Consider the following 144179-nt stretch of genomic DNA (forward strand, 5'->3'; position numbering starts at 1 on the left):
GCACAGAGGGAAGACGTGTCAAAAGGGTCAGAAGGTTTGTTTCACAGCCTTTGGAGACTGCTGAGCACAGATACTCTTCATGGAAGCTGGCTTGCTCGTTAGCATCTGGGAAACTCATTAAAGTTTTATGAGTTCTTTTTTAAAGCTTTGGCTTCTCATAGCTTAAGGTCACTATAGTATAGCTCTATGGTAATTACACTAATCAGAAATATTTTCTTTCTACTGCATTAATTAGCAAGTGGAGAAACTTAAGAAGCCAATGTGGAATCCAACAGGACCATCCAGATGATGCATGCTTTTATTTTAAAAACACATTTTGCCATCAGTCCACAATTTATAGGTATGCTCTATTTCTTCTCCAAAATTTTCTCCTGAAATGCTTATCTTCCAGCTCTATGGCATTAAATGAGAAAGGGAATAAAGTGAACTATTCTATGGAAATTTGAGGAATTTATGTGAAACCTTTGTATGCATGAACGGAATATCCTTTCCACATAGGGAAATACCATTTTCTGGGCTCACTTCTTCTCCCTCTGGTCCTTAAGCCGTACTGACCTCTGTGCCCTGGAGGCACATCCTCCCCTCCTCCAGCGCACAGGTGCTCTCTGGCTTGTGTCTTGCTCTTATCCTCATCCTCCAACAGACAGCTGTCAGGTTTGCCAGGTGACTGTTAAGAGTGGCAAATCTTCATTGTGTTCTTTGCTTGTGCCATTTTAGCCTTGAAAACCCTGCTGCTGTGGTCTGGTGGCCAGCACTGTCCACGTGTGCTCCACTGGCATGGCTGATACTTAACATCAGATGCAGGGGATTTTACTGATATCTCCTGGGGGCTGAACCTCTTCTTGTAAGCAAAAGATGACAGAGGAGGCTATGTACTGATGCATTTAAAATGGAATTTGCCATCTGATGTAAGTCTCCATAACAATTCCTCAGTTATCAAACCCCATCCCTGAGCTACCATCCCTGCATCCAAGGAGCTGCAGTGCAGCATCGCTGACTCCCACAGGGAACAGTCGGGATGGGGCAATGTGTTGTCTTCACCGCAAGCTGGGACTGAGGATTTATTGCAAAGGAGGAGGGTGGAAAGACTTAAATAGTGTCAGAAGGAAGCAATTAGTCCAGATCCAAAGTAAGCTTACACTCGCTCTCACATGCCAGTTGGCACATGCATTATCTGCAGCACTCAGCACTGCAAACATTTTCCTGGAAGAGCTCTTATGATTCCTGTTTCAAGTACTTAAGTGTTCATGGATGCTCATTTCCATAATGGTTCACTGAAAACAAGAAGCCTGGTTTTCTTCGAACATGCTACGCTAAAAATCAAAAGCAATTTGACCAGTTTTCTTCATGTGCACAGACACACGCTCACACATACCCACTTGCAATCAGATATGTATGTACATCTACATATATTAGTACCTAGACATACACACACAGAGGTTCTCAGTCCATCATATCCACAACCATTTTCCTGGCATAGCTGAGACTTTTCCTGCTGATCCAAAATCTGCATCTGAATCATCCCAGATCTGTGCTGCAAATGATTATTTTGTTGAAAAGGACAGAGTTTTAAAAGGTGTCACAGTGTAAAGGAAAGGAGATGCTTTTCCCTAAAGAGATGTGAATTGATTCATCTCTGCATCCCTGCCAGGAGAAAACAAAGGAAGAAGCTTCTTTTGAAGACAGGGGGCATGAGTGTATTTCCAAGACCTCTGAGGTGCACCTGAAAAAGATACAGCAGCCAAAACTTGCTCATGTTCATTCTTTCCTAGTGTTAGTGGGATGACTGACAGTGTTCCCTCTAGCATGACAGGATAATTCAGGTTGTGAGGGACACAACAGTGAAGAAAACTCAGGATGAGTCCTAGTTCTTCAATTCCGAGATGTGAAGGGCAGGTTGGTTTCACAGCTAACATGGGCTATACTGACTCATAGTTATAGTATTGAGAAGGATCTTACTGCACCTAATAAAACCAAATGAAGGATAGAGGCAGGCAGGTGAACTTAAGGAAGCAATAAGATGATATTGATCAGTTGGGGGAAAAGAAAAACAGCCTTCAAAGCACTATTTCCATGGAGACTACCTTCCACTCCCTGTTTCTATGGCAGCTTTCATCAGGAGATCTTGATAGTCCTATGGTCTGCCTGGTCCTTGATGTGGAGGAGAGAAAGGGATTGCTTCTTTATTGGGAACCAGATAGGGCTACCGAGAGGGCAAATACGAGCCTGACACCAAGTCTACTGATGCCAGTAAAACGTTCCAGAGACCTGAAATGTATGCCTAGAAAATAGACTAACGGCGACCACCTTGCAAATGCACAGACCCCACAGATCGTGTGCCTCATCTTGTGGCTCCAGAGGAACCAGAATATGAGCTCCAGGACACAGGTATTCCACTTGTTGCCGACCAGGAGGGTTTGGTGCCCACTGAGAGATTAGACAGCCTACAAACTAGTCATAGGTTGTCTACAGGGCAGCCACGTGCAGAAAAACTATATAAGGTGAAGAGCTTTGGATTGTGTCCCATGTGTCCAATCTCAGATAGGAAACCCTCAGATGGTGTGAATGATATTCCTTCCACTAGATATCACAAAGCAGTTACCCCCTAGGACTTTGCCTGATACAACCTAGACCCTGCCTTTTTTTTCTCAAATCCTGGCCTTTATGATCCTCCCTAGACATGCTGTGTTCAGAATTACAAACCCATCTATCTCCATCATTCTCCCCTGCTCTGCACTCTCTGAGAACACCAAAAAAAAAAAAAAAAAGCCACCCTCAAAATAATTTTTTATTGCTCTTCCTGGGTAGGCTGACGGTAGAAATTCAAGCTTGTTTTTCGCTACAGTGCTCTAGAGAAAATGGGCTGTGGCTGTCAGTACCTCGGGCTTGACAGACTTCAGAAAGCCTCCATGGCAAACAAGTTAGAAGTAGTGTACGTGTTAGCATGGCAATCACTTCAAATTAACATAAGCAGTACCCCATTAATGGTGTCTGTCCACGTGTTGGCTGGAAACAGGCTCCAGTGCTGGAAGGACTAAAAATCTCTGCTTTGGACATACACTAATTGGAATAAGGATTTCATTTTTTTTGTGAAAATACACTCTTGGCAGCAACAATAACCTGCAATTTCTGACAGTCTCTGCTGCATTGCAAATCCCCTTTTTCATCCCAGACTGCCCTAGAGACAGAGCAGACCCAGAGGTACTCAATGCACGTATTTCTAACTTGTAGGTATATCTATCCCTTCAAACACAAAATGCCAGGAGGCTGCGCATGGCTATTGTGATGCAGGCAATGAATAAAGCACCGACACATCCCTTCTCCCTCAGTTATCTCCTTGAGGCTCATGAATCCAAATGAGAGTTAGGAGGGGGAAAAGTTACAAAATTTTAATTTTTTCATTTAAATTTACTGTGCATTGCCGATCAGCTCAAAGTTGAATGCGATCGAGCTGTTAGGACAGGATGCCTCCAAAAGCAGGGGATTAACATCGGTGTCCTCCAAGATATTTTCCAGCCCTGTGTAGTCCTGAAAACTAGAGACAGACCAATTTAAACCTGAAGATTTAAATCCAACTTGTGCTGGAAAGTCCTCTAAAACATAGGAAGAAAATTCAGAATAAGCACGCTCAAGCGGAAAGAGCAAATTATTCCAGCACTGGTGAGATACAGGTGATGGAGAATATATTACACAACTTGCTTTTTTGCTTTCTGCTGTTGCAAAGGCCATTGGAGGGAAGGGGAGTGCAGAGGGACAGGGATCTGGTGTAACACCATGAGCTGAGAAGGCAAACAACTCATCTTGCCTTTAAATTCCCTCTTGCTCAGATTTTATCATATGATTGTTCTTATTGGCTCATTATCAAACCGTATTTCTTTCCCTGATTTTAAACACAAAACCACACTCAAGACAGGTGTCCTCTTCCTTTCCAGAGTAAAGAAAATGCCTGGTTTTATTTAAACCAACCCAGAGTAGTGTTTATTATTGAAAATATACAGTATTTTTGAACATCACATAAAAAGCCTAGTAGATACAACTGCTCTAGTTCAAAATGCTCAATAGATAATTTTTGTGCAGCATGTAGCACTACCCTCATGATGCAAACATCCTCTTCTCATTATTATTTTTACAGTGCTTCCCTTTTATATTTTTTAAACCCAGAAAACATGCTCTGTTGTCCTTCCCCACCCCAATCCTCTTAGCTGAAAAAAACCAAAGACTTTCCAAAGGCTACTTACATTGTGTCGAAAGCGTGGGGCTAAGAGGAATAAGGATATTTTATAGAGCTATCTAGAGATACTGCTGTCCTTTTCCAAATTTTGTGTATGACCAGGACATGGTTCTCGCAAGGCAAAGTGCCCTGTGTTAAACAGTCCAGCGATGCCCTGGCAAACTCCCAGTCTATCAAAGGGAGAATTGGAGAAGGCAGATAAAATTTGGATTTTTCACACCACCTTTCAGATGCTCTTTTTCTTGCTGCCACACATTCTCAAAATGACAGTTCTGCAGAGAAGAAATTTTTACAAAGAAACAACGAAAAGACGGGCTATCTATACATCAAACTGTTGAAATCATTGGGAATCAATGTACAGGGTGAGATGGGCAGTGTGTTAAAAGTAGTCTTTGTTCACCACAATACAGAATGGAAACCAAAAAAAAAGAAAGGAGAAAAAAACCTGATTGTTCCTGCCAGTGTGCTGTTTCAGACTTCGCTTTGTGAACTTCCACAAGGTGCAGTCAGTGTTGAATCTCTTTCTTCTTTGAATCTGTTTCACCACCGCCTACTCGAAGAGCTTTTGCCTGGTTGCCTTAAAGCAGCATCACGAATACGGGAGATGAGAGTCCACAAAAAATATGATTGGGCACCTCATTGCAAAAGAGAGCAGTGCAGAATAAAGGAAGAAAGTCTGAAGAAAGGGTCTCGGGGAGAGTGAAGAGAGAAGAACCCTGAAGGCCACCATGTGGTGCGTGTATGTGCAGGGCATATCACACGGCTGCGGTCTGTTTGATGCTATGGAAGCTGATTCGTGTCGGAGACGTGGGGATGGACATGGCACGTGCCACACGCACTCGGAGGGAGTGATGGTCTTGCCAGCGGTGCCACCTTTTCCTGGCAGCAGAACGGACCTGGCAAAAAAAAAAAAAAAGAAAGAACATGAACACTTAAACTATTCAGGTGTCCTCTGTAAAGGGACACTAGACAGCTCTGAGACAAATGATGATACGTGTCAAGCCAGTGAAACACCAAGGGCTTGATTCAGCTGCCTAAACATGGGCATCTGGTTCGCTTGACATTGCCCTGGGTACTGCATTGTGGGAAAAGCATGGGTTTCACATATCTCATGTCTCACATCTGATGTCTTAAATGCCCCAGAGCATTTCAAATGGCAATAAATGCCTAAGCTTATGCAATTGAATCAAACTCTCAAGACGAATGCACCTGATGGAGAGAGACCTTAGGGAGAGCTATCACAGGGCCTGTAGTTGCCCCTCTTCCCTTGTATATTCCCTTGTCTATTCAACATTGGTGTCTACAACACAGACACGCTGACCTAATCCCTGTGAGCACCTTGCATAGGCAGCAGAGAGCTACTCTACAGTCAACAGAAGGTCGTCCTCAAGCAGATGTTTACAAATAGGCCAGATGAATCTTGAACTTTAAGTGCATATTTTGCTGCATGAACCAAAGAGAGAGCCCAGGAGCTCTAGCTCAAATATAATGTATATAAGCAAGAGAAAGACAGGTGGTAGCAACCCTGGCCTCAGACACAACGGGAAGGAAAGCTTGAGATACTCCTCACATAGACTGTAATCAATTCCTCCCAAATCATTGGCATAGAAGACTCAAAGTCAGAAGCTGAAACGAAACGTTTAGACCAATTTCTGGTTATTCTTGTTGATCTCTGTTTACTGTAGAGATGAGAGCAATTCAGACCCCTATCCTAGGCAAACAGGTAAGCCTACAAAATCAGGTGAGATGACTCTGAGCTCGGATTCTTGGACAGTCAATGGGTAATTGTACTCATGACACTTGGAAAGGATGTTGACATTCTGTTGCCAACCTGAAATCCAATCAACTTTGAAATAAGAGCATTTTTACATACAACCTCTATATCAAGCCAGGGCTTCCTTTGCCAAAACCACATTTGTTTAGAAGGTGGGGTTATAAATAACATAATGTAGACATTACACCTCAGCTATTGACCCATAGTTCTCTTCCTGACCAAGAGAGAAGCGGTCAGTATGGTCAACGGGTACAATTCATTTCCTCCTAAAGAAGATATCCAAAGTAGGCCAAATACTGTGGTCAGATGAAAAATATCTATTTCCTTTCATTAGTTATAAAGTGAGTCTAGACAATTAGCTCTGCTTTAGATAACTGAATTATAAATTTAGCTAAATTTAGAAAATATTGATATCTTACTCTGAATGTTTTTCAGTCTTTAATGTAGTTATCTTCACTGCATCCCTCAAAAGTAAAGGAGTGCTCTTATCCCCATTTTACCACCGGCAGGCTAAAGCTTGGGTATTAATAGCAGTGATGTTGTTGTAGAGTAGACCTCAATGTGGATCAGCTACCATGGCAACTGTGCGCTTGCACAGTCTGTGTGAAACCCATGCTGGCAGAACTTCTCAGCTATCAGCACTTGAGGCAGGTCAAAGCCATTCTGGGTGTATCTGTAATCACCACTGGGACTGCAGGGAGGATGGTGTTGAAAGAAATTGTCCAAAGGTGCACAGCCTTTGGGCCTGTCTTCATGTGCACCTTGAAGTCTACTCAAAACAAGAGGAACACACACTCCCCAACCACACTTCAGACCAGCTCCAACATGCTGTCTAAGAGATGCTCAAATGAGCTGATGAGCTCTAGTAGCAGAGGTATTTCCCACCCAAACCACACGCTGTCAGTATTAGATATTCTAGATGAGGCCTGATAGTTAAAACATACAACACTTCATAAGGAGGACATGGGAAGAAAGGATCCGTGCTCCTTCTCTTAGATGGTTTCAGTTCTCCCATTTGGTGAGCCTTCAGGGACTTAGACAGACCCCTAGTCTGTAGCACTACTACTTAGAAACGCTGCACTTTTGTGGTCTGGCACCTACAATCCCTTCTCATCACCAACTTTGTCAATGAAACACACCCCATTCCAGGTTTATGAGTATCAACTTGGGAAACAGTTTTGCAAGATCGCAAAAAAAAATACCGAAAAAACCTGGTTTTTTTTCAATTCAGTGGAGTCCTGACACTGAAAATCTTCCTTTTCTATCAGAGTCCTTCCACAAGGTACAAATTGGGCAAAACAGACGTGAGGATCTCTTCCTTTTCTTGTTTTCTCTTGGCTGTGTGTGATTTGTGCTGTTTGATCTGACACTTAAGACAAATAGATAGAGTTGTTTACACTAAGTGCCACACTGGTTTTCTTTCTTTTGATTTTGAATCAATTATTTGTTTCATTACAAAATAATGGGGTTTATGCTTAATAGGTAGGACAGACCTTAGAAAAATAAAGGGTATGGGGGGATAGGACTGCTTGCATGGAGAAGAGTGAACATCCAAGTGAAAGAAGGATTGAAGTTAAAAGACAGCACTGCCAGGAGGAGCGTGATCATCATGGATAAATTTGTGATGAGAATGAGAATAACGTGGTTAAACAACAATGAAGGGGATTTCTAGAAGAGCCTCTCATTACAAAGTAGTAGGTACAACATGCCTCGTCTAGTTTCAAGGTGGGGTTTGGTCAGTTTACAAAATGATTTAAATGAGATAGTTGTATGAGAAAGTCAGAGTCATGATGGGCTGACTCAGCCATATGCTGTTACAGTAGAAGGCAACCTGGACTGCTGACTTTCACTGTGTCATCAAACTGACCTCACTGCCTCACTGAACTCTCCTGTTAAAACACAGGAAACAGTGGAAAGAAGATGTGTCCAAGTGCTGCACCTTTCTGGATGCCCAAAGTTTGCAAATCTATCATGGTTCTACCTGGAGTAGCCAAGGGATACCCAGTTCTGATTCTGGATTTAAGGGTGCATGTAATACACATCCAAAAGCAAATACGTGGGCCAGCGTACAAATAAGGGGGGGGATCCATCTCATCTGAAAGCTTGCTCCCTATTCTTGGCCAATTATTTAGGCTTTTAGTATAGATAATGCAGAAAGAGACGATCCCCCTAAGGAGGTGACTTAGATATGTGGAATGAGTAAGTCCTTGCTCCATCTTGCTCCTCTGAGTACAAAACTAGCTTAGCCAAATGTTGGGCACCTAAGGGAAATGGTATAAGTAACATGTAACATCAGAGGGGTAAACAGTGCCCTGAAATTATCCCATAGAGAACATGGGATGTGCTCTGCAGAGGGGTGTTGCCTCTCAAATGCTCATTTCTCCCCAGATGCTGACATATTGTTAGAAAAAGTTTTTTTCCCTTTCTGCTGCAGTGAACATCACCCTTGATTCACTTAAGTCCTTCAAAGAGGTGAATTTCTTCATCGCTGGTGCAAAAGCAGAAAATAAATCTCTGTGTACAGCAGAGTCTTGCTAAAGATGTTACTAGCAGACTGGCAGTCCTGCGAATTCAAGTATCCCAGGTACTCCTACAGCAGCATCTCACTGGGTCTCGAAAAGGGGTTGTCACCTGGTGGGCTTTTTGTGTTTCTGAGCAACTCGTGTCAACAGATACTTACTCAGCCAGTGAAGCCAGATTAGATTTATCATTTGTGCTTCAAACCAATCAAGTCAAAAAGAGTCACCTGGAGATAAAGACGTGAGTCTAAACAAGCAGTTGTCCGAATGGCTTTTATGATACGGTTTGCTTACAAGCTTTGAGAGAGGGTAAAAAGTAGTAACAAAAGTGCTGTCTTCTTGTACAGCTGGAGCCATTCCTAATGGACTGGGCACATGGAAACAGACTGCACTTACAGGCGTGAGTGTAAAGCATTTCTTAATAACAGAATAATTCACTGCAATTAGGATGTGACCACAGCGCAAGCAGAAAAGGTTAAGCTCAAGTTCTTCTCTTACAACTGAACTCAGAAACAAAGGCTGGCTTAACTTTAGGTCAGGAAATAAAAAAGAAAACCAGCTATGACTGCTATAATAACATGTTAAAAAAGACACCGTAAAAGCTATTACACAGCAAAAGAGTAATAGAAAAAGATAAAGCAAAACAGCAACTTCAAACCTGGGTGTTAATCTCCATGAGAGCAACTATGCCTATCCCTTAAGGGTCTGTAGAGTCAGTACGATGTCCTAAAGTACGCATTAGCACATCCATGACCTGAAATTAACAGCACTCGCCTGTAATAGCCCAAAGATGAGTGCAGGCTATCATCAATGGTTAAAGCTTAACAAGGAGCCTGGGGAATACAAATTATCAGCTTCACCTCTATGCTACATTTCTTGCTTGAGATGACAAAGCTTACCCACGCTGCTGAGCAGAGAGCTCAGTCCTCTGTGTTGACCCTTGGTCTGTCTTTTTTCTTGCAACAGTTACTCTCTGAAAATTACCCTTTTCAGCTCTTTGCACTTTGAGTACTGTGAATGACCACAGTTTCTGAACATGTGGGCAAATCAGATTTACCAAGATATTTGTGCCTGCAGAGTGTGGGCAGTGCTCTCAGCAGGATTGCTTCAGAGCAGTCAAGAGAAAGAATTCAGGTGATGGAATGGAGAGAAGTCAGAGGTTGGAAGTTTTCCTTTCCCGATTGGATCACCTAACCAAGGAGTTCTCAGTCTTTCAGATCACATCTCACAATCCATAAAAACCACATCTGATCATAAAAATTGTTAAAAACCTCTCCTCAGAAGAAGAACAACAAAAAGAATGGCAGAGATGGAGAGAAGGATGAAAACACGCAGAGAAGGTTTGCTTTTGATAAAATAGACATCAATTTTGTATCGCTATTACTTATGCTAGACAGTGGCTGCTGGCTCATTTCTTGCAGCCATCAATTAGAAATGACCTGAAGAAAGAGCCTTTAGCGACATTAAAAATCAGTTTTTGGAAGAAATGTCATGTCCTATTAGCAGAGAGGAAGAAAGCTTGATCCATTTACACAGTGCTTGGAACAAAGGGGCCCATTCACTTGGGGTTTCTTGACGTAATACTAAAATATAGTAATAGCAATGTAGGTAAAAGGAAAGGTCTGATAAGAAGAGTAGGATTAAATGAGCTGTCAGGGTAATGGAAGCTGGAAGGAGGACTACCGGCACGCTGCCAAACTCTGTCCCCAGAGAACATCTCTCACATGAAAGTGGTAAAAGTGAGGGGCAGGGGGACAACAGGTACTCCCTCACTATACAATAATCATGAGTGCTGGAGCGTGTCCAGAGGAGAGCCACCAAGCTGGTGAGGGGTCTAGAGAACAAGTCATATGAGGAGAGGCTGAGGGAACTGGGCATGTTTAGTTTGGAGAAGAGGAGGCTGAAGGGGGACCTCATTGCCCTCTACAACTACCTGAAAGGAGGGTGTAGAGAGGTGGGTGTTGGACTCTTCTCCCAAGGGAATAATGACAGGACCAGAGGAAATGGTCTGAAGTTGCGGCAGGGGGGGTTTAGATTAGATATTAGGAAGAATTACTTTACTGAGAGGGTGGTCAGGCACTGGAACAGCCTGCCCAGGGAGGTGGTGGAGTCGCCATCCCTGGAGGTATTTAAGAAACGTGTAGACATGGCACTTCAGGGCATGCTCTAGTGGCTGAGATTGTTAGTTTGTGTCTGTTTGTGGGTGGTGTGGTGTGCGGTTGTGGGTGTTTGGTTTGTTTTTGGTGTTTTGGGATTTTCTGGTTGGTTTTTTTGGTGGTTTTTTTTTTTTTTTTTGGTTGGACTTGATGATCTCAAAGGTCCCATCCAACCAAAAATATTCTGTGATTCTATGATGTTCAGTAGTCTGTGACTACATAACCCTAATTAAGTTCTTGCTTTTCTCATAGGCAACTTTTTACTCCCAGAAAACCTTAACCAAAGGCAAATGAAATAAATAAAAAAGGTTTTTATATAGATCTCAATGGCCTTTGAGACAGTCCGATTTTTGCTCTATGAAAATAGGTTTCAGTGATGAATTCATCAAGCTCCAGCTACACTTAAACACTTTTGTGCCATGTTTTAGATCCTTGTACTACAGTTGGAGGTAACCGGAGAAAAAATTTGGACTTTAAATATCTTTGGTTAGGAATGGTGGTGTAAATTGTGGAAAAGTTGATGAAGGTATATTCAATGTTGTTGTAAGCTACAGATGAGCAAGAGGGACTTTCAAGGAAACTCCAGATCTGGCTAGGGAAAGGGAACTGGCTATATAGACTTTAAATTTCAAGACACTGGTCTGAAAGTGCAGTGTAGGACACTTTCATGAAGCTTCTGAAGCCTTGGCCTCTCTCTGTATCCAGCAGGGACACAGGAAAGGCCATAAGGTATTTGCAACAGTTCATCAGAAAGAGATAACTAAAATAGGTCAGTTAAAATCCATCCTCATGGGGGTGAATCATTGCCTCTAAATGAAGTTGAGGGTGCTCAGCTCAACTGCATATGTGTATGTATTAGATGGATAATGTCAGGGATAAATCCCATCTGTTACACAACAGAACTTAAACCAACATAAGGTGAAGCCTTACATGATACCTTGAAAGTTTTCCAAAGGGTTAGAGTGTCCCTTAATAGAGGGGGGGCAGTAAACGCTGGATTTAATAGTAAATGCTGTGAAAAAGCCTATGGCTCAAGCATGTCCAGATCCTTGGAAGGCTTAAGTGCAGTCCTGAATGGAAGCAAAGAAACAGGATGGCCTAAGCACAGAGACCACTGGACTGACAGACCTGGGGATCTGCAGATGAGGAATGCTGACGCTCTCAGGGAGATAGGACTGAGTTTTTATCTAGTTTTTGTAAATAAAGTACATCACTGAGCAGCTATATTTACGTCCTACAACCACCTCTCACTCTGTTGGTATGGCTTTACAAAGCTCTCAGTAGAGCCAACCTCTCAGGCCAAAGATGGTCATATTACCATTAGACAAAAAATTGAACCAAACATCTCTATCAAGATGCCATTATCAGTATTTAATCCTCCTTAGGCAAGGAACGGATTTAGTCAAAACAATCCATGAGGCTCAAAGGAAACAAAAATGAAGCTCGGGTGGAACGTTTTTTTTCCCAAATAGCCTACACCACACCACTATTTTATGTAACATTTTAAAGTTTCTTTTTCTCCCTAAAAAAGTTAGCCTGTTTACCTGGTCTGCAATACATTTTTTTTTCCCCAGAGTCTTTGGCAGCAATTCTATACAACCTGGTAACACATGGATAGTTTTGCAGCATCTGCCAGACTGGGATGTGGAAGTTTTATTTCTAAGATCACAACAGTGCAATTTCGTTATCATATATAACTGCTCAAGAAGCTAGAACAGTTCTGACTAGTGATAAGGGAAGCAAATGCTGCTCCTTTCTCCTGGGCCACAAAGGACCAAAAGTAACCACTAGACAGGGAGTTCATGAATGCAACCAGCCCACCTCAATTGAGCCTCTGTGATATAGTTGTGGAGTGCTCTGGAGTCACACTCACAACAGCAGTGGTAAGATGGAGTGAGGATGACCCTCAAACCAGATGCTACTTTTCACCATGCCTGGACTTCTCATTTTTCTCTCTCTGGCAGGACCCCAGTCTGAAGAGGCCTACTGGAGTCACAGCAACGAAGGTGACTCTCTACCAGAACACACTTGGGTGTGGGAGATGGGTAGTGAGAGGAGACTGCAGTCCTGTAACAAACTGCTGCCTGGTGGTCCCAAAGGGAAGGTTTGATCCCTTCAGTTGGCTCTATATTGACCAGGCATCCTCCAGGGGCATTTAGGAGTAGAACTCACACTGTTGGGCACCTCTGCTCAGAAAGCAATCACTGTGGGAGATGCAATTAAACTTCAGCCTTCTAGTCCACCCCCATATTCATATTTATTCAGTGATTTGAAGGAACGCTTAATGCATGCCCTTTGGGTTCAGAATGATTAATGTGAAGTCTGCTTAGATTGATGGGCAGGTGGATGACTAACCATTTAGATGGTGATTCATAGCTGGCAATTATAATGAATAGCCTCCTAAGATGATCAGATCAAAGTAAGCCACTTTGTGCTTAATAGATTTTGAGAGACAGATGGTGCCCCGGTACAGGGTCAACACAAAAATATTAAACATATTTATCCTTGCCTTGCACCTCATTGTGCGAATAATTTACAGTGCCATCTAATGAAATAACCTGTTCTATTCCTCTCTGGTTATGGTTTCTCTCAGGCTCAGGGTCAGCCAATTGCTTTCCATTTTAAATGTTAATTCATTGATGATTATCTATATTGACCAGATAATAATAGAATATGAGGCCTGTTTGAGCTAAGAATTCATGTTTTGCAGGATGATTTCAGGCACAGGCCTTGCTAGTTATTTATACGTCCAGGACATGGTTAGAATTGAAGGACAGCCACCTTATTATGGACATAGGATTCATGAATTATAGAATAATTAAGGTTAGAAGGGACATCACAAGGCCTCCGGTCCAATATCATGTTCAAAGAAAGTCCAGCATAGAAATTTTATCCAGCTTTGAAATTATGTCAGGGCCTTATCCAGCCATTTTGAGTACATCCCAGATCTCAAAACAGCTCTGGGCCTCTCTTCTAGTGCTTAAACAACCTCAGTATGATTTTTTCACCATGTTTAATCAGGATTTCCCTTGTTTCCTTCATTCAGTTTGGTAGTGAGACTGCTCTTCTCTGTCTAACTATCACTTGATAAATTTGGGTAATTCTCACACACAATCACCTTCATTCACAAGCACCCTGTTATGGTACAGCTGTGTTAATATCTCCTATCATGGCTGGTAAGGCTTCCAAGGATCACAGAACTCTCTGGGGGATCAGCACTGGTGGTTGTTGGAAATGACATGAAGCACCTAATAACAAAGATAGGTGTTCTCTGGAGGCAGGGATCCTTCCTCCAGTATACTCATTATATTTCCACCGTGTCTTTGTTGAGGTAGCAGGAGTGGAGCCAACCCTATCAGTGAGGTTCTCGTTCCTTTGAAGGTTTATCAGTATCTGGCTGGAAATATTTTATTTCCTTTTCTGGGGGATGCTGCAGCGTCTGAGATCTGACCTCTTCCCCTCCAGATTCCAACAAACAGCAGCCGTAAGACCAAAGCTAACACAACCGTACAGCAAGATACATCTGGAATATTAAACACTATAAATGGATTATTTCCCTCTCTCTCTGAAATATTTTATCTCAGAAGAAAACCATCACTAGCAAGGACACCTGGCTGAGAAGGTAGATACCACACTAGAAAGGGAACTGGAGGGAAGATCCATCTTCCTTTAAAGATACTTTATCTGGCATCAGTCAAAGAGAGAACAGAAATGCTGGGAGTGCTGTACACATCTGCCTGGGAGCAGAAGGTACATAGTAAAGAACTGAAAGAAGACCCTGGAGACAAAAGTATGAAGAACTCCTAAGTAATCTGTGAGCCTAGAGAGCAACAAAGAGTGATTACCATGCTAGTGAGCGTCCCTACTGCTGTCTTCCCTTGATGGTCTCCTATGAAAAGCCAAAGGTGACAACTGTCTTCATTGGCTTTGTAACAGTGAGCCTCTTTTGGTACTGAATATTGAAATAATGAATATTTTTCCGGAGTTTCATATCATGCAGACAATTATAAGGCTACACTACATATGCCTAAAGAACTATAACCTTCACTGAGACTTTTTTCTGTTTCAGGTCTGGCTGCGACCTGGGTAGGATAGAGATGTTTTTATCCAACATGCAGTTCTCGAGATCATTGTCAGAAAAATCAGAGGTACCATGTGAGATGATTCCCACACCAGACACCCTTTTGAAAGACAGGCTTTAATTAAATACATGCTATCAAGTTCAGTTACTGGATTGAATTAATCAGCTTGTACTACAGAGGCTGAAGACAATTAAATCATTTCTATGCATCTATACTCTCATCCAAACTTACATAAGGATGAGATACCATGGAAGCATATCCCTGATTACACATTATTATCTTGTTATAAGCAAACTGATCGAGGTAGAATAAAGTTAATAAACTAAAAAAACCTAAAGATTTTTTTAGTGAACTGAAATAAAAATTGTCCAACAGGAGTTTTGGGGAAATGCACAGTTTCAAGCCATTGTATCTACCCTTGTTCCAAAAAACTCCATCTTAAACTCTTTTTTTTTTTTTTAATCCAGTTTTATACATAATTAAATTCAGTCTTGTGATCTGTGAGTTGATAGAAAATATTTTGAGGAGCATCTTGATTTTTGCACTCATTGAAAAGGAAGTTCACAACCTACATTAATTCTTTTTAAGTGGCATTCAATGTAAATGCATACATATTTTTTGTTATACCATTTTTCATAGCATTTAAAATTCTCAGAAACCTCTCATCCTCAATTTTCTTGGAAGACCAGAGATGCTCTTTACCGCTCAGATTAAATGAAATTTGCATATTTTTGCCCCCTAGTGCAAGTTGATTTTCTCTTTGTCCTAAAAATACAACTTTTTCTCCATAAAGTCTCCAGACATATTAATGAGTCAAGTGCCAACGGCCTCTCGTGTCCATCCATGGCATATGCAGTTTGTTCAAAACAGCTCCAGAACTTTTCAGAAGCAATAAAACATAAAAACCTGTCAACTTTGTATCTAAACTGCTTCTTCTCCTTAGGTTCACTGGAATAACTTGTGTATAATGTGTTGGCCAGGAAAGACATTCATATTCAACATCTGAAGGATCGTCTCTCCAGTAAAAGGAAGCAAATAATACACACTCTCTCAAGACTAAACCTATTGGATTAATTCTCACTGCAGCCAACAAAGCTAGTCTAAGGTCTGTGTGAAACATTGTTTGCTGTGGAAATGAGGGAAAGGAAGATGTTTGTAATTCCAGGTCAAATGTCTACTCCAAAGCATAAGGAAAGAAACTCGTCCCATTTAAATTATTATTCCATGCAAAGAATTTCAAGAGCTTTACTTCTCCCTTTCAATGATCCTACTGCTGAACTGTCAGACCAAATCACCGCAAAATCAGGACCAAGACCTTTTATGGTGATATCTTGTATTACCAAGGTGCCATCTTCAGTTAAAGCGCTGGAGGCGCTGCCTTCTCCACTAGAACATCAGATCTATTCAAGCAGCACAGTTGTGTCACCCCTCTGATCTGGGGTAAAAGAGCTCATAGGAAGAGAAACACTCTAAGTCAAAAGGACATGTTTGTTTAAATCAAGGGAGGCTACAAGATATTACAGAGAAAAAAAATCTTTTCTGTTTCATTTGGCAAACTTCACAGATAGAGCACTGACAGACAGAAACCTTGATAACTTTCATTTGTGATCCATATACTCAATATATGGAAAGGTTTTGAGGTAACTGTAGTCCCACAGTTAAGGTGCCTGTACTTTTTGGGGAAGACTTCACCTTCCTACTTATTGAGAGAGAGGCAAACGGAGTGGTCAGAATTTATTGAAGGAAAGTTGGAAAGAGAACTGAGAACACTCTACTGCCAGCATACAGAAGTGGCATATGCCTAACCTGAGAAAGCAGTGTTGCTTCTTGGTAACATCACCTTACAATTAATGAGGAAGAGGGGAAATGAAGAAAAGTGAAAAAAAAATTTTAAAAATAGGGGTGCTTCATTGGCTGAAGTATAGAAAATGCTGCAGAGGAGCTGGGTGAGAAGACATGTCCATTTTTTCTCATGGTGTCACACAGGGAGCCCACAATAAAATTAGGAAGCAGCACGTACAAAACATAAACCAATATAGCAGGAGTAATTAAGGCATGGAATTAATTTCTGCAGAGACCCAAATTTTAACTGGACAAAGACAACACGCTTAAATGCAGGTAAATGAGACACTGGCAGTGCAAGCAGGAGAAAAGATATAAATCTCTACACATTTTGGGGTGCAAGTCAAACACTGAGGGATATTAGTGGAATATTTCTTGCTCGAGTAGCAGTACCTAGAATTTATTCTGAGGAACACCACCAACCCTGTCCCCAGCCCTCTTTTCTGAACGTAACAGGTATTGATCACTCAGAGATAGATATCCACACAATAAAACTCACTGACTCAATTAGCAGGGCAATCCCATTATAAAAATGGGCTATCTGCAGCATATCTTTAACAGGAGCCCAGCTCAGAAGTAATGCTCATGCATGCCCAGAAATTATATTTGTAATTAATGAGAAACTTCAAAAAAGTCTTAAACTAAAGAACAAAAATTTTACAATCTGAGCAGACTTCTTTTCCTCTGCCCTGACCTCCCAGGGAATCACCTGAATTTGATAAAACTTTGTGAAGAAAGGACACCTAAAAATGAGGGCTGGGAAACTCAGATGAACAGTAACAGAAACTTCTCCAAGAACTACAGACTGATGGGGCTGTGACCCCGTGTGAAAATATCTCATTTCTCTGTAATCAGGCATTCAAGTAGGTACCACCTCCCAGGAATTAATTGCACGGACAGCAGGGGACACTACTTACCTCACCATTCAAGAAGCAGTAAAATACTGACACAAAGAAACCCTGGAAAGAATAAAAACCAGTCAATTAGTACGCAAGCATTTTACCATGCAGTATTGGGGATGGAAATTTATCCTGGGATCATCCTGAGCAATACCACAATCTTGTTGAGATCACCCATGTCTAGACAGACAAAATCTTTAGCCTACAACTTCACGAGAAGAGACCCAGTGTCTTGCAGCTCACAGGTGAGATCTGAGAGCTAGAATATAGACAGCCCTTCCACTGATAGAGGGGATTCCCACTTCAGCTGTGCTGAAGCACATCTAGAGCTTCCAGCTGCCTCCCCAGAATGGCACAGACCCCTCACAGGAGCTATGTCATGCCTGCCAGCTCTTTGTGGATGTCTCGGACACTTACGGGGATGTCAAATGGCCTTAGATGGTCTTGTGCGGGCAAGCGTGACATCAGGTTGCTTACATTCATCTGAGCTGAATTGCTCTGTGGAATCTACTGACAGCAGTGACTAGACCCCTGCAACGACTGCAAAGATTGTAATGACTATAATGGAAGCTCGGATGACAACACAATGACACTTTCATCTCTAAACCTGTGAGGGGAATCCTACCCCTTTTGCTTTCAGCAATGGACTGTAATTATTGTCACCATAAAGGAGAGATTCCCTGTGCTTGCTTTCTTACACATGCCTTCATAATACTAACAATAAAATAAGCAGTGTAGCATTTTTTGAGACATAGAGCATCAGCAGATAAAAAAATACAATTAATTTTAGGGAATGAATAATGTGGATTGTTTCACCGGTAAAAGCTAAAGTTCCTTTTTTCACAGATTTAAAGGGACATTTTTCATTTTGGATATGCAGTTGTGATTTCTGGTGGGATGCTCTGTGTTTCAAAGCTAAATATGCCATCAGTAAAAACAGTAATCCAAAAATCGAAACTCTTGTAAACCACAACCCTAGATTTGGCTTGACAGGATGTGTGCTGTATATTTGTATTGATATGCTGGGTATCAGAGTACTTGTTCCTGCAGATATCAGAGGTAAAACATCAATGTAAAACATATTTTGACTCTAGTTCAAGAAGGTCTTTAAGGGAATGATAAAGCTGTAGCACACATCTAAGCAGAAATACGTGGCTAAAATCCATTCAAGGTCTTCACTCACTTTTGGGTTTGTGCCAAGTCCAGAAAGCTGGGGCAATGACTCGCGTTCCACTGCCTTTTACATCCTGGCAGAACTCCTGTTAAATTCAGGGGAGGGAGGAGATAGGGTAGGAGTTCTCAGCTAGTATGGTCTGATGGCTGAGTACGCACACCATTGCAGGAGAGCTGGAGTGAGAGGCCAGGCAATATAGCTGATGTCTTAACCAAGGGAGCCCAACAGGTAGGAGATGTTTCCCTTTGTTTTAGCAACATCTACTCTTAAGTCTCAGCTCACTCTCTGCTCTGTGAAGAGACAGGTGCCTTGGGAGGGTGGTTCATCATCCTCTTTCAGGCTAGAATGAAACATCATCTCTCTCTCCAATGACTTTAGATGGAGCCCCAGTGAGGAGCTGTAGCTATAGATTGAACATAGTGATGATGTTAAGGGAGACAAACCCCTTCAGTACGCACCTGAGAGGAGATCTCCACTCCATATGACATACTTATATATCTGTTACATATACATGAACAAAGCTGAGCTACTTTCAACTAATATTTCTGTCGTGGACTTCATTGCCGTTAAGTTTCATGGCTGAAAAGCATTAAGAATCCTTTCAATAGTACCCGATACCAGCTGTAAACTGGCTGTCTTACCTGAAAAGACTGCAGGAAGGAATTGAAATAGATGAAGACGATCTGGGAAATGTCATCCTCACCAGGGTTGACAAAGAAAAGCATATAGGTGATGCCTAGCAGAGGCAGAAGAACTAATGTGGCCTTGACTGCCTTCCTGTGGGCAAGAAACAGAAAACACAAGTGAACACAAGAAAGAACAACTGTGTTCTCTGAACCACTGCAGATTGCCACTCTTGAGACATGCTGCTAGAGCACTTGCTGAGGATAGCAGTGGAAGTCTGTAATTGCACAGTAATAATCTGAGCTTTTTCCCAGGCGGACATCCAAGCTTTAGACACTTCTCAGCCTGCCTACACAGGAACAGGCTCAAGGTTCGCGACCGGCTTATTGTGTAACCCTCGGTGGAGGCTCCTGGAGTCCTCAGGCAATGAAGAACTTGGGTTTCTTAGGGCTCAGGAAAGAATATTTAAGAGGGAGCCTGATTGCATGTCTGAAAGGCTGGATAGAGTTTGGCAGGGGAGCAGGGAAAGAGTGACAGCCTCCACTTCGGGTTGCGAAGCCACAGGTGAGTTTGCTCGTTAACACTTTCTGACCAGTGCCTGACCACTTGGAGAAACGTGTTCTGGGAAAGCCTTTGAATCCTGTTATTTGTCCCCACACCCTGGACTCCAGGGTACAAATGGGAACCTTTTTTATATCCCTCCCTTTCTCCAGACAGTTTCTGTCCTATCAATGAGGCTTGCCTTAGGGTGAAGTCTTGAGACTCTCTGCAGGTTCAGCGAGTGATTTCTTATACCTCAGGGTGATGTGATAAGTGCACAATTTAGCTACTGACCCGGGCAGGAACGCTGTGCCCATGAGACCTGCTCTATGCCCATCTTTTGATTCTGTCTGGAGTGTAAATGCTTTCTCTCTCTCTCTGCAACACCTGCACACCCAACTCGATTGCGAAGGGCTCTCTTACAAATAATAAACAAGCCGGTGGTGCACAATGAAGCGTAAGCGATTATTAACAGAATTATTAGGGGCTAATCTTTGTTATTGGTGCTACAATAGTGTCTTGGGATGTCAGCTACAGAACAGCACCTTGTTGTGCTGGATACTGTACAAACACAGAAGGCTGCAATTTTGCTAAGTCTGCATAAATCTCTGTATAATTCCGTAAGGGGCAGATAAAGGCAGGCAGGGGAGCACAAAAACATTGCCAGTGTCAGGACAGAGTGACATTCTTAACAAAGTAGCTGCCGCATCATTTAATACTTGCTTAACAAACGTTTGGAGTACTCGGCTTTAGAGCAGCAAGGCTTGCCTCAGGCTTTCCCGGAATTATATGGCTTTCTGTTTAGGCTGTGAAAAAGAAGATTCCCTCACAGAGCTTGTAGTGAGGATAAAATCACCGTCATCTGTTCAAGGATGAAGGCAGTTACTTTAGATTGCCTCAGAATCTAATATCTCTAATGCTCCCTGAAAACTACAGAAGGGACAAAAACGTACAGAGATTTGAATCAGGGTTTTTTCATGCTAGTTTTAGTTTTGTGGCATGAGATTTGAGCATGAAAAAAGGAGTGTTTTTCCCCTTCATTTCTCAGGAAATGTGCAGAGGAGAGTCTGAACAAGAAAATCAGACCACTGCATTAACTTCACATTTGTCCCCAAATCTCAGACAGGAATAAAAGGAAGGAATCGGGCAAAACAACAAAACCCCATTACTGTAGCAAAACTGCCTCCAAAGTCAAGAGCAGGCTTATTTGAAGACATCAGGGTTCCAGCCTCAGCTTGATATACTGAGATTTTATCTAGAAATGATTTAGAGGATTGTGACCAATCTTACTCCACTATTTCCAAGTGTGAATACCTGCCTGTCCATAAATGCTCCAAACACCTTACAAGATACTGCAAATGGTAAGAGAAGAAGGGCAGTCAGCATCTCCTGATCTCTATGAGTTTGCATTTGGACTGTTTAAGCTGATATAGGTTCATGCTGCTGCCAGAACAGGCCAGGCCACCTTCCTTCTGTTGTCCTGGGATGAACATTCCTGTCTTCTCCTTTCTGCCATACTAGTGCTTGTGAGGTTGCAGAGTCAGCCAACTCAGAAAGCTGATCCACCTCAGAAGCCACCCCATATAAAGGTAATTATTAGTTAAGGATCAGTTCTCTGATGCAACCCACTGAGTGGGTACACGAATGCTGGTACCAGCTGAAGGGAGAGGGCATAAGCGCCCTTCATTCCCACACCCTACACTTTAAAAAGAACATTAAACCCTACTGGAAATACCTGCCTGTGCACAGTAATCATTAGTAATGATACTGCTATTGATTACAGATGTGATATAAATGTTTTGGCCCAGGCCCTGCTCTTTTTTTACTTCTGGCTCTGCTAGGATATTAGCGTGAACAAGGATCTTAATATGCATATGCACTTGACTTACCTGTACTGTATTGTTTCTGAAGTGGTTGAAGCTCTCAGCTTTGTCATTAAAATCCTAACTATGTTAAACAGAAATACAAAATTTATCTGGAAAAGAAGAAAGAGGAAAAAAATAACACCAGTCAGTCAAACAGCGGCTTAAAGGATGTGATTACATCTTAGAAGGCTCATTTTGCAGCTCCGATCTGATTGAGCACAGCCTCTTGGTTTTACCACTGACTGCAACAGACTCAGAAGTTTACTAGAAATACCAGATTGTGCAGCAAATATCCAACAGCTATTAATGTTTTCAAAACAGCAATGAAAATGGAGTTAAAAATTAATGGTCCCAGCAAGGAACTTATTTTATCTCCCTTTGATTCCTTTCCCGGGTGCCACAAGGAACTAAGGGTGGGATTTATTTGGCTTTTTGGATCTGTCTCTGGCTCGGCTCATCTGTGGAGTATTTGGCAGAGCTGTGCTGCGCTGATCTGGCAGGCATTTGGAATCATCCTCCCGTTCCACAGCAGGTGGTAATGGTTAGGTAGGGTTCCCCAGACCTGAAGTAGAAGACTGCATTGCAGAGATCTGAATGTGAGCTAGTCACACTGGACTCCCTCCATATTTGGTGGAGGCTATAGATTGCACTCCATAAGAGACATTTAAAATTGAGCAGACGAATCATACCTGAAAAATGCCTATCTTTTTTGCATGGTCTTTAAAGGTGAGATGATGGATTTACCACCTCCCTGTTTAATCTGCTGAGCTAGGTAATTATTTTTGTTACAATCTCACCACTGAGAATTGAGATTTGCTCTAATTACTGTTGTAGCATCTGCCAGCAACTTTCTTACGTAAGTTTTCTCTCAGTGTAAACAGGAAAGGAAAAGAAAAAAACCTGAAAAGAAGATTCTGATTTGTGATCAGCAGAAGGATTTGGCACCTAGGAGCAAGTTTTGAGTTGCTTTCAACACATAAAGTAGGGTAGCTTCCAACATCCTGGTCTGTCCCAAAGTTGTCAGCGATGTATACGGTCAGAAGTACAGAATTGTTATCTCAGGATTGCGAAGGTCACAACCTAAGCTTGTGAGAAGATATTTCTCTCACACGCATTTCCACAGTTCCAGGGCTCCTGGCATTTTGCAGTCTATGAATGGAATAATTCTGTGATTGACTTCCAACTATTTATGAACCCTGTAGCAGAGCTGCCAATTTAAAAGTGTTCTCAAAATATGTTCTTCCCCCACCCCGTGCAATGTGCTATATTTCAACTATTACAGTATCTTGGCATCCATCACATCATTCCCTGCGGTTACTGTAACATGGTTCATAACAAATGGTGCAATAAGCACCTGAACAGACACTGGCAGCGTTGGGAATTACGTACATTAAACAATTGTTATGTGAGCTACAAAAATGCTGCTGTAGGAGTTAACGTGACATTTTTTGAAATTATTTTCTTAGCAGAGCTGGGCCCTAGGGAGTATAAGAAATAAATAAAACAGTGCAGTTTGTATACTTGTTCTTGCTAGAATTGTCTTTGTCATATTTAAGAGCTTGAGGTCAACCGGTTCTCACTTTATTTATCAGAGACAAAAGCTGCTCCATATCACTGGTTTGACTTGAATCTTAAACTCCTCACTTTGGTGGTTGCACCGTTCCTCAATACCAGAAAAAGAAATGTTTGGGCAGTGTCTGCTGAGAGGGGTGGGAGTGTCCTTCACCCATAGAAAGAAAATTTCTGCCTCAAAGTCTGCTACCAAATCTTGAAGTTCCTCATTAGCTCAGAGCCAAATTCGTATTTCTTCTATCAAGGACACAAAAAAGGCAGCAATCCAAAACTTGCCACTTTTGCAATCCTAATGGAAGGTGCCAGATGGAATTGTAGGCTCTTAGGCAAGGGCAAGTTCCAAAAAACTAATCACATGTGATTAACGTGATGAACTGGATAGGAGAAAGCATTTCAAGTTCTATGAGTCCTACTTTGACGTGACAGCAGGGAACTTGAAATTCACATTGCCACAGGCTGCATCAGAAAAATTAGGGATCTTCTCTGAAATTAAATTGCAGAAGTGTGATTCATCAGTCCAGGAGGAGAATTACTAGCTGAAAAGTTTGGGAGTAGAAATACTCGTATTCTACATAAATCAGTTTTTCATTCCCTCACTCTTTTACTTGAGTTCCCCCTGCAAGGGCTGCAGAAAGGAAACAATGATGACATACAGAAAGGATGTATTAATACTTCTTACCTAGATTTTCATGTAAGTTTGCACTGATCCCCAGTGACAGCTGGCTCACTCATCTGGTTGGCAGCATTAATACTGATTGTCTTAGTTGATGCTCACTGTGCTGGGTACCACCAGAGAACCACGGAATGGCAGGGGTTGGAAGGAACCTCTACAGATCATCTAGTCCAACCCCCTGCCAAAGCAGGTCCACCTACAGCAGGGTTTTGAATAGCTCCAGAGAAGGAGACTCCACAACCTCTCTGGGCAGCCTGTTCCAGTGCTCTAGCACCGTCAAAGTAAAGAAGTTTTTCCTCATCTTGAGATGGAATTTCCTGGGTTCCAGTTCGTGCCCATTGCCCCTTGTCCTGTCACTGAGCACCACCAAAAAGAGTTTGGCCCCATCCTCTGACACCCGACCTTCAGATATTTATAAGCATTGATGAGATCTCCTCTAAGTCTTCTCTTCTCCAGGCTTCTCCTCTGAGTTAGACTGAATGAAGTCTATCTTGATAGTCTTAACATTTCCCAATGGAACAGCTGTGAATACAGAATCACGCCGATTTTTGGAAAAGCATGAAGGAACAGAAGAAGACTTCTTTGGCTAATGGTTGGCTGCCTGAACCCATTTGGCACTTTGGTGCTACAGTAATTAACTGTCATTTACAGAAAATCTGTCCCACTTGCTCACCCAAGGCTCCAGAAACACAGATGCCACCTTACCTAACTGCAGAAACAAACTCAGACCTGGTAATTTCATTGCCTGTCCTCGTCCTCATGAATGGCTGCTCTGTAAATAGCAAACCTGGATCCAAACTCCTCTGGATTCTTAGGGAGGGCCCCAAGTTTAAACTGCTCTGAACTCCAGACCTAATGTTTACTCATGCAATTACACTTTGCAAACATTTAATAAATGAATTTAAAATGCCTGTCAAAGCCCTGGTAGTCACCTAAGGACAAATGTCACACCTAGTCATCTGATCCCCATGCATACCCTGATGTGTAAAGAAAGAGTGTGAGGACAAATACTCAATGACAATGACTCACTGCCCAAGTACAGAGTCCTAGCTTTCACCAACAGGCAACTCTTGAGGACTTTCTGAGGCAGGCATTAGAGACTCATCGCAAAGAGGAACATCAAGTCAGGAGAATCCTATGGCCTTTTTTATGCATAAAGTAAGGTTAGAAAAATCATTCACATCTCCTTCTGGTTTTAGAAACTATGAATAATGTATGTAGCTCTTTCAAGGCTTTGTTTTCCCCTTTCTCACAGGGCTACTTTCCACGGCTGTCACCGCACCAGGGCAGGACACGAGTGCAGCCTTTGGCTTGTTACACACAAAGCTCCTGCTACTGGCTTCATCCCACAGGCTGCTTCAGGAAATAATTCTTCTAGATTAGCTATCTAAGAGAGAAAATTGAAGTGACTTGGCCTTGCCTATAAAGCCATTCCATCACACAATGAGGATAAGAAGGGTAAAAGCATAAGGAGGCGAGTTGGATTGGCATAATTTCATTTTAGATTACTTCTAGGTAGCTGGTTATCCCAGGTTCTATTTATATCCAGTGGAGAGGAACAGGAAATTTTCAACAGTGGTTCATTTGACATATTTTAAATTAATGTTTTTGGAAAAACAGTGCTTGGACTTGAACCAGTTGCCCACACAAATCATCCAGTGATCTTCAGATTGTCCAGGGGTACCCCACCTGAGCTTCAACTGAATGAATATGGCTGTATCTACTGAGGATCTGTGACATTATATTACAGGAGAGATTAAAAAATGTTTTGAAGCACCAAAATCAAGGGTTCCCTTTTGTCTCTATTAAGGTTTCTCTGGGAGATCTTTAAGACTTGAATAGGATAACCTCTCAAAGGCAGAGCTTAGCAAGCAAAAAATTACAAGGCAAAAGATGCAAATGTGCTAACATCAAAATACTTGTTTCTGGTTTTGCCTCCTAGAGACACATTTCAGTGTTCAATTTTAATGATTTCTTTTAAAGGAACGCTCCACTTCAGAAAGACACTTGGCTCAGTAGGACCTTTTAGTAGCACTCAAAGAGGTCTAATCTGAAGAAGTTTATTGTCCATTCATCCACGCTGGGCCTGATATCACTGCTCACAGGGTCGATATCTAGAGTTCGTTCAGGACAGAAGACACAATCTGGGACTCAAACAGGGAACAGGCTGCTGCACCCAGCCTGCAAAAGATGAAGTCTTTGAAAAGAAAATGGAGGTATTTTCTCAGCTGGAGAGAATCCATACAGTTCTAGTGACTATCACATTGATTCTGATTTACAAGGAAAGAAGATGAAGCTTCTGGAGTTTATTTCTTATATATATATATATATATACACACACACACACACATATATATAGTAGTGTTTCAAAGGAAGAAAGATCTTACTACTGCAAAGTGAGTTTTCCTAGAAAAGAGCCTCTGTACTGTATCTAGCAAAGTACACAATGATTTGCCAAGGACTTTCTTGTTATTATTGGAGCTCTGTGTCAACAAATAAATTTCTCTCAGAACTGGACAGCTCTAACAAAACCCACACATCAGTTCCATAAACGGAGACTGACGAATGTACATTTAAGAGAAGTAATGATGACAGGCAGTGCATCCTTTTTATTTATCTTTAATCTCACTTGGTATTTTTATTAATTTCTGTTTATACATGTTTTCTGCTTCATAAGGGAAAATAGAACTAAGGATATTTCCCTTGATATTTACTGACAGATAAAATTAATCCAAAGATGAGGTCTCGAAGACAGAATAAACCATCTTATTTCATATTCTCTTAATTTCATTTATGATGTGGTAAGAATATATTCTTGCTGGAATAAGAACGTCTCCAACTACAGATGGGAAAGAAGTAGTTTTCATATCTTGCCAGGGCTTTGGAAGTTTAGCGTTTCCATTTCTAAATTGAGATGAAAATTCAGAGCCCAAAATGGAGTTATAAGCCAGTGATCCAAAAAGCATTTGGACCACCTGTTTTGGCACTGATAAATTATAACCTGAACATACAAATCCAGAAGCTCTTTTGAACCAAAAGAAATTTTTCAGTAAAAGCTTTCAGCCATAAAAATTTTCTGTCATAAAACCCAAGTTCCATTTGAAAGGAAATTTATCTCCCTTAGTGAGATGAAATAGCCAAAATATTCCAAGATACCCAAAAGAGGGAATGCTGACTGTGAAGGCTTCTTTGCAGTTTTCCTTAAGCTCAGGAGTTTAAATGAGAAGTCGTTAAGCTCTTCTCTTTTTCTTTTGAGAGTGTAATGGTGTAATGGGCAACTAGCATTTATTTTGCTCATTTCTGCTGGCCTTTCTATTTTAAGCTTGACAGAAAACTCGTACTTCTGTGCTTCCTAGACAACTTGCTCCTCTTCACTCCCAGGAAATGTAAATATTATTTTATTTAGATTTTGCATTTTTATGCAATGTGGTAAAATCCACTCCAGGATTAAGCCAACCAAATTTGCATCAGAGCGATCATTTTAGCTGCATAGGGACTCACAATACTAAGTGACCAGGTAATAGCATGGCACATGAAATCACATAATATAAAGGCAATACAGTGGGGAAGTAAAGCCATCTTAACCTTCCACGAAGAGTTACGAGCTCTGGGTATTTTCATTCACAAAAGAAGTGTTGGAATTACACTAGCTAGCTCCCCGAAAACTTCATCTCGGTTCCCAGTGGTACTCAAGAAAGGAAAGAAAAATTGTTTGGCATTACTGAGAAAGAAAAAGAAAAAAAAAACCCAGAGAACAAGATGCTGCTATAAAATTCCATTTTTGTGGTCACACCTTGAGTACTGGGGCAAAGTTTGATCTTGCTGCCACAAAAATCCTACATCGTTACTGATTAGCACATCATAAAGACCACTTCATTACACGTGTCAGCTGTGTCCTGAGCAAAGTTCCCCACTGCAGTAAGGATGAGCCCATCTCCTTAAGGACACTTAACTCTTCTACAGCACTTGCCATCCAGGAATCTCAAAGCATTTTACAAAGGAAGATAAGTATCATTAAGCTTGCTTTATAGCTGGGGAAACTGAGAACTAGAGCAGCAATCTGTCTTGTTCAAAAAGTAAATAACTGACGAAGGTAGAGAGAGAAGTGAACTCCAGGTCCTATCAGCTCATATACCCACTTATGCCAGCAGTTAATTGATTGTGGTGAATTATTTTCAATGAGATCCAAAAAAGCAGAGGTTAGAAAACTGTTCAGTTCTCAAGCACAAGGGAAAAAAAGCTGAATGTAAGGTTTGAAAAAAACCTGAATATTTGATCTGCCTGTTCAAAAAAAATGAAAACTTAATACAATTTTAGCTCTGAGAAATATTGCAGTTCATATCTGGGGTCAGTCCGTAACAGTAGTTACGGAAAAAAAAAGCAGCTCAGTTAACTGCCTCCGGTGCCTATTTTCTGAGGTCCATCCTCTGATCTTGCTGTGTTTTCGTTGTTCACCAGTTCTTTGACAGGGGTACAAATTTAAAATTGCATGTAAGAAATGTAGACCTCTTAATAAAATCAGGCTGAAATTCAGTTCCCTAGCATGTATTTTCAACCCTCTGTCTCTTCTTTACCTTCAGAGAGGGATGCATGATTAAAACTTGGTTACACCACTCTGGGGGAAGATACCAGAAATATAAAATCCCACTAATTTGAAGAGAAAATACCAAAGAGAGTTTATTTTTCTAGTACTATCAGAAATTGAATTTCAAAGCATCTAATATACTGGATGGTTAGATCTCTACTGGGATATCTTCAAACCAAAATCCATTCAGGAATGAAACAAAAAAGGGCAATTACCTACATTCTCTTCCTCACATTTTTTGTCAATAAAAATACAGGTTTCTCACCCAATATTCAGGATCAGCATTAATACCCAATTTCCTTTGCCTCTGAAATTGTTTCCCTGGTTTCAGTCCAAGTCAATGTTCAGTTTTTTTCTAAAGACAAGTAGGAAAGCATCAAACAAATCTCTCTACTGCATTGTTTGAAGTTCATGTACCCTGAGATGTAATACAAGAATAATATGGTTTAAGGATGGACTTGAGGACTGCTACCACGATCAAAGGGCTTTATTTTTGGCCAGTCTGCTTTTCCCAGTGAAGCTCAGAGCTTCTGAATGACCTGTTTCTTGGCGTTATGCTATCTTGTGCTGCAGCAGTTCAATGCATAGAGGCAAGGAAATGAAAAATTAAAACCAGTGGAAATAATTTTTGACAGACAAAATCATCCTTTCTTTTAAAGAGACTCAGCATCTTTAGAAGCAGGTTTTAGCCCTCTGGAACTAAGAATATTTACCAACAAGAGCACTTGAATGGCTTTGCCCCTGGCTGGTATAATGATGCCTCTTGAACAGGTAATGATGCTACCTTTGTCTAACAGGTAACCAAAACTCAGCTGAGCTGTACACCGGGCACTTGGCTCTGAAACGGGTGGAACCAGTTTTAACTGCCACAGGCTGAGTGCTCGCATGCAGACAGGAACTATGATTTGATTGAGTTTTTAGAATTTTCGCTTTCAGTGTAAGCCTTCTTTTGGACGTAACTAATTTCTTCTAGTATCATTCGTATGTCTTTATGTTTCCAGAGATACACTGGGATAGTTCTCTCACAGAATTGTCCTGTATGTTCTTTCATAAAACAAGAACTTCAGCCAAACATTGAAATTCTTCATTAGTTCAAATCTAACTCATTATCTGTGACTGAAAGAGGTCACAGAGTTGTACTATTTTTGAAATCTTTGTGCCTTTCTTTTCTGGTGACCACTGTTCACTGGAGGGAAGAGGAAACCAGCACTTTGTCTCCATCTTTATGTGTTTCTATAAATACATTAGCAACAAAAGGAGGGCTAAGAAGAATATCCACCCTTTTTGGATGCAGAGGGAAACATAGTGGCCAAGGCTGAGGTATTTAACACCGTCTTTGTCTTAATCTTTAACAATAAAAAAAAAAAAAAGACAGAGGCACATTTTAGTAATCAGGAGCGTATTGTAGCAGGAGCTTTCAGATTTACCTTTTAGACTATATTTCCAGAGAGCTTTTTACTCACCCAGCAGTGCCTTCTGATGGGACTAACCTTAAAGAGAGGGAAGGAAGAGCTTGCCTTTATGGTACTTCTCTAAACTATATCAGCTGCTTTCTACCCCACAGTGCAATTACTGTTGTTTTCTCATTAGTGCTTTAATTAGAGCTCAAGTGCAGGCCAATGTGGAAAGGTTCAATACACAATGTCAGTTCAGGGTAGTATGCTTATAGGCTCAGTTTAGAGGAGTCTCAAGGCTGCTCTAAATTAGCGGCAGATATCATGCCCTGCATATAAAGGCAGCCTTCAACTGTACCTCTGTTTTCTGTGCCTCTTTGGGGTCTTTAAGTAGAAATTACTGTTCTGGGGAGAACAAAGCTATTTTCATGACTCTAAATTACCTATGGTATCTGCCAGAGGTGCTATCCAAGGATTTTACAGATCTTGTTAACTAAAAGGGTTATGGTACATTCACGGATTCACAGACTTCTAGTCAATGATGTGAAAACTAAATGCTCCAAGTATTGCAAACTTGCTACCTTGCGGTGTCTAAATAGGATTTGTTTGTGAGTTAGTCTCTATATCAGTGAGTCTATTTATTGTGAAGCTCTCTGTGCTTTTGGGATGGCTCCCTTGGTGACATACACACAATGTAATTGTATCACACTGATTGTATTTCTCTCCGCACAACATAAAGAAAAGACTTTTCACATAAAACCAGACGCCTGCTACCTTTTTTTCTCTTTTCAACTACGCACAATGTGAACTGTTTGCTGCATCTTAACAATTAACACAAATTAACTCTCCTGATTTCAGGTTAGGAAACATCCAGTTTAGTAGCTGGCTTCCTAGGCAACGGAGAAGCTTTTTTTCATGCTCAATCACATGAAAGGCACGGCACTGACAAAGTGAGAGCGCAAAGCTTCTTAGCCTTGAAAAAGCTGTCAGTGGCTGCCTATTCTGGAGCTTTTGCACCTTCTCCATGGGTGTTGGAGTGGCATAAGGGACAGCTATAGCAAACCTTGGATCCCTAAAACAGGGGATCCCACTGAGCCCTGTGAATTCTCTGTTAGGACATCTGCCTTCTTCCTAAATGACTTTTACTGCAAAGGAGTGGAAGAGTAGAATTGGGTTTTTCCAGCATTGTCCTTTCTAATAGCATTGATCTTTTCCATCCACACCCAATATTTTCTGAGAAGGCGTCACTGCACTTTAGTTGAAGGTTCAAAATGGTTTATGAATGAGCTTCCTTTTACTGTTCTTTGGCACAGGAGACAGTGTTGGGTAAACACACAGCCTGTGAACTGTAGGTGGCACTGAAAAGGAAACTAAACAACAGAAAAGCTAACAAATACACAGCAATGATGAGGATGAAGAAGATGTAAATGACTACAAGGAGATGCAATTCCTTACCACAATCACCACATTTTTCTAATCAATGTGCATGATGGAATTGCCCTAGTTCTCAAGAGCCTCAAGTGGATGAGGAGATACCGTAATGTACCTTCTGCTTTTGAACATTTTTCCTTCCCACACCTCAAAACATTGTACAAAGGAAGGCAAACAGCATTACAGAGGGAGGAGGAAAGAACGGCCTAAGGTCAAGGAAACAGCCAAATACAGATCACTGCAATTCTGACTTGCATTGTTAGCTATTGTGGCAACTTCAGAGCACAGCTGAAGAAGTTTGAACTTGTTTGTTTTATTTTACATAAAAGTAGATGTGGAACATCACAAATGCTTATCAAATTATCCCCCAATGGTAGATGGCAGTGTCCTTGCACCCACATACATGCTTACCAGAAGAACAAGAATCACTGGCCCTTGATATATGTAGTCGATATATTTCCCTGGCTCTTTTCCAAACCAGCATCTGTAAGTGCAAAACAAATAGAAACATAATTTACAAAGGGGAATGTATTTCTTTTAGATTTTAACATCAAGGACACCACAGAGAGATGTTCCCTTGTTTCACGAGTTGTTTAATCATGTACATAATTGGCAAGTGATTGAGTTTTCTGCTGCAAAGCCACTTTTCGTTTGGACACAGATCTGAGCCCCCATTACCCCTCCCATTAGACCATTCATGTTCCCACTATGTTATGGCTATTGGCCATGTAAATATTTCCAGGAACCCGCTGTAAGGAGGACGCAGAAGAGGTGTCCTGCTGGCTCTCAAAAAGGGACAAAAGAAATATTCTATGGCAGGAGAAAAAACCGTTATCTATTGCAGAGTCCAGCGATACTTCAATTCCATAAAGTAGGGACTGTTACTAGCAAATATGTCTCAGGCTGGTGGAAATGCTGTCTAAATAAGGTACTGGATGTATAAGGAGTTGATCCCATTGGCTTTGAACCAAGCTGGTGACCATCAAATCCAGCATATAGTACAGAGACATCATTTGAAGCTAGCAAATACCTGATCCAACATCACCAAAAGGAAATCAACTTACGTTAAGTGAAAGCACAGGTGAAGTGAAGGGCCTCAAACTAGCAGGGAGCCTGGATGGGTCATGTGTGACTGAGTGCTGGCTTGACTCTTACTTCCACTAATTAATTACAAGTGTTTTTCTCCCTGCTGTTGCTATACAACAGACTAAGCCTGTGATTTCACAGTGACCCACCACTGATGTTCATTTCATTCTCTTAACTGACAGTAATAAATCAGTTATATTTATGTCAGTAAATCAATAAGAAACTGGGATTAGGCCTGGACTCAACCATTTATGCCATTACATTTTCCTTGTTGCAGTTTTGGCCTGGGCCAGAACTCCCAAACTATTTCTGGGGAACAAATCTGGAGCTAGCATGAGCCAGAGGACATTCCCAATAGTCTACAAATGGCACCTACCCTGATTTGGAGGCCAAGAGGGTTTAATAATATGGATATGAACTATTCCATATTATTCCATGCTATTTGGACTCCAGCCCCAGGAACGATTCCAGGTGCAGCTAATTTAATATTATAGATACAGCCACATGGTCTGGATCCTGGTTCCATCAAGTAGAGGCACCTTTGCTATCACAGTGCCTTAAAGCTTAGGTCATTGGTGCTCCAAATACCTCAGGAAGTAGATTTTGGAGTTCAAAGGTCTGAGAAGTTTTTTTTGCCCTCAGTGGATACCACATAATCCACAGAGCAAAAAATATGTCTTCCCTGTCCCTTGTGACAAAAGATAAGCTTAGTGCCACTGGAAACTTGAAAACAAGGGTAATCCCTGAGCCAAGGAGGTCACGGAGACAGGTTCAGATTTGCACTTTTACAAGCATTCAAGAAATATTACTTGTTGCCTCAAAGATGTTGTCTGTAAGACACAATCTCACGAGTCCAAGGCAAATAAATTGAGATAAGGAAAGTTATGGTTCAAATGGAATTATTTTGAGTCACATAATGCCCCCAAAACCTTTCTCCAAAATGTGTTCCTTGACTATTGCAAAATCCTCTTACTGAACTGAATGTACAGAAATATTGAGATATGCAGCAGATATCTAGGAATACAGTATCACACAATTGTTTGCCTCTTCTTGATTCCATTTCTATGTCTTTTAAGTTCCAAATAAATATAAAACATGTCTGTTATTCCCTGGTGCACTGGCTGCAAATTAGTGTAAATTGATAATTTTGCAACTGATCTTCCAAAACTTGTTGATGAGAGCAAGACTTGGAAAAAGGTACTTCCTGCAGCCAAGTTATCATCCAAGAAGAATCCCCACGGCAGCCTTAAATGAAAGAAACTGATTTTTGGGTGGGTTTTTTTTTTGTTATGGAGATGGAAAGATATGAAAAAAAATTAATTGCAAGATATGCCAAAGCAGGAAACACAACTCTCCAGAACTTGCAAGACCTAGATTTGAGAGAGGTTTTTAAAGGGCATTTTGGAAGAACTATTATATATTGCCTGAAACTCAGAGAACCAAGATCTATTAGAGGAGAAGTTTCTGGGAAGCTGTCTGTTCTTGCAGAGGAATCTAGCAGAGGGACTAATAAGGAACAGACCGAGGCACGTGGCAGAACTTAGTGGGCTAGAAAAAGCCAGCAGAGAATTTGGAACAGAGCTAGTAGAGCACAAATGATGTTCCAGGGCAAAGGCTGCTCATTGCTCTTTGGAATTTGAATACGGCTTAACCGTAAGACCATATTGAAGAGCAAAATGCTGACATATATTCCCTGAAGGCCAGTATTAGACCAAGACTGCATCATTGACTGAAGCATCATGTGTATATACACACTTCCACACAATTTGAGGGAACAAGGTTGTTGCCAAAGGAAGACTTCAACACAGGAATCTCCATGAGACCTTGATGCTCCAAGAGGTATTGGGAAAAAAAAAAAAAAAAAAAAAAGGGCATCAGCTTTTCTAGGAAGGTGTTAATCTCATTAGGCTCTAAAATGGAACTGTTACATTGTAATCTAAACATTTCTAATACACCCATTGAATCAGGAGAGTTATGGTGAGAAGACATGAGATATGACATTACATACGTTTGCATTTGATTAGCTGTATTCCACATTTGCAGTCTAACTGTTCAAACTGGGTCCTCAGCTGAGATGTTGCAAACTTTTCTGCCTGTCATCTTAACTCTTACTTTAAATCCAACACAAGCCGTTATTTCTGCAATAAAATCAGGGCTGCACACTTCTTTCAAACCAAAAAGAGAAACCCAAACTGCTGAAAATTAATGGGTGAGTCAGAAGTTTAATTCCATCTGTGTGAAAAAAAAAAGCCTTTTTCTTTTTTAACCTCTGAAAGAATAAACAAACACTCCCTGAATATTGAAGAGCACAATTTAGGAAGACAGTTCTGATTAGACTCAGATATGTAAACATACTTCTATTCAATAGCACTAATTAATATTCTTCATGGTTCTCTGATAGTTCTTTATATAACAAAAACCAACACTGGTTTTATCGCTACTGTTAATTAGATATTACTAATGTTCTTCCCCTTACCAGCTGTCCATCAATGAAATTAGAGTAGCTCTTAATCATTTTTGTGCTTTTTCTTATTGAGACTTAATGGTACTTTTTCCAGAGTTGTCAGATTTTGCTAAAGAACTGCTAAACGCCAGACAGGATGTTTGCCACAGTACCAATATTGAGACAAATACAGCCTCAATATGCAGAACATGGTCCCTAGTAAGAACGAAAATGAAAACATCAGGAAGCTGGTTGAAGCATTTTCTTAACGTTCTTCCCGTGTGAAGGACTATTGTGACTGCTTCACACTCCCATGTGAAAGAGCGACACAATTTGAACTCCAGTTCAACCTCTAAACAACTTAAGTTACAGTTCAAATGCACAGTCAGATGAAGAAGAGAAGTTTCCCATTTTGTTCTGAATTTTGGGCTGTCCACTGGGATACCCAAACAGCCTTGGAAGCTGCAGGAAAGTACATGTTCTCTGCATGTGTCCAGTTTGTTAGGTCTAACCTCATGGGGGAATAACACATGATTTCCCCTGGGGTCAAGATAAATGGAGCATAACAGCTAAGCTGACTGGGGAGATCAGCCTGCTTTCACCAAACAGCTGAGGTTGGCAGCGACCTCTGGAGATTGTCTGGTCCAGCAGAGTCAGCTGAAGCAGGTTGCTCAGAGCTGTGCCCAGCTGGCTTTTGAGTAGCTCCAAGGATAAAGACTCCATAACTTCCCTGGATAACCTCTTCTAGTGTCCACCCTCACAGTAAAAAGGTCTTTCGTGATTTTCAGATGGAATTTCACGTGTTTCAGTTTGTGCCACTGCCTCTTGTCCTGTCACTGGGCACCACTGAGAAGTGTCTGGCTCCGCCTTCTTCACACCCTCCTATAAGATATTTATAAGCATTGATAAGATCCCCCTGAGCCTTCTCCTCTCCAGGCTGAACACTCCCAACCCTCTCAGCCTCTCCTTACATGAGAGATGCTCCAGTACCCTGGTAGCAATTACTTCTCAAAGCCAGGGATTAGTTTTGTCTCATCTGTCTATCTTTGCACACGCTTACGGAATTCAAATTAAAGGCATGATTTCCACATCACCCCAGCCCAGAGAAAGGATTTTGTAAATGCCACAAAGTTTAGTCTAAACTCTCCCAATGGCTGATGGACTGGAGAGTGGAATAGACCATAAGTAAATTAAATACACACGCGTGCACGTCTCACACACATGTACCAGAGGTGCATTCCTACCTCTGCTTCACTTTGACTGCTTAGCAGAACCTGCTCCTTTCCTCAGGCCGGGGGGCAGCGAGCAGGAGCTATCTGAAGTATCACACGCTTTAATGTTTGAGAAGATGACTGAATATTTATGACAATTGACAGGCCCTCAGCAAGTTATTCCTGTCTTGTTTTGCTTCGGTTCATTTACTTTACTGAGTCTCCTCTGCATATGACATTACTACAAATGCAAAGAGCAGCTTTCATTTAATAGCCTTTGCCTTACAGCTTAATGCCCTGATCAGGTCTTCATTTTATAAGAGCTCTGCCTGGGTGCGTGTGCTAGATGAAAGGAATGGCTCTATTGAACCATCCGGTCTCGATTTCTCAAGCAAAGTACATGAATCTTGGCCCCACCGCTGACAATAAGAGAGCACAACGCTGAGGCTCCAGGCCGTTACATCTCACACTATGGTGGGCAGAAGCCAAATTCTGCACGTTCTCAACACACAACACATTTGGAGCAGCTACTATGTGCAGTGAGGATGTGTGTGAATGTTTCACTCCAAGGCAAACACCACCATTAAAGACAAAAAGGTGAAAACAGCACAAGACATTAGGTTTAACTGTCTGGGTCAATTAAGAGTAACGTGGCACCTTGCTTATCAGTAAGCACGTGAGGCAGATGATGTGTATGAATGATGTGTATGGGTTTGTCCATGACATGGATTTAAATGCACAAGCTCCATTTGATGATCCATCCAAGGCACGGAGCTTGAGCCTAGAGACTGAACAGGAACAGCCTGGATATTCTGCATACCAAATGGCATCATTTTGTCTTTCTTGCCCTGCTGCCTGTATTTTGTATCCCCCTTTCTTCTGTTGAGCAGGATCTGGGCCAGTGACACCTTCGCTGGTGAAAGGTGGCACTCACACCTCTGTAAACATGTCACGTCTTTCTTCATATCCATGACACATCGAGGGGAGATTCTTTCACATTCACTTTGTGGGTATACAATGATGGTGAAAGGAGGCAGCGGTACAGATGATGAGGTGGTTTCTTCATCTATCCACCTTGTGTGCAGTGCAATCCCAGTTGTTGTGGCATCTATCAAGGGTTCTACCTTCCATTATTTCTTTTGGGAGGAATGAACGGTCTTCCAAAATGAGGTGTTCAGACCTTGGTGTTGAACTCACTCACAACAGGAATGTTTAGTGTGAATCACCAGTATTAAAGCTCATGGTGTTTTGCCTCAGTTTTGGTTATTTTGTTTTGTGCTGTTTAAGATGACTAGTTCCCTCAGCTCTAGTTCTAGAGCTGAAAGCCCTACTTCAGCACAATAAGACAGCTGCCATACTGCCCCAGCTTGCGCACGACAACAACTAGAAGGAATGTGACCATGTAGCAGACCCAGGATGTTGTGATCCTTGACCCATCCAGAAATAAGAAGGTCTGTGAACACAGAAATTAGGGAAATCTGGTGATCTGAGGTTATCACCCAGGGCTGATCGACCCGGACACCCAAGGAACAGGTTCCAACAGAAGTTTTTGAGTTTTTGCCATTTTGAGACTACAGTATGATTATCATATGCAGGGATGGAATCACACAAAACTCCCTCGGTGAAAGGGTGTCTGTCTGCTTGCCAATAAGTGTAACTTCTGAGAATTACATTATCACCTTCAAAGTCATCTTTAAAGCTACAGAAGAGAGATTGATCAAGGGTTCAGAAGTTTGGGGGCAGCAGAGAAGAGGAACTTAGTAGTGCATAACAGAATTCCTCTCATGCCTACAGCACGGATGCCCAAAGCTCAGCCAGTCATCCTATCCACCTCCCTTTTAGTCAGAAGAGATAGTGCAGGTAAGTCTAATCCATCCAACCTACTTTCGACATCTCCTTCCACACGTGAAGAAATCCACCCCAGACTGCATTTACTGTTTTGACCGATCACTGCTGATCACACAAGACCACAGATTAGGGCAGAGGCAGACACCTACAAGGTGGACACTTATATTTAATCAGACATGCTGCAGACAGACAAACAGCGTGGCCATATGAAAAACAGATTAATGGAGAAAAGAATATTTTTAAGGCTAGGGAAGGGACCTGTAACAGAGAACAGACATTGATCCAAACACTAGTTGAAATGTACAAGCTGAGCTATATCTGACCAATATTGATGTTTGAGGCAAAAAACTCCCAAACCACAGATGCCTCTTTATCTCCCATATTTTTCAATTTCATGCACTAACTGCTTCCAACTGGAAAAGCCAGAAACAGAAATGCAAATATTCCAGCCATAAGACTATTCTTGGCAGACTGTCAACTGAATTCTGCACACCCAGACGGCTAAATCCTTTAGCACTCAACTGTAGTTTTTACCAAGGTCTTACTCAAGCAAAACTCCCATTGAAGGAGATTACCCTGGCCGTAAATCATGTATAAAGCTATCAAATGAGAGCTTCAGGGCTTGGCCAAGGATATTTGGGAAAGGTATTTCTGGGAGTTGACTCAAGTAGTGCTCTGAAATTTGAGATGGTCTGGATTCGGATGGAGGTAAGATGACCTCTCCTTTTTCTATCAATCAGGATTATTTCTATATTACCAGTTCAGCCTGCAGCAATTTATTAATTTATTTAGAAAGCCACATAAACACAAATGTTAACATCACTTACTGTTCATTTTCATAATATAGTTTGCCAATGGCCCAGGCAATGATGATTGGGCAAGGAATACCTGCAACAGCAAAAAAATCAGGAGTTAATCACAACCCATGCATGGCTGGATGATACAGGTGTAGATTCAGATTTGTGTGAGAAGAGTCTTGATTAACAAACAGAAGACTCTAAATACAAGTCGTCCTATCATGGTATACTTGAGACATCACGATTGCTAAGACCTCTTTATTTGTGTTTGTTTTGTGTTAGGCCTTCAGAGTCCAGCTGATTTGAATGAGACTTTTTGGAGCAGGAAAGTGTGCTCTTTAAGTGATTGTGTTGTCTTCCATCTTGTTCACGATTGACTCAAAGGCTCTGGTGCATGTTTCCCTCATGTTCTTTTAGGCATGAACAGACAAAATGTAGCCATGTCCTTTCTCCTACAGGTGACCAGAGGGCTGGGGCATCTCTCCTATGACAGGCTGAGAGAGTTGGGGTTGTTCAGCCTGGAGAAGAGAAGGCTCCAGGGAGACCTTATAGCAGCCTTCCAGTATCTGAACAGGGCCCACAAGTAAGCTGGAGAGGGACCTTTTACAAGGGCATGTAGTGATAGAACAAGGGGTAATGGCTTCAAACTGGTAGAGGGTAGATTTAGATTAGATACCAGAAAGAAATTTTTCACTGAAGTTGGTGAGACACTGGCACAGGTTTCCCAGAGAAGCTCTGGACGTCTCATCCCTGGAGACATTCAAGGCCAGGATGGGGCTTTGAGCAACCCGGTCTAGTGGGAGGTGTCCCTGCCCGTGGCAGGGGAGTTGGAACTCAATGAACTTTAGGGTCTTTTCCAACCCAAATCATTCTATGATTCTATGAGACCATTTGACTTTTCCTTGTGAAGAACAGGGATTTGAGAATGAGGATAATGAAAGATTGTGTATGGGAAGGCAAAGCAGAGACAGAGAGCACCAAAAATGGTGAGAGGAAAGATATATTCAGCTCACACCACTCCTACATTAGTAATCAGAGACCCAGCGGGCTCTGAGAGAGGTAGAGAGGGAAAATACTAGGGAACAAAGCAGTCAAGGGGTCTGTGAGAGCCGTGTGAGCAGCTGATTTTCCAGTTTGGTGACAGAACTGAGAAATATTGAAAAAAAAATTGAATCAATTCCCCGCATAAACATTGTCTTCCTTCTACAACTCCTCTTTCCTCCCATTTGATTTTGGATTGAATGATATATTTTGTTTTAAAGGCTACTCCTGCCTCCAGAACAGCAATTCAATTACTTTTGCTCAATTCTGAGAGGAAGAGGCATTTCTGAACAAAATGTCATTCTACTTCCAGAAAATAAAATATTTGCTACTTTTTTCCATGTTTCTTCTTTTAACAGAAAAGAACTATAAAATTCACAAGTTCTGTTTGACCTCAGATTTTACATTCAAGCAAACAAGCTGTCCACATGGGGCTTGTCTTGCCAAACCTCTCCTGGCCAAGTTCAGATCGTGGATATATTGGTTGGGAAGGACCTCTGAAGGTTTCCAGCCCAATCTCCTGCTCAAAGCAGAGCTACCAACACTAGCTCACCTCAGCCAGGGCTTAGCCTTGCCGAATTTTCAATACCTCCAGGGTCAGAGATTCCACAGCTTCTACATAATCTGTTCCAGGGTTGCACTACCTTTTTGGTAAATTTTCTGTTTTCTTAATGTCCAACTGGAACCTCCCAGCCTGCAATTTGTGATCACTGTCCCTTCTTATAACATCTGCTATTACCAAGAAGAATTTGGCTCCATCGTCTTTGTAATTATTCTTCAAATCGTTCTTGGTACCTAAGAGATCCCTCCTTAGCTTTCTCTTTGCCAGATTAAACAAGCTCAGCTCTTTCAGCCTCACTTCACATGTCATGTTGTCTAGATCCCTGATCATATTAACTGCCTTCTACTGGATAATCTCCAGTTTTTTCACATCCCCTTCGACCTAAAAGACCCAAAACCGAACAAAGTATTCCAAAGGCAGCCTTACCAAAGCTGAGTAGAAAGTATTAATAACTTCCCTCAGTCTTCTAGTCCCAGAGTATGTGTTTTACCCTATTTGTGATGAGGAGGCACCGATGGCTCATACTCAGCCTGCATCCACTGCAAGCCCTACATCCTTTTCAGCAGGGCTGCTACTCCAACAGTCGGTTCCCAGCCTGCGCTGATGGACCAGCTTACGTGGATGCAGGTAGGGAAAAGCAGCAGCCTTTGCTCTGGCTCAGGCTGACACAGTAGAAGGGAGGTAACGGCATGCAATGAGCTATTTTTGTGTCTTTGAGTAGCCACAAGAATAGTACAAAGTTGACATGTGGCTCTATCAAGGGCTGCTTTCTAGGAACAAACCCTTCAGCAGACAAAAGCCAGCTGTAAGGTTGTACCAGCAGATAATTAGGCTTCTCTTCTGGTAGGCTTCTCACTTAGAAGTGTCTCGTCTGTCTCTGGAGACTGAGTGGTCCAGAGGGCATGGACAGTGCATTTTCTGTTCCATGTCCTGTGGAGCAGCAGTGTATAAGGGGCTGTGATCGCTGCTTTGCTGATCAAAGTGAAAGGGACATGGTATGAACTGCTGCATTCCCAAAATGCTAAGCCTGGGAGTTCTCTTTCTGCCCTTAACACCAGCTGCCTGAGGATCTAAATGAAGAAGATAAATCCAGCAATAACCTATTAGCTTTGTGTCATCACTGCAGCGAAGAACCAAACCTGATCTCATGTTCTGACAAAGCCAGATTTGAATGTCAGATTTCACCACAGTGAGATTTTAAAAGTTTATTCTTGCTGCTCTTGTCTTTATCACTTTAATGCCAGGTACCACGTAATGCCATTTTAAACACACAAGGCACTTACACCATCCTATGAAGAGAAAGACCCATTTCCGCAGTTTATCTGTGGAGTAAGTCATCACTATAGCGGTGTGTAAGTAGCAGCCCTCCACAAACATCCAGAAGAAGTTGGTCACCACAAAATAATTGTAGACAGTGGTAATACACCGACACCAGGGCTGGAAAGGAAACAGAAAAGAACATTTTAAAATCATGGTGAGAACATTAAAAAAATTCTATATCTGGTTTTTCCCTTAAAAATCAATGCTAGAATTCATTTACAGGACACAGATTTATCCCCGTGACTTAGAATTGGAATATCTTGGGTGCTGTCAGCAACTCCCAGCTGTGTCTGTGACTTTCTGCTGAGGCTTGGCTTTGACCACAACATGCAGGATCTCCTGTACCTGAGCACGTCTGGAAAGTCAACATGCCACAAGGCATGTCCACACCAGGAGTCTGCAAGCAGTTTAAGAAACAGCCATGTGGAAAGAAGACAAGAGGAGGCAGGTCACTTGACTACAGATGATCTTTCAGAGAGGTACAGCCATAGTCCAGGGTCGTATCCAAAGATGACATAAGAGTCTAAGCATATCTTAGGCAGAATAACCCACTTGCTGAGCAATTCCAAGAAAATATGAGATAGAAGTTACTGTTACATTCTTGCTTCATTTCCACAGAAGGGAGGAAGCACGACTGACATTTAGAAAAAAGATATTTCACTTTAAAGATACGCTTTTATCAGTTACTTCATCCCCTCTGTTCCTGCCATTAGTGCTTCAGTGTGTAAGTCACATCACTACACACATCACCTCTGAATTTTGCCATAACTTCAACAGGAATTTTGTATCAGTAAAGGCATCTTCTCCTAATGGCTGTGCAGTGAGAGCACATCTGTGGAATACAAAATTAGCTACAGAGGGGCAGATGGTAACATCACATCAATAAATCACAAGTAACTGCTGATGGTAATTTCCACATAGAAGTCTGGGAAAATTTCTTCCTGACCAAGCAGAGATTCAGCATATTCCCTGAAGGATGACATTAATTACCTATGTTAGCTGGTATCATTGATGTCATTCGGGTCTCACCATTCTCCAGCCTTTTAATTAACTCTACTAAAGTATTTGAAACTTTTGACCCTCAGTTAATTTTATTTCAGATTTCATATGCACGAAGTATTGATGATCTCTAGGCAGTCAACAGCAGCAGATGCACTATCAAACCCGGCAAAATTCTGTGGACTAAGAATTTATTGGACAAGACACACAGTTACAAAATGATAGCCCATTCACAAGTTGTGATCCCTTCTGTTTATTGAGCTGAAATAAACAGAAGAAATCTTTTGGATGTGTTGAAGCTTTCACGTCTGTATTATTTCATTAAGATTTGAAATTTAGTTTGGCTTCATCTGTAAAATAGGATTTAAAAACAGAGCAACTGAGAAGAAGATGAAACGTTTTATTTTCAAAGTTTTGTTTAAACCAAATTAAATTTTCTTCTTTTCTTCTCCTCTTAGGCTGAGCAAAGGAAAATAAAACCACAAACCAAAAAAACCCTCTATTTTTGGCTAACACCAAACAAATAGTTTAGCTCCATTCTTGACTGACCCCCAAACTAGTAAGACCAGGTTTCCAAAGACTCTAAGTCTCACATTTGATTTTTCAAAGTTATGAGCATGAATTAAACCTTTCCCTGTGGTCTCATTCTCATGTAAATTTTCTGATATAATGTCTAGACTCTTGTTCCACTCCTTGGAACACCTCAGTTGCAACCCCTCCACAGTTTTTGTCTTCTCCACAACTGCCCATTTTCATAAGAATTGTAAAATAATTATATATGAGCCCGTTGTTCCTGTGTCACAACTAAGTGGAACTGGCCAGTGGGTTGGGGAGGCACTGGGACAGATAGAGACAAATACATACGGTGGTGGTGAGATCTCCCTCTGCATCGTTCCCATAGGAAACCAGAATAAAATGAACTTTGAGCAATTCCTTTTGGAATTGTGGATTTATTTTTATTAAATAATAAACCCAATTAGCAGAACTCATTAATTTATACCTTTTCATTTATTTGACTGAGGATTCTTGATCCCCACATGTATCCACCATTCGGCTCCAGGTATCTTCAGCAATTCCCTTCTTGATTTATTAGCATAAGCACTATAACTTCACGCAAAATGTTCCCACATTGAGTCCTTGATGCTTCTCTAACTGCATTCATTATTTAATCTCCACTGATCAGCGCAGAAGAGATCACATCATTAGCCGGCATAAATGATGTTGCTCCCATTGATTTTGGTGGCATTATTTTAACTCTGACTAATACCACAATAAGACCATAACAAAGTTATCACTAAGCTTGTATAAAGCTCTTTCCCAAAAAGACTGCAGTGTTCTGCAGAGAAAAGATGAGTTAATGAAAACTGAGGCATGTGAGGATTTGTCTGTGTATTTACAGGTTTATATTTTCCTTGGTGTTTTGTGGTCGCATTTTAAAAAGCACTTGAGTGCCTGACTCTTAACTGATTTTTCCTAAATAACTGTAAAAATTTGTATTAAGACGTGCAGTATTTTCATGAGAGTAAATCATGCAGCATAAAACTGTCAACACTAAAGCTCATATACCACCATCTTCTGTAGCCTGAAAATGTCAGAAACACAGACAAAGCAAACAGTGAGTTAATACAAGCTACATCTTCTCAAAGGAGCATCTGATTGAATAATAATACAGTTATGAATAGATGTCCCAAAAAACTTAGAATCTTAGACTTCTTTATCTAGGTACTAGTGACTTTTTCTATTTGTTTTCCCAAAGTACGGGATTAAAGTTCAGATATCAAATCTTACATTTGGAAAGTTAACCAAGGATGATATTAAAATTAAGAGATATCCAGGCTCCTGAGGTGGTTTCCAATTTCTACAGGACCAGTTCCTATGTGAGTGGAGCCCCATTGACTGGTATCAGCTATGGACCCAGCTCATAATCTATAGGCACTTTAGTCCACCTGCTTTCCAAAGAGAAAGAGTTTGAAGGGGGTGTGTGTTTATGCCTGTGTGTTTGTAGCACACTGTTTTTTCTTGATTATGGAGGTAAATATCAGGGGACAACCCTAAAAGGAGAATATTCCACTCTAAGAATATTACAATGGGAATGAGAACAGTAAAAACTTTTGCCGAAGGACTATCAAAAAGAACTATTTGCCAAGAAAATAAAGAAAAATGTTTTTTCTGTCAGAGTGGATGCATTTAATCCACTCCAAAACCCTCGTATTATTTGGGCTGCTGGGTGACTAAACAGGGGGAACCTTGAACTGGCTCTGACTCTCAATCACCCATCAGAGAGCTGACTTCGATCACTACACCAGCAGAAAATTCTTCCTTGCTTTTTTGTTAGCTAGGTCAGTTTTCCACCAGTTTAGTGAGTTCAGCCTCCAAGGCTTCAGTCCTCTCTGAAGGATCAAGAAAAGGACCAGAGTTAGTGCAAAATAAGCAGCAGGAGTTGGAGTGAAGCATTGGGGTCCCTGAAGGAAGGAGCCATCCCTTTCAGTGACAGGGACTTGCTGCTGGATGCAGCTCATATCACAGAGGCCAGCATGGTGAAGAAGGGATTAGCAGAAAAATGGACTTTTTTTTCCACAAAGACAACAAGAAGCAAAAATGGTACTGTTTCAGGCCCTATTTCTTACTTTCTTGGGAGTCCCACTGGCTCCAGCCAGCAAGGTGCCCACTGTCATCGACGTAGCTGACTCAGAGCCTCAACCGCCAAATCAATTATTTCTGTACTCTGCTGATGGAGATGTTGCCCTCCGGAATGAATGCTTTCCCTACACAACTGCACATCACTGCAAGATGCTCTGACATAAATGCTCAAGAAACACCAAATTTAGTGTCTCTCACAATACTGTGTCTCCCAGCATACAAATGTGGAAAGCATCTACGGTCAATGAAGAACAGAGAGAAGCTTTTGGGTGGGATTTTTACTTTAAACCCCCCCCTTTGATATGAAGTAATGAGGAAATAAATGAAAATTTAGCAAATCAAAGCTCATTTTCTTCATCTTATTGAAATTACATGAAAGTCACTCCGAGCATGTGCATAGGTGCCCTTTGTAATATTCCTAACAAATTCAGCATCGCTGCCTGTCCCCAAACAACACGACACAGACATGCTATCTCCCAGCACTTACTTCATTGCTTTCATGTATGTTGTGATCTATCATTTGAAGCAGAAACCACATCACATTCCTCAGGATGAATGTGGTGATCAAGTTCCAGTGGATAATATTCCGCAGGCATCTGATACTCCTAAACAGGAAAATACATTTTAATCATCATGTATAGTGAATATATACATATAGACTTTAATGACTATATAAAACAAACAAGCTAATTCTGTTCACTTGCAAAATTTCTCATGGTTTAACCCCCTCCACTACCTCAATTACACTATGAAACAGGAGGTTTGTCTGTCCAATGGGTCAGCAATAACAGTCTCTGAGGCTGTCTGTAGCTTATATCTTTACCAGTAAGCATATCTGGGTCTGGCCCAGGGTAAATTGCCCAGCCAGTGCTACAGCCTAAGCCCGGATTCTACAGTGTTGTCACAACACAAATAAATGACATAAATATACAACAGCAACAGGAGGATGCTTCTTTCCCTTGCTATACACCTTTCTTCCAGAAACCACAGCATAACGTTTTGCAAAGCCATGTACAACAATTTGTTTTGATAACATGAGGAGCTCCCTTTGACAAGAATCAATTCAAGCAAATGAAACAGGGTCTACTGGAAAGACTCAAATATTCAAATGGTCATTTCACCCTTGGTTATCATCTTTGCTCCCTTCCACTCCATCCCATTCCATCAGCTCCATTATAATGAGTACTAGAACCGATAAGCCCCTAAACAACCAGGCTGCACTGGTTGGAGTCTGTTGCATCGTTCACAAAAGGAGATTTGGTGACAAATACCCATGCTGGAGTGGCAGTGGAATAGTTTACATTTGGTTAGTCTCTTGAACAGGCTTGATGTGTAAAGTTCTAAGTTTTCAGACCCATTAAGGTAACAGGAGAGCATGGACTGCCTGGTTTTCAGTCCTGGGCTTAGCTGGCTGTACCAAGCTTTCTTAAATGAGGTAGAGCTGCATATTCTCCTTCCCCAGAAAATATTTGTGTCTGGTTTTAGACCTTCCCCATCCCCCATTCAGATGCAATGTAAAATATAAGCCACAATAAGCTGGGACACAGTGCCACAAAACAAAAGAGGGGACACCTTAAATAGTGCTTGCTGCTGAAAATGGCTCCAGGAGGCAGCCAAGGCATGATGCTGAGGCCAGCAACCGAAGTACCACTGAAGCCAGACAGAACGTTACTCGCTGCAGATTCAGTCATCTAAGACAAGATCATTTATCTTCTCATTCTTTGCGAAACAGTAAAGGAAAGCGAGTGCCAAGTTGCAGCTAAACGCAAAACGCTCCAGTTACTAAAATCACTTCCACAGGGGTTCAAACAGCCAGTGCATTTCCCGGGCTCATCGGGTTAGGATTCTGCATTTGCCGTGTCGGTCTCCCTGGTCACCACGTCAGTCTCTCAAATACCATGGGACAAACGCAGAAAGTGGTGTTCTTAAACCCGCCCATCTGTACCTGACTGTAGCTTATCCCAGTGACAGCAAAAAGAGAAGGCACAATCCCGTAACCAACTTTGCTGTTGCCTCAGGTCTTTTGCATGACAAACAAACCAGCGTTTGAAATAACAAACACTATTTCGCTATCATAAAACACTTATTGCACTTTTCCTAGGACTTGATAAATCAGTCTTAGGGCCAGAAGCAATTCTGTTATGTCCCTTGGCCTCACAAATCTCTCAAGGATTTCACGGCAACCCAGCAAAAAACCAAATAGAAGACCTTCCACATATGAGATACTGCAACTTACAGAGAGATGCTCAGAGGCATAACCCTACCAAGTCAATTTTAAAACAACTTCTGAGTTTAACAACTCAGGCTCCAGGTATGAAATTGGTATTTGGTTTTGAAAGCTTCAGTGACTCATGACTGGAGTCAATTTGGAAAACAAACCTCCGGCTCCATTCGCTTTTATTTAGGCTACAAAACCCAAAAGCGTTGCTCTCAGTGTAACCTGTGCCAGCAGGGAACGTGTCAGAGACACGTCTCACTTCGAAAATTTCACTTCTTCACACAAGGCAAAGGTTCAGCTTAGGCTTTCAAAGAAACTAGGCAACCAACACCTACTGGCTTTCACCCTGAACCCCAGGAACCCATCCAGCTCGGGAGAGACTTTGAAATGTGCTATTAAGATCTGTTCTCTGTTTATCATTCCACCCATAAATATCCCGTGGCTGTTGTTCACCTAGATGTTTTATTCACTCCCTTCAGGTTAAGGATTAGCAGATTAAGGAAGGAGTTTGAAATACTGCTTCTAGGGGGAGAGGGAGGCAGGGGACTAGAAACTGAGGAAATTCAGGTCAAACTGTAGAGTTACTGGCATGAAATTAATTGCTTTTGAGAGCTCTAACAACAAAACAGATCTGGCACACTTGCCACCTGAATGTATTTCTTGACAGAGAGAAGATAAACGAGTGGGAAAAAAAATATTCTTGCTGCATGCTTCCATTTAGACGTAGTTTAGCCATCCCATATGCTGGAACATCACTAAATCTGGCTGGAATAAACCTTAATTCCACAAGATTTACAGCAGGACATTGGTCTGGCTGAAGAGGCAAACAGGATCAAAGAAATAGTTGTAGACTGTTTGATTCCTAGAATCATAGAATCATCCAGGTTGGAAGAGACCCTTGGGATCATCAAGTCCAACCATCTACCCTACACTACAAAGTTCTTCCCTATATCATATCCCCCAACACCACATCAAAACATCTCTTAAACACATCCAGGGACGGTGACTCAACCACCTCCCTGGGCAGCCTATTTCAATGCCCGACCACTCTTTCTGTGAAAAATTCTTTCCTAATGTTCAGTCTAAACCTACCCTGCTGGAGCTTGAAGCCATTCCCTCTTGTTCTGTCATTAGTTACCTGTGCGAAGAGACCAGCACCAACCTCTCTACAGTGTCCTTTCACGTAGTTGAAGAGAGTGATGAGGTCTCCCCTCAGCCTCCTCTTCCTCAGACTAAACAGTCCCAGCTCCTTCAAGTTCCTAAATTCAGTTCCTAAAAAGAGATTTTCCCCCAAAGTAGGATCTTAGTCATCAAAATCACATTCTCTTCTGTGGCTTGGAATATAAAGACAACCTCAGCATGTACAGGTTGCATGATCCCTGCCCTCCTTACTACTTCTTGCTCATACTGTTTTGTCTTCTTTGCCCATCTGTCTGCATCCAGCCATTGACTTTTGCTGGGATTGTAAAACGCTTGGGACGGAGGCAGATTTTCAGTGATGTGTGTTCAGGATCCAGAGCAAGAGAGTCTGGTCTGTGTTGGGAACTCCCAGGCTCTTCAGATAATTATGATCAAAACTCTCCTTGTTTTCAAAATGCCACATGTGCTGAGGGAAGATGTGTTCCTGTTATAAAATTAAGGAAAGTATAAATGCGGCCAGCAGCTGGAATTTCCCAGAATGAAGCCTGAAGCCTTGTCAAATGCTGCTTTGGACATGAAACAGGGACAGATGGCTCCCATGTCCCAGTACCTTTAGCAAAAGCCATACTTTGGGTATCAGTAACCTTGTGCCATGGCCTCATTCCCTCTCTGAGACACTGTGTGGCACGGATGGTAAGGAGGTGGTTCCACCTGCTAAAAAGCTTCCTGTGTTTGGGGCTAACAGAGTAATGAAGAGGCTGTGAAGCAGCATTTTGCTTTTCCGGCTGCACTCTCTCCCCAGCCACGTTCCCCACCACATTGCTGCCTTGGCAAAGCAGCACATCAGGAGAGGGGCAGGAGTTGCTTTTGTGATGTCTGGGCCACTGCTCTGCTGGTGTTAATAGCAATTAGGGTTTTAATGGAAACACCAGTATAGTCAGGCTGAGAAACACACAGCCCCAGAGTTTCTCAATGGCTCAGGCAGTGATGTAACCCCAGGCACACAGTAGTTTTAACCTTTTCCCTTTTTTCTGTTTTTTTTTTTTTTTTTTTTTTTTTTTTTTGTTGTTTTTCCCTTTCCTTTTTAGTAAGAGTCCCAACTGGAGACTCAAAGTTTGTTTGTGTTTGTAGAGAGCCCAGAGCACGTGGTTTCTGTTTGTTTCTGTCTCTTAACTACTACTAGCAGAGAAATCACAGTGGCAGTAATGCAATTCGTAGCCAAGGGCAGGAAAAGCTGGAGACACAATTCTGTCAGGATCCTAGCGGGGAAGGAGAAACAACGGGGTTAATACACTGTGTGGAGGCTGCAGGGCACCGAGGTGGAGGACTGCAGCAAAGTCAATTGGTGTCACAAGGGGAAGATCTCTTGCCAGCCACCTGAGAGAGATGCTCTCATTTACAGGCACTGCTGGTGAACATTATTATTGCAATTTAGTATGGGTAAAGCGTCTAGAGGAATACTGACTAAGACGAGGGTCCCCTCATTTCAGGCCCTATTTATATGAGACTGTTCCGCTGAGCTCAGGAGCTTAGCCTATGCATAAAGTTTATCTGTGTAGCCAGAATGGAGTCTGAGGTGGACGGTGAATGAAAGACATGTCCCAAATCGGGCAAGAAAGGCAGTGAGTAACGGGAGACCTGCAGCGCAGTTAATGTTTGGTGAAAGGGCAAAGCTGACCTTGTCATACTCACTCATCTCAAAGCCTGAGGAAGAAACTCATAATACTCACAGGGGTAATTTGTCCTCCACAGCCCTTTTCCTAGCTCTTGGTAGATGGAAGCTAGCTTAAATTTATAGGCCTTAATTTAAATTTAAATACTCCTGTTATTCATGAAAACGACCTGTCCCTTTTTGAAAACTTGTTAAACAGTCATAACAGCCATATGACAATGAGCTCCACAGTTCCTTTCTCCTTGATTAATTATTGCCTTCACTGTGTGTGGGAAAAAGGTAAGCAAGTCTGTGCTCCAGAACAGCACTAACCGCCCTCAAATGCAGCACTGAAAAGGAATTCACATCACATTGTAAATGGCAGGAGGTCGAATTTGAAACATGTAGAGCTGTATTATAAATTGGTGAATTGAGCTTTCCTAGAGTTGCAGTGATTGGCATGAATGCATTCCCTTCCAACTCAGAAGCCAAGAAAGCTGGAATTATTCTTGCCTCAGTAGGGAGATATCAAAATCTGGAGAGTGTGGCAGTGACAACATCAGGGAAATGAGAGCACAAAGAGCACAGCTACCTTCTCGAGAGGGCAAAGAGTCACGGGAGAGAGGGGAGAAATGGGAGATGAGGGGACTGGCTGCTAAACTGCTCCTTCAGATACAGTCACAGCATCACTAGGAAGAAATTGTGAATTCCAGAGGCATTTAAAGTCCCCTACCATAAAACATCAGATGATAGAAGGTTTTGTATTCCTCTTCATGTCGGGTAATATTGTTTATGCCATTTCCGCTTGTTGATGTGGATTGAATGGTGCAAGTGTAGCCCAACTCCCAAGAAGAGCAGCACAAGCCACCACCCCAGAGAGCCTGAAGGCTAGCACAACATAAGAGGCCATGGACTGAGGCTATGGGCTTCCATTAAAGAGCCTTTTCCTGTATTTGCTTCCTGCCCTGATCCTCTTCAGACAAAAAGTGTTGGTCAAGGCCTTGGCTGGACTCTTCTACTAACTCTTCCCTGGTGCATGGTTTCAAGGACGGGAGTGATAAGAAAAGAGGTTGCAGCAGTTCAGTCAGAATAGACTTAAAGATTGAGGCCACAACGTAAAGCCCTAAGAACTTCCATATTCAATCAGAACAATGAGCCACGGAGGCTGTGACTCAGTCCCCAGTGGTGATCAGTAAAAGGCAGTTTGGGAAACAGTACAGGGAACAGGGGGGACAGACTGTTAGTTGTTCCTTGCTCTTACCTCCTTGCTTCTGGCAGTCAGAGGTTTTAAGATACTCCCGATTCAGAGACCACATTTAATCACAATAAATCATCCCATTGGTGGCCCCAGCTCCTCACAGGAGCCACTGAACTCCTTTTGTGGTTTATGTTCACTGAGGTCAGGCCATGGCTAATGCTACTAACATGATGGAATGAAGAGCTCATAAGCTGTTATTCACAGTAAAATATGTTTGTCTGTGTTGGTTCTTCTTCTCTGCTTGCCTTTCCCCTCCCAAGGGCTGCATGAGGAGGCATTTCCTCACAGCTACATTCCTTCCTGTCCTTTGGGAATTGCAGGGAGGAGGGACTGAAAGAGCCTGGAACTGGACAGCAGGAAACTGCTAGTCCCGTTGGGTGCGGGAACAAGCTGGGAGGAGTGGTTGGTAGTATCTCCAACATGTGCTCCTGAAGTAGTACAGTTCATAGAGCAATTTGACTTCTGGCTGCGCCTGACAGCAGATTTTGGTCCTGAAATATCCCCCTGAAATACAGCAAGTGGTATCACAGAATCATAGAATTTTCAAGGTTGGAACGGATCTTTCAGATCACTGAGTCCAACCATCAACCTAACACTGACAAAACCATCCCTAAACCATATTGCTGAGCACCACGTCTACCTGCCCTTTAAATACCTCCAGGGATGACAATTCCACCACTTCCCTGGGCAGCCTGTTCCAGTGCTTGATAACCCTTGTTCCAATGTTGATAATCCAAGTAGTGTCAGACAGGCACATGAAAGCAGGGTAAATTACACTGAGTGAAGGAGTAAGCAGAAGGAAAAGGATTTCCTTGAAAAGGAGAGAAAAAAAGGACTTAATAGTTTCTGACTTAGAGGAAGAAAAGATATTGCCACTGGAAGCATCTTAGTTCTGTAAGTGAAAGGGTTTATTGGATCCTCCTGATTTCCTAAGAACCAGTGCTTTGCCTGCTATTGAGTGATCTCCAGACGACTGCTTCTGATGAGGCAAGAGTTTCCACTGAGGCTCTGCTGTGCAAGAGTCCTGCTGCCGTCTCACTCCTCCTGCCAGTGCGGGCAGGGGTGTCCCCATGTCCCCTGCGGCAGGCAGGATGTTTTGCCAGGAGTCATTGTTCAGAGCACAGCCACTTGTCTCAAGGCTAATGGTGTGAGGCTTTGGACAGAAGAGTGTAGCAAGAGACAGCATATTTTCATGAGAGTCTGAGTTATGAAGTAGAATCATAGAATGGTTAGAGTTGGAAGGGACCTTAAAGATCATCGAGTTCCAACCCCCTGCCATGGGCAGGGACACCTCCACTAGAGCAGGTTGCTCAAAGCCCCATCCAGCCTGGCCTTGAACACTTCCAGGGATGGAGCATCCACAACTTCCTTCTTTGTTCTTAAAACAAGTACCTTGTTTTATATTTACAGGCATTTGGGGATAATGGTACAGGAAAAGGTGTGTGTTCCAGTGAGTCGAGAGTCCCAGAGCATGTCTCTGGCTGTGCTGGCAGGAACCAGATGAGATGATCTGGGAGCACACACCTCCCACTCACTGCACACGCACAGAGCCCCATAAAAGCATTAGCTTCAGCTCTGCAGCGGGGTTAGACACAAAGAAGCAATTAAGGTGAAAGCAAACATACTTCCCTTTGGCCTTCCTAATTAGTAAATCAAAAGGCAGGTGTACGGTGGGAAATTACACATAATGACCTCTTTATTTGCTTTGAGAACAGACCACTGTTTCAAGCCCAAATGTCATTCCCTGGCTCGGTATCACACCACCAGCATCCCGAACCGCTTGGTGTGCGGGATGTCATAACCGGGCTTCAACGCTAGGAACAAGAACAACAGATGAAAAAAAAAAGCAAAATTCTCCAGCAGTTGATTGCAGCCTGTGTCAGAAGTGGGCAGAATGAGTTTCTGATTATTGGTAGAGAAAGTACATCCTGCTAATTATTTCTGCCAAATGACCTTAATCGTATGGTTGGATATAGAAAGCAGAGAATTAGAAAATCCATTCTTTTGACTTGGGAAATGCTGAGATCTGAAAAGGTAGAAAATCTGATCAACTCTCTCTGTACAGGTGGCCTCACTGATTCAGAAATGCGGATCTATAAAAGGATTTCTAAAATAGCACTGGTAAAACTCAAAGTAGCCTTTTTGTTGATTCTTTTTTTTTTTTTTTCCTCACTCTATTCATACAGTGGTATTTTTCCTCTGGGATGTGCGCAGCTACTCTTTTCTGATTCAAAGCATAACACAAACAATTAACATTAACAATCATAATAATGTGCCAGCGTGGTCGAAAGCTAGCAGAATTAGTTGAATCATCTGCATGGAAATAATTGCAAATGATAACTTTATTAAAGAAGCCTGGAAACCTTCTATTAATTCATGTAGTATTCCATTAATAATGATGTTCAATTAAGACAGCTGTATCAAAGTCTGTCTGAAACCAGTTGGCAGGAGAAATCTGAGAGCACTTTGCTGGCGCCTCTCCCTTTCCATGACTGTTGAACAAGCAGGAAGGAGAATCAGGGACAACACTTAAAAAGTATTTTTCCCCTTTAGTCTTTTCTACGGCAGGCAAATCTCATGGACAAGCCATAAATGGCATGGAGCGGGAAGAATACCTAACAGCAAGCTATTTCCCAGGCTCTGGGTCTGTCATGGCCTAGTTGCTCTCATCCACATGGAGGCCTCCCCTGAGGTCCTCATGGTTTCCCCTGCACGCTCATGTTCAATCACTGAGTATATTCTGGTACTAACGCTTACAGATGGGAAAAGCAGCTGGGGAGGTTGGCAGAGAAAACGAGCTTCTTGGTGGCAGTTGCCTGGAGGAATATAAATAATCCCACAGGAAATTCAAGGGTCGGTTGCAAGGGAAGAGTGAAAGTCTGGAAGAAAATAACAGCTTTATTACGAGGACAGGGGTGAAATGCTCAGGTGAAGAGGAGAAGCAGCAGCTTCCTTTAGTGTTTAGGATGTGCATAGACCCTAAAAATAAACCCATTGTGGAACCATCTGTGCTACACTCAGCCTGTTCCAAAGCTTCTTTCTCCTGCTTTGAAGCCAATTTTTAATCACAGGACAAGGGGCATCTTGCCTGCTTTAGACACAAAGGCTTAAAGCACTGATGCTCCCAGGGTTGGAAGGATGCAGCCAACGCAACACAGAACAGGATCAGTGGTAGGACAGCCCCAGGGCAGGACCAGACTGTTCACTGTCAGCGTTTGTGCCCAGGACTGTCTGGCTGCGTAGCACGGTGACCAAGGGTCAAAAACAGCCTTCTGCAAACTCCCTATGAACACGCTGACAATGAAGAGTATGGATAACTACAGGACACTACATCAGCCTGTGCTTTGTCCCCGGTCAGTGCACAAAGAGAAATGCTGCCCCTGAGAACTAGGTGGTTAAATATGGGCTCATTGAAACCCAGCCACTGGATACTCCAGTCTAAGAATATGTCTCCAATCTTGGCTCTGCAATCAGCTCTTCCAGTGGGGAAAACTCCTCTTATTTTCACAGGAATGACACTGTCAGATACAGATGACTTCATTTAGCACAGCATGCGCTTGCGGTTTAGCTGCTTGAAAAAAAGGTTTAGGAATCTGCTCTAATTTGCTTTGCTAAATGCAAGTCAGATGTCAGTCATTTTTGAATCAAACAGGAAACGGGGCTGTAAAGTATCTTTTTAGCAAAAGCTACCTTGCAACTTGAGTTTTAGTACCCATAACAAACCAGCTTTAGAGTAGCAGGGGCACAGTACGTGGCTACAGCCCTCTGGGGTTTATCTAAGCCATTGCCCTGTTGACACAGGTTGTATTCATCAGTTCGGGCTGTGGAAGGGTGAATGTTTTCTGTGAAGAGTGACCATTGCAGCCAGATTGCACAAATTAGAGTGAAGACTTCAGAAGACAGACACCGGGAGCTGATAGTGGATCATCTGGTTTACAGCTACTGTTTGGGAAATGTAAGAGCACACAGCATGTCCTCATTCATAATCCCCTTGTGGGATTATGCACAAAAAAAAAAAAAATCTGAAAGAAAATTAATTTAAATGACCAGCTAGGGAATTCAGGGGTTATGGTTGGGGTTTTTTTGCTTTTAATACAATTACACAATTAGCAATGTTTATTATATCATCTGCCTTCGCAGATACTGTGTGGATAAACCAAGTAGGAAAGTCTGAGACACCGACTGCTATTCACACTCTCCTTAGCCTTATTTCCACCAAAACATGGTGTGAAATATTTCATTATTTTTGCGTATTTGGCCAGGAATTCAGGAAAGACCATATAAGATCATTCATAGCCTGCTCCTTCCAAATACTCATTCCTGTACTTGGTCTAAATTTGTTAGTCTCATGGTGCTCACTGCACACATGGAAATGCTTCTGGTGGTTCAACCTGGGCACCTCACCCTGGAAGCTGCTGTTTCCATCACTCACAGAGAACAGTCCCCATGCCAGCAGGACTCTGCCCGTGCCACTTAGGGGAGACCCAAATGAGGGATTTTCCACCTCTCTCGTGTTTTACCTGACAGAGCAACGTGAAGCAGCAGTATTCACCTTTTAGATTAGCCAGAAGAGAAGGTGACTGAATGCTGAACAACTACAGTGGAGTTAGTGAGGGATGTAGATGTGCAATTCCTTGGATGAAAACTGAAATCAAACCATTTACCACTTGAACACCTGCAGGTGCATTTGTAGTCAGAAACTAAACATCTGGGCTTGAATACATCTTCTCCGATTCTCCTTCCCAAAGATGACTCAGGGCGTTTTCTTTTTTTGAAGTAAATTGCACTCCTGAGCATGATTCATATCTAAACTGTAAAGACCAAACTTTACTTTCTTCCTTCACCTGAAACCTTGAAAAATTTGTTAGGCTTGCTCCACTGTTCCCAAAACCATTCCATCATCATCAAAAGGTCTGAGACCTGAGCACAGACAAGTTTTAGCCAGTCAGTCAACATAGATCTAACCTTGCACAGAGCAGTTCTTTACCAGAATTGAAACAAGTTAGTGTCCATCTCCAAAAACACTGCCTCACGGCTAAAATCTTGGCAATGGCAGAAATATACCACTAGGAACATATTTCAAGCACAGGATAGGAAGTGGCCTCCTCATCCTCCAGACCCCAGGTCAACAAAGTCATTGAGGAAAAGTCCTTCATAAATTCCTGAAACTCTAGTTTAACTCCAAGTTAAATTTTTTCTCCATTACATTACTCCTGGAGCCCTCTGCTCTGTGAGATGGAAATCATCCTCTAATATCCACTCACAAGTCCCTATACCCATTTCTTCTTGCACTGACATTGTCCTTGACTGTAAGTAGCTCTTCAATTTCTGATGTTTACCCAACAGTGATGTATTTATAGGCAGCAATAATAGTCCTTGCCAGCCTTCACATTTCTAGGCTACAATACCAGCATTTCAGATGCAGCTTATGAAACCTTCCACATTTTAAGACTATAGCTCTCTGGGCACACTTTTAATTACTGGTATTATTCCAGCACTTCAGGAGGGCTTTGTTCTCCTCTGTGTTTTTTGCTCTAGGTAGGCTCCATACAAAGAGTCTAAAGAACAAGTCATACAGATAAGAGACAAGAGGGGGTGGGTAAAGGCAGTGGGAAGCAAAGACATTGGCCTAAGGTTAATCAATAGGAAACGTGTTTCTGTCCTTCATCTCAGTTCATGAGATGAGACACTTCAAATGACTCACTGTAGGAGAAGACCAGGTTCGAGACCATCTAAGGAACCTGAAGGTGCACAAGTCCATGGGACTTGATGAGATGCATCTGTGGGTGCTGAAAGAACCGGCAGATGAAGGTGCTAAGCCACTATCCATCATATTCAAGAAGTTGTGGCATTCCAGTGAAGTCCCCATTGACTGGAAAAGGGGAAACATAGTGCCCATATTTAAAAAGGGAAGAGAGGAAGACTCAGGGAACTACAGGCCAGTCAGTCTCACCTCTGTGCCCAGCAAGATCATGGACAGATCCTCCTGAAAACTACGCTAAGGCATATGGAAAGTAAGAAGGTGATTAGTGACAGCCAACACGAGGGACGTTGTGGATGCCTCATCCCTGCAAATGTTCAAGTCCAGGTTGGATGGGGCTTTGAGCAACCTGGTCTAGCAGGAGGTGTCCCTGCCCATGGCAGGTGGGGCTGGAATGAGATTATCTTTAATGTCCCTTTCAACTCTAACCATTCTATATTTCTATGATTCTATGACTTTTAAGTGCAAACTGGTATTAATTGTGGAGATCGCCTATCCACTTGATATATCCTCAGCATCTAGGCTCTGACAGATGTCAGATCTCATTGCTCTATGAGACCTGCTCTATTATATGGATGGTCTACATTTCTTCTGACAGGGTTCTACAAATCATTTAATCAAACTTTTCCATTCTTACAGGGACTGCAGGAGTAGTCTCACCAACCGCATACCAGACTGAAGATCAAGAGGAGTTTCAAAGGAGCTTGGAACAAGGGAGATAAAGGAACTCAGATCTTCCTCCCCTAAACCTTGGGAAGTGGTCCGGGGGGGGAAATTTAAAAAAAAAAAAAAAGGCAACTATGTTATTTCAAGAAAATATGTTTCAGTCTTTTGGGAGAAAAAAATATATGTGAGATTTAGGAAACGTGCCTGTAATCATGAGAAAGGAAGGGGACACTGCCTCAGGCCTATAAGAAAAATAAATCCAATGTTTTAGAGGGGAAATAGAAAGAGGTAAATTTAGCAGCATCAGGAAAGCAAAGTCTCTCTCAAATCCTCAATTTGCATTTGTTACCACCATACTAGTGACAAAAGATGTTATACCAATGTTTGTGGGTTTTTTTAGAGCTGCCTTTATCCAGCAACCTGTGCAAAAGGACATGGCATTTTTAATCTTCAGTCTGTCTTCCTTTCAGTACTGTCCTTCTTTATTGGATTCATAACTCAGCAGGGACTTAAGACATTTCCCAGGACAAATACCTGTCTTCCCGTACTACTTCTTCGGTCACTACTGCACAAATAAAACATTTTCTGTTTGAATCCAGCCAGGTCACTGCTGGCCACTGCCAGGAGACCTCAGGGGCTGGTATAACAGCACACTAACAAGGAAAAAGCCAGGAGAAAGGAATCTGGGTTTCTCCATTATCTGCGACAGTAAAGGAAAAATATGATTCAAAAAACCAAAGTGTTCTAAACCTTTTTTTTTTTTTTTTTTCCTCCCCAGCTTGATTGGTACTACTGATAGCAGGACTCCTCCTATAGAAAATTTCTGCTTTACTATTGTGAGAATGTGATTATGTGGGATGATGAGAGCTGTGTCAGCAGGAACTGCCTGCGGGCACCTGAGGGATGGATCAAACCTTTACTATTAATGAGAACACACAGACAATGAGATTCACAGCAGTGCAGATACATTTAACAATGCCCTGTGAAGTGCCCTGAGCAAATCTCTCCAGATCCTGCGTTGGAGATCAATTCAGCTCTACAGCACGTTTGCTTTATGCATAAATTCCTCATTTTTCCTTCTCAGCATACTTCTTGTTTCTGTGCCTGTTTTGCTTTGCACTGTAAAGACAGCATGGCTCTCACACTTTTAAGACCACCTACATTTAGACCTTGAGAATCAGCCTTGACTTGGATCTGTAGGAGCTATCTCCATGACTCATTGCCATTCAGTCAGCACACCAACAAAAATCAAGTCCAATAAAAAGTAAAGTTGGGCTTCATTTTTTATTATTTAGATGCTAAATGCAATGTTTACTGGCTTATTTTTCATTGCACAGCCAAGAAAATAGGACTGATTCATATGAGACAGAACTGGAGAAAACAAGGCTGGAATAGGTCTTTGCATTAAAAGGAGATCCTGGATGAGTCCTCCCTTCTCAGTTGTGTTGGGGTGTCCCTGCAACATAAACGGAGATGGCAGATGCTTTCATTACTTGCTGCTACATCTGAGCTTTCTGACCCTCAAAATATCCTTTGGTGTATGGTTCCTTAGCGTTTAGGACAGTTGAACATTTTTACTGGGGTGGAGAGTGGGTTGTGAATGGAGGACAGAGAGTTGCATAAGGAACCGAGGAAGACAGGGAATGGGGACAAGATCACATAGGATACACTTGGAAGAACAGGGACTAGATCCAGTTCTTTCCCCTTAGCACTTCAGCACAACTGAGGACTAAGCTTCCCATCAATGCAGCATCTACCTGGCCCGGGGCAGCAAGAGTAATTGTCAGACTCATCTCCAAAAGCAGAATGCCCACCTCAGTAGCTGCTCACCAAAGCAATACTCTTTTCCATGCCTAAGGGATATTTAACCTGCTTTTAAAACCTCCAGCATGAGAGATCCCATAGCCTTCCTAGCAGTTATGTTCCAATACTGCAGGTGTGCTCCAGTCTCTTCCTTCAGACAGGACTGCCTTTGGGACTCCATGGGCACCGACAAAGCAAAGGAAAAATCAACCAGGTGGTGGGAGAGAGGCGTAAAAATACACAGCATTGTAGAACTTGAGCGTTCCCAGAGGTGTCCGCTATCTTCACCCTCAGCAGGCACTCGTGGAGTGAGGTAGATGGGAGGAATGGGGCAGGAATAAGAAATTGATAGATTTCTGCTTCTGGCCAAGATGTGGGACTATCAAACCAATCCTTCAGGGTCTTCTATTGTTTCTTTACCCAGGAATTATCTAAATTTTCCCATTTCACGCAATTAGTAGATTCCTTCTTCCATCCAAACTAAAACAGAAAAAAAGCCCCAAATAATAGGACTGAATTATCAAAACTGATGTGCTCTTGGGACACTTTGAAGAGATAAGTGTGACGAAGAGGTGCATGATCTAGAATTTGTGTAGGGGAAATCCGTAATGCAACATGAATCTAGACTGCCTTCACTGGAGCATCTTTAGAACTTTTGAAAACAGCGAGACACTGAGGTAACGCTGGCTGGACACTAGATTTTTTTTTTTTTGCATGATACAGTGGGAATTTGAAGAGACGGACCATCTAAATTCACAGCATGTACAGGGAAATACTGAACTGCTGCAGTCCTTTTTAATGCTGAAGCCGATTGCAAAATTTAAATCTTAAAGTTTAAATACCAGAAGAACAATTTAAAAGCTAGAACAGCTAGATGGCTTCTGTGTTAGAAGCTGGATATATTTATATCCTATTATCGAATTGTTTTTGCGTTATTTACTCAAGCACTTATAAAAGATTCAGCATCGAAGCAGGGAATATAGTTATAATGAGTAATTCGCATTCTTTATTGAGTGTAAATTAATTCAGGTCTCCAAGCACTATGGGAATTAGCATTATGGGCAAAGTAAAAAGGTTAAAATGGAAGTTTAAACTGATGCATCATAGATGTTTTAAGCTTTTTTTTTTTTTTTTTTTTTTTTACCAGTAGCATAGATTATTCTGTTTATAGATGCTGGGGTGAAAGAAGATTCCTGTTGTTAAGAAGAAAGACCCTTTTGTTAGGAATGCTCAAGAGGAAGACTTAGCATAAGACTTCATAGGGATGCTCCACTCTAGGAAAGCAGTAATTCTTTCACTTAGGTCACTCTCAATCATCATGTTGTAATCCTGGGGGGTGGTGTTCCTCCACCTGTTTCTCTTGTGCTACTAATATATTTTTCTCAAGGATTATCATTGCTTAGCACATAGTGCAGTTGGTTCTATGTTCAGGTTGAACGTTTCTAGACAAGACAGCACAAATAGTACGGAAATACCAGTCAAATAATTAAAAAAAATAATACAGAAATACCCTACCAGGCCAATCCTATTAAAATACATTCCTGTGACTCAGGCTGTTTACATACAATACAGTGATGACTGATGCACATCTACCTGCTGCTTTCCACCAAGTTTCCCTCTCTCCTGCCCTTCCTCTTCTCTCTGTAGCCCTAACTCTTCTTCACAGACTTTCTTTCACTGAGATATCCATTTGACCTGACAAACTCCCTTCTGTAGCACTGAACCAGGGAAGGGAAGTGCTTCTATGAAGTTTCATTGATTTGCATTCATCATTTCATGAGCACTGCTGGGGAAAAAGCTCCTCTGAAGATGTTTCTCTTGTTATTTAAGAAAACTTCTGTTCTTTAATGCAAGAAAAATTGAAATTAGCCCAAAGCAAAATGCAAAGATTTCATTCTATTTCCTTTGGTCTAGATCTGGGCATTATTTGTCAGGGAATGCAAAATACCTTTTGCTATCATGCACCGCCTTAGAAAAAAGAAAACTTGCCCCCAAAACTTGCAACTCGACACTCAAATCCCAGCTTCCCTTAATGAAGCACTCTGCGCTCACTGAATTTTTTGCTGCATCAATAAATCATGTACAGTTCTCTTCCTGAATACAAATAGGCTTTAGGTCCTACACACAGAAGCCACCATCACAGCTCACCCAATGCATCAGTCAGTAAAACCATGTACATGCTTGGGAGCGTAAAAGCCATGACCATTTTCCAAGACCATACACGACCTGGACAGTGTTATTAGAGGGCTTGAGTAACCCGGTAAGTGTCACACACCCAACCAAGTTAGAAGCATGCAAACAGATTACTCACCTCAAGCACAAGAAAAGCATAAAGGCAACTATAAGGGCCCCTACTGATATACAGTGCCCCAGGTAGTTTATGATGAGAGCAATCTTGTAATGGAGCGCATACTTCCTCTGGAGGTAAAGAGATAACATGATTAAATCAGCATGACTCTCTAAGCACTGACGTTAAGGAACAGTTAATCAGTTTAGGAAACAGTAATTACTTTTCTCTACTTTAAAATGATATAATAGCCCCAGGGCTGATGCCTATGTATAAGCCAAACATGCTGCCCAGGCACAGAAGTACAGGCTTGGTTTCATTTCAGTTTGGGATTTGTCCACACTTTCTTACAAATCTCAGCCAAAAAAGTTATTTTTTCCCCCTTTTTTTCTTCAATTTCCTTAGGATTTCTTATTTTCAATATTACACTATTTAAAACTTTGTCATTGTAGGGTGACAAAGCTACCAAAAACACACCTTCTCACAGATACATATATATATAACAGAAGTTATAAAATATTTTTTTTTTTAGGAAACTGAATGGTCTTAATGAGCCAGGTTACGCTACTTTCCCACTCAAATGGTTTGGTTTTCATGCAAAAATGAATCAGCCGTCAGTAAGAATAAATAATAAGCCCTTTCCATACAGGCAGATTTTTCTCTGAGGTGCATTCCTTGCAAGCTACGATCCTTATCTTTCAAATTGAGGGCAGACCCAAAGCAGACTGAAAGAGCTGGAATCTGGTGGTGTCCCTTCAGTTTATAGAGAGCCTAACGAACCAGAGATCCTGTTGTTTTTAGGAGTGACCCAAGTATGTAGTGAAACTTTATGTAGTAGTGTCTGCCTATTTCCTAGGATGCTGGGGAGATTATTGGTAGGTTCTTGATCCTGTAAAAAAAAAAAAATTAAGTACCAAAGTGTTCCCACCTAAAACAGTGAATTTATTGATGTGACCAAAATTTGACCTTGAAGTAACTGGAACATTCTTTATTGGTGTGGGGCTGCTGGCTTCAGAGAAAAGAGAAGCATCTCCTTTCTTTGCCTGATGGATAGGAAGAAGTAGAAAAACACTATTCAGAGAAATACTGAAGCTGGTTTAAAATTGACAGAGGCTTGCTACTTAAAGTATAAATCCTTCTGAAAAAAATATTTATTTATTAGTTTTGGCACTTGTTTCTTTTCAGCTTAAGCAGATCTTTCCCCACTTTGGGACTTGTCCTCCTTCAGAAGAATGAGACCTTTGAAAACTAACCACCCAAATTTCCTCCCTTGTGATAAAAATATAAAAGTAGAATCCTACAAATGGCATCAGGTTTCTAATTTTGGTTGAACTTCCTTTGTTTCATTTTTTTTTTTCTAACAATTTCCCTTAACATTTTATTCCAGTCAAAGGAATTTGTCAGTGAATGAATGTTTGGATGAAACTACAACCAGCAGCTGTAGTTAATCTGTTGCATTGTTCTGTGAAGATAGCATCTTCCAGCACTTTGCCAGTGAGTGAGCAAGTGCTCTTGGAATCATTTTTTGTGATGAAACCTGCCTATATCTTCAGCACATGGAGTAATGTGCTGTTTCTGAACAGAACTCAACCATCTAAGGTATTTATAAGTCTACTATATAATCTCCTAAAATAAACTTCCCCATACACAGGCCTGTTTTCTGAATAGCCTTGAGAAGAAAAAAAAAAAACACACCCAAACCTACAAAATATGAATTTCACACTGAGTTTTATTTATCCTTAAGTCACAGGGACACCTGAAGGGGAAGAAAACACACTTGACCTGATGCGCCTACCTGAAATGCAAAGTTGTAGTGTTCAGCTAGTGCCCTGGCGAACTGCCTTGCTTATTTGCTTTCTTGTTTAATTCACAGAATCATAGAATATCTCAAGTTGGAAGGGACCCATAAGGATCATTGAGTCCAACACCCTGCGTCTCACAGGACTACCTAAAACTAAACCATATGACTAAGAGCGTTGTCCAGAATTGCTTGTGTAGTGCTACAAATCTTCTGGAAGATGACCGAGGCCAAGGATCTTGCTCTTTGAATCTGACCCCTTCAGCTCCCTCCTTTGGCTCCTAACCACTGTCTCAACTTCACTCAAGTTTTAAGAAGGTATGGTTCAAAACATGAGAATATTAATTGAGAAAAAAATATAATTAAGCTCCTCTTTGATGCACTGATGCTGATGGAAAAACAGGCATGACTTATTTTTTTCTGCTGCTGACAGTAATAAGGTTTCCCGAAGGCAAGTTCAGGTATCATAGAAACAAGAACTGCCTCGGTGCCTATGAAAAAATAAGCTGACAGGGTGGCAAGATCACTTTCCACCAGCCTACATGCAATCCACATCTCTGGTAGAATTGGAGACAACACCTTCAGGGCTGAAAAATGTGTGCCCAGAATCAGCCATGTGTTGGCCAAAGCTCAGTTCATGTGAAATACTTGCCTAAGTCTTTTCTGTCTCACCCTCTTGAAGACTGATACATTTAAAATCATAATAACCTTTTACTATTACTCAATATTCTTCTGCTTCCAGGAAGATATTTCACTTCATTAAAATGCAGATTTAAATCTTATTCAGGGTTAGGAGGAGGGTTGTTACATTAGAAAGGAGATAGAAAAGGAGATGGTCTGGATGCTCTGTTAGCCTTGCTCTCAGGACCACAGCAGGTCACATCACTGGAGTCCTCTTCCATGTCATACCTTGTACATGACAACCAAGTCACATCAGCCAGTGCAATTATCTTCCAGACAGCTTCTACCAGGAAAACTGAGGAAGCCCAGCATTATGTCTTTACTGGCACCAGCTCTGCAAATCTAAGGCACACTGGGCTCCCTGCAGCCAGATTTCAGGCTGATGATGGAGTCATTCTGTCTAGAGGACTTTCTCCTTTGTTTTAGCTAGAACGTGACTGCTAACCTGTCCAAACCAAATCGGCTAATGATTTGAACTAATAAACACCTACTGACAGCACTCTTAGCTCTCCAGATGACAAGGATCTTTCTCCCTCTAACAGAACTCCCTGACAGGTCCTGACAGTGTTTACAGAACATGTCTTCCTGCAAGGCTCTGCGCTCCATTCCCAGTTCAGCCACTTTAGATTTCTTCCTGTTGCCAGGATGATCTCATCACCAGTTAAAGACACCATGTCTCCTCTCCAAAGACTTTCAGAAGCAACCGGGAAGTATCTTTGTCATCCAAGATGCCTCTGAGTTCACTGCTTTCCTGTTCTGAGCCAGCTGGAAGCTGGGTGGCTGTGGCTACTGTGACTGTGCTCCTAAGCAGGATTCATTAAGTTAAGCCCAGCGTGATGCTAACTCAGCTGCACAGCTTGACGCCACCTCAAAACACCGTCAGAACCAAATTCATATCCAGTTGCCATAGGCCACAGAGTCAAGACCAAAGTTCCTAATTTACAGCTCTTTTTGGAGGCTTAGATCTACTTTTTGCTTCCTGAGACTCTCATTTGTCCTCCAACAAGAGTACAGATTTGTGCCAGGTGCAGCAAAGGTCCCTTTAACCCAGGAGCTTGTAGGGCGAGTAGAAGCTTTCCATTTGTCACACAACAAATAGCCAGTTGGACCAAAAATGATTTCTGTACTCAATTCCTGTGCCTGGAGAAGGAGCTAACTGAATGTTCAGAGGCTGGGATTCAGTCTGACATTAGGACACCTACGTTTGGGTGTCTACCCAACCTCTGAACCAAGATCTGAAGCAAGGGCTATGAACCTCCAGAAACTCTGGGCTTCCTTGTTGGTCCTGGTGACAGACCTCCATCTGCTGCTGCTGCTGGACACGGGTATTTTGGAAGGCCTGTGTCACACCTGCCAGGTGCATGGAGTATCACTGGGGCATTTTAAACTACACCATGTAACTACACATAGGCAACTAAATCCCAGCCAAAGCAGGAATCTAGAAGCAAAGCAGTCCCAGAGCACACTTTGATCAGCTACTGCCACAGGTCTTGACCACAGGTAAAGCAATGATGTATTAATGTAATCCAGTGAATGTGTGTCACAGGCGCTTATGCCCTCTAAGACTGACACACAGCTGGAAAAGCCTGAAATTTCTCTTGCTACACAACCAACACTCTGTCACAAAGCATGTAGGAGTGGACATGGGGTTGATCTTGAGAAGTCCTGCTCCTGTCCCATGTATCAATCACTGCATTTGAAGTCAAACCATGTAATTCTTTAGCCCTCTGGCTGTGAGTGGCCGAGCTTGAAAGCAGCATTATTTTCTATATTAAAAATAAACATGAAACACCTCCTGGCTGATGCTTAGCATCTGCTAGGATCAGTCCATAAATAACAGTAGACTCACGTGTGCTTGCATCTCACCTTTAATCAAAAAGGAGGATTATGGAAATCTGTGGGGATTTTTATTTTTTTTTGAGATCACAAAGCAACCCAAGTATTCATCTGTAACACTGAGCATTATGTAGAGATTTCAAAAATATTCACAAATATTAATATTTGCAAAGCTTGCAGCAAAATCTTTAAAGATCTAATAAATGAGTTTTTAAGCTTTTGCAAACAAGGGTGGGGGAACATCTGCACTTTCATCTGTTTAAGGAACACGCTATTTAAGACGTTTTAAGCTATCACCATAGCTGCAAAGTTTTTAAAAGCAAAAAACAGAGTAAAGGAAATAATCCTGTCCTCCAGTCACAACACTTTTCCAGCCTCTTCAAATAAAACTCCTCTCTATTTGCTTGTGCAGAGATGGCAACTGTTCAAGTCATGCAGACAAACGCATAAAGAGTGTCATCAAAACACAGCAGCATTTTCCTGAGCTGGTACAGCAGACTGCTCCTGTCAGCTCAGGTTTCCCGTACCAGCTAAACCACATCAAAGACTTTTGAGTATTCGCCCAGCTCTGTTCCCCGTTCTCTAAATCGGCACTGGCTGCTGCACTCCCCGCCTTGCTCATTTTTAAGAGGAAGATTTCATAGAAGACCAAATCCATTTCAGGCAGAGATGGTCTGCTACCATGGTCTGCTGTCCCCATCAACCCCAGCCAAGCTCTCGCTCCCCTTCCCTGTGCTGGCCCCAGCACTCCTGCAACAATGCAATAAGACGGTTTAGGGAATTGATTAATCCAAAAAATGACCCAGCAAAAAGTTAGTTTTTCATTTTAAGTGGGCAAGAAACGTAACAAGGGGCTGCACTGGGGTGGCCCCAATTTAGGTCGGCTTAAATTGCCATGGTAGCTTCTTCTCTACTATGCTAGACCACCTTCAACATGTACCAGTCCTTCTGGGTGCCAGTTGTGTTCTGATACATTTTTTTCTTGCTTTCTAGAAGCCTCCAGCAAATGGAGGTGGTGGTGGTGGGGTGGACTACCACTAAATTACCTACCCAGTGAGTAGGAGCTGGCACTCCTCAGCAGCTGCTGTGTAGTTATCTGTTTTCTGATTCACTTGTCAAAGCCCACATTCAGCAACAACATGGATCTCACAGGATGGATGCTGGGCCACAGCCAAAGCACATCATGACTGTTTTGGGTACAGCACCAGACCAGATAGTTCCCGAGTACTAAATCCGGACTAGCTCTGCAAGCAGCCCTCAGCCGGCGAGACCTTGTCTTCCTCCTCTCTGTTCCCAGCTGGCATGGCACAAGTCCAATGACAGAACGAGTGGAATGAACCCCAAAACATAAAGAGGCCTGAGCTTCTGGGCTTTACCCTGGTTCTTAGAGGGGAAAGTCACCCCTGGCAGAGAGAAAGCACAAAGCCTGTGTGTGCTTACCACAGCACTTAAAACAGGAGGAAGAGAAAGAGAACATGGCATGAAAGGCTTGGAGGTTTAAGCTGTCTGAGGATGAATGTCTATGACACCTCCCAGAAAAGCTGAGACATTTGACAAGAAAAGGACTTTGCATAATTTCTTGCAGCCTTTCTGAAGGAGCTTAACCCTATATGCTAACTTTATTCTGTAAACTCCTATATAATGCAAGACTGGCTCGATTTAAAGACAGCTGGGACCCAAGTCTGTTTTTTATGTATTTTTCTGTTGCTGCCCCTTTATATATTTGCTGAAGGAAAACTGGCATTCAGATTTGGAAAGGCCAGTTGTTGATGAGACCTCAGAACTGATAGGTACAGGGTGGAATCAGCTGGTGAAAGCTTAATTTTCAGTGCCAAAGAAGCTTTTGGTCTTATTGTTATTACTACTAACATTTACTGTAGCAGCTGTATGCTCTGAACAAAGCTAGGAAGGATCTGCATAAACATACATCATCAGGGACAGCGTGTAATAAAGCATCCTTTTTTAAAAAACATGTGAGTAGGGGATATGGAGAGAGGATAACTGATTTGCCTGAATTCACAGGGAGGATTTGTTGCAGAGACAGAAATGGAACCTGTCTCAGAAGTCCCAAATCAGTATGTTAACCTTAATCTTAGCTTTGCCTTCACATATGCCGAGAACTGTCATTGAGAAGAATGAAGGAAAAAAATACAGACCTTGTCATCCAGGATAGGCTCGCACTGAGAGTAGTTTATCTTGGAAGCCCATGTCCCATTGCCCAGGCATTCTCTGTAGGCATTTCCTGGTATGGACCAAAATAAAAGAGAGATGAACACTCTTGCTGGACTTGAAACAACCTAGCAATTTCACAGATTTCAGAAAAGGTTAACAGAACAGATCATTCACAAGGCAAATCAACTTATCCCACCTCTGTGAGGACTAGAACAGCCTGTTGAGGAGAGAATAAGAGAAATAAAGGACAAACACATCTAGAGATCACAAGTATTTAAAGATAATTATTGATAATGTTTTCTTACAGCATATGGGTTCAGAAGACAGCAAAGGTATGAGAAAAATGTTGCAAGAGAAACCTTAATATTAGTATAGTCTTTTAAAAAGCAGTTAAATAACGTATTTAAAAATGGGCAGAAAGGTTTAGGTCTTTAGTGCTCCATCTGGGAGAATGGTATATATATGGGAAACTTATTGCTCCCATTTATCCCACTGTAAACTAGAAGAAACATTCCTGGAGATACTGATTCTCTAGAGTCTTCCTATGCAACAACATCGCTGGTAAAACTTCTACAAATAACCTGAAGAAGGAGGAAGATGATAACCACATCTCCCAAGCCTGGGGCAGGCGGGCTGGGGAGGCCACACAAGAATGTCTCTGACCAGATTTCAGAAATGCCTACACCTGGGTTGGGCTGTGTTCACCAATCCTCTGTGAAAAAGAAACCACTTTTGATGTTTTTCCAAGGTGCCAGTTCTGCCAGAATGTAAGTGAAAATTGTGAATTACTTCACTGAAGCAGAGAGATTTCCTGTCCAATTACAATGTCACCCTGAGGAGCTCTGGGAATGTAGTAATATTGGGGGCGAGGAGGGGAGTTCAATTTCTGGCGAGCACTCCTCATCTCAAGGAACCCAGAGAGAAAACTATGCAGTTTTGCTGTACAAAATACCTTCCTCCACCCATCAAAAGCACATCCAATACCAAGAAATAATTTTTTTTTTTCCATGCTTATTTTGAACTGTGTCTTAGAAACAAGAAAATTAAAAGAGAACAGGAAATTCAGAAAGATCCCCAAAGGACACATACAGACAACTTCCTAATGAACTCTTCATGATGTTCTCGCTGCTCTTTACCCAATTTCTTCTTGGGCCTTTGCCATGGTCATTCAGTGCTAGTTCAGCGCCCAGCCATCAAGAAAATAAGTTGTCAAATAAAAGCATCAGATTGAACGTTTCTAAAAGTGCTGTTGACAACAGCCACTGAAAAAGGTAGAAAGACTTTTGAAAAGGTGCTTTTTCCTACAGAGGAGGAAAGTCCACATGGAAAGCAACAAGGAACAGTTCATCTAGATGTTCCAGATGATACCATATCTATACAAAATTTCATATTGCTATTGTCTATTTGCACTTTTTCATTGTTTCTTCTTAGAGTCGCAAGGTCAAAATAAAATAAAATTACTGGTAACATTTGGGTCAATCTACAGCAACTTGTGCTAAAGGTTAAGGACTTCAGTTTCCATTTCTGCCACTAGTTTACAGGCAAACTGACACACTTCCCTCTCTTTCTTACTGGAGAATTGAGGTATAGGCTGCCATTTTCTGTGCAATTTTTTTTGTGCAATTTTTCTCTGAAGGCTAAACAGGTGATTAGGCTTCTTTCCTCACTGCTCTGTTTATTATTATTCAATATCCCAAGCTAAATGTGTTTCATGGCATCTTTTACCTCCTTCCTTTGAGAAGAGGTCTAAATGGGATTCAGGTGGTTGGATCCGAGTTACATCCCTGAAAGCCCTTGTATTTGGCCCCTCCTTTTGGCCAGTGCCAAATGGACTTCCAGGATGGGAGTCCTCCACCCCACTCACACTAATTTTTACCTCTGCTCTTCTTGTTATTTCCATTTTACAGGTACAGGAACAGAAGCAAAATGTGTGTATGTGACTTCCTGAAAATGACTGGCAGGACCAAGCAGAGCTGTGAACCATCACAAACCATGTATTTTACCTTATCAGGCCTCAATGCCTCTGTCTCCTGTACTACATCTTTCCTGCTCATTAAAACCTTCTTTTCAGAAGGATAAATGTGTCTCATGTTTCTTGTCCAAGGGAATTATTGGAGAACAGATCATGATTGAGCAAGATTGAGTGTAACGAATGCCATCCATTTCCACCTCTATTTTGATGTGTAGCCCCTCCACTTAGAATATTAGGAGTCATAAAATGTGCCTGTGAGCTCTCTTTCAGTGCAGGAATCCTGTACAACACCCACATCAAAGCAGTGGGTGAGAAACGTTTGAGAACTTGAGAAACAAATTTCTAAGAAACAGCAATCTGGGTTTATGAGCTGTCACACCAGACTCTTAAACGGTGAGTATCTGAACAAGAGGAGGATAAAAATCAAACTCTGAATCTCTCTAGTCCAAAGTCTCCTCCAGTATCAGCCACTTCTTGGAAACAAAAGCAGCAAAGAGATCTGACTTCTGGGAATGCCTCATTCCAAACTCTACTACTCATAAGTAATTTATACCCCAAAGCAAAGGTCTACTTTCTTTCTTCCAAATGACTTACAGCATTAGTTCCAATAGCCACATGGAAACAAGTTTCCGATCATACTGAATGTATTTTCATATATCTATTTTAATAACATAATACAGATCTTTCACCCAGTGCTTCAAAGGAGAAATATCTGATTTAGTGGGTGAGGTAATATTAGAGAGTAGGAGCCTCACTGCAGGCATCTGGAAGAAGAGGCTGTTGTTCATGCATAGATGAATCCCATGGCATATAGTAAGTGAGTTTAGGACTTCTTGGGGACTTTGGACCAATCACATATGCACTGGACAGAGGCTCATTGCGTTCACAGTCACATCTGGCATGTGCTGAACATGCTATATGCACTTGCATATCTCTGCAAAGACAACCCCGGATAAAATAATGACAACTTCAAATAACCATCTTAGTCTTTTTCACAACAGCAAGCAGCTGCTTTGTAGCGCCCCTTCTTACTGTCAAAAACAGCACAGAGAAGACGATGAAATAACTGACACTAGACTCAATGACAGGCTGAGTCACTGGGACATGCAGTTGTAGCACTGATCAAAGCAGCAAAGAGATGCCAAAGAGACGACAGATACATTGGTTCTACGAAAGACAGCGATGGAAGAGAAGTGTCCCCCACCTTCAGAGTATGTGAAGGAAGAGAAGAGGGAAACCAACAGTCAGTGATCTTACCAAGAGACTTCTGTGATCTCTTTGGTGATTGAACATGCTGCGGAATATTCCGTCTCACCTGGTTTTCCCATGAGAACTGAGACTAATGTGCTTTGTGCTAGAAGCACTCTTGCTTTTTGCTTTGCACTGTGTACAAAAAGAGGCTGGATTAAGTTGTTTTTCTTAATGATTGTCATGAAAAATAAGGAGAAAATGGAAGAGTCATGATGGAGAACTCTATTGTAGAAACAAACAATGAACATCCAGGAAGAAAAGAACAGTTACATGATCTTTCTAGGGCAACAATAGCTAGTGAGATCTATCAGCACTATTTCCTTTATTCCTAGTTTAAAAAAAAAAGTGCCAATTTTCATTTCCTTAGACAAATAGCATACTGAAGAACTCAGTGTACTTTTTCTTCTTATAATTTCTCTTTCCTTACTGACTTTCTTCTAAAGAACAGATATACAAAACAAAGAGATTTTTGGTGGTTAAAAGTTGTGGTTATTTTTGCTCTGTGTGCACTTGCACTCATATAATACAACTGGACAAGCAGATTTAATCTTCATGCAAACGAATAATGAGCAGTAGGTGACTCATGATGACACAGGAAACACACAGCCATAATACACATAGCTTTTGACACATCATCCAATATTCATTTCTACACTTCTGTCTATGGCCTCTTCTTCAACTTTGAAAATGTTGATTTCATTTTGTTGTAGGTTATTAGCAATGTTTGTGGCACTTGATTGCTTCTGCTTAACCATCAGACCAGGAGACAAGCAAGGAGGTAAGAGGGAAGTCCCTGAATAAACAGAAATATCCAGTAGAGCTCAGACTGTCACCCAGGTTGCCAACTTCCAGAAAATGTATTTCATCCCCTCCAGGCGAGTCAGTATAACATATGCATTTTCATATTTCCTCTAAGGGCTGATTCAGTCATGCTGATCATAGTCATATACTATCAATAAAGCCAATGACAGCAATGGCAGTGTTCCCAGAGTGAAATAGCAATTAGAGCCCCTCAGAAAGCGAACTGTGATACCTTCCACTGCTGTTCCTGCTCTGTAGTGGTGGCTGCTGGTTTGACAGCCCAATGCCAGACCTTGATTCTACACACCAGCTAACATATCAGCTCCATACATAGATGCACATACACAAAGGCAGTAGAAGTACCAACATTTGCAGTTTTTATGTGCTCTAAGGTGATATTTATGTGCTCTAAGGTGATATAAAATCCTTGACAGGCTTGAGAAATGGGCTGACAGGAACCTCATGAAGTTCAACAAAGGGAAGTGATCCTCCACCAGAAGGATATGGACCTGTTGGAGCAAGTCCAGAGGAGGCCACAAAGATTATCAGAGGGTTAGAGCACCTCTCCTACAACAACAGGCTGAGAGAGTTGGGGTTGTTCAGTCTGGAGAAGAGAAGACCCTGGGGAGACCTTATAGCAGCTTTCTAGTACCTGAAGGGGGCCTACAAGAAAGCTGGAGAGGGACTTTTTACAAGGGCATGTAGTGATAGGACAAGGGGTAATGGCTTCAAAGTGAAAGAGGGTAAACTTAGATTACATATTAGGAAGATATTCTTTACTGTGAGGGTGGTGAGAGACTGGAAGAGGTTGCCCAGGGAAGCTGTGGAGGCCCCATCCCTGGAGCTGTTGAAGGCCAGGCTGGATGGAGCTTTGAGCAGCCTGGTCTAATGGGAGGTGTCCTGGCCCATGGCAGGGGGGGTTGGAACCGGATGATCTTTAAGGTCCCTTCCAACCGGAACCATTCTATGATTCTATACATGCAAAGTCCTGCAGCTGGGAAAGAACGACCACATGTGCCAGTATATGTTGCAGGCCACCCAGTTGGAAAGTAGATTGGAAGAAAAGGATGTAGGGGTCCTGGCAGACACCAGGTTAAATATGAGCCAGAAGTGTGTCCTTGCTGCAAAGGCAGCAGAAGTTATCCTGGGATGCCTTAGGCAATGCATGGCCAGTGGGTTGAGGGATATGATCCTTCCCCTCCACTCAGCACCAGTGAGGCCACCTCTGAAGTATTGGGTCCAGCTCTGGGCTCCCCAGTACCAGAGACACACAGATGTACTGGAGAGAACTCCAAGAATGATGAAGGGTCTGAAGCACCTCACCTATGAGGAAAGGCTGAGAGAGCTGAGACCATTTGGCCTGTAAAAGAGAAGGCTTAGAGGGGATCTTATCGATGTATATAAATAACTGAAGAGAGGGTTCAAAGAGGATGGAGCCAGGCTCTTTTCAGTAGTGCCCAGTGACAGGACAAGAGGCCATGGGCACTAAAACACAGGAGGTTCAATCTGAACATCAGGAAGCACTTTTCTACCATGAGGGTAACTGAGCATTGCAATAGGTTGCTCAGGGAGGTTGTGGAGTCTCCTTCTTTGGAGATATTTAACATCTGTCTGGACACGCTCCTGGGCAACCAGCTCTAGGTGGCCCTACTTGAGCAGGGTGGTTGGACCAGATGACATCTAGTGGTTGGTCCTTTCCAACCTCAACCATCCTGTGATTCTCTGATTAGCAGGACGCTATTATGCTCTGAAACAACTTCAAAACACAGCTTGGGTTCACTGTTTTACATCAGTTTGGGGCGTATAACATTGACCTTAATTTCATTTCTAATAACAGACGATGTCGCATTTCCAAACGGAATATGCAAAGAGGAATATTTGATGAGTGGCATTTTTTAAACTTTTTTTTTATTTTATTGACCCTGTTGAAGAACATAAAGCCTTTTAGGTAGCGGTAACTCAATCTGTATAGATTGGCCTGGTGGCAGGCTTGTATTTAGTCAGTAAAAGTCCATTAAAAGCATGAAACAAACACGAGATGGGAGCACAGGGTACAGGTAAGTGGACATAATTCTCAGCAGGAAGTTAACCACATCCTTCCAGTCATTAGTGGGTGAAAGACAATTCCAGACACTGCACGCATGCAAGCACCACTGTAACGGATCTGGTCTTTGACAACTGGAACTAAGCTGGTTTTCTAAAAGATTTTAGTCATCTTGCTGTGTCTCATGCAGATGACCTTCTGACAAGGTTTACATTTCCAGTCATCATTAAAATGGAAATCTGCCTTCTCTGACTACTTACACCTTTTACCCTAGATCCCACGAATACAGAGTGGCCCTATAATCATGAGACAAATTCATCTGCTACTGGGGTGAAGGGAACAAATAAGCAAATGAATAAATAAATAAAACACAGCCTGTTAAGTTCTGAGCTGTGCACAGCTAAGGGTATCTGACTGCTTTGACAGCTTGCTGATCCATGTTAGCTGTCAGCCAAGCTGAAATGAAGGGTCTATCAACCAGAAAATCAGAACCCCCACTGAACAAAATCCCTAGAAAGTATGAAGTTTTGGAAAGTGGAGTTAGCAGTAACTATTTCAGCAAACAGCTGAAAGAGCACAGTGGGTCATGTCATCCATCTCCCTACCAACAGGATTTGTTCAGTCCAGATTAAAAAGCGTAAGCCCCAAGAATTTCGAGTAATTGCTTTGTAAAACTATTTCAGACAGTCCGTTAAATCTCTCCACTGGGAATTTTTTTGCTGATATCCTAAATAACTTCCACCCCATCCCCTCCTTTTTAAAACAATTATTAAACTCTTTTTGCCTCTGTATTGCCCTCTGACCAAGTTGATAACTTACCTTCCTTTTCGGGGTAGGTTAGGCTGCGTATTTACCACAGGCAGAGTTCAACCTTGTAATTCTGGAATATCAACTTGCAACCATCCTTGTTCAGCACATCTTACCCGTCCCTTCCTCCACTGGCTTCAGGGCACGGCAAAGCAGGCTGTATGGCAGAACGGTGCCCCCCAGCACGGAGGTATTTATGTTAAGTTTGCCAACGGGAAGCAAGCACAAATAAACGAGTTTTTTCTTTAGGCATGTAACATTAAAAAAAGGTTCTGTGAAATACTGGCCTTTAAAGTCAGAAAAGATAGTGGTGAAAACTCAGCTTGTCTCAGCGAGAGACCTAAACTGGGTACCATTTTCTGAGCTGAATAAGGATTTTTGAAATACACAGTTCTGAGGCAAAGAATAACTTGCTAAGCCTGGACCCAAATTTTAACCCCCAAAAGAAAAATTTTAGAAAAATTCAAAGAACACAAGAGTAAACCAAACCAGACCATTCCAGTGTTGAGCGTTGTAGTCCATCAGTTACTCACAACATGGAGGACTTCGACTCTGCTCCTTCCACTATTGCACTTCGAGATGAACTTGAACCCAGTTGGATTCCTTCCTTTCAGACTGTCCTAATCACTGGGAGATTGTATGATTTTCCCAGTGCTTCCTCCAAATAATTTTTATTCCTTTAAAATTCAAAATAAGGTATTTTGTTTGGTATTATGCCAAAATTTTTTCTCTTAGGTACTTATCCATCACGATCCCACATAAATCCAACAGGAACTGCATGATACAAATTCCTTGGATTGGCTGCTCAGATTTCATAGGATTCAGATCAAATGAGACAAAAGAAACCTGTGCTGCATAAAGGATATGTCACTTCGTGTTTATACTATTCTTAGCCCTTTTCAAAAGTCTCAAAAAAACAGCAAGTGTCTAAAAATAGGGACTGAATCATGGGGCTATAAATTATTTATTCATGTGCCATCCTTCCTCTTTGGTGGGTTTCTTCTGATTGTTGCCCTGACAAGCTGGAGCCAGGTGGGATTCACAATGCACCAGTACTGATTGCTATTTCTAGAAATCATAAGTGACAGTGGTATAATTGTAACAGCAGTCAGACGTCCACGAGATTGAAAAGAAAAACATCTCTCCTCATATTTTATTTGTGAATGAGGGATATTCAGACAAAAATAAAAAGAGGGAAGAACAGTTATCCAACCACTGCTTATTACTTTGTACACCAGCCAACATCACCCTGCAAGCCAAGCTTTGTGCAAAGAGGTCGTCTTAGATATCATGATTGGGTCTGACATTCACACAGAATTGCAATGCACTTATAGGAGAGTCTTGGAAGGCAGATAAATAATACTTTAGGCAAGAAACGTTCCCCTAGAAAATCATTTCTGACCTCAGCTCTGTCTAGCTCACCAACCTGATGTTTCTTCAGGCTTTCAAGCACATAAGAAACTTTGCTCAGCTTTCTGATGTTTTCCTTTGCCAAGAAGTCCTAAAATACTTTATGAGAAGCTCAAGAAGTCTAATTATGCTCACTTTCTGCATCGATTTCCTATCTGCTAAAAAGCTCAAGTGATTCACCCAGGTCATATAACATGTCAAAAGGAAAGGCAGGAACAGAACCTTTTAGAAGTTTACAAGTCCTCCAGACTTGTTCAGTTTAGAAAAACATTTCTGTGGCTTTCTAGCCCAAGGCCCACTCCATTAGGCACACTGATAAAGATTATAGTCTTGCCAGCACCTTTGTGCTCACTCTCGCACAGATCCTCTCACTCACGTATACAGTACTTCTGAACACAACTTTCCTTAGACAAATTGAGCAGGTCTAATGCTTGCTGGACTAAAGGAGTATAAAAGGCCATCCAAGGTATACAGTTCTGGTTGTCTGTATCTCTTTCTCCATCTCCTATTTTTCACCTAAGTACTGAGGTCCAAGAATCAACCCTTACTAAATCTTCTCCAGCCAATACCCAGCTGCCTCCTATACAGGTTGTCTAGGAACCTACATGGTGTGTTGCCCTGTTCGCTGCAAATCCTACTGAGACCTGGATCCCATGTGCATCTCCTTCCTGGGCCAGACAGCTGTTCCCTTGCTTCTCACTTCTCAAAGCTGGTCGGTGGTTAAAGCTTGGGCTATGCTTTAACATTCTTAACAACAGCTGATTCCAGGACCCACAGCCTGGCCTCTGTGTCCCTACCCCTTTTGTCCACACTCCCATTACTGTCCTAAGCAGGTCCCAATCCAGAGTTTTGCCCTTTTAGCAACTTAAGGAAGGTCCCATAGAGCAAGTTGTGCAACGCTGTCAGAAAAGTGGCTCTTTTTAACTTTGTTCAATGAAATACATGTTAATATAAAACTCTACACAAAAGAAAGTACACATTCTTTTTGACTTTCCAATCCCTTACAAGTCAACCCCACACAGATCTCCTGGGGAAAGAAAAACACAATTGCTTGCAATATATTTCACTCTTTTCATTCCTCCAGGGTTAAGAAAAACTGTTCCATAAAATACAGCTCTTTGACACTGTATATTCTGTTTCTTTACAGCTTAATTTTGATCTGTTTCAGGACTGAGACGTAGACAGTGGCAGGGAATTCCCACATGGTTGCCCTTTCCCAAAATGATAATTCCTCGGAAGGATGATTGCGGATTTATCCTGGAAGCTGCTTTCTTTGTCACATCTCCTTACAGCTCCTGTTGTAAACCTTCTATTAATCATTCAACAGATAATAATTATTATTCGTGTCTGTAATTATTATCCCTATAAACTGTTAATTTCCTTAGGAAATTATTTCATGGTTTGTGATTAAGAAAACTCTTGTTTTGAAATGCCAGGACCCCGCTGTTATAGAAACAACTGAGGGAACACCAAGAAGACAGGGAGGCAGAGACAAGCGAACAGGCTCACTAGCATTTGATAGATGCTCAGTTAACCCTGCTTTCACAAACATAAAAGTGCACAGTTTTTTTCCTCATACTGATTGACACGACAGAGTTTGGTCCACGTGTCAAAAGCACTAAGGGAGGGCAAACAGGAAAATAATCCCTCCTGAGTCAAAAAGTGCTGCAGTGCCTGACATTCGAAGCAAGCCCTGTGACAGCTTGCAAAGTTCATCATTTTGAAACAAATGGAGGTTACTTTCCTCTGTATTGTTTTACTGTGCTGAATTTGATGTGAAGATGCAGGGTGAGTCTGCAACCTCCAAAGGCTCTTTGTACTTTACAGCTAATTCCCTGAGACAGCCCATAGAGAAATGGGAATACACATAGAACCCAGTGGTCTTCCACTCAGACTGGCAGAAAAGATAAAAGAGAGAGATTATGAAGGAATCTGTATTGAACTATTCCTCAGGTTATCACCTTTTCTCTTCACCTGGTTGTCAGCACATAGGGAAAAAAAAAAAAAAAAAAAGGAAAAAAAAAAGGGCTAAAATATTCCAAACCTCTTCCTTCTAGGTGAACAGAAATGAGAATTTATTTGACTCCTAAAAAACCTGTTGCAAAATAAACTTCTGAAATTCATGCTGGGCTCAACATTTGCACACACACCTATTCAAAGTAATCTTTGCTGAAAGGCCAGGTATCACGCAAAAGACCAGACATTTGTCACTCATTTAACATGCACAGACATCACTTCTAGTTCAGCAAGTCACAAACTAAAACAGCACCCAAGAGCAGTCTCTCTTCACGCTTGCCCTATTTTTACACTCCTCCCTACAGATGGAAATGACCTCAAGATTAAGACATATAAATTCTGATGTCTTGATGTGGATGCTCAGATGTAAGTGAAGGTTATAATGTACATGTTGCTAGATAGACATCTAGTACTATTTGAGATGGCCCATGGTGTCCATGGCATCCACTCCATCTAGGGCATCCAAATAGTGTTAGATTCTTAAGTTTAAGGAATTGAATTGACCCCTAGTGATCGCAGCCAGCACAGTCTAGACTGAGATTGAGTTTATCAGTGGTTCTTTACTTTATGGAGCTGAATTGTTCTTCCATTGACTACATCTCTATCGACAATATGGGAAACTCAATCAACTATGGCACACATAAACACCCTCATACAGACAAATTTAGGTGCCTGGGCTAAACAAAATATTTGCCTGGATGGGCCTGTAATTTGATGTGGAACAACGACTCCTATGTCTGTTTTAAGGAATTCCCTCACTTGAGTCTGGATATTGTAACTGTTTTAAGAAACATAGGCTATCATCTAACCAGTGCTCATAGGAATCATGCACAAATTGCTAGGAAAACTTCTATGACCCAGAACACATGGGAACATCCATCGACATAGATACCGAGAAACCACATGAGAGAGAAAGGTGTAGCGTAAGAAAAGATTCTCACTGCTGGTTAGTTCAACAGGTCATTAATTCTCCCATTGTTGTGTAGTGGCAGTGAGTTTCTGTGAAGCACTAAGGCTGGAGGAGGAAATTCGTTACCCAGGGCTGAAGTATAGTTTACTTCTCAGCCTGACAGACAAGGAGAGCACAGAGCTATGAAGCTCCCTGCCTTAGCCCCTTCTGGAAGGCTGTCAGGGCACCAGCTGATAATGATGTTTGATCTTTATAGTAATTGCCTCTTAGTTGAAATTCAGAATTCAATTAGTCACTTGCCATAATTACTGAACGTGCAGAGAGATGGCAATGACAATGAGAGGTGTAACTGTACTTTATTACCCGCAGTAAAGCACAGTGGAATTGAGGAGCACTATGATCTGATTAACAAAATAGTGGGAGAGAGGGGAAAGGAGCCCAAGGCTGGAGCTCTCCTGGGACAGCTGACTCGAGAAGACAATTTGTACAGCCTGGTGAGGTAAATGAGTCCCAGTGTGCAGCCTCCCTCTAGTTTAATTTCTGCTGAGGTAAGTGGGAATGTGGGGAGCAATGTTATTCTCACAGAGCCTCCACTGCCTGGAATTTATTCAGGAATTTGATGGCCTTATGAAATCTGAGTTGCAATCACGTAAGCAAAGCACAAAAGCTCTATGAATGGTTCATGATGAACCACAGAGTCAATGTTCACCAGGAACCCTGACCTGGTCCCATCTAAGAGCTCTGCAAAAATAATGAGAGAAGTGGTTGAGAAAAGGAGGTGGTGGCTAGGGATGGGACCAGGTTCCAAAACGTGCCCATTCACGTGATATTTGCCTGGGAAGATTCAAGTACCTTTTGAAATTGAATTCAGATGAAACCTCCAGTCCAACAGCAGAGGCTGAGAGAAGAAAGCAGCACGCAGGAGAGACAAGGGCCCTCAGAAAATAAGAGCAACCCAGGAACACAAGAAAAGACATACATGACACAAGGAATGAGTCTTGCTAAAAGGTCAAGAGGATCTACAAAACCTGGTTATCACAGAGTCAGCATTGGCATTTTGTCTATACCACAGTAACGTCCATCAGGAACCAGAACAATTGTTTGGATTTGCAGGATTTTTTTTGTTTGTTTGTTGGTTTTTTCATGTCAAACTCTTGTCCAGATCATAGATCCATCATTTTACAGAAATCATTGCCTTATAGAAAATTACAGTCTTACAGGATGACTCAGACAAATCCTGTCACACTTGCATGTCTTAGGATGTCTGGACAAAACCACAACACACGCTTCTGTCAGCTTATGCTGTGTTTTGTTGCCAGAAAGCACCGTGTCTTCCTTGAGCCTAAACATCCAGCAGGGGATGAAAGGAAAAAACAGATTATCTACAAGACAAAAAGAAAGACTACAAGCACAAGATGGATGACCATTTGCCAAAGTCATGCCTGCCAGCTTTCATAACTAAACCTGATAGAAGAGCAAAAAAAATCCAGATTCTCCTTGGCAGATATAAGCCCAATTTGCTGAGCCACAATTCTTCTAAAAATGTGACTTCAAAAAAGGGGTAAGAATGGGCAAGTTCTCCCAATTTCTGTGAAGTCAACTTGATTCTTCTTAACACAAAATCCCCCATAATCATACTATTTTACAGGATAAGCAAGACATTCAGCCACACCAAGAGCCTGAATTTTGATTGTGGAGATGACTGCTGATGTGACAGGTTATAAATAGCTGCTTTAAGTCATCACAGCTTAGGTTTGCTGGAGATGAGAAAGTAAAGTCCCTGCAAGTAGAGGGAAGCACAACAGTAATTTTAAGTCTTAAAGTCCTATTACAGATAATAATAGCGCTACACTTTCTGTTGATTGTCCCTCCCTATAAATACCCTCCTTCTCCCACAGGGGAGCAGTTTAAAAGGTTTAAAAACAACAGCACGAAAACACTTGCCAGGAAAAAAGCTACATCCAGCTCACATGATCTTTCTTACGCGGCCACAAAGAGGAACAGGAAACATTCATTAAAGAAATTACCTTAAAGAGCACTAGGCTTCAACTCCAGTTTTCCCTGCCTGTCTATCGGTTTTTCTCTTCCCATCCTTGAAAATAGTGCTGAAAGGTTCATTGAATAAATAACATAAACCAAGCACAGCACTGCTAAGGCAACACTGTGTCCAAAGGTGTTCTATCTGGTAAGAAGGGCGATAGGCATTAGCTGAATTTATAGATATGCTGTGTGTTACACTGATAATGTACCTACTTGTTAGAGCATGAATTCGAAAGTCCACCAACTGCTAAAGCACTCAGGGCTCCTCTTCCCACGCTTTATATTACTGCTTCCATTGCTGTAAACACTGCTGCATTTGTGTGCTTTCCCCACACGTAGCATGAAACAGGAATCACGTGCCAATCCTTCCTTCTAGGACAGCATGCATCAAAACTTCGAGATCAGACACCTGAGAAAAATAGTATTTCATCTAATGTATGCTCGTACTGGACAGATAGCAGGGAATTTGGTTTGCAAGTGATATGAAAAAGGGAAGTGAGAAAGTACGAGATTAATTTTGAGAGGGTACTGTGAAAGACGGTGTTATTCCGTAAGGGCTGTTTTCGTGCACACACCACCTTATGAATCAGAAAAGGCAGATCAAAGATATGCATTTTGCACTCTGAGTGCAAGGCAGGACTGTCTGTGGTGCTCCTTGGTCTCTGTTTCAGTCCAGCTTCCCAAGACACCTCCCAACTTGCACACAAATGATCGGTCTCCTCACATGAAAGCCCCCCAGGCACAAGGAATTGAGGAAGACCACGAATAATCTGCAAAAGCTCAGTCACGTGGAGAAGAGGAAAAGAGGCTGTTCCCCTGACATAACCTTATTAATACAACGCATCACTCATTTGGAAAACCTGCTGTTATGTGGGAAGGTGCTTTCTTATCACCTGATAATTATTGTCTCTCTGGGGGTTTGAAATGGCATGGGAGGGAGAAAGGGGATTTTAAAATCTCTTCTAATTTTAAAGCTTATAATGGGTGCTGTCAGCACATGCTGTGACAGTCTAAGAAAAGCATTTCACCAGCTTCATTTCTTGGCTAAGCTCTCTGATTAATCTTAGGAGCCTGAGCTCTTTTCAACTAGGAATGGTTAGTAGGACAACTCTGAAACATCTCACATGGTTTCAGGTTCACCACAGCCTGGCAAATGTGGTGCGGCAGCTTCAACGTCATCACACACATCTTTTTAAGACCCAGATACATGCGATCTCATTGTTGTCTGTAATACTCTTCATAAAGTCCTACCATGAAAACGATGAGGATTTCAAAATCAGGCCAAAGGCCACCTTCATAATGGTATAGTGCGTTCAGTCCCCTGAATGCAAACTACCTTCTGGTGGAAGCCTGCCTCAGGGACGGATCGCAGCTACTCTATAGAGAAGATGTCCTTGTATTTCTCTCCCAGCACCAGAGTCAAGGTAATACACAAGCATCTGGGCAGCCTTTTAGTGCCAAAAGGCAACAGAGACTCCATAGCAATGAAAGTTTTGGGAACTGTTGAAGTAAACAGGCATAGATTTGTGTATAGCGAGAACAGAAATTGTGCTCCCAAACCTGTGGTGGAAGAGAAGACACTCTCTCAACAGGTGCTGCTGTGGCTCCTTGAATCCCATTGGAATTAGCTCAATCACCCAGCAGAAGAGAACTACATAATAGGTGCCACAATGCAAAATTCCCAGAGTCAGTTATGTCACCTGCAGGTAGTAACGTGTCTAAAAAGTGAAGGCTGGTGATTCCCTGTGTCCAAACTTGGTGCTACCAAAGTTGGCAGAGAACACCATTGATTAATTTGCCATGCGGTTCCGTCACTATAAGGAGGTAGATGGAAATATCAAGTCATTTCATGCTGGCACAAAACATTGCAAATGCTGTATACCCAGCTCTCAACAGCACCATTCATCACTTTACACACAGGACATTAATCTTATGCTGGTGATAGAACCCTCCTCCCCGTACAAAAAATGACAGAACAGCCCCCATAATATTTTAGACACTTCTCAGAGCACTAAAAATGACACTTCTCATTGTTTCAACTTAGCTCAGTTTTTTTCCTCAACATTCATTCATTTCCAAGCAAATTCTTCTCATTCTATACCAATCTCAAATGACATTATTTAGTTTGCTTTAAAGTCATGCTGTTGATACCTTTAATTTTTCACCTTCAGGCCATCTTTGTAGATTTTATTTCTGGTTATAGTTATTATTCTTTAATTTCTCCAGTCCTGCAAGAGACTGGAAGGTGTATACTATAAATGAGTACTATAGCCCAGACTTGTCTGTGCTTGTCTTCCAGCCATCAGACCCTTGTCCCGGAAAGCTAAAACGCACCTTCCACTTCTGTGATTGCTAAGAAGGAGCTTGTTCTAACCGAGAAGGAAAGATGACTACGCTAACAATAAAGAAAACCTTTCCCTATATTTAACTTTTTTTTCCTTTTTCTGAAGCTGACTATGAAGATCTTCTCTATTCATTCTAGAATTGAGGCTTTCAGAACCCAAATCTGTTGGTTTCATCAGCCACAGGTTTATGTACCACCTTCGTGGGAAAAACACTGGCTCCAGGAATTCTGAAGAAACACCATCAATTGGGTCTAGACTGAAAATAACAAATAAAAATGGGGCATGTGTAGGCTTTGGGGTTGGGGTTTTTTTGCCTTTTTTATTTTTGTTGGTTTTGTTTTTTAAATCCATATCCATCTGCAGAGCATAGTGTGGTTCCCAAAGGATGATATAAGCACGAATGAGACACGGGGGAAACGAAAGATGGAAAGAGGGAGGTGAGAGGAAAGCAAGTCAGTCTTCTTATCCCAGCACCATCCCTAAACAAATGATGCATCCAGCAAGGACATCAGCCAAGAACTTGAGGTGGAGGAAAGTGCTCTAGATGTTTCAAAGAGGATAAAAGAGTTGGTGATGCTTCAGCACATGTCAGATTTACAGTTTAATACAGGTAACTGCACAAAGGACCACAAGGCACGATGCTGTAGAAAGCTCCTGCCGTTCAGTAGCTGAATTACCTTGCTCTTTAAATAGTTGCAGATTTCCTGTCATGCTGGCATGGACGATGGGCACTGGTTGTTTACAGTAAGAATGCAAGAAGGGGAGAAGAGAAACAAAAGGTGTCTTTGAAGAGATTTACTGTTTCCTTTCCACAAAGAAAGCAATAACATCAAGTAAAATATGTTTGAAAGTGCTTATTCACCTAGGAGAACTGTTTAGTGCTCATCATTCACTTCCATTTAGATGAGCCTCCCCCATTTAGATACTTGATATCTTCTTTGGTAATAGATTTTCTCTTACAAAAAGAAAACCATTGCTGAGAACTCATACATTACATTTCTTACACCGAGGCAGATTTATCCACAGCGCCATTTCCATTTCAATCACAGAATTAACCCCATGAGAACAAATTGAGCGGGCACTATTTAACCATGGGGTATTCAAGTGAGGACAGCTCAATTCATGTTCTACTTGGTACCAAACTGTAAAATCTTTAATCCCAGGTTTGCCATGAACAACTGTGCTGTAGAAGAAAAAAAAAAAAAAAAGAGATATGTTTGAGTGGGCAGACAAAGTGCATTGGACTTCAAAGATCGAAAGTGCATGAAAAGGTGTCTTAAATCTGTAACGCTTTTCAAAGCAACACAGCTTTGACTTCATCTGCCAAATAACAGTGAGGTACTGGCTTATGTATCGAATGTGGAAAAGGTGATATTAGGCTTATTTTCTTTGACAGATGAATTAAAAGGTAACTTCTATACATTTTTCTTTTAAGTTAGGATGAAACTTTGATTGCCTTTACAGAACAGTAAATTATGTTTTATGGCAATAGAACTTTCATGTGCACGTTATGATTGAGGTACAAAAAAAGCTACATAATATTGTTGAAAAGTATGTTAGCTTGACAGTTTAGATCTACTTTTAATTAAATGTGAACACAAAAAAAATCTGTAGTGCAACATAAAACCTCTCCACAAATGAGCACCTAAATCCTGAAGCCTTTTCTGTAAGAAAAACAAGCAGCCACTTACAGTTTCCACTGGAAATGTTCATTTTGGCCCAGTGCCTCAAGAGACTTAAGTAAGTGCTGTTCTATTAAGCTCTAACACTGTTTGTTTCCATTTTTACTTTACAAATTTTATTTTTAAATACTGCAATAGGGAGACCCATTCTATCTGCCCAGGGAGGTCGTGGAGTCCCCTACTCTGGAGATTTTCAAGACCTGCCTCGATGCAGTCCTGAGTGATGTGCTCTGGGCAATCCTGCTTCAGCAGGGGAGTTGGACTAGATGATCTCTAGAGGTCCCTTCCAACTCTGACAATTCCGTGCTCTCCAACTGCTCTATCATCTCTTTTTCACAGAGTAATGCGAAATGGCAAAGATGCTCCAGAAGACCTGCAGTTTTTCATTTGGGAATCCATTTGCCACCCCTGAAGGCGTATAATTCCATACGTGGGTCAGACCTTATCTCTAGACAAGACAGAAGGAGAGGACTAAAGAAAAGGAACAAAGTTTTTCAAAAAAGTAACAAAATGCAGTACAAAGATCCAAAATGCTAAGTTCCAATTAGCCATTCTAGCATCTCGGCCAGTTTGGCAAGGCTTATTATTAGCTGTCACAATTTGCTGTCACAAACCACACCTAAAGAATTCTTGGAGCTCCCTCTCTCGCTTGCAGCACAATGATGGCTCCTAAAGCCCATTCAAGGAGTCTTTCTGTCTCAAAGCCAAGGTGAAACAGACTTTTGTAGTGTACTTTCTTTTGGTCATAGAAGCAGTGCAGATGTGGAGACTTCTTGGGTTGTTATGAAAGATGGGCATGTCCAGAGGGTGATTCTGTCAATGCATCTTTCTCTGTTGACCAGAAATGGAATTGAGAAGACAGTCTTAGATTAGTCATCATTCAGAGATGGTTAAAATTCAGTGAGATAACTCCCACCTAATGTATGTGCTCCAAACAAGAATTTCTTTTGGATCTTGAGGTTCAGCAAGTACAATGCTACAATTTTCTAGCATAGAGCCCAGAAGCATTCTACAGTCATAAAATCTAAGTGAAACTGTACATTCTTTCAGGAGGGGCGCGATGTGGCAGGGTCACCTAAGGTGCAAACGGAACACAAAGCAAGCCATAGCTACCAAAGAGAAGTTAATACTTCCTGAATCTGGACTTTGACCCCTCTATGGTTTTAGCAGGAGTAGTGATTTATTAATACCCACAAAAGAACATTTTGAGCCTTCCAAATTAGGTTCTTTCTTCTGAAGTAGCATCTGGAGATTTCGTACAGCACTGATTTCAGTTACAGTAGGAGAAGCCTCAGAGATCCAGGCCCTCATTGTGCTGCATAAAGTACTCACATGAAATAGAGAACAGCGCCTCTCCTAAGTTTCTATGAGCTAAGGTTATGAAGAAACTGCACAGTAAGAAGAAACTGGAGGTAGGGTGCAGGATCTGAGCCAGACAGTGAGAAGACTGCAAGTCACGTAACGAAAACACCAGTCACAGATCACAGCTAATAACGAACACAGTTGTGGCAGGGACAGTGTTGCCATTGGCCTCCATCAAACCCACACAGCACGGAACCAACCTGCCTTCTCAAAGCAGTGACGCTTTGAGCACACCACGAGCACATCATGGGAAGGATGGCTTTACGTAAGTGCTCCAGACACTCGTATAAAAGCCAGGCTCAACCCATCCATAACAAAAAAACAGATTATGAAGTTCACAGTTGAACCTTCATTTCACCTGCTATAATTTACAAAGAGAGATTTGCTGCATTAACACTTCCCAGATGACATGGCAGTAAGTAAAAGACAACTTTACTGTCACTTACACAGTTACAACCTCCTGGAGTAGTTCCCATAAAAGATTTTTTAAAGGGAATCATTACCAAGAATTATTTTCTTCTCAGCTATCTGATCTTAATTATATCATGTAAAATGAGATCATTTGATGCACTACCCTCTAACTCTTCTCCTCTTAAAATAGAATCTAAATCTCTATACAGATAGAAGATTCTTTTTGTAATTACACACGAAGTGTTCAGGATAAAATGTCTTTTCCTTTCCTGTGCACAAGAATTTATCTTTGGTTCAATCAATAGAAGAGGGTTAGCAGACTCTCTAACGAGAGTATGATGTTAACTGAAATTTGTTCTCATTATTTTTGAAACACAAAGGAGATGCAACATACATCATGCAACAGTTTCTTCTGGTCATCATCTGTGAAATTCAGTTAATCACTATAATTAGCTGCTACATGATTGTGCATCCAGAATACGATAGGGAGAAACATTTAGCTTCAGAGAATTACTCGGGTTTTAGTTTAGTCTAAGAGAAGAACACTGCTCATTATGTCTTTTTAAATACATTTACAGTGCAGTATGCATATACCAGTTATTTCAAGTGCCTCTGTTACCTTAGTATTGAAAATAATTTATGAAAACTATTCACAGGATTCTTCAGACTGCAGAGAATGCTACTTGATTACATGTGACCAGTTTACAAATCCTCCTTTAAGTCTTCCTACCTTCTCCTTTTTTACCACTTACCTCCTCCTCATGCATTTTTCCATCCTGAAATACTGTTGTTCATGATCAGTCAAAATAACTGATCTCAGGACTTAAGCACCGAGTTACGCATACATTTGTAGAAGGATTTTGAGAGTCATACAGTAGCATTAATACATCCTTAACTGTTGCAACCTTCTAAACACTTCTTCATTCTGTAACCAGATAAAACATCTGTATCAACAGAAGTAAGCAGTTCTTGCAGTTACACGTTAGTGCTAGTTCCTTTAGCAACATTCAGAGCACCTTTGGGAGAGTCCTACTTAATTAAAGGAGAAAAAAAAGAAATGCTGAAGAGCAAGAGCTTCACCACCTGCCCTTTCCAATATCCTGTGAAACAGCAGCGTAAGAAGACAACTTCCCTTGTGATAGGTGTGAGGGAAATGGATTCACAAATACTGCTGAAACAGCGGAAACTGAATTCCCCCAAGATCTGTCGAATGGAGAGCAGTTAGTGAAGGAAAGCCTGGAGGTGCCACGGTATGGTTCCTTCACGCTCAGCTGATGGCACCAGACTGTCTGAAAACTGAGAGCCTCATCTTCGGAGCCAAGTTAGAAACATACATTCAGCTTTCACAGCCCCATGGAAAGACCACATTAAATAGGACGTGATATCAGAAACTCCAGGAAAGTATAAAAATATTTGTAAGGAATGAAAATTGCTACAGAACAGTGAGTATGTTTCAACGAAAGAAGATCAATTTTGAAATCCTTTGAAGTAAGACAACCAACCTAGAACTTTAGGTAAAAATAACAAGTCAATTTAATCTGGTATCTATTTTGGGAAAGGATACGTGCTGCAGGCAGAGAGAATTTCTCTATATGACTTCACTAAGCTGTTAAGAGATAAAAACGTCTTTCAGTCTGAATGCTGAATCCTCATTGTTTTTTCTGAGACCGCAAACCAGTTAGTGTATTTAGCTATAGACCACATGTTGAATTTAAAACATTTACAGCTGGCTTAAAATACACCCAGAGATCACCAAAACAGCTATATGAGAACGATGACTGCAGGGAGTATTTACAGAGAGGCGATGGGAACACAACCGAGCCGAACTGCAGTAACGTACCCCAGCATCGACATCTCTGCCTTTGGCTGGAGCATCAGAAACCAATGGCTGTGCTGTTACAGCTTTGATGTTATTAGCACTAAGTCAAGCTACACCGGGTGCATCTGTAATAAGTCAGCAGCTTAAATCACACCTCTGACTGCAGAGTAGACCTATCCCTTTGCACCATTCTTTGGGGAAATAACTCATCTCCTTTCATATTCAAGGTAGGATACGCCACTACCAATTAAGTCAACTTGGGTAGACTGCATAGAAATTTTAATCTGCAAATTCCATTCAAATGCCTCAGTTTATCTTTCTGGAAGTACTTCCCCAGGACAATGGCCTGTGCGTTCAGACTGCATAACTCTATTTCTGAGCTTTAAGAATTTTGAAAAAAAAAAAAAAAAAAAAAACACAAACCCAAAAGAGTCAGAATTAATTTTGCTCTATTTATTGCATATCCTCCTGTGGTGACTTGACCTTGGCTGACTGCCGAGAGCCCACCAGACCGCTCGCTCTGTACTTCTCCTTACCAGGACAGGGGGACACAATAAGATTAAGAATCACTGGGTTGAGATAAAAACAGCTTAATTTTAAAAAAGGGCTGAAACTGGCTCTATCCAACATGGGGAAGCCCCTGGCCTCTTATCACAGAAGCCACTCTTGCAGGCCCTCTGCTATCAAAACCTTGCCACGCAAACCCAACACACCTCCTCTTTCCTCTCTCACACTCTCTGGCCTTCCAGAGCCTCCTAGTAGTTCCCTGGGGCAGCAAATATTTTCCAGAGTTTGTTTAGAGCCTACCAAAAAAAGATCTGGTCCCTACACACCACAACAATGCAAGCAAAATGAAGGTGACTTTTACTATCGGTAATCATCAATAATCTGGTCCATACAGGAAGAAGTAAACAAGAAAATGCTGCACCAAAGAAACAACGCTACAACAACAAACCACAATATCACAACAAACAAATAAAATCTTTTGCCTGATCTTGCAAAAAAAAAAAAAAAAAAGAAGTAAATTCTTCTAAAGCTGCAAAGGATCATTTACATTTGCATGCATTCATGAGATTCTTCTAAGCATTGAGGACATTGCTAACACTGGAGCTGAAACCTACTCACTGAAAAACATTTTTGTGGCTATATTAGCACTTGCTTCCAAAAACATAGATAGATTTCAAAATCTTTTTCCCTGTCAATGATCTGACTCTTATTTAACTCTTCCATGCAAAGTTTCTCTTGCAAAGCTTCCTCCCAGACCCTTGTAGTCAAAGGCGGGTTTATGTGAACTCTTACTACATGGCGCTACTCCTTCATTACAAAATTACATATATTATGTACAGCAAAATTGCATAATCTGTGTAATTAGCTCATCTCAGTCATTGCTGGCAATGGAAATAGCTGTGAAGGTTGAACAGAGGGGAAAGTTAATGACATCCATTCATGGATAAGGACTGTAACTGTAAAACTGACTGGCTCCAGCTGTCTGTCTTGTCCCAGAGCACCGAAAGCTGAGATGACCATTAACTAGAGGCACTCAAAAGACACTGATTTATAGCAAATACCTGCCGTAAACTGCAGCAAACCAGCAGCTGACTCGTAAACAGATTAGTGTCTGTGTTCTGGGGCATAGGATGAACGGTCAGAGACAGCATCCTCAGCTTCTGTATTAGGCTATGTCAGCCCCACTGATGCATCAAAGCCCCACAATGCACAGTAAAAACCCTAATCCTCCCCCATTCCTAGTTTTCTTTACTTTTATCTTCTTTCAGCCCTTGTCCTGACAATAGCTTTGTACCTCCTTCTACTACTTACCTAAGTACAGGTCGTGACTCTGCACTTTCTTTAACTGTTTTCACTATTACTTCGTTTCTCACGCCTGTGGGCTGCCCAGACCCCAGTGACACTCCATCACACACCTGCAGCTGCATTCATGGGGCTGACACTAAACAGGCAATAATCCTTCAGAGAATCAATATACTGTTCCTTTGGTTTTGGCACGAAAAGGCAATGCTGAGCCTGATCAAAGGCTGTTTTCTTCTAACATATTGTCTCTTCTCACGTCACCACCTGAGAGTCTGAATTCCTCTTCTTCATTTGTGCTGTAAGGTGGTGTGATGTATTTGAAGTGTATTTGCAGAAAAAAAATTACTTGAAAAGCCAAACTCCGCTTATGACAAATGAAACAATCTCCACTGATAAAACAGGACAGTGCAATAATTTATCTTCACTGGATCGAGGAGTGAGACAAAATCCACCGGATGGGATATCTGACAACAGAATATGTATTATACTAGCAAATGTAGCCTAGGAAACAACTCTGCATTGCAGAGAAGAGCACCGAAGAGCTGAGTAAGTGTGATTCTGATAACTAAGCATTTCCTCTGGCACACAGAAAAATTGCAGGTGCTACAGACCAGCAGATCTGCAGCAAGACAATCAAATATGAAAATAAAGAGATATAGGTGAGCTATGAAAATGCATGGTTAAACACAGAAATACACTGGTAACTGTAGCAATCACTTACATAGATAAAATATCCAAGATCATGGATATTTTTGCAACTCTGAAGATGTTACAGTAACTCCAGTTTTCCCAGACCACACAAAGGGATGCTTTCCATTCAGTTCATGTTTTCATTTTGAGAACAGAAGATTATTACTGCTGAGAGTCCTGGAGACCACAATATTAAGATATTGAAATCTGACCGCCTACTTAGCACTTTGTACCTCTGAAATTCTTCGTTTGAAAACTCTTATAAAGGACTGCAAAACACAGATTCTGTCCTCAAAACTGTCCTGCTCAGTGCCAAAGAAATTAATGACACTGAGGAACAGAGGTGACATATTAGCAGGGAGCTTCTTGCACTCTAAACCAAAAAAGCAGGAGAGGAGTCCTTATGGAGTTGGAAGGCTTCAGAGTTCCTGATTTATTGGAGTTACTTTACAAAGGGCATAACCGAAGGACAGGACACTGAAGCAGCTTGTCTGAGATCAGTTGCAGGGTACAAAATAGGTCTCATTTACTGTCTGTTCTGACAGTTACAAGCTGCATTCGGCGTGAAAATACCCTATTCCTATCCCTTTCAAACTGGCCCAACTACAAACACTCTCATGACTGCAGCAGGTGACCAGAACAACCCCACATGTCCCAGATGGATCAGGGCAAGCCATGGTCAGGCAAGTCTTCGCTTTAACGCTGAAAGCTGCTCTTCCAAGCAGTCAGAACCAAAGTGGTTCTAACGTGTAGCTGTGGTCCTCTCACTCACCTACCCACCAACTCAAGGGACAAGAAAGTCAGAGGAGAGATAGCAAGAAAAGATCACGAAGGAAACTAGTCTATGAACGTCTCTTCCCACAGGAGCATGGAAAGAGAGAAAGTACTTAGGCTAAACATGCTAGAAATCGAGCTGCACATTGCCTTTTCATTTACAAGACAGATACGTTGGCTTTGACATTTTCTTCTGTTGAGTTTTAATTTGCTCAGAGCCTCTGGTGGCACTGGTGTCAGTAATTGCACCTGTTATTCTATCCTGCCTGCCTTGGATGCAGTACAGCACATATCACACTTATTCTTTGTATCTGGTATTTAACCAACAATTCCCTTCTCCCACCTACTGTTCTTTGGGGTATTTTTGCTTGTTGTCTCACAGCTGGCAGCCAGCCTGCATGGCACTCCAGTTCCTCCCCAGAAACACCTTCTGCGCATCTCCTAATGTTTGCCCCCTCCCTCCGTCAGGGTTCATGCACTGTGTTCTTTGACAGCACTGATATTTGAACTGTTCATCACCTGTGTTCTGTTATGCCATCTTTCCATCTAACCTCACAATACTTTGTCCTTAATCATCTAGAAGCTCATTGCTGCTTCTCACCTCTGAGCAACCTGCCATGCAACAGTACCAGCTCTTGCTCCTGCACGATGGCATTTCTACATTTTAAACCACTCAACCTGTTCATTAAAGTGTTCTGCAGGAACTCCACCCTCACCCATTCCCACAGAGACTCTTAACTTACATGCTTTTCCAGGCACAAGGTCTCTGTGTCTCCGATAACTTCCACCTCGACCAATAACCTCCCTTTCCATTCTCAGTCTGCTTGGCTGATGCTCTGCTCTTCCTCTATCCTTTATTTTTCCCTCATACTTCCACTCTTCCTCCAACCTTCTGTAATTCCTTCCCTTTTGTAGAAGAGAAATAAATTAGCGGTGGAAATCAGTCAGTCCCATTGAGATGAAAAATCTTTTAATTCTGAGAACTGTTCTATGTATTTTCCAGAGGGCCTCAGAAAGTGTCATCTTCCAGGGGTGGTGGAGTTCCTGCATCAGACATTGAACTCACTGCTTGGAAGTAAGCTCCAGGTTTGTCAGAGGGACATCTTAACCAAGTCACCAGTGCTCTCTTCTCAGAGTTGAACAGAAAGTTTACTCCTCTTACCTCAAGGCAGAAGAGGATATGGATACCACAGTCAGAGCTCAAATTTCCGGCAAGCAGCATGTAACACCTAGATATTTGAAACTTCCAACACTTAAACCACTTAACTTCATCTCAAGAAAGCTATTTTTATCTGCTCCTTCTACCTCGAGTATCTGCTTTTCTGAATGAGCCCCCAATGAGTCATCAACATTTCAGGATTAAATCAAAGCAATTAGCCCTACCTTTTCCAGCTGATTTCCATTAAGGTAACGTGGCAACTAGACAAAGGTCAGTGCCCTCTGAAACTCACTTGATTCCTCTAAAAGCAAGCAAAGGATGAACTAAAACAAGTAAAAAGTGCAGAAAAATTACACATTATACATTACTTGGTATATGGAATCCAAACAAGAGACTGAGAGTACTCTTGCTCTATTACACATACTGTGAAACAAATTCTTCATATTTTGCTTATGGCTCAAGCGTCCCAGAAACAGAAAACACCACCGCTAAGTGCCGTGTCACAAGTGTCCATGAAGAACAAAACATTGATGATAGAGACCACTGAAGGAGGAATTTGAAATCTGTAGGGGTATCACAAAACCACAGAAATGCTGGTTAGAAGGAGCAGTAGAGTTCATCTAGTCCAACTTGCGATATGTCACGTTGCCACACCGTGCTTATTTTCACCAAGCAAAGCCAGGACTTCCTCAGCTCAGTGCTCAAAATCCTTAGAAATACTTTGTTTCCAGAAGTTACTGGTAAAATCAGAGTAAAGTTTTCAAAGCTACTCATGAAACTAAGGACTTGGTCACATGGACTTACCACAGTGAAAGGAATTTCTTTCCCTGAGATTTCAGAAGGTGAATTTCAACTTAGGTTTACCAGAAGCTGAGTGAACACAGTCGATTTCCATACGGTCCCAGAGCATCAATGACTCATTCATGTGTCTGCTCCATTCACGGTTCTTTCTGTGCCAGTCAGGCTACTGCAGGGAATGGGGAACTGAGACGGGTTTTGACAGGGAGCCTAGAAGGGGTAATGCACTGAAGGCAGACAGGAGGCGTGCAGTTACCTAACCAGGTGAAAAAGTGATGAAAAAAAAAAACCAACCACAAATTCTCTCCAGGCCCTGTCCCTGTAACTGGAATGAGCATGGTACAGTGCTCTACCTCTGCTAGTCCATGTACTGATGTAATCACAGTAACTCAGTCATGGATGGGGCTTTGAGCAACCTGGTCTAGTGGGAGGTGTCCCTGCCCACGGCAGGGGGGTTGGAACTAACAGATCTTTAAGGTCCCTTCCAACCCAAACCATTCTATGATTCCATGGATCTGCAGCTGAGATCTAACAGTAAAACAGGAATCTTTACTTTACATCCATTCACTGAAAAATCAAACTATTATTTATAGAGCATTTTATATACTCCCATATGAACTGAAACACACTACTATGACACCTGTGCTCTTCTGAAACACTCACGTCTCTGATTCAGCTCACAGACCCTTGTATTTCCCTCAGCATTCACTGAAGGAATTAAACAAAGTGCTTGCGTGAGAATAAAACTGCTATTATTATTGTTGCTGGAATTTATTTTACAGGAGAAACATGGAGTGAATACAGGAGAGATGAAGGGATTAAGAACAGATTAGGATAAAAAAGGCATGGCCAGGCTAGGAATGGGTTTGCAGATGGATGGGGATGACTTAACTACAAGATAAGACCTTGGTGGTGATCTTTTAGCTCTCCCTCAAGAAAGAATAAGAACAGCAGCAAAACTCAGCATCGATGCTACAGCCTCTCTCCGTTGGACTGGGACCTGCACCACCATAGCTGCATTTGGATCCATCCCTGTCCTTTTTGAGACTGAGGCTTTGCAACAGAAGGCAGATCTAAATAGTACTTTGTTCCCTCACTTCTCAAACAAAACAAACCAAAAGCCTTATTTTAGTGCTGCAAAGAAGGCTTCCTTAGTCACAGTCAGCTTTGGTGCAGTGCTGCCAGCTGACAGGTGGAAGTGTTCATTTTTAGAGAGGCCTAACGAAAGGAAGACGTTTGTCAAATATTGGCACACTAACGGGGCAAGTGTTGAGTTTATACATGAGGTTTATGTGAAGTGGAAAACTCTGAAGATCAGATTCGATGGCCAAAATGAACCAAATGTGGGTCTGTGGGAACCTGGCTTTCTTCAGTACAAAGTTTTGACACAGAAGAATGACAGGAGTTCACTCCACAGATGTCTTGTGATCTGGTGTCAGCATTACCTGGCTCCCACACAGTCCCATGCCACCCATAGCATGGGTGCACCACTGTGCAAATCCCTGCAACTTCCCACCCAAGATGCCATCATCCACATCCTGAGGCAGGAAGCTCTCAGAACAGGAAGATAAGTCCTTGAAGAGAGGGGCTTCCCAAGTCAGGGGTCTCTCTGTCTCCAGAGAGTACCTGGGACAGAAGGAACTCCCTTCATGCAGGAACCTGCTAGACACTTTCTCTATGGAAGCCTAACACTGGGAGGTCTCTCTGCAATGCTCCTGCTTTTCATCACCCCCATCATCCACCACCTTTTATTATGTTGTCTTGGAAAGGAATAGGGTGTCCCTAGTTTATGATACCTAGAAATCCATTTCCAGCAACTAAACACCTGCTGTCCTCACTGGCTTCTAAGGAGAGCTCAGAGCATTTGGTTCGTTAAGTGTATTAAGATCAGCACAGAAATTAGGATCATGGAAAATACCCTCTGCTCCCAAACTCTGCTTTAGCTGCTCTAGTTGAGAAGCAGCAATCAATGCGGAAAGCCTGGAGATTCTGCAAGGAGTAATGACTGCTCATCATGCACTTTGAAGTACACAAATGCTGATGTTTCAGGTATTACTGGCATAATTCAGCAATAATTAAGTTAAATTAAAATTCTTAGCAGTGAGAAAAAGGATCGCTAGGAGTTCACATCTAAGTTTAGTTAAAATGGTGACGATGTGCTACCAAAGCAATTTCCTATTTGCTTTGTTTGTCTCATTTCCACAACACCTTTTGTTTTCCAAATCTCTCCTTGCTCCCTAGCTGACTCAGGAGGAAAAGGAACTTCATTAACTCTTGTGTCACTGTATGGTCAGTGCTTTCCTACCACCAGGGGTTTTAGCCAATGCAACTGCATTGGGAATGATTCTCTCTTCTTCTGTTTTCCCAGGGAAAACTCTTCATGAGATCTGGAGAGGTTTTTTCTGGCTTATTTTTAAAAAAAAACCCATTGAGTTTCTGTTCTTATCATTTGCTTCAATGGATTGCTTCTCACTGTACAAGTCTTATATAAAGCAGCATCTGGCCCTCTGTTATTCCCAGCACAGCAGAGAAAGAATTCAGAATAAAGCAATCCGAGTTTTATTGATTTTAGTAATTTGTCCCAAGAGCTACCAATTACAAACGCCATGAGTAACATCTGAGGGGAATGAGACTGCACTGAAAAAGGAAAATATCTACTAAAAATCCATTCCCCTCCAATTTCCATGGGAAATCATATTTCTCATCGCCTTCTCAAGCTACTAAAAATGGCTATTCTAATCTGGATGTCAAGTCATAAGCTATGTTGGGGTCCAAAACTGAGTAAAAGTTTCCCTTTCACAGGATAGCAGACTGTGAGCAAAGTCTTGCATGACTTTTGGAGTCTGAGAACTTTACTGGGACCAGGACACAGCTTAAAATACTGTTCTTCCAAGCCACAGAAGTTGCAAAGATACACCATTATGTGAACAGCAAAGATACGTCCATGCCACTGAAGAACACAGAGGAAAATACAAAGAACCTAAACCCAGTCAATGGACTTACTGATCTGCAGAAAACCCTTCCCATGAGAAACAGTCAAGTTAAGCAGTCACAGCTGAGGAAGGTATTGTCCCACTTTTAAGATACTTATTTGTTCCTCTTGTTAAGTGGCAGCACCTAGAGCATCTGTCAAGTACCTGAGGGTCCATCGAGAGAATCTAACAGTCCCTGCCAGGGGACAGTACTCAGGCAGGAGGGATCAGGTTGATGCAATAGAAAGCGCTACAGCAATGAACATGGTGTGTCCAGCAAGGAGGAATCCCTGTATCATCAAAATGCAGGTTCTTGTTGACTGCTTAAGGTTCTTTGATAGGGTTGCTCCACCTCTGAATGGCTACATTATGCTTTGCATAGCTCCACAGCTTCTAAAGTAACACACTTCTGCTTGGGAACAAAGCTTGGCACTTCCCTTCCCTTCACCTTTCAGAGCAGCCCCAGTGAAACCACCACTGACCGCTTACCTTCAGCCAGTGACCTGCTCTCAAGCAAGTGCTCCACAACGGCAGGGTTCCTTCCAGAACATCCTCCACCTCCTCCTTCTCTCTGTCCTTGTCCCCAGTTCACTTCCATGAGTCTCTTTTAACACCCATCAGGATTGGGAAGCTGCAGAGGCAGCACTGTCAGTAATTAGACCAGGACAAAGTCCAGGACCACTATTCACACCAGTTTTCTCTGACCCCATCCATCATTTCCACCCCCAAGTGACTCAGTGCAGATGCCCGTGGACGTTCACTTTACCTGCACTTTAAGTGACACCCTGTGGCTGAGAGGAGGAATTACGGGTGACCATTCCTTCAGTGACACTCTCCCTAAGGTTTTGTGACAATAAACACAGAGGCTGAAACCCAGTGAGTCGCAGACAGTCTCAAGTGTTCAGCGACTGGAGAGAACACCCTGATTCCACCTTCCCCAGCAGGGTTTCAGACCTCATCCTCCCACAGCTTGGCTGGGTGGAAAATGGGTCACAAGGCAGAATAAAACAAGAAATCCCACATCCACAAGAGAGTCCCCACACTAGGTGTAGCTGGGTGGGATTTTTCCTCTCATTTTGACATTGTGAGATGAGGATTTCCCGCTTTGTCTCCCTCTGTAATGTGTTTATTTCTTTCCCTTCCCCGTATGTTCCTGAGCCATTCCCTCTTCCACTCCTCCCATGGCCCCAGAAGCACACAATTTTGCAAGTATCGTCTAATTCCTGACTTGTGGGAAGAAACCGAACCTCAGTCCATCTGTTTGCCAGCTGGTAGTTGCTGTCAGCTTAGACAACAGCTCACTATCTCATGCAAGTGATGGATAGTTACATGGGGCAGCTGCCTTAGAGAGCAGGTCACGAAGCCTCCAAAGATAATGTGGGCAACCCTGTGTTTGCCAACCCTCCTGGAGGCCACAAGGTTCAGAGCCCTCTAAGAGACCCATCATCGGTCTCTTGTTGTGATTTTCCCCAGACATCCCGGGTGGTGACCCCTTTGCCACAAGTTCAGGGTTTGCACCCTGAAGGGCAAAGGAAGGGACAGGGCCTCCCGCTGCCACTGTCAGGTTTGACCGACTTTGGTGGAGGATCAGATGGGCTTTGATGCGCAACTGCAGCAGCAGTTCCTGGCTCTGGGAAACGTGAGAAGTCTACCTCAAAAGTCAAGCCAAAACTGAAGAGAATCCCAATCAGACACAATGGGATCATAGCCAAGCCACCTCATAACTTACTAGTGAAGAACAAAAATACTAATCATTGTTTAATTAGCTGGAGAAAAGGTCCCCGAACATGACTGAAGTAACAATCTTCTTATTTTACTACATGCTTCTACTACAACTTCTGTGCTCAGTGAAGAAATCACGTTTCACGGGATGATAGTAGCGGGAGAAAGAAAGGTGAGTTATTTTCATTCCACCTTTAAGCGCTGGTTTCACAACACTCTTCTTCCAAACTGCAAAATCAGAGCGATCTCTTACCGCAAATTACGCTTCACAATGGAAAGAAAAAAAAAATATGTGAGGAAAAAAAAAGTAAAGCCTCTCCCATCTGTGCATGCACTGAAATCAAGAGCCTCCCACTGCTGCATTTGTGGAAGAATTCAACCTAAACCAGCAAAAGAAAGTGAACAAAGATGGTTGAAATCTTAATCTGGATACAACGCTATTGGAGTCAAACTGACCTAATCAACTGCAGATTTGGTCTCCACAGAGAGAATCTTTACAAGCTTAAAAATTATGTTTTATTCCCTCCTCCAGAATTCCAGTTCCAGCCTTCTTTTCCCTTTGTCATGTTTGTTTGGTTTCTCATCTGTCTCCTTCCTTTAACTTTCACGTACTCTTGACTCCCTAGCCAAAAATACTGGGTTCATCCCCCCAGGATGGCTGAAACACGGCTTCTGCAAGACTGCACACTCTTCTTTTTTTTTTTCTTTTTTTTTTTACAGCCTTTTTCTAGCAAGTCCATAATTAAAATTGGCTACAAAACATCTCTTCTTACCCCAAATCTCCTTCTGTCATTAAGCATTCCACTGGAATAAAAGCCTTCTGGACATCTAACAAGGTTACAGAAGAGGGATGAGGTGGGAATTTTCAAGGATTCATAGTACTTTTCTGAGTCTGAAAACACACATGCATTGCCCAGCAAAAACAGAAAGTTGTGCATTTGATCTTTGAAACTCTTCTTTCAGAAATGTGTTTTAAATATATAAAGAGCCCTTCAATCCAAATAGCAGTGCACCAGAACTGCTCAGCATCTGCTGCCTCTCAGGCTGGGATGCTTCCTCTCACCTTGTCCTTCTCCCCAGCCCACACCTCAGCTGCATCTCCTCGCTGCATCCAGCTGTACCTCTAGAAATCACCACTCATGCTTACAAGCCTGTGCTGATGGGCTTTTTATTCCTCTCTCTCCAATAAAGATGAAAGGCCACCAGAGCATAAAGGGTCTCTGGCTTTTACAAAGGGACTTAGCTTTCAAAAATGCACCCTTTAGAAATCAAACCACAATAACCTTTGAGGAAAAAGTAATGTGATCAACAAAAGTGCTCAAGACACTAAAATACACAAGACAAAACACAAGTGAAAATGTTAATTAAGCCTCCAGGCAAGCCACTCATAAAAGTGCACATTTCTGTAATTATCGGGACAGGCAGGTCTTACCCATACAGTATGAACAAGACTCTGTGACCAATGATTTCCAAGCAAGGCTCATGTTTTATATGCAGGCTGAAGCCACCACTCCACAGCTTTGAACAATAATTAATCAGAAAGAAAAGCAGCAGAGGTTACATCTTAATGAAAGAATGGCTATTTAACCTACGAAAATTAGCTCTTTTGCTCTTTAAAAAAATTAAATCATCTCTTTAACCCCTTTCAAAAGAGACAGGATGCAAAACAGAAGAGCTATTAATTCACTTCTTCAACCTTCTCTTCGCACTCAAAGATTATTTGCCTCTGTTCAGGATGAGACAACAAAGAACTGCATGAATTGTTCTTTCAGTGTGGAGTAAACCATGTCAAAAAGGACAACTGTGGTATTTGTGCCAATGACTGTTTCTCCCGTGTCCATCCACGTGAACAGTCCAGTTGCTAAGCCACCGACCCTTTCCAAACAATTTTCAACAAGGCAACACCAAATCATTTTCAACAAGGCCACCAAAAAATCACAGAATCATAGAATATCTCAAGTTGGAAGGGACCCATAAGACCCATCAAGTCCAAGTCCCTGCTCCTCAAAGAACTACCTAAAACTAAACCATATGACTAAGAGTGTCGTCCAGATGGTGCTTGAACTCTGAAGAGTGCTGTGACCACTTCCCTGGAGAGCCTGTTCCAGGGACCGACCACCTTCTCAGTGAAGAACCTTTTCCTAATGTCCAGTCTGAACTTCCCCTGATGCAGCTTCATTCCACTTCCTCATGTCCTATCACTGGTCACCAGAGAGAGGAGATCAGCACCTTCCTCTCCACCTTGGAGATGTTGTAGACTGTGATGAGGGAACCCCTCAGCCTTGTCTTCTCCAAGCTGCACAAGCCAAGTGATCTCAGCCACATAGCTTAAACCTTGCCCTCAAGGCCTTTCACCATCTTGGTTGTCCTCCTCTGGACGCACTCTAATAGTTTGATGTCCTTCTTATATTGAGGTGCCCAAAACTGTACACAGTACTCAAGGTGGGGCCACACCAGCACAGTGCAGAGTGTGACAGTCACCTCCCTTGACTGGCTAGCCATGCTGTGCTTGATGCACCCCAGGACATGGTGTGCACACACCCTCAGAAAAAGGAGTAGGCAAGGAGGGACCAAAACCCCATCAGTGCAAGGTTAGCAGTAACTTATGTGCCTGTTTTCAGCAGCATAGTCCCTGAAGAAGATGATGATGCTTTTTGCAATGCCCAAACCACTCATCTGAAGTGGTTATTTCAGCCCAAGAGCTTTCCTATACTGAGAGAGAGAGGGGGGATTTGCAGAGAGGGAGTTAGAGCTATAGAGACTTTTTGTTCCTGTTGATCACAAAAGAGGTCTGGCCTCCTAATGTCAGCCCCCAGGTCTGGGTTCAGTTCAGCTCAACAGACGCTCAGGGATGAATTCAGCTGCCTAAACACAGGCATGGTATCATTTGTCTTAGAGCATCTATAACACCTATGTGGCCTCGAAGATAACCCACAAACCTGCACAAGGCCTGGGCCCTCTGAAACAGGAATGGGATACCAGACAAGATGTCCCTTGACATACCAACTGGCACTAGCACCTCTGCATGGGCTCCTGAACTGATCTGTACATTCAGGTTGAGCTGCGTAACTCTCTAGGCTTCATCCTCTATATCAATTAGAGCTCCACTAATTTGTATTACAGCTTAGATACTTAAATTGGCTGTTGATACCTGCATGGCAATACCTAGATTTGTGTGTCTTAATCTGCAAGCCAGAGACCTTCCAATGCCTCCACCTCCTACCTGCAGCCAGCACCAACCGAGCTGACCAGCCCCAAAGGACGGGTCTCACCATGGAACACCCCTCCACTGAACCGGCTCTCATAGACAAACTCAAATCAGACAGTGAAGTCTACAAGAGTCAACCCATTGTCCACCAGATGAACATCTGATCCTGCATTTCCCCATTGCACGGGGCAATTTGTTGGGAAAGGAACGAGCTACAGTAGAGATACTTCAGCCTGTAACATGCTGTAAGTACTCGCATCTACAACCACGTTTTTGCAAGCAGCAAAAAGCGTCTCATTACTGCCCATTTGCTGAATTAATCAAGCTTCAGAATATCCTAATAAGTGAATTAATCTGTTTCCTAAAACAAGAATAAAAGCTTCACACTGTCAAAGCATAAACACATCTAGAGGGCAGCAATGATATTGTCATCTTTAGCTAAATATAGATCCTGAGCAGAGACAAGTGCACAGCCACACACTGCACCAACACATACATTCTCCCCTTCCCCCTCCTTTTTTTTTTTTTTTTCCTTTGAGAATAATACATAAGCTTTACCGCAAAATTGCAAAGTTTTAAGTGGATGGCAACATTTTCAGATCCTTGGTCAAAACCCATTTTGCCTATACCCATAAATCACACTACAGGGTAACTAGATCTCGCTTTGTCAGCACGACTTTACTTCCCAAATAAAAAAAAAAAAAAAGAGAGAAATAAAAATCACCAAAATAACAAAATGTTGGGAGATGAAAAATACTCACAGACGGACAGACTTTGTTTTACGAATCCAGCTGAAACTTATCTGAGTCACTCAGCAGCTCCCAAGAGACACACAGAAACACAGACACACGCACAGAATCACCAGGGGAACTTTTTGCAGTTAGAATGGAAATATTTTATGCAAACAGTTTATTCTATAGTGGCAAACAGGAGGGGCTTTTTTTAATGCACCGGGTCTTGCCCTTAATCTTTTTGACTCAAATACTCTTTCATTAAATTTTGCTGGCATATTGCAGGGTTTGACAGCGTTCCCCACCCAAGCACTCGGGGGTTCTGAGTTAGAGCGACAAAACATGAGAGTTGAGGAGATGGATACCAAGCCAGGGCAGGTCCCTCCAAAGCCTTTGATGAGCTGATCTCTGCTGATGGGAACTACTGGTCGCATTTTGTCTTTAATTTCACACGCTACATGCACAGAGACTACAACGAAGCACAGAAATAGCCCCATGAGTACCAGAACTTGGGCTGCCTGGTTTGCCATGGATCAGTGACTTCTGCTTGACTGAGTCTGGTGTAAGTTTTTCACAGTTTGGGCACTTCCAAGCCTGGATTTTCTAGTGTTTACAATGCAAAAGCTTTGATTTATGGGAAATGTTACTGGGTTCATTCCCTCCAGCTGACAAGCTACTTCTATGGAACTGGTAGGAACGTGGGATCTTTGAGAGTTTCATTTCTAAAAACCAAAAAATAAAATCACTGAAATTGATCCAAAAGTTTTATACACATTATCACGGGAAATATACTCACAGACATACAGAACCAAACTAAAGGTACGCTATAGTTCCTAAAAGGTGGCAGCTTGCAAACACGAGATGCATGACTATAACAAATAGCTGAGTTATGACCTAGAACTGGATAAACCCTTAGAAGAAAGGCACAGCACAGTGTTTTTTCTAAACTTAGCTGATTTTGCTCTCAAAACCAATTCAGTGCAAAATTACACACCATCATTGCCTCCTCTGCCTCACCAAAATGCAAAACAAAACAGGACAAATCCACACTACATGTCCTAGGCAGATATCTTATGTTGATCCAAGCCATCTCCTGTTCAAACCTTCCCTTTGCAGCTGGATTATTCACCTCTGAAATCTGCAAGATCCATTTCCCAGTTTTTATCAGTTGTCTGTGCTAATTTTATTATCCGCACGAGGTGCACAGTCTAGGTTTTAAGCACATCGAGTCTCATTACAGTCAGCCCACAAACTAACGCGGGGAAATCATGCAAGTCAGAGTAGTCAAACCCTGTCAGTATTTGGCCTTCCCAAACTTTGGACACGTCTTGCATGTACTAATAGCGTTTCAAAACGCAAATGAGATTGCACCTTTGTATTCAACTCTTAACCTGTTTTCCTACCGCTTTCCCAAGCCTTAATCACAACCACCCTCACCACGAAGCTACTGATTTTACAAGTTGACTCAAATAGTACAGTCCTTCCTTTTTCTGTGCCACAGCTTGGAGGAGCTACACAGATGGAAGAGTATGAGATCAACTGAAAGCCACCTACAGCGGCTTCAGTGAGCCCCGGTTTTCTATTCCGAGCTACATACACTACCACATCTGGGCACCAGTATGCACTACCACCCACTCCTGCAGACATACATTTCCTCAATGTGACTACTCACATTTTACGTGGAAAGGAGAAAAATGACCGTTTCCCCAGACTATGACAAAATAATGCTTCAGCATTTCAATGATATTTTTTCATCGGTCTTTAATTAGCATGCCGTTGTTTTAAGAGCAATGAATTTCAGAAAATTTATTAGCAATGTGATATAAGCATTAGCCACCATTGAGGAGAGGAGCAGGGAAGAACTCTAAATCAGGTAATTGATGAACTACTGAAAGCACTAACACAGCTTATCAAAATAAAATGGGCTATTCAAGATTTTTTTTCTTCCAAGCACAGGAAAGGCATCTGAAATCTCTCCATTGTGTTTACAATATAAATAAGAAATCACCCATAAAGCATTTTTTCCCCTTCTTTCTTTTGTTTTGGAGAAACAAAAATAAGGCAGTTGAAATACTGACCCATCAAAAAAAATGAAATGGACAAAAAAAGTCATACTTCTTTGAGGTACCTTTTTCTGTGGCTGTTCTTTTAGGGTCTGACCAACTTAATCTGGTCTGAGCTGCCCTTAATTCTCAGAAATTTTCTTCTGATCTCAACTGCGACTGTAAAGGTAGCGGACTACCTGCTATAATCCAAGACAGCATAACCCAGCCCTTCGCGTGTTCCCACCTATTTTACTGCAAAGAGCACGGGTCAGAGAACATAGGGTTTGAGGATGATCTTGCAGTTCTCTGAGGTAACCTCCTTACTCTGCTCAAAGTCAAGGAGACAAAAGCTGGTCTTTAAGAACAAATCTGGAAAAAGGTTTTGTTTCGCATCGGAAATACTCAGAACTTTTCTCTAGTTATCTGACCCTTGGTGCCTAGAGCTGGAAAGAATAAATTCACTTTCAACAAGTGAAAAAATAAGATCTAAGATGACAGGGTCATTCTTTTATGGGACTTCCTGAGAATGCTAGTCCCACAAAATTAGCACTACCTGAAAATTAGACCACTAACACCCAAGCAACAGTTCAGAGTGAAACATGGAATGAAATGTTCCCCACAGTCAAATGCAGACTGAGTAGTCTGAAAAAATGAGTGACAAACAAGTGGCTACACATGTCACATATTTGGAACTAATATGTTAAAAACTCTTAATGAAAGGTCCAAATGGTATTGACAGATAAGGAAAAGATAAGGATAAGTGCCTGGGTCCGACAGCCTGAATAATAAATTTTTAGTGAGTCATCATGATTGTTTACCTCTAAGACTAAAGCATCAGTTCTAAGAGGTTTCTAAGGAGCGCCCATACTCTCCTGCTTTATATTATTCGCCTCATAATATCCTCCGCTGTTTCCCTTGCAGAAATGATGCAGCCACGCCAGCCTCATAAGCCAACCGCTGATGAAGTTACTAAACAGATTCCAGACCTCAGCCTTATGTTTGCTAGATACAACTTCCAGCCCAGTTTGTCCCCCTGTTCACACAGACAGATCTCAAAGGGAGAGTCCTTTCTAAATACAGTTCTTAGGCGTTAAGACTAAGTACTTTGCAACTCAAAGGTTCTTTAATTATCCAAATGGCTGAAGCACTGCTACAAATGCATTCAGCTACACATATCTACACACGAACAAACACACAAAGCACAGTATACCCTCCTTAGATTGCAGAGGGGATTTTTGCCCAGATCTACCTAACTACATTTAAGCAAAGAGGAATCAATGTCCAAAAGTCTGTGCTTTTGAGAAATCTGCATCATTCCAGGCAGGAATTTTAAATATACAGGCTGGAATGTAGAGGAAATGTTGATTCCCAGGCAAACGGCAAACACTCTTTTTCTTTTTTTTTTTTTTTTTTTTTTTTTAAATGGAAAATATATTTTGGGTCTCCCCAGGCGCCTTCTCAACACCGCATCTGTGGGAGAAGGAAAGGAGTTTGTACTTACTTGTGGTGTTGTATTTGATCCCATTGAAGAACTCCGGGCAGGGTCTCTCTACTAGTTCCCCCGCAGAGGTTCTGGGCCAGCAGGTCCCGATCTGATCAGTGGTGGCATTGCAGTACGGACCTTTTGCGTTAAAAAAGGAGACAGAAAGGGGAAAAAGTAGCAGTTGAGAAAGCACAAAAGCGACACACTTTGCATCACAAAGCAAACGGAATCTTAGCTTTTCCGAGCCCTACGATAGGTAATGTTTCCTACCATCAAAGCCCAGGAAAGGGATAGAGGAACTCTCTAAAAAAGTCTCTTGTAAACGATCCAGGAGGCTGCAGTTGACATCAAATTCTTCTAAGATGAACTGAGATATGGTCACATCCATTATTCCCCTCGGGACTGCTGGACTGGATCAGTCTCCTTCCCCCTTTTCTGGTTCTTTTTTTGTTTTGGTTTTTTTTTGTTTTTTTTTTTTTTTTTGTTCACTCTCCTTTCTTCCTCTCTGGAAACAAACGAACATCAAGCTGCGGACACCCTGCAATCTCGTGTGTGTGTGTGTGTGTGTGTGTGTGTGTGTGAGCCTCTCTTCCTCCCAGTGTGCTGACAACTTGGCTGAGTGTCTGCGTCTGGCTGTGCGGTTCAATCCTCCAAGCTCTTCTTTGCTTTAAAACAGCAGCTCGGGAACCAATGGGATCCCGCTGAGCCCGGAGTAAGGGGCTTGCGTCTCTTCGCCAGCTTCCCTGGTCTAGCAGCTCTCCAATGCCGCCTCACATCGCCAGACTCCCGTACTGCTTTCTCTCCCTCCCTCCCTCTTCTCCCTCTCTCTCTCCCTCTCTCTCTCGCACACACACACACACACACACACACAGTTTTATTGTTAGCTTCGGGGATGAGCACTTTTGCAAAAATACTTGCCGCAAATGAGAGCCAGGGAGAAAAAAGAAAAGCCATCAGATGAATAGAACTCCTCTGGCTTTTTTTTTTTTTTTTTTTTTTTGGGAAGCAAAGCAATTCCTGCTTTTTTCAGTGTGGAACTGAGGATTAGCAGAGATGCTTGGACAGGGAGGGGGAAGAAGGGACCCGGTCCTGTAGATGCTGTACTGGGTCAGGTCTTGGGAAAGAAGAGAAATAATAACAGGGGTTATTATTATCCCCTTTTGGAGGGATGAGGGAAATGGTCTGAGAGAAAGGAAGCATCAGAAAAGAGGAATCCAGAATAACGACCCAGAGGAGAAGCAAATTGGGGAGACTGAGAGAAGGGTTGGGAACCCAGCCTGGGAAAAGCAAGGCACAGGGGAAATGTGTCTTTCAGCCCCTCATGCTGCTGGGATGAGCTGGACAGTTTATTAGGGCAAGGCACGGAGAGCAGAGTAGAACTTTGGAGAGAAGGACAGATCAGTCAGGGGACAAGGAAGAAAAGACAGGCCACGGTCTCATCTTCCAGCAGTAAGAGGGGAGCAAGCATTTCAGAAAGAATGATCACCCAGACTGATCCAGTAAGCAGGAGGAGAAGCCTCCAAGCAAGGAAATCATGACACGGGAAGAGAGAGAAAAGCAAAGGGCTTAACAAACAGATTATTATGGAACATGATAAACATGAAGGCTCTGAGGAAGGGGAAAGATGACAAGAAGTTTGGAGGGAGCTGCCCAGATGTTTGGTCACCTTTTGGGAAATCAAAGCTCATTACAATGGGAACTGGGTGAAGTTCTGCACTCCGGGACAAGCTGGAGAGCAACTTAGACCTAACCAGCCTTGCTGACTTGCTACATTAGGATATTAGGACATCTTTATGAAAAAGTAGCAAAAACTTGCTAAGGAGGATCATCCAGGATCACAGATCCAGAAGGATCTTAGGAAGCAAACAGAAAACTGACTTGTAAGTGATAAAAGCAAGATAAGTATGTATGCTAGTAGCAGAGATTAATGCAGAAACAGAAGGCAAGGACAATAAAGAAGTTTTAATGGCCAGCCCAGCCCAAAGCACGAGAAGAAGCTTTGACAGAAAAAAAGAGATCCAGAAATGAGCTCCTGTTTACAGTCTGTGTTCACAGCTTTAGATCAGACATGGTGCTTACACTGAATTCAAAGCAACAGTATTGGACTTCTGCTAACATCTGTCTCCCACCCTCGCAACGGCCTGGACTTTCCCTTTATTCATATTTAAGATTGAAGGGCTTCATCCAAAGAAAAGAAAAAGAAAAAAATCATGGGGTTAGAAAGGCAAATAAATTAAGAACATGCAGTGATGAGAGGACCAGCCAGAAAGCTATTTTGCCATCTGGGAATCTGGAGGTCTTTTAACATTTCAGATTGTGATAAGGGAAAAAGGGAGGAGTGCCATCGTGGTTTTAGGGTGAGCATTTTTTTTTTTTAAATATGTAAAAACTCATAAAAATAACAAGTGTCCAAACTCTCTAGGCAGCGTGATATTCTGACGCAAATCAATGCAACTGTTTCTCCTTCTGGAGCCACGATCTCCTTCCCAAGTGAATGTTCCCAAAATTGCAACCCTTCTTGAGAAATCTCCACTTCAACAAATTGACCCTTGTCAGCACCACCAGATCTCTTTGCCCCACGCACGTCTAATCCCCAAAAGCAGGAGAGAAAATTTCTTTAGCATCATTCACACAATACAACCGCAACCAACACACCGGTGGTCTTTAAACAGGGCTCTCAAGTGGTAACTTCAACTTTTAATTTCAAAACCGTTCTTTATAGTCGTTAACACTTGAAACAACTGCCCTGAATTAAAGTAAATATTTTTTTCAGGATTAAGAGAATGATTTCTCCATTTTAGTGAGAAAAAGCTAGAAAATCTTCACTCTAAACTGATTCTTCCCTCCACCTTTCAGTTTGGCTAACTTTAGAAAATCAGAAGCAGTACATGTCGCACAGATAATACTATTGCATTCTATATATTTAACAACCAAAAAATCCCACCCCAAAAATAAATACACAGGTGATGAAGAGACTGTCTAGGAGTGAGTCTGGATGAAGAAAATAATTTGTTGTTCCCCAGCCCACAAATTAGCACCATTGTTTAACAATCTCTTCCAAGTTCTGTAGCTCCTTGATGAAAAGCTACTTTTGCAACTTTCCCTGGGTACAATTAACAGCTGAGTGAAAGATTCCTTCTGGCTGGATCTAGTCAAATCCTGATCATGTCAATTTGACTCATTTGATATGAAAATGTTGCTCTTCATAAAAGAAACAAATCCAATTAAACAAAAGATTGACAGAAATATTGTAGCTGCTGACACTGCTGATTCTCTGCTGCTGCAGTATCCCTCCGTGATGCAGCTGATACAAATAACTACTAGATCTTGCCAGGCAGTAGGGAGCAGAGACCTGCCTTAAGAATTACGGAGCAACCAAAGCAAGCTAGTAATTGCACTTGGCACGCAGAAAAACTTTGCCACCTTAAAAGCGGGCTCGTTCCTATGTGGTGGTATTCACTGGTTTGTTCGGGTGCGTATGCAAGACGTGCACAACCAATCTACGTATGAACATCTGAACATGCAAAGTTATGGAAGTGAACGAGACAGACAAATAAATGTGTAAGCACATACACAGCTCAGTAAACTTCTTATGCAGAAGAGATACCGGAAAGTGACCTACAGTCTTCTAGTAAAGGAATGAGCTCTGTGCATGAGATACGTTATTCCCTGATAACAGAAATCTTTGAATGCCAGCCCTTGCACCACTGTTACACAGACGGTTTCTCAATCTCCAACTCACCCCACAGCTGGGAGAATTAGCCAGAGGATATCTGGCCAATTAGTTTGCCCTACTAATAGTGACTAACGAGGATGACATTGTGCTGTTCAACCAGCAACACCGAAACTGAGCTCTATGCAGACTCAGGCAGCCAACATACGTGTTTGTGTGGGATGGGAGTACCTCCAGGACCAGCTGACTGCTCCTTGGTCATGTCTGCCAGAGGCGCTTCTTGTCCTCAGACACTCAACCTCACACAAAATCAAGAGACCACTATATATTTCAATACAAAAGATGGGTACCGAGGAAAAAAAAAATGAAAAAAGAAAAAAATCACCAGTTCTCTCCTCATTTCCCTTCCTCATAGAAAGAAAAGCCCACTGTACCTCATCCAGCCTTCTTTTCCCACCACGGTGAAAGTTTTATCACCCGGGTTCCCTACCCATTGATGTGAAGAGCTCATGCTTTCCAGGCACAATAGTCACCCATTTCTTCTGGTACGCAACACAAAGCCTAGCACAAGAAATGCACATCATTCATCAAACAACCTGGTTACACCAACACCCTACTTCAGTTCCATTGGCTTTCAGGAATTTACCTCACCAATACAGAAGTATCACACAGGGTCATGGTCCCAGTATTGGCTCTTCAGGTGTCTTTCTTTTAATCCAAGTAAATCCATATCCATACTATCATCTAACTTTATAAATTGGTCTGTTAACACAGTCATGGGTCTGTGTTTGAAGCATAAGGCAAGCAAGACAGCTACACCCCCAAATAACTGATTGGAAAGGGCGCTGTGGTCTGCAGACCAAGTACAACACCTTCTGGCTGGACCTCACTTCTGTCCGGACCTTATGGAGTTAACGCAGGTTCATGTGAAATGCCATGAACACTTTGTGATGTTTATCACATCCTCGGTGAGGAAAAGGCTCAGGTAAATCTCAAAGAAAGGATTCCCTACCCTGGATAGAAAAATGGCAGACAGAGAGAAAGATGAAGGAGAAGGAGGAGAAAGAAATATCTCTCTTACTTGTAGAAACAAAGTCTTTAAATCCCTAATGGACAATCAAGGGACAGAATTAAGCTTGATGGCAGAAATACAGGGTCATCAACTAATTGCTCATACAGCCCAGTTGCTCTAGTTTGGCCTTTAGTGTCTACCTTTGCATTTGTCTACCTCTACATTTTTGTTACCATTAAATATGAAGCAGGAGAGTTTCAAATGGCACAATAAGTTTTTTCCTCATGTCTCCTTTTTCTATTTGAAAAATGCCCCCCAGTAATCCTTAATTATTGCAATGACCTTTCAACACCTGACTCTAAAGTTAGTGGGGCTATTCAGCTAGGTAAGGAATGCAAGACCATACACTCTAAGGAAGGTACTAATTAACCAGAGTGGCTGCTGGACCATAAACCCAAAGGCCCTCCTTCTCAACATGCACTGCAAAACTTCACTTTCAAATGCAGTGACAACATGACCATTACCTGGTAAAATATTTATCTTTCCTTCTCATTCCAGCAGTTTTCAAAGCGGGAACAGGACAGCCTCATACCATATGGAGCAAGACAATTGAGGCAGCAAAAGAGATTGAGGACAGCCTCACAGACAGTACCCCTAGAACTACCATAGGAATGTCATATATGGCTGTCTTCTGTGCCACACCATGCCACGGCTTCTCACAATGAATTATACTCTGCTACAGGAGGAGACTGTTAAAGCAAACCGCTTCTCAAATTGACTACTACACTTCTACTCAAAATCTGGTCCTTACGGCACATACTTGAGATTTACACAGAATGTGCAGAGTTGCAAATTGTTGGATGTGGAGAGGAATATCAGACACAGATAAATACAGATCTTTGTTTCAGTTGATAGACTTATTTGCTAGGAACGGGAGACATCCCTTATTGCCACAAATGAAGTATGACCGTAGAGAGCAAAGAAAAAATTCAAAAATTCAGGTCTGTGGTGATGAATCTTTGCAGCTTCATTGATGTTAGAAAATATTTACTGTGGGTGTAAAAAGATTCAGCAGCATACATAATAAATGGCCTGTAGTTACACATTAATATATTTCTTTCAGCACATTAATACACTTGTCATTCTCTACGGCTTTAAAACCTGTACAAGTGAATCACGTTACACAAGACAAATGATGAGACATTGCAGGAAGATTATAAGACCACACAAAAGAACCAACCTTGACACACTCATAAAGTGGCAATGTTATTTTTTTTTAAAGTGAGGTGTTTTGGAGGAATGTGCAGAACATCATCTACCACATGAGAGCACAGGAACATTCATTCCAGAATAACAGTGATTTTATACACGGTCAAATTCAGGGTCAGGTCTTCACAGACATACAAGAACACAAAGGACCAATTTTATATATTTATTTATGCCTGGCAAAGGCCCAGTCCTCTGTTTACAGCATAAGCAAATAAAGTAAATTTAAAAAAAGGGCATTAGGTCACATCTGAACAAATGATGACCATGACGATGTGTCTCATTAGTCCCACTTTCTTTCTGTTACGTTCAATAGGACCGTTGCCAAATATGATGTATAGAATCAGGGGTCTTGCACTGCTCTCCTTACAATGCATTAGGCAACAAGATTTCTTGTGGCTTGATTAAGGACATGCCAGTCAAGCTTTTGCTCTCTTTTCCTCCCACTCTGCCTCATTGTGTTGACTTTCAGTGCATGCTCGGAAGACCTGAATAGTCATCCCATGCTGTCTTAAGCTGGGAGGAAGCACAGAAAGAAAAGATAGAGGGTAATAAAATGTTCAGAAGTCAATCCCCCCTTTAGTTCCATCATCTAGATCATCTAGTTCCAACCCCCCCGCCACAGGCAGGGACACCTTCAGCTAGACCAGGTTGCTCAAATCATGTTGCCCAGTGTCCCATCTCTGATGACCAAAATCAGATGCTTCAGAAAATGACAAAGCCAGCCTGCTCCAAATTGCCACATTTTAATTACTAGGGCATCCTAAGTGACCTTAACATACACAGTAAGAGAATTAATTCTTTGGGTTATGGGTCTTGCCTTCATTGCCTAGCATACAGCATTGTAGCTACAGTGCTGTAACTCATGGTTTTAAACCATCCAGCTTGTATCTGCTTGTGTTTTTCAGAAGCATTGGTGGTCTGGCTGTGAAACCCTGGGCTAGTGACTTATGTACTGTTTTGGGCATTTCTGCCCAACCCAGGTTCAAAATCCAGGACTCGCAACAGATTTAAACACTGCAGAGTTGCCAGCTCTCAGATTCAGATTGCTTTGACTGTCTGTTTTTCATGAGGTATCTAAGCTGCCATTATAGCCAAGGAGGATCTGGATTTTGATTCAACTGCCCAAAAATACATGTCCAGCACCACCTGAGACATTCTAGCATAACTGAGGCTGGCACATGAGGTTGGCAGATAAACACAGGACCTAGGGAAGAACCACCCCTTCTGAAGCATCAGCTGGAGGCCAGGTCTTCAAGCATCTCAGATGTTCTGGGACACCCGTATGTAAGCAACCAAATTGAGCCTCTGATATCTATTGATTACAAGGGCTGACCAGATCTCCCTTAAAGATATGTATGCATGGGCACATAATCTTGAAAACTTAATCTGACTTCCAGCTAGCAGGATAGTATCAGTACACACTGCTCCTCTGAATCCCCACAAGTGCCTCACCATTGCCAAACTCGACAAGAAGGAACAATAGCAAATTTTCTTATAAGCATTTGGTCTTCTAGTATGTATGTCTACTCAGGCTACTGGATATTTGACTGAGCAAAAATTGGACCTTCCACAGAAGGGAAGAAGCCCACCATCAGCATGTCACTAGGGAGAGTCTTTCACTATTACTACTTAGGCTTTACCCTAAAAAATTTATTCCTTGGGTTACCTAACTTGAACATAAACATGGGAAACCTCCTAAAACACAAACAAAGAAAGAGTAGCACAAGTAATGCCTCATAGAGGAAATGAAGCTTTCCTGATGATTTTCTTCTCTTCGTTGAACTGTTAGGCTTATCCTCTCAGAGAGGAAACAAATTCTGGATATGTCACATCTTCCACCATATCTCCAGTGCAGATGTCTCCAGAGGTGCCAATCAACTTAGGTTTCTTTTGCAGCCAATGGAAAGAAATAGGAACTTTTGTAATGCGATTCACCTGATCTATTGTAATCACCTATGTCAGGACGAGACTGATTTTGCCCTCAGCTCTATCCAACACCCTGAGTAGATCTCTGCTGTCTGTAGAGAAACACGTAACAACTTGGACTTATATAAGTCAAGTGAATCCCATTCCAGATGCCTAGAACAAAGATCAAATAGTTTGCTGAGATCTTCCCCACTGGCCCGCAGCACCTTGTCTCCCTAGAGCGTTTGGCAACTGTAATTCCATGAGTTCAGGCCTATCATTTCATGCGAGATCAAACAAAACTATTTTAAATTAAACACATGACAAATAAAGAAGAGAATAAAAATGTCCGGTTATGATTGGACTATCACAATTTTAGCAACATATCATTATGTTTAGAGATTTTGTGTCTTAAATTTAATGTAATTATTTACAAGAGGAAACCAATACAATGCAAACACTGTATAACAGCTGATTATTATAAGGATTCCAGAATATTCAGCAATCACCAGAGAAATGCGTGGAAATTAAGTAGAAGAAAGCATGAGCCGTCATTCCAACCTCAAGAAGTGAGACCAGTAGTTCTCAAGAGCATCATTCTGTAACAGAAAGAGAGGTAGGGTCCAGTCACACTAGACAGAAGCTGGAATAATTAGGCATGAAAATGGATTAACATAATATTATTAGGGCCATGATAACGGAGTAAAAAGAACCTCATGACTCCCTGATTTGTGATTTGCAAAGCACTTATGAACTGCTACTGTATGAGATTGCAGCCCCAGAAGAACAGAATGGATGGAAGGACATTATCCCTGTAGCCTTAATTTGTGTCTGTGTCTGAAATCAGTGACTCTTGCCATCTATGTAATTTTAGCTACCTCCCAGGATAACCAATCCATCTACCTCTCTTCAGATCTCTTCCCTAGCTTGAATCACTACCTTTTGACCTTTTTATTACCAGAGCCAGTATTTCTGATTCTGTATCACAGAGTACCGCGGGTCTTGCTTAAGTATAGGCTGGGTATTTGAGAGGTCTGTAGTAGCAGAGGGATTCATCTCACCTAATTTCAGCCACCTAAAATTTGAGTGTCTAGACTAAGTCAGGTATCTAGTCTCTTTAACAGTCTCCAGGGAAATGGCCACTTTCAAAGAATGATGATTCATTTAATTTGGAGACAAATAACATCAATAACAATTTGGAGGCAAATGACTTCAAGTTCATAACTCTTAGATATTCTACTTAGTAAGGCGTAATTCAGCCCAAGAGATGGTTAGATGCATTTATATTTTAGATAGAGCTCTCTCCTTACGACACATCACATATCTGAGATGGATATTGGAGCTCTAGATATATACTAGGCATAAATTGAAGAGCACAAATCATGCAGTGCGGCACAGTTTCAAAGCAGAAGCAAAAATTCCTACATTAAGCTATCTTTAAAAGATAAATTATGTTAACTACTGCTCATAGATATGGTTTGATGGGGAAGCATTCCGCTGAAGCCAGGGAGACACCTCCTTTTCATTAAGCCTTGTGTACTATGAATCGTGTTGGGGAACTCGACTGCACACACACTCATGCATACATGAGAAACATACAGCAGTTTCTGAAAAAAAGAAGTTGGTGTGGTCACTCTCACTTGTTACGCACTATGTAACAAAAAAATGCTCTAAGATCATTCAGGTCACACAACTTAAAATATTATGTAATAAAAATGCCCTGCTCATATTATGGTGACGCACTGTAAAATACTGAAAAATAGGCACTAGGCTTATCGTTAATTTTGTTGGGGTTTTTTCTAAGCATGTCCATCGTTAGGGGATATGCTCTTTGGTAAAGGCTATTTCCTTTCACTGATGGGATCTTTGATGCTTAAACATTCCCTAACTTTAAGCCCACACTTAACTTTCACTGACTTCAGGTATTAAGGGGGAGTTTGAGAGACTTGGTAAATAGAGGTAATTTGTTGAACTAGGATTTAAACGCTGCTTTCGTTGAAATGCACACATACTTGTTCACATATTATGTTTTCCCTTGAATTCGATTGGTCTTGTATAAAGGCTATAAAATCTTGTTTTTCTGAAACATACATTTTGAGCCACCTGTAAACTGACTGTCCATTTTACAGGTGAGAACTTTCACAGTAAGAATAAATATCAGAAAACAGTTTAAAGCCTCAAATCCAATGTTTTTCTGTTCTTAGCAAGTGTTTAGATAGGGAGAGCTCAATCTATAACTGGTTACATCAGCATTGGTTATGGTGGATTTTTACAAAAGCCAAGGATCAGTCCCCAAGAATTCAATGCAAAACAGTTGAAGACTGAAATAAGCACCAGCATTAAAACAGATTTATTTCAGCATAGATGTAAAATACATGTAACTGTCATCAAGTAAAATAAAATAGCTGATATTGTGATATTTTAATAACAGGTGCAGCAAAAAATTAATCCCGTGAAGTGTGGCATTTCCAATCTAGTTGACAGCACAGCTGGGTTTCTTTTCCCATGATGTGTTAATCTGTTTTGTATTTGGTAAACTGCGCATCTCACCCCAATGAATATTAAAGGAAGAGTTTTGGCACAACATGTAACATTCTGATTAAACATTTTGTCATTCACATGCTCTCACACTCAATTGCAGAGAGAAGATAACTTATCAACTTACTGCTAAGCAAGTGCTGCTTCTCTTATGGAATCACCAAATTTCCTCACTAACCTTTCAAAATCTCCTACCTCTACTCACAGTAGCCATTCACGATGTTGCTAACTGGCAGTTATCATAAGTAGACGTCAAACTCTGCAGACTGATGCCTGGAAAAGATATTCTTTTTCAGCACTTCTTCCCCTGCCCCAGCATCTAAAATCACCGGAATCATTTACAGCAATATTGCATGGAGCAAGCACCTGGTCATCACAGCTTTGCCTTTGGGGGCTATTTAATGAAGAAATAATTATTTTTTGAGAAGAGATTTTTCTGCAGTTATTGCACTCAGAATACTAATTATAACTTCAGTGAGGACCAAATTGTCTTCATTTTCATTTCCTGTAAAGTTATTAAATATAAAATGTATTAGTTTATCCCTAAAGTATTTTCCCCTTCATGCAAATAGCCTCTCCTAGGCAGAAACAACGAATGAATAAATACACGCTATTTCATTCAGGGACAGACAGAGAGTTTGTCAAGTGCTATAGGATTCTTCTGGATCAAAGGACCAATGTAAGCAGGATATAAGTCATCCCTAACAGGACTGGAAGCTACTACCTTTGAAATACGTAGCACATAATTCTTCCTCTAGTTTCTAGACTCATTTGGCTCACTGCCAGAGCAATGTTGACTTTGTTTTTTTCTTGGCCACTGGAGGGCTCTCCTAATTCTCCATTACTGCAAAAGAAACATTTGATTGAGTTTAAAAACATTATAAAAAAGAAAATCTGTTTATAGTTACCTGAATGCAAAAAAAACCCCAACAACCAAAACAGGAGAGTTCACTAGTTCACACACAGATCTGCATGTGGACAAAGTGCATCCTTCTTCTTTAACAGCAAAAATGTCAGTACAGTAAGAGGTGAATTTCACTGAACAGAAAATTTCCTTTTACACACAAGATTATCAACTGCACAAGAGATTACGGGTTTGAGATGGACAGCAAAGTCTGTCCTCATCACTCATTCCTCCCCATACCACGTTGCTGCACTCTGAAATCATTGCACAACTCAATTCATTTTTCCAGTAAGTGTGCTTTCAGACATCTGCCATCTGATTTCCAACTTATTTCCCCACCTCAAGACCAATTCCCCTGGCTGGTTCAATTTGCTCCTGAGGGAAACACTGATGGATCAATCATTTTACCCTTTGCACATTAATGCTGTTCCTGTGGAAAGAGAAGATAATGTAAGGATTTCCATCCCCCTGAGGGGAGAGGCACCCTATATCCATGCTGCCATGAGTACTTACAGGCTATTGCCCATTGAGAATTTCTGACAAAGTGTTTCTTTTTTTCCTGTTTTTTTTTTTTCCTTATTTTACTTTTTGGTTAAAAGGACTGAGTTAGTTAAAACTAAATTGTCTTGTGGAAACAGAGCAGTTTGTTAAATCTTTTCTTAGGGCGGTATTTCCAGTGTCAAAACAAAAGACAGCTTTGATCATTCCAGAATAATAATTTGGGATGGACTTTCCCTTCTGAGGAGGGAAAACTGGCTGTAGGGTCCTGTTTCACCAAGTTTTGCTCCATACCTTTGTCACTCACTGCTCAACGAAACTCTTAGGTATATCCTAATCAAAATCTCTTTTCTTTTTTTCCCTGAGCCCGCTAAAGTGAACTGTATTTACATGCAGAGAGCACAGCAGCTTTCACAGGCCTCCTGGGAAGATGCCCACCTCCAGAAGGACACCAGCTTGAATAAACAGTCCTGACTGTGACCATTTTATCCCAGATCCTTTGAGACACTCTACCACAAATAGAAAAACTACCTACGATAGTGGACAAATAGATTTTCTTGGCTTCTGTGACTCTGCTTCTGTCTTTGAATATTAGATTAGCTAGTTGGGCTGGAACACCCGCGGGGTCATTTAAATTGCACTTTAATAATTTGATCTGAATTCCATGGGATTTTTAGTTTGCCAGTTGACAGAAAATGTAGAAAGGAGAACAAAGGTGTAAAATCTGGAGCAGCAGTTTACATCAGTTTCATAGACTTTTTTGAAATCTGCAGTTTCCCGAATAAAATAAATGGTTGTGATCCTTAAATTTTAGGTGTCGATTAGCTTATCCTAAAAGCCTTTATGATACCATTGGTGTATTACAGTTAATGATAATATTTCTGTGCTCGGACCTGCATTAGGTCATTTGCAAACACAGCCTGGAAGCTCCGGGTGGGAACACTCTGACCAGGTGGATGCGCAGTGGTCCCTGCCTGAGAGCTGACCCCCTGGACTCCCTTAACCACCCATGAAAGAACAAGGCACGGCTCATTATAAAGCTTGCACTTAAATCAGATGAATGTATAAATGCTGCAACAGCAGCAATCTTGTAAGAGGAGCCTGAGGTGTCTGACTTAATCGCAGCTGTCTACACTATGCATATCTCAAGTTAGGTGAGCCGAATTCTTTTTCCGTCTCTGATTATGAGCAAAGGTAATTCCTCCAGCACAGACCCGTGAGTTTAATGTTAAAATTCCTGACTGAAATCAATAGCTGAGTGTTCCTCCACACCAAGAAAGCCATGGTTCCATTTGAAATAACTGATTATTTTGTGGAGATGCAAGAACAGCCCGTTTTACCCTCTTCAGATAAAAACTAAGAACCTCTTTATAAGATACTTCTGAGAATAGGAAGCGATTTGTGTTTTTTAGAAGAAAACACCACTCCTCTTCAGAAGAATTATACCAGTTTTTACGGATTATGTTCCCTAAAAGTCCTTTCTGGAGGCAAAATGTGTAGGAAATATAAACCAAGTAGTCCATAAAAGAATTGATAGACGGGCGTTGCTCAGGCCAGTTCTCCTCTGCGCAGATGATGCAGATGGGATCGTTTGTCTCAGTTTAATGGTCTATAGAGTGGCTGTCAGTGGCAGAGAAATCTCCAGGCTCCCTTAAAAGTCAAGAGGGATCTAGTCAGTGCAGTCAGTGGACTCTACAGGATGATTTTTGTCATCATAAAGAAGATACGTTGGGTCAGATAAATTGTCTTCTAAAAGTCTCTCTTTCTTACCATTAACTATAAAGGCAGCCTGGTCTGACCTGCTCACTGGGACATGTCTGTGCTATAAATGTCTAAACTTAGGGACAGGAATCCCATCTGTAGGGAAAATAAAAGAAAAATCAGGCCTAGAAAATCTTTCCTGTAAAAATAGCCTCAATTTGTGGAGAGCTGAACGCTTCCACTGGGGCTTTGCTTGTGCTTTCATTTTTGTACAATTTTCCTTGATTATCTTTATTACGGCTACATAGGAATTCTGTTCCTAATGAGTCTTTATTTAATGAACAATTGTTTTCACCAACCAACAGCACCAACCAAGAGAAAAGTGAACAATGAATTGGAAATAACTTCCACAGTTTTACTTACACGTAATTCAAGCAGCATGACTTTGGCTTTTTAGTCTCCAAAAGTAGCCATCATTAAATTTGGGGCCTCCTGATGGATAGGCCTTGACAAACCAGCCAACAGAACCAGCATTGCTCCAAGAGATCAACAGCAGTTTTTCATTTCATTGGTATGGATGGCTGTGTCCTGCTCCCCAAAATAACTACGAGAGTCTTTGAAGTGGGAAGTGCTCATGCAGGTAATTATCTATATTGCAGAAGAATTAGTGTTCTTCATAGGAATTTGCAGAAACCCGATTGAAATGATTTAACCCAGCTGACAACTGCTCATGCCTGACACTGGGCACAGGCAGAATGAAAAGGTGTCTCGAATTCACCTTTAATGTGTTCAGTGCTCGTAGCACTGAGTTGGAGCAGGCTGCACACCCTTCACGTGAGACTGACCTTCCTGTGATTTGTTTTAAGCCTAAGATTAATCGAATTTAGAAACAAAATTGTCTCATAATACAACCCAGCCCAGTAAAACACAGGGTGGGAAAGCTGAAGTGAAAGATGTCTTCTTGATACACAGGGCTAGACCTGAGGCAGTGGGACCTACTGCCTGTTTCTGCACCATGAGCTCAATGCGCTTACGGACTTCACAAATTCATGATCTGTGATCAAGCATGTGGGAGGCTGTAACAAACTAAACAGCTAAATCACGGCACCAAAACAATCCATTTCGCCCCATTTTCTGGACCCAGTAGGAGTCGAACTGCTTAGGACTAAGCGCTCGGCATCGCTGGAGAAATGCCAGGTTCATACAAAGCACTCAAAAAATATCCAGCTACTGCAAAGTGCTGAGTTTGGGGATTTTCTGCTGAATAGATCCCATTTGGATAGAAAATAGATTTTTATTTTTTGGAGTTTACACTTCTGCAGTTAATACAGCCCATCAGTTTGGGACTGATGTAATTTTAAGAGCATTAGTTAAGAGTAGAAAATCTCATTGAAGCCCATGCTTTCCAGAATAAATATGAAGGGAAGGAAGGAGGCAAACAAGCAACTATAAATTCTTACTGTCTAAAAGAATAAAAAACTTCCTTTCTGAGCATGTTGAGATCTGCACGGTGTTTATCCCAAGAGACATACGGATCTGATTAAGCTTTTACAAACTATCATAATAAGAAATTGAATAATAACAATAACAATATGATTTATGACCACAAGACAGATTTTGAGTTTTCATGTCTGAGATTAGAAGTGCACCGGAAAATGAGAACTGAGAAATGAGAAATGAGAGGTCTCCGAAAAGCTTTCATTAATGGTTTGAAACAGTAAAAATAAAGGAAAAACTATTATTCTAGAAAGCAGCTGGGAATTTATTTATACAGAGTGTACGTGGATTTGCAGAAAGGTATAGAAAATTAAGGTTTCTAAGACAGAGCTAGTCACCTTCTATTTATGTCCAGCAGAGGAATACAAATGCCTCCGTGGATCGATTAATTTTATCTGATGATTTGCTACCAATGGCAACTCTCCTTCTGGAGGTGCCTGTTTCTGTACCACTGACTGTACCACTGCTCTGGGAGACTAGTGACTAGCTCAGAGGTAGACAGACCCTTGGACCTCTCCAAGAAAGCAAAGTGTTTTGAGCAAGGCCCCAACAGCCCAGAAACAGACCCTGCATCTTTCCTGTCCTTCTTCAATTACCTACAGGCCATTCTCTCGCCTTCAGATATCAGGTCTCCTCCTCTCCCTGCTGTACCAGCATAACCAGCCCTCCTTGTGACTCAAATTGTCCTTTTTTCTACTGATAAAAGAGGGATTTTGTAAAGTTTGTGAAGAAGCCTATCTGCACTTTAACAAAAATTTCAATTCTCATAAGCCAAAAGTATGAATAGCCCCTGCCTTCGTGACCCCAAGAGGAAGTAAATGTTTCTGAACTACATAATCGACACTACAGTGTGCTGATGATAAAAAATGGGATCCTTTCAGCATTAAAGTAGATTCCTCCATTATGAGTCATTGAAAATTATCTTCAGTGGCACCCAAATTGTGGAAGCAGGACAGAAGCCCATAGCAACGGAAAAGAAATGTTACGTACCAAGTAGCAAGTGATAGGATGAGAGGAAACGGCCTCCAGTTGAGCCGGGGGAGGTTTAGGATGGATATTAGGAAAAATTTCTTCACCAAAAGGGTTATCAAGCACTGGAAGAGGCTGCGCAGGGAAGTGGTGGAGTCACCATCCCTGGAGGTATTTAAAAGACGTGTAGATATGGCACTTAGGGACATGGTTTAGTGGTGGACTTGGCAGTGTTAGGTTTACGGTTGGACTCGATCTTAAAGGTCTTTTTTCTGACCCAAATGACTCTATGATTCTATGTTTCTATGATTCTAGGATCTTTCTAAGAAATGTATTACTCACTTTCCTTAATTGAATCCCGTAGTTCTTCAGAACAGCATTTTCCTTGGATAATTACAATTCAGTTTATGAAAGAAACACAAAAAAATGCAGGCCAAAGGCTACAAAAAGAAAATGTTTATGATACCTTAATAGCACTGAAACCAGTGTAAGCAGAGAAAAGGCCTGATTGTACAAACAAACGGGGTAGAATTAACCTCACCTAATTTCAGGCATCCACAGTGGAGGGGGAATTTTATCCTACTTATTTTAAAGTTTCAATTTGCTCAGACAAGCCTCTCCCTTCATTTTCTGCTTATGCATAACTTAAATTGATTTGAATGAGGTTTGTTTCATTTATGGATTTAATGATGATTTTTTTTAATACATGGATTTTCCAAGCATGTCGAAGTATTTACCTTGTCAGAAGAAAACATTTACATTTATGTAAATCCAGATTTATTTTTTTTTTCCTCTGGCAGTAACTGTTGAAAATTAAACACATTCCTAATATCAAAATCTGTATGATTTGGAGTTAAAAGGAATACTGAAGAAAAACATTCACTGTGTTCTAAATGGTATCAGGAGTCAGCAGGTTTCTCCTCTGGGATGTGTCTAGAGCAGAACTGGTGAGCTCCAGAGGGGATTCCACCACCCAGTAATGCCTGATGGATGCCTGGAAATGAAGAGCCGATCAGATTATTATCGATCCCCCCTGAGAGCTATTTGGTTTTTGCTCCATATATTTTATACTCTCACTGGACTTGGCTGTCAACAGACCAGTCAACTACTGAATAATGTATGTGGTCAATCATGATAAGATTAGCACAGACTGAGAAGTTTCCATCTCTCCTGAGACCTAACAAAGGACTATCAGCCTGAATGGAAAGCAAACTCTCTTTGCCTAAATCAGTTTCAGCATGTAAGAAAGGAGGGAAGAAATGCCTTCTTAAAAATGGGCTGTGATAACAAGCACTTATCTGACCGTACCCTAAGTAAAACATCCTGCTGCTTTTCTTCCAGGCTAATATTCTTTTCTTTTTTTTTTAATAAAAAAACCAGCCAGTTAAGTGAGGTCTGTTTTACCTTTTCTGAAGGTTTTAATACACTTGAAAGTGGTTTGCAAAAAATTTTCAAAACCTTATAAAGTAAAAATCTTCCTAAAGGTAGAATTTGTATTATTCACACCTAGACATCTACTAGCAATCACAATTACTAAGATTTTAAGTTGTTTTGGGTTTTTTTTTTAGTTTCTTTTATTGTTTGCTTTTGCCTACGGGAAATTTTAAATTATCATTGCCTTAAGAATCTGTGTTGAAAATTCCTAAACAGAAAAGAATAGCAAACACTCTGACTGTAATTATATTTAGCATTTGGGAACCCTTCAGTACATTAGGGGAACTGAAAGAAAAGGCACTGAATCTAGGTGCATACTCACACCACTAGCTTTATATTCCTTTTCTGCTACTAAATCTAGGTTCTATTTAGAAATTAACTTACAAGATCATGTTTAAGTGCTTCTTGACACTTTAAAGAGTGTCTCCTGTTAAATACTCTGCCATGCTAACAATTACTGAAAATACTGCTTTTCTACATGTACCAAAAGATTTCAGATTTAAACTGTGACCTTGACATAGCATCCAATAAACACAAATATAAGTTTTAAAAACACTTTTTTTAAAAAAATCTTGGTTTTAATATCCCATGACAACTGCTTCTCCACAATGATCTTGTGCAGATATGGCAGCAGAAGAAGAAAACCTGAACATCTTCCAGATATCCACCCCAGCCCTGATCTTAAGAACAAAGCCCAGCTCCAGATCCTGCTCTAACTCATCTCTATCACCTCCATCTTTCTAACAGCTCCACAGGCTCAGCAGGATGGATAAGGACTGGTGGGGACTTCTAGACACCTGCAACAAGGAAGATGTAGAGAAGGATCTGTGGGTCCAACGAGGAGGATGGAGTGAGGGATGTCCTGTATCTCAGGAGTCTGTGAAGGAGCAGGAAGAAAGGGGAGAGAGAGTAGAGGAAGAGCTGGAGAAGAGGGGAAAGACACATAGTCCGTCTGTCCCCCAACTTCTCAGCCCCTTCCTATGCAGTGAAATTTCCAAATTAGCAGTGACCCTTCACCCTCTCTGCTCTCTATCAGGAACCAGTTCAGCCAAACCTCTCCATGTGCAAGGAGCAGCAAATTTATTTCACTACAGGCAATCACAATCACACAATCCAGAATAATAAAGTAAAGCTACGCAACACACACAGCAGCGGCAGAGTTGTGAGGGACAAGGACTCCTATCTGCAACCAGAAACCGTCTCACAACAACTCCTGATTTCAAAAAGTAAATAAAGAGGAAAGCACTGAGAAGAAGAAAGTGAAACAACACTGACTTGAAGTTACCCAACACGATAATTCAGCCTGGGAAAGGAAAACACACAAGGTCTTTGCTAGCACTTAGCTAATGGGACCACCTCTCCTCTACCCTGGTAACTCAGCTGGAGAGGGCAAAGGGTAGTAATTACAAAGCAGAACAGTCATTTGCAAGGTGTAATGCAGTCATGGGCCAAAGGTCAAATAAAAAAATAACCGTTGGAAACAAGAAATGTTTTAAATTTGGCCTTGAAAATAGCAATGGAAGCATAGGAGAAATAAAGCACGTGGAGAAATATTCCACTACCTGAAGGCAGAGGTGATGGCACTCCAAGATGGGGTCTGCTGGCAGCCACCTAAGTACGAGAAGCACTAATGAGAAGAGAGTGTTTGGCCCAGACTGTTACTTGTGAGAGAGAATTGAGCCCCTATGTTTGCACAGAGCACTTGGCCCAACAGCAAATGATCTCCCAAGAACAGAGTGTAGAAGGTGAAGGAAACCAGTGATTCAGGCTACATTAACATGAAGAGAAATAAAAAAAGAGCTCAAGAATGTAGCACTTCTGATGTTTATTAACAGACACTCTGAGATATTCCAGGAAGAAAAGTGCTGTACATACCAAAGGCTGTCATGGTAACAGGGCTAGCAGCACTTTTGTTTCATATTAAATTCTGTAATTGCATGTGCTGAGGTGTTTGGCCACATGTCTCTCCAAGGTAAATCCCACCGCTGACCCCCTCTTAGGTAGAATATCCTGCAACAGTTCACTGGGGTCCTTCAGGACCAGAGAGACTCAACAACTTTCTTTAACTCAGGTCACTTGGCCTGTGTTTCAGTTTTTTCCCGTCAGGGGTTTTTCACGTGTTTGAGAATTTCCAGCTACTGTTCAGAACCAACTTTATAGATCAGATGAAGGCTGGGCATGATCAGGTAAGATTTCTGTAGTTGTTGGCTTGTCCACATCATTATTCTCTTCCATGATAGTCTTGTCTACATTGATCATTATTTAGTTAAGTCAACACATCTGTCCAATAAACACACCAACAACCAGGACAATTCAGAGCATCCATCAGTAGCATTTACATATCAACCTGTATATACAGAACAGGCAAAGAGGATGGGCTTTCTACAACTCCCTGAAAGGAGGTCGTAGAGAGGCAGGGGTCGGTCTCTTCTCCTAAGTCACAGGTGATAGGACAAGAGGAAATGGCCTCAAGTTGCGCCAGGGGAGGTTCAGATTGGATATTAGGAAAAATTTTTACACTGAAAGGGTTATTAAGCATTGGAATGGGCTGCCCAGAGAAATGGTTGAGGCACCATCCCTGGAGGTATTTAAAAGACGGGTTGACATAGTGCCTAGTGACATGGTTTAGTGATGGCTTTTATCACAGTTAGGTTGATGGTTGAACTAGATGATCTTAAAGGTCCCTTCCAACCTGGACAATTCTATGATTCTATGATTTTATTAGGCTGATCTCCTTACCCTTGCTACACACAAACACAAACCTTTTAAGCATCATGAGGTCTTCTGCAGGCTAGTATGGCAAAAAGGTCTTTCTACAGCATAAACATGCCAGCCACCATCAGTGTCATGCTGACATGTATATACTCTGTTTTCTCTGCATCAAAATATGCAAGTAGCACATTTCACAAGGGAAGAGAGTAGTTATTAGGGCATGGGGAAGAGAGACAGGGATTTCAAATCTACTTCTAGCTCACACTGTGATCTTGGGAACATTATCTGCCTTGTGTTTCCAATAGGCAGTGAGTAATTATTCATTGTGAACACCTCAGCAGTCCCTTTCTCAAAATCATTACTTCTATTTGCTGGAACTTCAAACCAGCCACCGAAAACCAAACTAACTTCATCCCTTATTTTTCTGTGAGTTTTACCTTTGAGCCTCCAAGATTTCTCAAGAAGATGAAATGAAAATATGAACACCTAAAAGCTCCAGCTAAAAGCAAGAGCAGTTACATCAATCAATTAGGAAATTCTCGCATTGCATGTGGGCTTGCAGGCTACTGTGGAATATTTAAAACTTTTGAGATGCAAAAATGTCAGCTGCTTACTTTTAATTGCTACGGTTTTAGTACCAACCAAGTACCACAGACAGGCTGCAGAGAGAGAACGTCTCAAGTTCTGATATTCCTCCAGTGATGAGGATTGAATTTTTGGCAAATCATTTACCTTTCCACCATATATAAAACAGACATAAAAATATTCACTCCTCAATTTCATGGATTCTGTAAGAAACGTTTTGCTATTAATTTTTTAAATTTTAAACTATGGAAAGCTCACCAGAACAAAATATTCCTGTTTGTTGTAACACTGGGAACAAGAAGTAACTGAAAATGGTGGACTTAAAGTAAAATAATCCGTAACAGTCAGGTCTCCTGAAATGAGATGAAGAGTTAAGAAGTGCTCTGAAATCTGCAATGCAGATCAAAAATCAAGTATTCTTTGCTTGTGTTCTTTGCTTCATCTGTGGACTATGGTACTGCAGGAAAACAAAGTAATAGATACTGTGTAATGCTGCATACGGTTTTCCTCAACTGTATCTCTTCTCAAAATGGACACATTTATTTCATTTTCTTGTGGAAATTCTAATGGTTATAATACAAAAATAGAGGGCATAATCATTTCTACTGTGCATGTTTCCACTGATGCCCCTGAGCTCTCTGTCTCCCTGTTGAAAACGGTCATATAACCATATCCTCCAGGTGAGGGAGATAGTAGTCAAAAGTTTAATAACATATATAGCTCTATTCATTTTGATTTTCATCTTATAAAAAACTTCATTGCATTTTTAAAAAGTACATACACTGGGTGAATTTCTGTATCACTTATCTCAGAGATTTGTATCCTAACTAGCATAAAAAACTATTTTATAGCAACCCGGAAAAATATATCTTTTCTTCTAATAAGAGTTTTACATTTGGATCTGAGACAGCTTCATAAGAAATTAAGTAAAAGAAGAACAGTAATCAGTCAAAACAGCACGAGAGAACACCAGCCTGGTCTGAGTGAATTGGGCAGTCTCTCCCAAGCAGAAATGACAAGTACTTTAGGTGGCAACTGTGGCATTTAAAATATCGTTTCACCCCTTTGAAACTCAAGACTTCTAAAACCTCTAGGAGAAACAAAGGAAAAAAAAAGGGGTGAGCATCCTGCATAAATCGTTGTGTTTATTTGTCCATGAAGAAAATGGATATTTGTGCAAAGTTTTAAATTAACTCAAACAAGAAAACAGCATATATTTTTTTTCTGGAGACATGGCAGCAAAAAACAGTCATCATACTCCAAAATCCTAAAACACAAAGGTTTCAAAGTTCACCCAGTAGCTACTGGAAGAAGGACAATTTCAGCATAATGACACTTTTCATTTTTAAAATAATCAGATATTTATATATATTTTTAGATATATGTTTTTATACATATACATACATGTATGGTAGTACAAAGTAGTACTACATGTATAGTGGTACTAGTACAAATTTCAGAGACCTGGTGCCCACTGAAGTGTGGCTACACATTGAGGATTCATCGAAAGATTTCAAACCCTCATTCCCAGTGATAAACTCACAAGCAGCCTCCTTCAGCAGATTAATAATGAAATTGCAACCCTATATCCCTTCTGATATTAACTGTTTCCCCTTTATTTACACAGAAGGCAGAAAATAATAGTCTTCTGCATGCTGCTAAATTACCTCAGGGATACATTCAAAGAAAGAGAAGGTTCTTAGGAGTATGATTAATTTCCTGTAACTCTAGATATTGCAAAGTAGACATCTGCAGCTGAGTGGGTCTTAGGCTGCCTCTACACCCAACGATAAAATAGGCCTGTTTAAAGATACCGGAACAGCCCTATTGGTTCTGCCTAAAGTTCCACCTACTACATCTTCCTGTCTTCAGTGGATGCTTAGGGAGGAGCACAGGAACAGGAGACACATAAGCACTCTCCCAGCCTCCATTCATCTCATTCATCTCTCCTGAACAAGACAAGGTTTCTCTGGTCTGGTAAACCTCCACGCATTTAACAGTGTTAGCAGTAAAGACAGCAGCTTCTAAATGCTTGGCCTTACATAGCAGGGATCTTTGCACAAGGTGGAGTTTCAAGAGGGTGAAGACAGAGCCTTGCAAAGGTACAGTTCCCTGTGGTGTTCTCTAGAGGGTTTTAGGGAGGACAACCAAATCCACAGATAGGCTAGCAGGTGTTTTACAGCAGCACTATTTAGAGCCATGAAATCCAATTCTTGTAGCACATTAAAGGAGCTGAGATACCACACAGCATTTACACCTTTAGGAATCTAACTGTTTGTCCTTTGTCTCTTTCTCTTAGCTATGGATATGCGCACTTGGAATATTTGCATCCATAAACAAACTTTTTGTCTAACAAGTTTATGCACACGAGAAACATTGCTCAGTGGAGTGTATCACTGCAGTGAATGAGTTTTCTCATACAAGTAAAGATATACACAGGGTAAAGTGGTTGAACAGTTCAGGTCCTAGTGGCTTACATAAACTGTGTTAACATTTTCCATTATCTTTTTCTTATACAGCCAGCTCCACACTTTGACAGCTTAATGAGTAAGATGAATGCCCGGAGGAAAAAAAAAATCGCACAGTTCTTACTTTGTAATGGAATAAGAAAGCTGAACAATACAGAGCTGGAGCTTTACAGGTCAGCTTTGCATTTGGACTAGCTTTAGCTCTTAACTATTTTTTCGTACATGGGACTACACAATAAGATGTCCCCACCTAAGAGTTGGAGGCCCAGGCAAATCAATTCCATGCATAACAGAGTTTATTCAGAAAAGGTCAACCAAGTGATGCAATTGAGAGCTAAACAAGGACAGATGAGCTGCCAGCTGCAACTTCACAATAGGTGATTTATGCATGCTGAACCTCTGATCCATTCTCTGTGTTGAAATTCTAGTTCACGGTAGGTCATGGCAGCATCTTTAAGTATGAAGAATCTTACCACTTTCTCTTCCTCAGACCATCCGCTGGATTCTCAAAGAGTTCTGAGCACATCTTGCAATGTACTAAAAACAGATAGTAGAAGGTCACTCTCTTTTTTTGCTTTCAATAGGTGCTAGTGAAGTAAGGGAGTGCTGGCAGGTATGAGTTTATACACAGGGTCCTAAGACACACAGAGTTTACAATTATACCTTCACAGAGGAATGGATGGAGCTTAGTCTCACCTTGGTCTGTCCACATGGTGAATCTGGCTCCGAGCGTGGCTCAAGGACACTCCTCCAAAAGAAGCATGAAAACACCCATGTTGTCAAAAGCAGGGAGACAAAGGCAAGACAACTACTGCATGTCATCAAGAGCACATCTAGAGGCTCGTTCCTAAACTGCAGAGCCAACTCAGTCATGGGGTCATGAGGTCTTGAGCATTTTACTGAAATCAGAAACAACAACAACAACAAATTTCCCATTCTAGCCCATCTTTCCCATTTCCTAATAATAGTTATCCTCCAGCACTATATATTTCAGATATCCCCTTGAACCATCCATCCTTCCAAACAGTGAGGTTTGTAGTATCACTATTGTTATGTGGGTTTACTCTCTAGATTGGCCACGGTGTTATTTCACTGTTTGAAAGGCTCATCAACCCACAAACCTAGAGAGAAAAGTTGATTTAAAGGACAGGAGGTGTTTTCATTTAAGACCAGATTCACTGACGTGATTTCATGTGAACAGAAAAGGCACTCCATCTGTGTAGTGGAACTTGGCAAAATGAGAGGTTCTACAGAGTATATTTTTATCTGCCAAGTGTACAAAAAAATGATATCTAATTTAGAAACCACATTCAGCAAATGGTATTTATTGTACCAACTGTATAAATTCAAAGATTTAAGTGTACTGATGAAGCACGGCATTGTAACACTCATTACCGAGAGTCTGCTGAGAACATGTCATGCAGAAGTGACAGATCGAGGATTGAGGTGTGCCACTCTTCTGAAATATGAAAGAAACCTCAATGGCAGATTCTCACTGTAACATGTTTTTGTTTATGACCGTGCCTGTCTTATTTGCATTCCTCTAAAATTTTACACTGTTCACTTTTCCCTTCCCTTACTCCTCACAGCATCCCAGGTTGGCAGCGTGGAACCACCATGGCAATGCCATCAGGTTGATCACTGTGAATGCTTCTAGTATCTAACAGGATCGTGGGATCTGCCCTGACTTCATCATATCAGCAACCCTGTTCTCCAGTCGTCCCTCAGACCCACATACCCACCATCTTGTTGCCCAGGGAAGTCGTGGATGCCCCATCCCTGGAAGTGTTTAAGGCCAGGCTGTATGGGGCTTTGAGCAACTTGCTCTAGTGGAAGTGTCCCTGCCCATGGCAGGGGGGTTGGAACTAGATGATCTTTAAGGTCCCTTCCAACTCTAACCATTCTATGATTCTATGATTCTATCTTAGTGACTCCAGACAGACATGCTACATGCAGATTTTCAGCCTGTTCAGAGCTGATGCCATTGAGAGACTGTTTTGATGAAGATGTTCAGAGGGTTGTTACCTTCCCGTATAATGTAGAAGTCTGAGGAAAGTGATTACTGCAACTAGGGGAGTTGATATTTCATCCTAAACCACTAGCACCACTTCTGGTGTAGTTGGTCCCTCTTCTACGCCAAGATTACTTCATTTGGTAGTTTCCTGAGTTTCTGCAAAAGCACCCATTCATGGGATCAAGGCACTGGAGCAACTTCTTACTGAAACATGTTTCACATGCAGAATCACAACACATGGACAGACCAGAAACAATAGCTACTCATGCGAAAAAAACCCCCACCACCCCTCAAAAAAACCCAAAACTGTGTGGCTGTCATCACTATTATAGCTGAGCACTTTACAGCCTCATTTACACAGCTTAGAGATTCTTTTGCTGTAAATTTTGGAAGAACTTGTCAGCCGCTGGACACCTAGGGTAAATGTAGGAACCTTTAGAAATGTTTATATATCTCATCCATAAACCATTTACCAAAAAACCCCCAAACCAACCAAAAGACCCCCAAGCCCCCAAAAGCATGATAAATATTTTCTTTGTACAGCAAATATAAAAAGTTGACGTGGTGCTTAGGGACATAGTTTATTGGTGGACTTGGTAGTGTTAAGTTAATGGTTGGACTCGATCTTAAGGGTCTTTTCCAACCTAAATGATTCTATGATTCTAAATAATCCCCTCTAGTGGGCCACCGAACTTGTTGGACTGTCTACATAGTTTCTTAATACGTGAGAGTTTTTCCATATCCTCAGCTCGGAACTGCACCTGACCTAAGAAATGCAACTTTTTAAATTATAAGGCGCAGTGGCAGCAATAGAAGTTGTGCAACAACATACAACACAGCTTTATTTCGGGAAGTACAAGTACAAGCAGCACTAGACTGCCTGGTATACCATTTGAGGCAGTGGGAAAATAAACCAACATCGTCACCTCTATTTAAATAGTGTTATCGCAACATCTGAAAATAGGAAGCGCTAGGAAGATTGCTTGTGTCTAGCTCCAGCTTTGATCACGCGAATGCTCAAGGTTAACTTTATGCCTGTGAGCAGTAACTGGGTTGTGTGGATGTGATGAAAGCTCACTCCTAAGTGCCCCACAGGCAGCTGCTGGAGAAGCGTCGGTAGCTGCAGCCAGCAGACTGACGCCAAGAGAGTGCAGAGCATACGTTAAAATGAATAGCTCGTCCAAGTATAATTATAAATGGAAGTGCTCATTGATGTGACCTGCTGGGAAAATCAGAAGGGAAACAGTGAGAATTGCTGCCATGCCATTACTGTGGAGGGATATTTAGAGATGTAATGAGGCCAAATCCTCTGTTTCCAAGAAACAGAATAGTGCAACGTACAGAAATAAATAATCCCTGGAGCAATGAGTGCCTCACCTTTGCAGTTCTGGATAGAAAGCAGGTTGTCAAATACACTTGTCTGTCATGAAACTTTCATCTACTAAAAGAATGATTAATTGAAATTGACTACTCAAAATTAACAGCAGCCAGCCAAGGAAAATCCATAGCCTGTGTGCACTCAGCAGCAGGGGCAGCAAGGCAAAACACTCATGACTTTATTTTGGTGGCCAAAGCAGCTGTGATTAAATCACTTTGTCAGAGAAGCTTTCATATATAATTTAAGCTATAAATGTGTATTTAACTCCTGCCTTGCAGCCTACATGCTATATGGTGTTCAATTTGCAGATTTCTATGGAATTCCTGAGGGGACGTGCCTATATAGGGATGTCTAGATTGAGTTGAGCATCTAGTTCAACTCATCTAGTTCGTCTACTGCAGTCATTGGAGATCTAAGGAAGGATTCAGATGGCCACACATAGGCACCTAGTGCCACTAGTGCCCTGAGATATCCCTCTAGGCAGCACCAGCCATTCCAGAGGGGACGTCTATTGCAGATTCTGTTATATTTGTCAGTCCTGCAGGTCTTGGTTACCCTAAAGCATCTTAAAGGGCACATGGAACTGATGTGAGGGCAACGAAATCCCATTCCACTGACAATAATGGGAGCTCAGACTTATATGTAAACACAAATATTCAGGTGTATAATCTGTGAGTCCCACCCTATGAATCTGTGAGACCTCTGGTAACACTGCAGTGGCTCCTAAGCACTTCTGATTTCAGCTATTTAGCACTTCTAATTGCAGCTATTGGCTTTTGCTCTGAAACTCCAGGTTCAGTCCCACCTGCCTGGTTCACAGAGGTGACCTCCATACATGCATTAAGCAGAAATGACCCAAACAAGCCTGTATTAAGATCAAATCAGGATGGTGGTGTTATGACCAACACACAAAGCCATACTGAAACATCTGCAAGCCCAAGACGGTTACATCTTCCTCGTGTGCAGAGATTCATGATCAGTAGATGTCTCAATCAGACATAAAGAGTGAACCAAGGGAAAAATCTAACCAGGTAGTCAAGTTAATTCCTGTTTACCAAGTTTTGAACTGAACAACTTAACACTGAATAATACCTTTCCCCCAGACAAACAGGCCACACACAGGATCACTACCCTTGCAATAGGCATGGAGATTGCTTTGATAAAAGGCCTGTGTTGCTTCTGGATGAGAAATGAACACAGTACGAATAACCTGGACAAAAAAGAAAGTCTTCTAGCCACAAGATGAGAGAACCATTTCCAATAAAGTCGCACAGATAAATCCTCCATAAACAAACCTAGAAAGCTCACGTTTTGTTTGAAAAAAGCACCAAGAAGACGGGGTAATTTAAAAATGAAATTGTTCACAGAGTCTGCAAGGTCCATTATCTCGCAGTAGTTACAAAACCTTGTTTAGAGACACTTGCACTTGTGTCAGGTTCACAGAGGCGGATCCGTATGGGAACAACATCAAAACAAAAAATGATGGAAATAAAAGCATTGTAATGAATGGTCAGCTTCAAGGTGGCAGAAACACTGCACAAACATATCATCAAGCCTTCAAATGCTTCCTTAGCAAAATGATGGGGAATAATTTTCTGAAAAATGAACTTGACAGTTTTCAACATTTGAAAGGAAGCTTTACAATCTTTTACTTTTTTTTTTGTGCATGAGTATTTCAAATTAAACTTAAGATAAATGTAGCACTGGCCATCCACCTGTTGGTTTATTTTTTGGACAAAAATCCTGTTTTCAGGTAAATCATCTTTTGACAAGGTCTTAAAGATTGTGTGACCAAACCGGTCAATGGACCAGAAAGTGGGATCAAAAGATTTCCATGTAGATCAAAAGTGAGTAGGATTAGATGTAAGTCAAGACATGGAGTCTTGAGTGGAAACATATAAAATGGGAAAGTCAAAGGATGTGAAAGGAAGCATGACAAAACCCATGGAACTGAGGAGATTCCTCTGAGTTCCCATAAAAATTCAAGCCATAACTCAGTGCAGATATTATACAGATATATAGAATCACAGTTATTTGGTCATCCTGGATATTAATGCAATTTTAGCCAAACCATATCAGGAGATTACAACATCAGGAACATCTTCAGCTGAGTCACTGTAGAAAAATCCTTCCATTCCAACCACTTAATCTTATATACGAATATAAAGTAATAATTAAATAAAATTCTTCTTCAGGTCCACAAATAAAAACGCGCATTCCCATCAAGCTCAAAAGCTGCACCCCAGCAATTATGAAGGTGTCATCTGGGTAATTTTCAAGGAAACAACGCCCAAAAGAGAGAGAGAGTTATATTGCCTTCCACCTCTGAAAAAGTATCGCTTGGCTTAAATCACTTCAGACTGAATTTACAATGTCATTCACTCAGCAATTCAGTGAAATTACACATACATGAAATTCTCAAAAGCATTTTATGCCATCTGTTTGGGATACTTAGTGTGAACATATTTGGGGGGTGAAGTTAGTAATTATAGGGGACGGAAATTAACATATTGGACTAATTAACAGCATCTTCTGGAAAAGAGACAAGGAGGATAACCAATTACAAAACTTTAATGTTTACTGTTCTCCCAGCTATAAATAAAGACTGTTCAATATGGCTCTCCTTGGGGGTTTTTTATTGTTTTTTTTTCCCCTCTAAAAGATGTTATCTGCACGCTGTCAAAGAATGGGAGCCAGAGAAAAGACTCAGACGTTGCAGACTCTATGGTCTGGTTCTATATATCCTGCTGGTTCTATACATACGCTGCTGAATGGAGCACACCAATGTCTTGACGTGATACACCCTTATTGTTATGAGGGTTCAAAATGAAGGATGCACACAGCTCACCCAATTTTGGACATCAAAAAATTAGAGCAGACTTAGTCACAGGATCTTGTTATCCTTGGATCCCTTTAAAGAAAAAGTATTTCCATTCTGCTCCGTTTTAGATTCTAGTTTAGGATGAAATCATGCCTTAGACTTTAACTGTACCAACTGGAACTTTACTGACTATGAAGAGGAGATTGCTATATTGCAGAGCTCCATTTTTAATGAGAAGAGTCATAGCTGAATAGTCCAGACCATTTTGAAGACTCTGCAATTGTCATGGAAGACAGAAGGAATATGTACTGGTCAGAAGCACCATGTTGATGATCCACCACACTAAGAAAAGTACATCGGCTCACGCTAAGCAAAAAAAGTGAACTTTTATCCCTAGTATGTCCCAAAGTTCACTTCATGCTTATGCCTGAATCTGGGCTTATTTCCAACCAGTCTGAACATGAAGCAGTTTAGGGTTTTACTCTATGTATAAACAGAATCACAGAATCAAAGAATGATATGGGGATGGAAGGGACCTCTGGAGATCATCCCCCTGCCAAAGCAGGTCCACCTAGAGCAGGCTGCACAGGAAAAAATGCTCAAAGCAGAGTACAGGTTCACAAGATTTTGAAGCATGATGCAGAAAGGGCTGCAAGGGTCACAAGCACCACAGGAAGGTATGTTCTAGAAAAGCTCCATGTTGGATTGTCTGTGTGTAACAATCAGGTTTTATTAATTTCAGAGCAGTGCTTTAGCTTTTTGATCAGCGATACTTTACAATGATAGTGCAGTAAGAGAGGCTTCCATGACTTCTCTCTTCCCTTTTCACATTAAAATGCTATTATAGCAGTTGTGCTCAGCCTGAGAAGATACCCTGTGTTCATGCATCATGCACGTAGCCCAGAAAATTACTTTTTGTCAACAACTGAGAAGTAAATTGTTTGCCAACTTCTCAGACAGCCTGGTGTGAAATTTGGTTGTTGGGGTTTTTTTTTTCCAACAGAGGCTCTGGACAAGCAAAAATACATTATGAATTAATGGCAAGTTCTACAATAATATTTACAAAAATATGTAAAAGGCAAAGAACACCTGAAAGAAATGTCCAATATTATGGAAGGTTTCACAGAACCTCATCTATCTTTCCTTTGTTTCCAGCTACAGAATGGAATAGATGGTCATTAAAATTTATACAAGCAAATATGCCACATGAGGCAGAGTTGCTCCCTGGAACACAATGGCACAAGTTGCAGAGCTCAGGCTAGATTCATAATACAGGTCAACACACCCATTTATATGCAAATTAAGAGGCAGTTAAGGCAACACAAACTTTCAGACTTCAGTCTGATCGGCTTATCTAGATCAGCTTATTGTCCTTAAGGAATTGATACAGTCAGAGTAAAACACGATGTAATATATTATACAGTAAGATTTTTTTTCTTCCTTGAGCCTCATTTCCTTTGCCATTTCTCAGGGCTGGAGAACTGGCTGAGCTGAATGATAATATCTACATTATTACAAGGTATTTTAAACTCTTGCCTCTATGAAGATTTACCAGGGGGAAAGAGAAGCGAAGGGGAAAGAAACAAACTTGCTTTCTTGCCCAGTACCATCACTCATTGCAGCACGCACACCCCAGTCACGCCACAGAGGAGCGGCTCTGAGTGTGCTTCTCCCACTTCTGAAGCAAAGCTGGATCCAGTTTTACGTCACTTACAGCATCATTTTTGTGCTGGTGCATTTTAGCCAAGAATCAGGCTCAAGAATCAGTGCTTTGCCCTGCTTTCAAAAACTGATATGAGGAAAACAAAGGCACCGCATTCCCCCGACTCCTTCCTGCTGTTTGCCCTTCTAGAGAGTATGTGATATTCCCTTTACTCCCTAAAGTGCCCCTAGATGCCCCTGCCCGAACTCTCTGTCAGGAAAACCTTCTGTCCTAACCAAAAACGTTAGAGTCAGGTTTTGGAGACTTGATGGTGGGATCAGGAAACAGAAATGGTAAAGTTTTGTGCTTAAACATATGTACTGTGTTCTGATTTGAAGAACTGGTGTTTTTCACAGTAAATACGCCATTGATCTGGCTGAAATGATCCAAGGTTCATCCCTCAGCTTATAGGAGCCGTCAGTCTGGTCAGGGCACACCAGTTTCTATGGTAAATTCCACACAAGGGCTGGATTTTCCCAGCAGATCCACCTCTTCGCCTACCCAGCCGGGATGTCCCATGCTGCACTTGGAGAAATGCCACCAGCCTTTGGCAACAAGTCTCAACGCTCTGGATACAGACACTTTAACTGTACTAACCTTCAACTATCATATCAGTTGGGGAGTACAGTCAGCTTAACAGATTAAATCATGAAAAAGGGCTGTCATTATTAGTTCACCTGCAGCTCCTTCCAGGTGTGCAAATTTCAAACTTTTCTTTCCGTTTCACACCACCACTTTACATTGTTGCCAATGAAAATCCAAGGCCAGAGGCACTGTTTTTATCTCAGCGGGAAAAGATGTTCCTGGAGCAAGGACACTTTGAAAACGGATCCTACAGTAACAAGAAGCCAACAAGAAATAGAGAAATAAATACCTGTGACATTGGTGCGGGCTGACAAAGCTTCGCAGTACTTTTCCAGCAGAACAGACAAGGGCAGGTTCACGGAAGATTCACAATGGAGAACTATCTGGATGAAACAAACCAAAACAAACAGTGAAGCAGCAGCACAGAATAGATTTTCTCATTCATAAGTACATAAGTACAATAAGTACACTTGCATAGCAGTTCCCATTCATAATTGGTTCAGGTACAGACATCCCCTCATGACAGAGATTTGGAAAACAAATCATATGAAGAGCGGTTGAAGGAGCTGGGACTGTTTAGTATGAGGAAGAGGAGGCTGAGGGGAGACCTCATCACTCTCTACAACTACTTGAAAGGACACTGTAGAGAGGTTGGTGCTGGTCTCTTCGCACAGGTAATTAATAACAGAACAAGAGGGAATGGCTTCAAGCTCCAACAGGGTAGGTTTAGACTGAACATTAGGAAAGAATTTTTCACAGAAAGAGTGGTCGGGCATTGGAATAGGCTGCCCAGGGAGGGGGTTGAGTCACCATCCCTGGATGTGTTTAAGAGACGTTTAGATGTGGTGTTGGGGGATATGATATAGGGAAGAACTTTGTAGTGTAGGGTAGATGGTTGGACTCGATGATCCCAAGGGTCTCTTCCAACCTGGATGATTCTATGATTCTATGATTTATCCATGACATCAGTTGGGATTCATCTGACTAAAGGTAGGCATCTACAAATGATCCACCTATTCTGGACCTCTTCTTGTGGGAGCTAGTCAATAGCATTAACAAAGCTCAGGACACAATTTATCTCACCTAAAAGTAGATGCCTAAAATAGAGAAGATGAATCACATCCCATTAAAGATCATGTCTGGAATTTTTTCAACTAACTTTTAATGGTTACATGGGTGCTAAAGATCCCTACATGGAATCATAGAACACATTCAAGAGAGACAGCATTTGGCAAAGGAAAATTCGGAAGGCTTGAGGAAAGTGCTTCCTTTGACTGTATAGGAAAAGTAGGCATCCCTGTAAGGTGATCCTTGGCTCTTGCTAGCCAGTTAAAAAGACATGAGTTTCTGATCCTCAGAATTCAGAGTGCTGAGTCCTCCACTGAAGGCAAATATTAGTGAGAAAGAGAGCGGTAATATCAACATGGGCACTTCAAGAAAGCTGCAGGTTCAGTACAGAATTATAGTACATCCCCAAGTAAATTTTAGGAAATGTATATTTAGAGTTGAATCCAAGGCATATGTTGTCATTTTCACACTCAAAAATGAAATTACTGAAGTGCCCACTGCAGACCGAGGACAGAAGATGCCAGAAATGTACATCTCAATGTACAGCTGAGCTGGGATACTGCTTGGGGCAAGAGAAGCTCTTGAAAAGTCCTTTAAGAAAGGCAGAACTAAACATGGTGAGAAAATTCAGGAGTGACACATCAATGACAGAAACTTCCATTTTCGAACTATGAAACAAAACCTTCCTGACTATTTCTGAGGGGATATAAAGCCGTGGTAACACACAAAATGCCTTTGCTTTCCTATTTACTCAGAATGACTTTAACATAATGCAGGAAGCTTTTACCCAGGGAAACGACCACACTCTTTGAATGTTGATGTTACATTTCAGGGCTTTAAGATGTGTTAAGTGATTGCAGAACCCTTTTTATGTCCGTGAATTCCTTGTCACTTAATAAGAAGTGGAGTAAATGATCATGACAATAGAATTCATCAGCAATGTTGGTCTCTAAAGAACAACTGTTCTTGGTACAATACCATTTCTATCTGTTTCTCACTTTGCTGTTACTTTACAAAATAGAGAGTCTTGAACTAAAAGCCTTTCTCAGACTTCATTCTTTTCAAATGAACACCATGAAGGTGCTGATTCTCCTCCAGGGAGACTCGAACTCCTGCCTCCAGTAGCAAAACGTCCCAGGGTACTACGGACCACGCATGGTCGGGTCAAGGAGACAGAGGAAGGCGATGGCTCTGTGCTGCAGCCAGGGCAGATGCCATCTTACAAGGCACAGGACTCCAGCCGAGCCTGGCAGAAAGCAGACTCTGTAGTGGTCATGTCTCATGTCAGACCTAGTCACGTGAGTTGACGTAGAAGAGGTATTTCTTCCCTTCCATCCCTTCACCCTCCTGCTACCTCACAGGCCAAAGCGCTGTCTCACTTCAAAGGAGAAACTTGAGACATCTCCATGTACTGTAAATACGCTGGATGTTCAGCTGTCCGCTTCAGAAGATGATGGGAAAGAACAGACAGAGGTCAAGCTCAGCACAGCGTGTGTAGGAACAAGAAAGGTTAAAAGTCACATTTGCTCTAGGGTCAGCTTAGGGTCATTTGGCTGGAGGGAAAAGCGCCTTCCACATATTATGTTACTTTTGCTTTCATTTTCTCTCCGCTAACCACAGCAAACAGCTTTCTTGTGTGTGGTACTTTTTAAAAATTGTATTTAAAGTAGACAAACTCTAAAAGCCTAAGAAACACTCTTCAAAATAATAAAGAAGAACAGCAAAAAAAAACCCCAAAACATTTAAGTAATGCAGAATTATACAAATAAATAACTGGGCCTGTGACTGTGTATATATTTTGAAATATTAGTTGCTTTGAGCAACTAATGCACTACTTTACTCAAACTGCATTTCTCTTAAGACAGCTACTACTCCATGACCTCTTCCCACCAACTCATTTCTATGTTGTTTTCTCCCATTTATCTGAAACACATACAGAAATGTCTATCTTAATTTCTTTGAGCCACTGTGGACATTTATGAACAAAGAAAAATAATGCACTGAGCCAGAGATTAAGGTGAAAAGTCCTTTACTTTCTAAAATAGGGGTACCAACTAATAGTCTGCAGCCAGTTCTGACCCTTCACAACAATATATGGAGCCTTTGGTCAACTTCCTCTTCACATCTGAGAGGACTTTGAGAAAAGGAGTGGATGAATTGTTCTAGTGCGTCACTGTCTGCGTCTCTCATGGCCATTTCGTTAGACCTTTCCCCTTGGCCATGGTCACTGCCCTTCATTAATCCATGAAAGGTCTTCAACTCTCTCAGAGGGCTTGCAACTACAAGACACAATCAGAGGAACTCACCAGAACATCACCTCTAGATATGGGGAGGGCAACTGAAAAGGGCGACAACCTAAGGGAGAGTAACATGTTGCTCCCTTATGTTGTTAGGACTTGCAAGGCACTAATAGTACTGTGTGCTCCTCTGAAAAATAGGCAGCCTCCAATCTTGCAAGCATATATTTATACAGAATTTGTTCTTTGTCCCACAAGTGCTCTCATAAATTACTAACATGAAATCACAAAACCACGTATGCAACATTATATGATATATATAACATACCTCAATGGATCTATATGGAGAGCTCTAGACACAGACAAATATCTGACCCATGATAGTGTTGCCTCCTCTCAATTCCTACCAGAATTTGTGATTATTTCATGCAGATTAGACAGGACTTGTAACTTAATTTTAAAAACAATTAACATAGAGTCCTGGTTTGAAAGATTATTGTATTACACTAAGTAGTGAGACAGACAGACAGACAGACAGATAGATAGATAGATATAAAACCCAAATTAACTGGCTAAGAAGTGGCTACAGTAATATAAACAGGGCCCCCCAAGCCATAAATAGGATCCGAAACAGCCCGTATAGGCATGGGGTTACTACAGACATACAATGAACCACATCTTGTAAGTTTAAATATCTCGAATATCTAGCAATAAGAAGCAGCAGAGCGGATGAAGTCACCATGACTGAAAACTGAAGGAAAGAGTGGAAGTGGAAAAGGATGAGACATGACAGTGCAGTATTTGTTGCCAAGATGGGGGAGGTGAGCTCGGAGGCAGCCAGTGCTGCCAAACATGGACAGATGCATACGCTCCGCTTTTCCGTTCTCACATAAGAATTCCCAGATTCCATATTCTAGTTGTCTAATAAAAGCCCTGTTTTTAGAAAAAGCTCTTACACCTCCCTGTAAAACATCTGCTGGTGTCATGCTGAACAAAAGCAGAGGTGCTGACATCTGAGGCATAGTCTCAAAGTAACAGAGCAAGAACTCTCCCTTTAAAAAAAGTGTAGTATCTAGTACTTATGACATCCCAGAGAAATCCATCTTGTGGAACTATAACAGCATCTCACCAGAAAGTTACTTGCAGAAAAGCAGTGGGATTTATCTCAAATAGCTCAGACTTCAAAATAGAGAGAGCAACAGCTGAACTCATCACCCAGGGATTCCTTTGCAATTCATGAAGAGAAGTAGGAATTTTTCAGATGCAGTTCCTCTGCCATAGTTTAAATCTCTAAGTTCAAATGACTCAGTCCCTGACCTCCACTGTCTGCATTAGCTGCGTCTCACCCACTACAAGGACAGAGCAACTCAGATGAATCCTTCCTAAATTTTCTTTAGACAAAAGGAGAGGTAAAAACATTCTTAGAGGTGATGGCTACAGAAGACAGGAAAACATCACCATCTTACAGAATTATCTGGAGTACCAGTGTTTTCTTTCTTTCACTGAGCAAGATGAAGCGACCTTCCAACACCAAATAATTTTGTAGTTATCAACCACAAAACATGTGCTCAGTCCACAGTTGACAAGAGAATGATCCATCTCATGTCTCCATTGCCACATGAAAATGAAATCTCAGTCTAAACTAGCCATCTGTGCTCCTTATAAAGTCAAAGCACTTTCCCCTCCTGAGTAGACATCTATGGTAATGGTATGGATCATGTTAGGAGGATGCTTATTCCTACCCTTCATGTCTGTGAAGCGGCACTGCTGCTAAGACTCCTTTCCGCACCTCCTCTTGGGGATTTCTGTAAAATGTCTGGGAATGCTGAGGCCTTAAATTCTACCTGTTTTCAACATCAGCAGTTCAGTGAAATTGCCTTCAGCACACAGAAAGCTGGTACTTGGTAGCTGGAACTCAAAAATAAATAAAAAAAAGAGAGATAAAAGGAAAACCTGTATTTAATTTTTAGTTCTTCAGTTTAGACAATGCAAATAAATTAATTTGAGAAATACTCCTGGATCAAAGGTAGCTTTATTAAGTTAAGCTCTCCAAATGCATTATTTCTACAATAAGATTGAGTGTTCACCTGAACGTTTGGGAAGACTGTCTTAGAGCAGGGGTCCAATTAAACACAAAAACTGTTAGTTTGTGTCCACAGAAGCTCAGTTCAGGCAAACACATGCATCTAACTTCACCAGGAAAATATAATTAGTGAAAAAGCTTGATTCAGCAAAATCAAAGCAAATCCCACCCTTCCCTGACAAAACCCATACTTTGTTTGAACACATCAAGGGAGTTTCCAGGGCAGATGGGCATCCGGAAGTTTTACAGGGGCTCCTGCCATCACCAGCACTTGTGTGTGAAAAGA

The 144179-nt window shown here is 41.6% G+C and overlaps 1 protein-coding gene across 1 annotated transcript; it reads right to left on the reverse strand.

Moving 5' to 3' along the window:
* Positions 1-3917: 3917 nt before the first annotated feature.
* On the reverse strand, positions 3918-107228 carry CRHR2 (corticotropin releasing hormone receptor 2). Its single transcript, XM_074157095.1, has 12 exons — positions 107111-107228; positions 106859-106978; positions 68564-68649; positions 62117-62223; positions 45796-45913; positions 41633-41786; positions 38777-38837; positions 31773-31845; positions 21731-21816; positions 19319-19454; positions 17522-17563; positions 3918-5127 (listed from the first exon to the last, which is right to left on the reverse strand). Exons 1-12 carry the CDS (start codon positions 107226-107228, stop codon positions 4987-4989), a joined length of 1242 nt encoding a protein of 413 aa, XP_074013196.1. The 3' UTR covers positions 3918-4986.
* Between the last annotated feature and the right edge of the window lie 36951 nt (positions 107229-144179).

This window comes from Numenius arquata, chromosome 12 (assembly GCF_964106895.1).
Source record: "Numenius arquata chromosome 12, bNumArq3.hap1.1, whole genome shotgun sequence".
Taxonomy (NCBI): domain Eukaryota; kingdom Metazoa; phylum Chordata; class Aves; order Charadriiformes; family Scolopacidae; genus Numenius; species Numenius arquata.

What these genes read in the sequence shown, in the direction of transcription:
- CRHR2 (XM_074157095.1), bottom strand. Translation starts at nt 107,228, where the DNA reads ATGGATGTGACCATATCTCAGTTCATCTTAGAAGAATTTGATGTCAAC. An exon ending in ATGCTTTTCTTGTGCTTGAG is followed by an intron (nt 45,914 to 62,116) that starts GTGAGTAATCTG and finishes TTTCCTGTTTAG; the next exon opens with GAGTATCAGATGCCTGCGGA. An exon ending in ACTGCTTCTTGAATGGTGAG is followed by an intron (nt 5,128 to 17,521) that starts GTAAGTAGTGTC and finishes TTTTTTTGCCAG; the next exon opens with GTCCGTTCTGCTGCCAGGAA.